The following is a 144,179-nucleotide window of genomic DNA, read 5'->3' as shown; positions in this document are numbered from 1 at the left end:
TAGAGAAGGAGCTTTGCACATTCTTCACAAACTTGTGACACCATTTAATGTGTAACTATGCAACTATCCTGTGAATTTAGAACGTGTAGAAGATTGCTGAAGCTCTCAAATATGTACTGATTTCTCTCTGCTCCAGGTTAGTTGTATGTATTGATCAAATAATTAAAAATATTTTCAAATATCCACAACATTTAACATCCCGCATGCCGCAACTAAAGATTCCATGTGCCACAACGAAGATTGAAGATCCTGCGTGCCGCAACTAAGACCCAGTGCAGCCAAATAAATAAATAAATATTTTAAAAAGGAAATTATTTAAAAAAAAAAAAACTTGACTTCAGAGCAATACATATCATTTAAAAGTAATACACTAATTGTGACTTGCATGGTTATGGTTGTGTTTTTCTAGTAATGGCAGTTGGTTGTACTAATGCCACCACATTCCTTGCTGTATTTGTGACCAATGGTGTGCATTTGTAAGGCAGAGTTGTCCTAGTTAGTAGATATGGAAGTGTTTGCTTCTTGAGATACTAACTAGCTCTTAAGGCAATTTTAACCTGCTGTGTGTATTTGTTTGCCAAAAGAGTACTCTAAAATTCACCTTATTCACCAACTGAGTCAATGAGCACATAAATCCCCATACCTTATTAACTATGGAAGATAGAAGTTAAAATTGCTCTGTTTTCAGTGTCTGCATGTACCCGGTGCAGGCATAGAAACGTATTGGAAACATAACCCAGAAATTTATATTCTCAGTTTTGTCATTGATAGTTAGCTCATTCCATTTTATTTGAATTTGTGCTTGTATAAAATGGGAATCTGGTTTAGAATGTGGAATAAGGTCATCTAAATGTTAATGTTCTGGCTGCCTTGTCCCCATTTTTACTTGGGGACCATAGGAGGTCATGGATGGGACTGATGGGCTGCAAGTGTGTTATAGACTGGTTCTCTCAAGGCAAGAAGACAGTCAGGTCCAAACACAAACCAAGTTCAAGAACCAAGAAGTTCAGCCCTGAGGTTAGGTTTCCAAACCAATGGATAACCTAAAGATGCAAAATTCAAATGAAACAATGGAGAAAGAGCTTAATGTTAGAAAACGGACCAAGAGTAGATTATAGACACTTCAAAAGCTGGCAGGCATCTATCTTAAGTTTTCATTCAGATGTTGGCCTATGGAAGAGTAGGGACATATTTTGGGCCAAAAGTATCAGTGGGGAAAAGACACTGACTGTAAAATACTAAGCTTCTGATAAATAAAAAGACACTAGATTTCAAACTAAAAAGCCCCAAATGGGATGTTCTGCACTACTTCTTTTAGTTATGACCATAGATAATTTTCATAGGTTATTTGTACTTTAGTGTCTGTAATTCTAAAGCCAAAATAGTAAAATAACTTCTTTAACATGTGACAATAAAACGAGGATAATGTAATTAGTCTATAACAGTGTGCAGCAAATTATTTTTAGCTATTTATTTGTAATATTTTTATTTCTCAAATTGTCAGGTTTTTACATACAACAATAAAGGTGTTAAGCACATATATTACTTTAATCAACTAGTGAAGTAAAATTTTTCCTGTAACCTAATGAGAATAGAATTTGACCACAATTATATTGACTTTTCCATCATTGCATCCTTTAGTTTAGGGCAGTGGTTCTCGACTTTGATGAATAGAATTACTATGTGAGCTTTTAAAAAGTATCCATGACCAAGTACTACCCCAGAATAATAAATTCAGATCTTGGGATGAGACGCAGTCATCAGTATTTTTTTAAAGCTCCACAGGTGTTTTCAACGTACAATAAGGGTTGACAACTACATTTAGGGACACTAACGATTAACCCAGTTGATAATCTACTTGTCTTAGTTGGGCTGGTCTACCACGGTTTTGTCAACAATGTCTTCTGAAAATAAATCATCTACTGAGGGATAAGAATCAGGAAAAGAAAGCTCTAATCCTTTGAAATTCACTTTGGAAAATGTTATGCCAATCTGATGTTGCCAAACCTCTTGAGGCATCCAAGATTGGAAAATTCTTCTGATATTAAATTAAAACTGCATTCTTTTCTCGTTTTTGGAAAAGGAGCTTAGAAATTACTCATGTAGCATATAGTTTACCACAAAACTTTAGCAAAAATTCAGCCAAGCTATGCAAAGAAGAATTCTTAATCTACACACATTTTTCTAGAGACATAAAATAGTTTTAGAGTACTCTTTCAGCAAACAAATACACGGCATCGATATACAGTCATCTTCTACTTTCCGTACACAGACAACATTCAAATAGATCCATTCTCTACCTTTCAATCCAGGCAGAAACTTTGTGTGATGAAGCACATGGCTGCCTATAAATTATGAGCATAGTATGCATATGCCGTTGCTTAATCACCAGAAGACTTGCTCTGGTCCTTGAACACCAGCTGAGGCTGAACAATGGGCAAGGCACTAACAATTTCCCAGACAATTTGGAGTAAGTGGACCCTTCTGCATAAATCACTGAAAGAAAGTTGTTTGCAAAGCTTGAGAAAAACCAAGCTGGAAAGGTGACTGAGGGGGCCACCCTGGGTAGACTAGTAACTGTGTTTTGGGTGAGAGATCAAGGCATGAAAAATTATCTATCTGCATAAATATAATCCTCTAGGTCAATGTTACTCAGAGTTGGTCTAGAGACAGTTGGTGGTCTAATAACTGTTTGTTGCCAGTTAAAGTACAGAAACTGAAAGTCAGCACTTAGAAACTTTACAGAAACTTGACAAAGTAAACTTATATCTGTTAAATCTAATAACAAAAAATTGGCTTGTATTTCATATGTCTTTTCTCATTTCATTTTTCTTATAATTACTTGTAATTATATTTTACATAAAATGTCAGTGAATGGCAGATTGAAAATAAAAAATAAAATGGGTCCTTCACCACAGATAGTTCCAGAAGCACTGCTGTAGTTCACCGCAAAAGGAAATTTTGTAAAATTATTTTGCTTAAACTACAATGTTATAATAAAATGAAAGATAGATTTAAAATATGTAGTTATAAATCCATCATGCTGCTTTTGAACTTTAAAGCAAAAAAAAAAAAAAAAAATCATTTATCCTGGTCATTTTCTTTACAAGTGTTAAGTGTTAATGCCTATACCATAGTATGGATATAGAGATTAAATTAGATGACATAAATTAAAGTAGTGCAGTCTTTAGCAGAACATATATGGTCTTTATGATCTGGTCACTGGCTATCTTCCCATCCTCATCTCCTGCCCTTACTCCATATGCATGTGAACTAAAACTATAGCCACCTAGAAACAGATTTTAGTTGTTTACTCTGTGCTTTCTTTTAAAAATATTTTAAATAACAACATAAAAGTGTTCAAAGTTCACCAAACTTAAGAGAAATACAGTCATTTTTCAGATTCAAGTAACCATAAAGTAAAAATACACCAATTGTGCAGAAGAAGAAAGATTTTACCTGACAGTTAACACCAGAAAGCAATTTCTTCCATTACAACCTATACAGAAAATACTGTAGTGTGATTGTTAGATGTTTTGTAATGTGTCGAATGTGGAGATTTAAATAAATGGCTACAAATTCTTTGGCACCCCTGTTATGAAGACATGGGGTTTAAGACCCTATTCCTTCCACTGGGACTGTGTCAATCAATGGAATATGAAGAAAGTGGCATTCTGTGACATCTGAGGCTAATTCGGTAAAGAGTAGGCAGCTTCCATCCAGTTCTTTGGAAAGCTTGTTCTTAGGACTTTTCCTCCCTCTAGGAACCAGCCTCTACTGGGAGAAGCCCAGGAAACCTAGAGAGTTCATGTACAGTCATTCTCAGTATCTGCAAGAGGATTGGGCTCCAGAAGCCCCTGCGGAGCCCCAAATCCTTGGATGTTCAAGTCCCTTATGTAAAATGGGTGGTAAAGTGGCCCTCCGTGTCCCCAGGTTCTGTCCACATCTATGGATCAACCAACCAGGTAGATGTAGATATGGACAGCCAACTGTGCAGGTGCCCTGGCTTTAAGACCACCTCAGCCTTGGTGGTACACATGTGAGTGAAGGAGCCTCTGGGTGACTCCAACTCCCAGCTATTTAAGGCACCCCCAGCAGTTCCAATCTTCCCAAGTAAGTACCCAGTTTCATGAAGCTGAGTCAAGCCCTCCCTGCTATTCTTTGTTCAAACTCCTGGCTTACATCATCCATAAGCATAAAATGGTTGCTGCTGTATGTCTTCAGGTTTGGAGTGAGTTGTTTTGCAGCAATAGAAAACTCCAACAGGAAATGATATTTTCACAACAGCCTTATGCTTAGAGATGGTGATCATTTTTTTTCTCTTATTAAACCTTTCAGTAGACTTTATTGGTCCTGTGTGAAACAGCATAATCAACATCAATGAAAGTTTATGAATTCAGAGATGCTACATCTTGAAGAAAAGATTCTTTTCAATGACTCCAAGCCATTGCAAATACTATCTTTCTGCCTGGACTGCCCACAACTCCACCTCCACCTTCACCTTCAAGCAGCAGATCTTTCAATGTCCACTTTAGATGTTTCTTCTGTGTTGCCCCTTGAAAATTCAACCCTCCTCCAGGCAGAATTAGTGGCTCCTTCCCCTCTGCTCCCAGAGCACTCTGTAGTGTAGCACTTATAATGTTATAATAGAGTTTATACATCTACCCTCCCCCATCTCCAACTATTCTGAGGACTCCTTGAGGGTGAGGATAATACTTAACACTTTTCTTCTTTGGCTTACCTGTTTTATCAGGTTATCTGGTATATAACCAGTACTTTAAAAATGCATGTTGTATTGATTGATCATGAAATATATAAGGTTCCATAGGTTCCCTAAGGTTTTGATTCCTGGATTATACACAAGCTAACAATGTTCTATACTGTCACATAAGGAATTATAAACCTTAATAAAAAGACCAGTAAACACAGATTTACCATACAGAATGCCTATTCAGTTAACCATTCTTTGCCATAATGGCTCTTGAAAAATTGACACTTTCCAAACAACTCTTTTTTTTTTGATATAGTGACCTGTATTTCCCAAAGCACATAAAGCAAATGAGCATAAAAATGATATTTCGACCTTGTAGTCTTTGGAAAAGGCATTCTTTTTTTTTTTTTTTTTTAAGTCTTTATTGAATTTGTTACAATATTGCTTCTGTTTTATGTTTTGGTTTTTTGGCCGCAAGGCATGTGGGATCTTAGCTCCCGGACCAGGGATCGAACCCGCACCTCCTGCATTGGAAGGCAAAGTGTTAACCACTGGACCACCAGAGAAGTCCCAGCCAGGAAAAACATTCTTTTTTATATGACTCAGTTGTTAGTCATCAAATATCAGATGAAACAAATTTGAACTGTGCACCATGTTTGAATAAACTAAAAGTCTTTTATTTTCCTTAAGTGTGCTTAGTCAGAAAGATGAAGAGGTAACATTTTTGGTGACTTTTCACTCTACGTACTAAATAAACTTTTTTGTCTTTCTGAGTGCTCTCATCTATAGATATTATTTTGACTAAAGGTATCTTTCTATGCTATAACTTTAAATTTTAAGTGCACTTTGAATGCAAGATAAGCATGATCCATCAAATTGTTAAAAACATTAATACAGAAAGTTGTTCAGAGGGAAGAATGTATCTCACAAAGAACAACAACTTTCAACACTCCTCCACTAATATCCTCCATCACGTCTTTTCCTGCTTTGGTGAGTACAGTAAACTTCACGTCATTACTTTTTATGCACAAACTACTTTATTTATTTTAAATTCCATGTTACTTACTTACATAATGTCATAACGATTGAACAATATTTTGATTGTTCAATTAAAATATTTTTCTTTCTATAAACATTTTTGGGGTATCCTGGGTTGGAATGAAATTCGTCATAATTTTTCCATTAAAATTAATGAAAAAGCTTTCTCATACAATAGCTTTTCACTTAGCAGCAGGGTTTTTAGAAACAAATTAAGGTTGTTAATCAAGGGACAGGTCCGTTATGGAAGCTTGGCTAACAAACTCTGAGATTATTCTCACTAATGTATGGAGGAGGAAAGGGTAGAACAGGCAGACCCATTAGTAGATTTCTTCAATTGCCCAGAGAAGAAATCATAATTTCTTGGATGAAGGTGGCAGCAGTGTGAGTGGTGAGTAATGGTCAGATTCTGGATATATTTTAAAGATGGCCTCATCAAGTTTTGCTGTTGAACTAGATATGTAGTGTGTGAGAAAATGAAGAGTCAAAAATAACTTCAAATTCAGAGATATCTAAAGCATACCTCATGCCACATAAAGGATAAACTTGAATTAGAACTAGGATCAAGGTGTTTTTTGATGTCCATTCTGGAGCTCTTTCCACCATCTCCTGCTACCTAAAAGGAGAGCAACTTGTATTTGATGTCTCCATAGGTGCTTCAGGACAAAAGAGCAGGAAGCCTTTTTAGTTACTGTTAAAAGAAGGTCTTTTTTCAGGAATTTTTGCATGAAGAACTTCAAATATCTATTCTGGAACACTGAGGACCTGCAGCTGCTTTGAGGATTTGCTCCAAAGCATTCTAAATCCTTAACCAGTTATCACTGAGGTCAGAGGAAGAAAGAGCATTATTTTGATGTTCTTGCAGATTTGGGAGTTGACTCAAAATAACTCCTCATGGAAAGAGCATTCAACTAGGAAGCACACCAGTTTTTAGTTTTCAGCAGTACCACCAATTGGCTAAGTCACAAACTCTTTGAGATCCAGATTCCTCATCTCTAAAGTAAGGAGCCGGGATGAATAGAATTTTTCAACTAGTTGATATAAATCTTGTAGAGCATGCAAAGCCCTCCCTGAGAGCTGTCTTTCTTTACAGTTTCTGGGCCTACAGAAGTGCCTCAGACACTTGTCTTTCTGGTAATCTCAAGGTTCTGAGGACAGAAGTGGTAATTCCTGTTGCTCGTAAAACTGGAGAAACTTTTGAATCAGTGGTTCTCAAAGTTCCTCTAGTTTTCAAACTTTGATTTGATAGTGTTAGTCACTGTGTTTGTCTTAAAACACTTTCTGAAGTAGGTAAAGTGTTGATTATAATTTTGTAAAAAGGATTTTGAAATAAGAAAACTAGTATTTTTGAACTTATATTTTGTGTCAGGCAGTAGAATAGATACTTTAATTATATAATTATATCCTCACAATAAGTAGGTTGTATTATTTCCTGTTTATTAGGCAAGGACACTGAAATTTAAGGAGGCCAAGTCACTTGTCCAAGGCCACACAGTGGTGGAGTTGGGGTTCAAACCCAGGTTTGTCTGGCTCCAAAAACTTTTATTACACCAAGCTTATCAGTAATGATAGCAGTTTTCATCATCATCATCATCATCATCATTATTGCAAAATACTATCAAAAAAGAAAAGGAAAATAATTTGCAATTATATATTTTTATTACTCACAGAGCACCTTCATACAATTGGTAGGTGATAGGACATGTGGACCTTGAGTTAACTCCTAGGAGATAGGCATGAAATCTGTTCTGTTCATTCCTCCAAGGCTATGCCAATTGTTCTTAAAGCCACACTCAATCTTGGCCACAGCAGTTGGGCAATGGTCTCTTTCTAAAAGCCAGATGCCTGATGTGTGACAGTTTCCAATGGGAAACAATTGATTGGGTGGGGAAGCTTAATTTTATTGCAACTTACAAGACTAAAAAAAAATTACATTTTATAAAATTGTATTTTATACAATTACATTGTATAAAATTGTATATACAATTACATTGTGTAATTTTTTTTACAATGTAAAAAATACATTGTATTTTTAAAAAAACCGAAGACAAAAATTTCCTATTTGTTTTTTTTTTTCCTTTTTGTTCTTTTTTGGCTAAGAATTGATAATTATCTACTTGTTAAAAAACGGTAAAGAAAAATTTCCAAAACTCGAATGAAATATTAATTTAAAAGTGGAAAGTGATTTTGTTTTTAGAATTCAGTGAGAGTTGACTGCATAAGGGCATGAAAGAGACAACAGTCAGCTAAGATCCCATTAAGACATAAAATTAAAAGCCAGAAAATTTGCTTTTGAAAACAGTTTTAGGGAAAAAAGGGCAATGAAAAATGAGCCAAAACAAGGTAAAAATGAAGCAAATGGGCAGTAAAGAGAGGGGAATTTGTAGTAAAAATAAGTGTAGAATTATTTATTTGGGTAGGGAGATTGGGGCCATTTCAAAGTACAACAATGAGAGAATTTTCCCACAGTTTAGAAATAAAGGGAAAAAACGGTATTGCTAATGGGTAAAATGGCACAAAGCCTAAAGGATTTTTATCTACATTTGACTAAGAATGGAAGTCATATTAATTTTACATTATAATTTGCTGCATAATGATAGTTATGTTGGCTGTACAGAGACCCAGCCCATAAAGTTTAGCAATATTATATTTGAAAATTAGTATAATCTGATTGAAAAGTATTTGAGAGGTAAGCTAGTCACTGTTCTGGACTAGAAAGAACTCTTATATCATAAATAGTGGTTAATTATTCTTTATTTCACCTGGAGAAAGAAAAGAATAACTAACCTTTAATGGCGGCAACGGGTTTTGAGTTTGGATGAGAACAGGGAGATAAGTGCAACCCAGAAACATTCATTAAGGCAGGTATGAAAATCTTCCTCCTTGGAGAACAAGCTAGACATTCATATGGAATGGTTTAGGGGACAGCATTAGAGACCCTGTCAGGACTTTCAGGCACAGTGCTACGGCAGACCGTCCAGAGGACTTGGTCATATATGCTATTCCTCTTTAATTCCTCATTCCTTCACTGTACCTTTTTATTTGCTTTCCCCAAGTCAGTTTTTTTTTTTGGATCAAAGACTTACTTCCAGTCCCCCTTTCCAATTCAGTGTTTGATTTTTCTTTTGTTCCCACCTTATGTTAACTCTTACTGGGGGAAAAGGAGAGGGGGGAACAGAAACTGCATCCTGGCATCAAGAATGTTCTTCCAGGCTAAGTGCAACATAGGGAAGAGAAATGCTTCCCACAAGCTGGGAAATTTCCAGCTCACCAAAGCAGATGTTGGATGTGCATTTGCTCACCAATGAAATGTTATTTATTGCTTACTAAGAAATTAAGCTGGAACTAAATTATTTGGAATGTGTTTCAACTTAAAAAGATATTGAGGGGATTCATTACTTTGAGACTTGAAAAAAACTGAATGTTGAAGTTTTTCCAATGACTTTAGTGAAAAAGGGATGAACCTAATCTGTTGTGGAAAGAGATGTTCGACAAGAAGCAGATTTCCAGCTTTCTAAGGGCTATAAAAGTCTTTTGAGATGGAATGCAAACCAGACCCCACCCTTTCAATTATGCAGTTTTGCAAGAAGAATGCAATACTCTGGTCACCAAAATAACACCAACACTTCTGCCTTTTAGTTAGTAGTTAGGCAAGATGATTTAGAATGTTAACCATCTCTTTTATTACTTGGCAGCTTTGGGGTATCTGATTTAAGCCATGAATAATCCCCTTTGAAAACAAAACATCTCCTCCAGTGGGATAATTAGACTATTACTAAGGACAAACTATCCAACATCAAAAGCCTAGACCCTAAGAAGTCACGCAACAGGCAGCCTTCTCCCCAAATTAAAAGCATGCTTAGCATTAGAGGTCACTGCAATAAATAAAGGGATGTAAAATAATTACTTACAAGTTTCAGTCAAAGAACTACAGCACGAACTATAATAAAAAGTGACTGGCTTCTGAAAAACGAATATGCTAATTATATTCAATGTTTGAATCGGTGCCTGGAAGCCTGTCCCCCATTCTCTGATTGAGTCATTAATCATTCCTGTGAGGCCACTATTATTCCAAGGGATCCTCAGTAACAGAATCAAGGATATTGCTGCTAACAGTATTAGAAATGGGAGTGGGGAGAGTCAATGGAAGTCCCAGATGGTAATAATTACATTAAGACTACCACCCAAATTATAAGACTATTTTCTCTCAAGGTCTAGATGTGCAATTTTTTTTTGTGCACAAAGCTCATAACCAAGTGACCTATTATTAATCACAACACCAAGTCCACATCCACTTTACTCATCAGTTGAATGATGATAAAATAATTGGCTCTGCTCATGGCATTTTTTTAAGTTGGCTGCTAAGTTATCTACAATGCTCCATTCTTTTAAAAATTACTAATGAATGATCAGAGCGTGGTAATTTTTAATTGAGTATTTCCAAGCTCACCCTACTCAAGGAGTCTTTTATAGCATCAACACTAAATTATTTGTGACAATGGAAGACAGTCACTTAGTAAATATTTTAGGTTTCCTGAGGATTTTATTTAAACTACTATTTGCATCCAACCACTTTGGGGATCTGATAGTGCATGAATGCTTACTGAATTTCTTCTCTCTTTTCTTTTTATCTACTGGAGGAGATGATAAATTATAGTGAAATCCTCAAAAGGAAGATATTTGAAGAGAGGAGTAATTATAAAAGGCCCTGGTCAAGGAAACACTGATTGCAATACTTCCTAAAAAGCTATTCAGGCAAAATTATAGACACAGAGAACTGAACAGTGATTGCCAGGGAGGAGGGGGTGGGGATGGCTATAAAAGGGCAGTGGGAGGGATCCAGTGGTGATGGAATGTTCTGTATCTTGACAGTATCAGTGCCATCTTCTGGTTGTGATATTACACTCGAGTTTTGCATGATGTTGCCATGAGGGGAAGCTGGGTAGCTCTGTACGTTTTCTTAGAACCACATGTGAATTTACAGTTATCTCAAAATAAAAAGTTTAATTTAAAAAAAGCTATTCAACTGAAAATTGTTCTTATAAATTAATTGTTATCCATAATTTTGTTATGAAACCTAAAACTGAGTCAACTATTTGAAAAGTAATAGAATTAAAATGTATTCCTCATTCAGTGGAATGTATTTGCTCTACCAAACTTTGTCATATTAAGGCCCAGAAGTTTTATGATCAAGACTTATTGGGCAGCTACACCCAACTCCACCCAACTCCACTTGTACCCTCTTTGCTTCAATTCACTTATCTATAAAATAGAAATAACAATAGTGCATTTCTTACAGGTCTTTTTTTGAGCATTAGAAGAGATAACATAAATCAAACGCTTAAAATAAAACCTGGAATATAGTAAGCAGCAAATAAATGTTAGATGTTCTTGATGGTTATGCAAAATTTAAGAGTAGAGATGATCTGATGTGTGGATTGACCTCAGTTTTTGTGCCACCCCAGATCAGTTCAGCCTTGCCAACTTCCCGGTGACAGTGACTCTGGAGATGGCTCATCCCATCCCCCTTAGTCATAAAGTTTCTGCCACCCACTGAGAAACTCCTCACACTCAGCTGTCCCCAGGAGCTGCCTAGAACCACTCAGTAATACAAGGCCAAGGTTCAGAGGTGATAATATTCCTCAGGCTGACCAGTGAGACATATGAGACTGGAAATAACCAGCAGATAAATGGTTTACCCCTTCTTCTCCTATAATGGACTGTTCTGAGGTACAATATATGGCCTCTCAGTTGCCCCATCAGAAAAAAGCAGTCAGCTGTGCCTTTCGTGACACTCTGGTCACCCTGGTAACAGATTCTCTCTCTCTCTCTCTCTCTCTCTCTCTCACACACACACACACACACACACACACACACACACACACACTGTCCTCAACTACATCCAGAAACTCACTGCAGTGCTCCGCTGTCTCATTTCTCCAGGGTCTTGCCTTTTGGGGGCTATTATGGACCTCTCTGAAGACCTACTCTCAGCCGGTGATTGGCAAAGAAGTTGTCACTGTATAAATAGGGTTATAATATGAAGATGAGAAGTTAATTTGATTTCATTTTCTGTTCAACATAGACACAGATAAGAGCCATTGCTCTGGAAATTTCCACACTCCTCATGAATTTTACTTTTAAAATCATTCTTGTTTTCTTATTTTTACTTGTTTAAGTGTAGTCCCAAATGCAATTTTATGCAGTATTAATTGTACTACTAAGCAGTTGATAGTTGAAAATTTGTTAAATAGATGATAGTTTAAATATTTTTTCTCTTCCCCTCTAATTCAGTTACTCTATACTGATTTGGCATACTGTACAAAAACATTACAAATAAGGTTTTGATTTTATGGTTTGTAAAGAAACACAAATGCCAGATACCAAGCAGTAAAATTCCTTTACTGAGTAAATGAGTGCAAATAGCATACTTTGTAGTACTAATTATCCCTCCTCCGCTGTGTTTAATGAAGATATAGCCTGTGTTCATTTTCTTTTCCTGCAAAAATGTATTCAATATAAGCACAAATATAGGCAAAGGAAGTCCCCAGCTCGCAAATTTTGCTCAGAAAATTTACTAATAAGGCTATTTGGAACTTGCATAGAAATGATGTTAGAAAATTATGATTAGATATTCAGATAAGCTCAAAAATTGTACTTACTTTTATATGTGTCTAAAATATGTGTGTGTGTGTGTGTGCATGTGTGTGTGTGTTCACCATTTTTTTTTAACCATACATTAACTACAAGTTAGAACACTTTTTCTGTGGGAGTTAAGTCCCTGTGCCAGGCTGGGATGCCAGGAATCCTCTGTCCCAGGCCCAGGAAGAAGAATGTGAACACGCCCTCTGCAAGCTCGGCAGTAGCATAGTAAGTTTTGGGGTTTGAGAGTTGGAGGGGTCTCTTCCCTAGTCCCCAAACTTGCTAACTCTCTGAGGCTGCATAATTGCTTAATACAAGGGTATCTCTCTCCAGGAGTCCTCTATAGGCACAGCTATTTCTTTTTACAAAACAAGAAAGCTATTCTACCAGAGGTTTTATATTCAAATCTAGAAGCAGCTACCTTAATCCCAGGGTAGGTGAAAAAATAGGCCAACAGGTCCCCAGCAGCTGTTCGTTTGAATTTTTTATTAATTTGTACCCCATTATTATTCTCAAAATGGTTTAAAGCATGTCATGGATTTGGATTCACTTCAACATAGCAGGATAATCTGTTTTTAAAATCAAGAAAAATAATGGGCAGAAGAAAAATAGGATAAAAAGAGTTTAGTAGAACAAGGAATTATATCAGTGCAGATCACCTGATGTCACAAAGTCTCTTATGATGGTTAGAGTTGGGCCACTGTCTATAAACTTACTATCAGCCATCAGAAAAAAGAAATTTGATCAGTTATATGATTCACAGTCTTCACAATATTAAAACGAAAACCAAAAAAACAGACACTTAAGGCATACAACCAATCCTGATACTGAAACTAAAGAGGAATTTTTTTGTTTGATATGTGTAGTGAGAACTTTGTGTAATATAACCCACATTCTTATTCTGTTGCAGGGAGTTTTGTAAGATTGTCTCTGCGAAAGGCACATCTGTCAGAATTCAGTACGATGCATTCTAAAATGTGTAATTCCAAGATTGACTTGACCAAGAGGGAGAGCTGTGAGTTTCTAGATGATGGGATGGGTGTTTTCTAGGATGTCCTCCACAAATATTATTTCTTTCAGCTGAGCTTTCATAGGTATTCGCCTTGCAAGTAGCCAGAAAACAGCTGTATTCCCTTGCCAGTTGAGTTTAGGCGTTAGCAGCTGAGCTGCAGGTGGGATTGACATTCTCCCTTAAAGACTGAGAAAACAAACAAGTAGAAGTCCCTGAGTGGGAGACCACAACTGAGGCACTTTGCGGTGAGTTAAGGAATAAATAAGCAGGGCAAGGCTACGCTCAGAAAGTCATATTCGGACCATTCTAACAGAAACAAATGAACCAACAAGAGGGCACACTGGACTCCATAAAGTATTACTGCAATACTTTTAGCCAGGAAATATGTAAAAATCAAATACTCCTAAAAGTACACCTTAAAATTTCTATGTATAGGGCTTCCCTGGTGGCGCAGTGGTTGAGAATCTTCCTGCCAATGTAGGGCACATGGGTTCGAGCCCTGGTCTGGGAGGATCCCACATGCCGCAGAGCAACGGGGCCCAAGAGCCACAATTACTGAGCCTCCGCGTCTGGAGCCTGTGCTCCACAACAAGAGAGGCCGCGATAATGAGAGGCCCGCGCACCGTGATGAAGAGTGGCCCCCACTTGCCGCAACTAGAGAAAGCCCTCGCACAGAAACGAAGACCCAACACAGCCATAAATAAATAAATAAACCCAAAGTTTAAAAAAAAAAAAAAAAGAATTACCTCTAAAAAAAAAAAAAAATTCCTATGTATAGACAGTGGGAGATTATCTTTGACATTTTTTCCTGAGTTTTAATGAAAATATTTATGAAATGTGCCACCTATCTCCAGGTTATTCAACAGAATGCATAACACATATATTAAACTTTTAGGTTAATTTTTAGGCAACTTGTAAAGAAAACTTATAATAGTGAAATTGATCTCAAAGATTACTGAGATTCCTTTCCTTATTTCTATTCTAAACTTTAGAAATATATAGCTATAGATGCAAATGTAGATGATTTGGGACTTTGGGTGGAAGAGGTGCCAATCCTAGAAGAAGTCACGAAATACATAAACATTCCTGACATCAATTTACTTATCAATTTACTTAACCTCTTTCTTGAAAAACAAAGGTTGGATCCAAATATCTGTGGTACATTAAAGACGGCCAAAAATTCTTTGCTTTTCCTCCCACTGAGTGGTAGAATCTAATGATCCTTCCTTTGAATCTCAGTTAGCCTTAGCTATTTGGTTGACGACAAAATGCAAGGGACTTGAATCTTACAGCTTCTGCCTCGGTATTTTGTAGCACTTGCTTTTAAAGCCCTGGGCTTCCTGTCAGTCCAACTACCCTGAGACCACCCTGCTGTGAGGAAGACCAAGGAAACCATGTGGAGAGATGAAGTGATGCTGGCCAATCCCCCGCTGTTCCAGCCAACTCAGCGCAGGAGCCAAGTATGTGAATGAAGTTCTTGTGGACCCTCCAGACAAGGCCCGCTCCCTCTGGCCCCTGTTGATACTATGTAGAAAAAAAGAACTACCCAGCTGAACCCTGCCTGGATTCCTAGCTCACAAAAGTCACATGATATAATAAAATGGTTCACTGTCTGGCTTACTTCATTTAGTGTGATAATCTCTATGTACACCCACGTTGCTGCAAATGGCATTATTTCATTCTTTTTATGGCTGAATAATATTCCATTGTATATATGTACTACATCTTCTTTATCCATTCATCCGTTGATGGGCATTTAGGTTGCTTCCATGTCTTGGCTATTGTAAATAGTGCTGCAGTGAACATTGGGGTGCATGTATCTTCTCCAGTTAGAGTTTTCTCCAGATATATGCCCACATCTTTATTCCTGCCCTGCAACTAGGTTCATCAGTACCATTTTTTTTTTTTTTTTAGATTCCATGTATATGCATTAGCATACAGTATTTGTTTTTCTTTTTCTGAATTACTTCACTCTGTATGACAGACTCTAGGTCCATCCACCTCACTACAAATAACTCAATTTCATTTCTTTTTATGGCTGAGTAATATTCCATTGTATATATGTGCCACATCTTTCTTATCCATTCATCTGCCAATGGACATTTAGGTTGCTTCCATGTCCTGGCCATTGTAAATAGTGCTGCAGTGAACATTGTGGTACATGTCTCTTTTTGAATTATGGTTTTCTCAGGGTATATGCCCAGTAGTGGGGTTGCTGGGTCATATGGTAGTTCTATTTTTAATTTTTTAAGGAACCTCCATACTGTTCTCCATAGTGGCTGTACCAATTTACATTTCCACCAGTAGTGTAGGAGGGTTCCTTTTTCTTCACACTCTGTCTAGTATTTATTATTTGTAGACTTTGATGATGGCCATTCTGACTGGTGTGAGGTGATATTGTATCTTTGATTTACATTTCTCTAATAATTAGTGTTGTTGAGCATCACTTCATGTACCTTTTGGCCATCTGGATGTCTTCCTTGGAGAAATGTCTATTTAGGTCTTCTGTCCATTTTTTGATTGGGTTTTTTGTTTCTTTGATATTGAGCTATATAAGCTGTTTGTGTATTTTGGAGATTAATTCCTTGTCAGTTGTATCACTTGCAAATATTTTCTCCCATTCTGTAAGTTGTCTTTTTGTTTTCTTTATGGTTCCCTTTGCTGTGCAAAAGCTTTTAATTGTATCATATGATATAACTTATATGTGGAATCTAAAAAACACGATACAAATGAACTTATTTACAAAACAGAAATAGATTCACAGACATAGGAAGCAAACTTATGGTTACCAAAGGGGAAAGGGGGTGGGGGGAGGGATAAATTAGGAGGTTGGGATTAACACATATACACACTACTATATATAAAATAGATAACCAACAAGGAGTATAGCACAGGGAACTAAACTATACTTAATATTTTATAATAAACTATAAGTGAAAATAATCTGAAAAGAAATATATATATATTTATATATATATAACTAAATCGCTGTGCTGTACACCTGAAACTAACATGATATTGTAAATCATCTATACTTCAATTAAAAAAAGAAATAAGAAATAATTAAAAAATTTTTTTTTAATTTAAAAATATTAAAAAATAAAATGGCTCATATTTTAAGCCACTAATTTTGGGGCTAACAAATAAAGATAATTGGAACATCTGAATCACATGGTACATTGTACAGCATGACTGCTTCCCATATTTCATGAATCAGTTTATTCATTTTCACAATAAAAACTTCTTCAGCACTAGGGTCATTCCAGGAAGCTTGGTAGAGATAGGGATGCAATACTGAGCCTGACATGATTCTCATCCTCAGGTAGCTTTCTCTCTGGTGGGGCAAACAAACAACTAAGTTAATAGTTATGGTTTAATGATATAAGCAGGGCCACACTCCAGGGGTATATTTGCATTGCAGCCTCTGCGAAGGATGCCAACTGGAGCTGAACGCACACAGCTATTCAAAAGACCACAGTGTGAACGTTTCCCTAATGCTGGGTAGCATGGCGGCTCTGGGGATAAGCATTAGGCTAGAAGTATGCACAGAGTACTAGAGTAGCACAGAAGAGAGAAGGAAAATGATGGATTTACCTGGAGATTTTTAATTTTCACTATTAACACATAGGGAATTAATGAGCCTTGTGATATGTTATTGATTTTGATAATGTAGTTTAGGAATGGTAACATTTATCCTAATATGTATAATACAGTGGGACTTAAATAATTAATTTAGATTATTGCTATACACACATTTTCATACTCACTTTAACATACATGGAAACCTCTATAGAGTAATAAAATAAGAGAACTTAAAAATTTGTATGAAGAAAAATCTTGGAAAAAGTAAGATCATACCTTTATAGTGGTTGTTTTCATGATTCCAGGTGATCATTCTTAGTGAAAAATGTATTGAAAATGGGCAAAATATTACATTACACTAAATTGTGAAGAAAACCCACTAAAAATTGAAGAGGTTGGTATCAGTTTGAATTCTGACAGATGAAAATAACAATTCAATTGACTCAATTAGGGATCTGGATTAATATCTGGTTGGTCAGGGCCTAGTTATTTTCAATGAGTTCATATATTATTCCTTCATTTATTTATTTTCCCTCTCAATAAATATCAGGGGAGGGAAGAAAGATGGGCACCTTGTTAGTTTTTTAGTGTAAACCAACAAATGAAGAGTTCTAAGACTAGGTCTACAAGCTTATTCAAATATCTTAATACAACTTTAAAACAAAAATATTTGGAAGTGGATTGCAATATTTTTCCTTGTGATTATATTCATTTCAGTATTACTTTAATTCTAAATGGTTAAACAAAGCATATTTGCAAATTTGAGAGAAGCCTCTGGGTCACATACTAAGGAAACCAAGAAATTCCTATCTTTCCTATTTTTTTTTTTTTTTTTTTGAGATGAGAAGTTTATTCAGTTTATGTTTCAAGGCAATTATATAACTGTTTATTTTGGTTAGCATAATATCTTGTTGCACAATTAGTGCTATTAGTTTATACCACCTGTATACAATTTGTGGGGGGTTTTTATTTGTTTTTAATTTTCAACTTTTTATACAGTTTTGATAGGTTACTTTCCATATTGGCTATATTGTCCATGTTGTACAATATGTCCTTGAACCTCTCTTATACCCAGTAGTTTGTACCTCCCACTCCCCCATACCTATATTCCACCCCTCCCAACCTGGTAACCACTAGTTTGTTCTCTATATCTGTGAGTCTGCTTCTATTTTGTTATATTCACTTGTTTGTTGTATTTTTTAGATTCCACATATAAATGATATCATACAGTATTTGTCTTTCTCTGTCTGACTTATTTCACTTAGCATAATACCTTCCAAGTAAGTCCATTCATGTTGCTGCAAATGGCAAAATTTCATTCTTTTTTATGGCTGAATAACATCCCACTTTGTGTATATGTGTGTGTGTATATATTTCACATCTTCTTTATCCGTTTATCTCTTGATGGACACTTAGGTTATTTCCATATCTTGACAATTGTAAATAATGCTACTATTAACATTGAGGTGCATGTATCTTTTTGATTTTAGTATTTTTGTTTCCTTTTTCAATTATATACCCAGGAGTGGCAATGCTGGGTCATATGGTAGTTCTATTTTTAGTTTTTTGAGGAACCTCCATACTGTTTCCACAGTGACTGCACCAATTTATATTCCAACATACAGTGTAGGAGGGTTCCCTTTTCTCCACATCCTCGCCAACGTTGGTTATTTGTGTTCTTTTTGATGATAGCCATTCTGACAGGTGTGAGATGACATCTCATTGTGGTTTTGATTTGCATTTCCCTGATGATTAGTGATGCTGAGCATCTTTTCATATGCCTGTTGACCATCTGCATTTCCTCTTTGGAAAAATGTTTATTCAATTCTTCTGCCCATTGCACAGCAAAGGAAACCATTGACAAAATGAAAAGACAGCCTACTGAATGGGAGAAAATATTTGCAAATGATATGACTGAAAAGGGGTTAATATCCAACATATAAAAGACCTCATACAACTCAACATCAAAAAACCAATCTGATTAAAAAGTGGGCAGAAGAAATTTTTTTTCATATTTTGAGTAAAGCAACATTCCTTTAAGTCTTTTTCCTTAAAGTGAGTTGTTAATATTCATAATATATGGAGGAGCAGTAGTTTCACCAGTTGTCTATCTTATTCTACTGTTTAATCATATAGGGTCACCAATGGTTCATATTAAAATGTATCTGTGTGTATAACATTGTTGTGATATTTATATTTTTGTCCAATTACCTCTCCCTTCATCTCAAAACACAAGAGACATATAGGAGAAGGAAATAAAGTCAGATTACCCATTGCTATTAATATATTCAAAGATGTTATAGGAATCCATATTCACTAAACTATTTAAGTCAGCTAGTACACCATTTGGAAGAGAGGATTAGATACTTAGTTCAAAATAACTAAAGTGTAGTCACTTCTCTGTCATCCACGCCAATGAAACTGAGTCATGGTTCAAATAAATAAATAAACTTTTCAATACAATTCGATCAACTACCACATACATTTAAAACTTCCCAGATTTTTGTCACAGTCTATTCTTAATACAAGACTAATAATATCAGTAGCTTATCATCTCTTTACCTCTGATGCTGTAGAGTCACCTCAAACTCAACAACTTTCTTGTTTTTATTTCTCTCAGCTGCCCAAGACAGAAATGTCATGGCTTCTACTGACTTGTCCCTTTTCTTCATATCCTGTAGTTAAGTAGTCTCCATGACTGGTGAGTTCTGTCTTGAAGTCAGTGGTTCCTAAATTTGCTTGCATATGAGAAAACATGTAAGCTTTTAAAATGCTTATTCCTGGTATTGAAACCTGGAGATTCACTGGTGTTGAACCTGTATTCTGTGTAATACTCCCAGATAATTCTGATACACAGTCCAGTTTGAGAAACATCGCCCTCGAATTTCAAGTTCTTTTTATTCTCTCCATCCTTATTGGAATTACTTTCCTTGATTTATTCTATCTCCTTCCTAGACTGTGTAATGGTTTGATAAATTTGTTTGCCCTACTCCATTAATCCCTTTCTATTTTGGTTGATCCTCTACACTGATTGTCTCATTCTCTTTTTAAGCCTTTTAATAGGACTGTGGTGACTTTTGCAGGAAGGTAGTATCTGGAGGGGCAGAGGAGGATTTCTGGGTTGTTGGTAGCATTCAGTTTTTTATTCTGTCTTTTGGCGACATAGGCCTGCTCTCTGTGAAAATCCACCGGCAGCCTCCTTTAGATTTGTGCCTTTGTTCTATTTTTATGTTCTATTTTGATAATATGAAACTCATAGTGCCTCTTCAGGTACTTCCCCACTATACTTTTCCAACATGATTCTGTCTTTTAGCACATGCTGGTCCCTCTCTTTAGAACACCTTTTCTGCCTTCTCTCTCTAGCTTACTAATCTGTTTTTATTGTTAAGTTTTTGTGTAATGTTTCTACCTTAGTATCCCAGATTGTAGAGTGTCTGTCCTATTCCTATTTGTGGTCCCGCATAGAGATCAGCAATTGCAGAGCCCAGAAATTGGTAGATAGTATGGGTTCAACAGTGTTGTTTAAATAAAATGAATGAATGCATGAATGTATGCTGTAGTTTCATTGACAAATCGGAAAACTTGGCATCAGAAAATAAAGGAGTGAAGATCAAATCCTGTTGTGAGGGTGTGAAGCTATGTCTCTTAGGCACAGGTATTTTGATTTTGGATGAATCCAAGAACAAAAAAATAATGAGTTGAATGTCATGTATCACAACCACAATCATAATCTGAACTAAGTTCCAGCCTAGGAAACGAAAGACCTGGGTTATGGTTGAGGCTCCAACACCACAGGGCTTTGGGCAAATCACTTTATCTTGCAAGGCCTAATGCTTTCCATATCTAGTTTTTTAAAAAGTTTGGGGGAGGGGGAGTAGATGATCTCTAAGTTCCTTTGAATCTTAAGCATTCCATTGTGTCTGAATAATCTACAAGTAAAAGAAGCCTTCAGTATTTCACAATTCTTCATGTAAACCACCAGCTAAGAAGCATAAATGTGGTTCTTTTGATCCTTGTTTTTTCCCATTTCTGCTCTATTACAGTATATCAGTCATGAGATGAAGAAATTCTATCAATATATGCTAACAGAAAAAAAGTCAAGTAATTTTTAAAAATGTAATGTTTTAGCAGCTACCCTTCCTAAGGATTTTTAAAACAGCTTTATTCAGATGTAATTCACACAGCATAAAATTCACCCATTTAAAATATATAATTCAATGGTTTTTAATATATTCACAAAGTTGTGCAACCACATCACAACAATCTTCACAATTTCAGAACATTCATCACTGGCCACTCTAAAATCCTGTACTATTAGCAGTCAATCTCCCAATTCCACCTCCTTCCACTTCTACCAGGCTTAGGCAACCACTAACATGTTTTCTGTTTCTATAGTTTTGCCAATTCTGGATATTTTATAATACAAGTGGAATCATACAATATGTGGTCCTTTGTGACTGGCTTCTTTCACTGAACATAATATTTTCAAGTTTCATCCATGTTGTGGCTCCAAGTTTTTAATGGAAAATAATATTCCATTGTGTGGATAAGCTACATTTATTCATTCATCCACTAAATGAATTTATCAGTTGGCTATTATGAATAATGCTTCTATGAACATTTGTGTACAAGATCGTGTGTGGACATATGTTTTCCTTTCTTTTAAGTATATAACTAGTAGTGAAAATTCTGTCATATGTTGGCTCTGTTTAACCTTTGAGAAAGTGCTAGACTATTTTCTAAAGCAGCTGCACTGTTTTACATTTCTATCAGCAACGTATGAGAGTTCCAATTTCTCAGCACCATTGCCATCACTTTTTATTAACTGTCTTTTTTATTTTAGCCATCATAGTAGATGTAAAGGGGTATCTCACTATGGTTTTGATCTGTCTAAAGGCTAATGTGTTCAATACCTGTTCATGCATTTATAGGCCATTTATATCTCTTCTTTGGGGAAATGTTTATGTAGATCCTTTGCCCATTTTCAATTGGGTATTTATATTTGTTTATTAAGTTGTAAGAGTCCTTTATATATTCTAAATTAAAATCCCTTATCAGATATATCATGGATGTGCCACCCATATAGAATGAGTCAGAAAGTATTCCCTCCTCATCTATTTTTTGGAAAAGTTTGTGAAGAATTGGTATTGCTTCTTTAAATGTTTGGTAGATTCCACCAGTACAGCCATCCAGGCTGGGCTTTTCTTTGTAGAAAGTATTTTTTTTTTTATTGAATTATAGTTTATTTACAATATTGTGTTAGTTTCAGGAGTACAGCATAGTGATTTAGTGTTTTTGCAGATTATATTCCATTATAGGTTATCACAAGATATTGGGTATAATTCCCTGTTCTATACAGTAAATCCTTGTTGCTTATCTATTTTATGTATAGTTGCTCGTATCTGTTAATCCCATACCCTTAATTTGTCCCTCCCTCCTCCCCTTTGGTAACCTCAAGTTTGTTTTCTATGTCTCTGTGTCTGTTTCTGTTTCGTGTACACATTTATTTGTATTATTTTTAAGATTCCACACATATAAGTTATATTTGTCTTTCTAGTTCTGACTTATTTCTTAAGCATAGTATTCTATAGGTCAGGGGTCCCCAACCCCCGGGCTGCAGACCAGTACGGGTCTGTGCCCTGTTAGGAACTGGGCCACACAGCAGGAGGTGAGTGGCAGACGAGCGAGTGAAGCTTCATCTGCCGCTCCCCATTGCTCCGCATCACTCACATTACCATCTGAACCATCCCCCCACCATGAGAAAAATTGTCTTCCACAAAACTGGTCCCCGGTGCCAAAAAGGTTGGGGGCCGCTGCTCTAGGTCCATCCACATTGCTGCAAATGGCAGAATTTCATTCTCTTTTATGACTAATATTCCATAGTATATATATATATAAATATATATATATATATATATATATATATATATATATATCTCACATCTTCTTAAGCCAATCATCTGTTGATGGACACTTGGTTTACTTCCATTTCTTTGCTATTGTAAATCGTACTGCTGTGAACATTGGGTTGCATGTATCTTTTTGATTTTAGTGTTTTGGGTAGAATTGCTGCATATATATGATAGTTCTACTTTTAGTTTTTTAAGGAACCTCCATACTGTTTTCCATAGTGGCTGAACCAATTTACATACTTTGTAGGAAATTTTAAAATTACTAATCAAATCTCTTTATTTGTTATATTTATTCAGATTTTCTATTTTTGAGCCAGTTTTAATAGTTTGTGTTTTTCTAGTAATTTGTTCAGTTCATCTAAGTTATCTAATTTATTGACATATGGTTCCTTACAGTATTCCCTTATAATTAATTTTATTTCTGAAAGGTCAGTAGTGATGTTCCTTCTTTCATTATTTTAGTAATTTGTGTCTTCTCTCTTTTTCTTGGTAAATTTACCTAAATTTGCCAATTTTGCTGATCTTTTCAAAGAACCAACTTTTGGTTTCATTGATTTTTCTATTGTAGTTTAAATTTCAAATTAATTTATGTTCTAATATTTATTATTTCCCTTCTTCTACTGTCCTTAGGTTCAGTTTGCTATTCTTTTCCAATGTCTTAAAGTGGAAACTAGATAATTGATTTGAGATCTTTCTTTTTTAATATAGGCATTAAGAGTTATAAATTCCCCTCTAAGCATTGTTTTAGCTGTATCCCATGCTTTGGTATCTTATGTTTTCATTTTCATTCATTTCCTAGTATTTTCTAATTTCCTTTGTGATTTCTTCTTTGATCAATTGGTTATTTAAGAGTCTGTTTTTTAACTTCAACATTACTGTGAATTTTCCAACTTTTCTTCTATTATTGGTTTCTAATTTTATTCCACTTTCATTGGAGACATTCTTTATATGATTGAAATTCTTTTAAAAGTATTGAATCTTGTTTTATGACCTAATATATGGTCTGTCCTGGAAAATTTTCATGTGTGCTTAAGAAGACTGTGTATTCTGCTGTTGCTGGGTGGAATGTTCCGGACATTTCTATTAGGTCTAGTTAGTTTATAGTGTTGTTTAAGTCTTCTATATCTTCATTGATCTTTTGCCTAGTTGTTCTATCCATCATTGAAAGCATGGTATTGAAATCTTCAACTATTATTTTCAATATTCTATTTCTCTTTTTAATTCTATCAGATTTTCTTTCATGTATTTTCGGATACTGTTGTTAGATGCGTATATATTTATAATTATTGTATAATACCTGACAGATTGACAATTTTATCATTATAAAATGTTCCTTTTTTATCTTTAGCAACATTTTTTTGTATATGAGTCTGTTTGCCCAGTAATAGTATAGCCACTCCAGCTTTCTTATGATTGCTGCTTTTATGGTATATTTTTTTCAAACTTTAACTTTCAACCTATTTGTATCTTTAAATCTAAAATATGCCTTCTGTAGACAACATATAATTGGACTTAAAAAAATCTAGTCTCATAATCTTTGGCTTTTGATTGGGTTATTTGACTCATTTGCACTTAATGTTAATATTGATATGTTTGGATTTGCTATTTTGTTTTTTGTTTTATATATGTTTCATGTCTTTTTTGTTCTGTCCCTACTTTCTTTCTTTTTTATTAATTTTATTAATATTTCATTCATAATTTTGGTGTATCATTTTAATTCCTTTGTTATTTTGCTATATTTTTAAGTTATTTTCTTAGTGGTTGTTCTAGGCTTACAATAGATGTATTAACTTACTTTAAGAATCTATATCAAACTTACACTAGTTTAATTTTACTGAGATCTAGAAATGTACTTCTATAAAGAACTATTCCCTTTTCCCTCTTTTCATGCTATTCCTGTTATATATATTATGACTATGTTATGAACACAGTATTGTAATTGTTCTAAAGTTCTAATTATTACTTTATATAATTGTTATGTCTCTTAAGAAGTTGAAAGAAGAGAGGAGAGCAATTATTTATTTTAATTTCTGTAACAATTTTTTCACTATACTTTTTTGAGTTACTTTCCTAGTGGTTGTTCTAGAAATTACACTATGCATCTTAATTTATCAGAGTATACCTCAGATTTATAGTACTTAGTTCCACTGAGATACAGAAATGTGACTGTTATAAATGTTATATTTCTTTTTCTCCTCTTCTGTGCTACCAATGTTTTACATTGTTATACATATTACATATACACTATTATATTTTTACTTTGTATAATTTTATGTCTTTTAAAGCAGCTAAAAGAAGAAAGGAGAGCAATTATATATTTATGAACTTTGTTATATTAACCTTCTTATTCACCATTTCTATTTTTTTCATCTTCCTGTAGATTTAAGTTACAATCTGGTACCACTTTATCACTACAATACAGCTTTGCTCTCACCCACTTCTTTTGTGAATATATTGTATTTCTGTATGTTATAAGCACAACAAAATAATTACATACATATTGTTTTATACAACCACTTTTTAAATAAGTTAACAGAAGGGAGAAAATATCCAATTATAGTGTCTTTTGTAATTACTTACATAATTACCTTTACAAACACTCTTTGTTTCTTCATGTGGATTTGAATTACAATCTGAGATTATTTGTCTTCAGCCTGAAGAACTTTCTTTAGTATGCCTTGTAAGACGATTTAGCTAACAAAAAATTATCACAGTTTTGTGTATATGGGAAAGTTTTACCGTGTCTTCATTTTTGAAAGATACTTTTGATTGACATAAGAATTTTGATTTATAACAGTTTCTTTCACCACTTTGAATATTCACTGTCTTCCAGCCTCCTTTGTTTTGAATAAATCAACTGTTGGTTTTATTGGGGTAATCCCAAGTCCTTGGCAAGTCATTTTTCTCTTGCTACTTTCACAATTTTCCTTTTGTTTTTGGCTTTCAACCTTTTGACCATGATGTGTTTGGATGTGGATATCTTTGTGTTTATTCCAGGTGGAGTTCAGTAAGCTTCTTGAATATGTAACTTCATTTTTTTCCATCAAATTTGGGAGGTTTCAGCCATTGCTTTTTGAATAATTTTTCTGCTTCTTTCTTTTAAAAATGTTTTCCTGTATTTCAATCATACTTAATAGTATCCCACATTTTTCCTAGGCTCTGTTGATTTTTCTTCATACGTTTTTCTGTTTTTCAGATTACATAACCTCTAATCATCTATCTTCAAGTTCATTGAGTCTTTCTTTTTGAAAGAAAAGAAAACTGCCAATTGAAAACTACCATTGATCCCCTCTAGTGAGTTTTCATTCTTCATATTGCTTATCATACTTTTCACATTCAAAATTTCATTTAGTTCTTTTTTTATAACTTCTATTTCTCTTTGCCGATGTTCTCTATTTGATAAGATATTGTCATCATGTCTTTCTTTCATTCTTTAAGGATGTTTTTTTTTAGTTCTTTGAACATATTAATTATAGCTATTTTGAAGTCTTTGCTAAATCCACTATTTGGGTCCTTTCAAACTTAGTCTCTGTTGCTTGTGTATGTATCACACTTCCCTGTTTCTTTGCATTTCTGGCAAATTTTTGTAGTTGTTGTTGAAAACTTGATGTAACAACTCTGGATACTGGTCCTCCTGCCAACCTAGGGCTTACTGTAGTTGTTGCTTGTTTAGTTGCTTAGTGACCTTGGGGAGTATTTCAATGAATTTTATTTCTGCTTTAGTGTAAGACCTTTAATGTCACTGCTCAGATAGCATAGCCTTGGGCAAGTGCAGTCACCCTGATATCCATTTTGCCCAGGGATGACAGTGGTTTTAGCTGAGCTGTCTTTGAATTTCTTTTTTCCTGATCTTCATACTAAAATTTTCTAGTGTTATTATTAGTGTTCTCTAGTGTCTTCATACTAGTCTTCTCTAGTGTTATTATTCCCCAGCTGTTAAACTGTAATAAATGTTAGCTGATTGACTTTTTTCTTTTTTCTTGGAAATGCCCAAGAGCATAAATCACTCTGCATTCTGAACCAATTAAAGTCAGGTTTTTTGCAGGGGTAGTCTTTTAGGCCAGTCTCTGTGACTTGGTCATACCCCAGGAGAGCTCTTCTTAGCATCTCTTTCCCTCTTTTTTTTTTTTTTTTTTTAAACTAGACTACTAGCTAATCTACCATTTCACTTGTTGCTATCATGGAGCTACTAGCTGTTCCTTAACTGCTTACACCAAAGTCTCCTTTTTTCTTTTAATATAGAATCTTTAGGCTTGAAATCCCTCACTCTGTTCCAAATAAACCCAGTTTCCTTGGGATGAGCTATAGAACTCTCAGTGTTTACAGCCTGCTTCCCTCTCTAAGCAAAACCTATGTAATTGTCTGCTTGTCTCCAAGGGACATCCCTACTCTCTGAGTATGGTACTGAATGGGGTCAGTAGCCCTTGGTCTTCTTGGCTTTTCTCTCCCCGTGTGGAATCTCTGCCCTATGAGCAAACTGGGGTTAATGCAATCCCTCAGTCTATGATTGAGGGTTTGGTGGAATAAGAGAATCCCAGACTTCTGTTCTTGGCTGACTAGAGCTTCTGCAACACAGACTGGAGAGAATAAGAAATACTGGTGTCCTGTCCCTCACTGAGAGAAAATATAATCCTAGACAATGAGCTGGGGGAAGAGGCAGATTTAGTTGAGGGCTTGGTGGTGGGAGAATGGGTCATGACTCAAATGAAACAGACTCTCACTCTTCTGAGATTTAATAGATTTTCCTAAATAAGCGTTTCTCCATTTGCTGTGTGCTCTTAGGGCAATTTCCAGAGACTTTAAATGGTGTTTTTCTTTAATGATTTTCACTAGTCATGATTGTTTCACCAGGGAGAAGGTAAGGAGAGCTCCTCATTCTGTCACTCCAGAAGTACTTTTCCTCCCAGCTTTTTTTATTACTGAAATCACAGAAAATTTTAGTATTGTATTCCTGCCAAATGGACCAGAAAACAGATCAGTCTATATGAAAAGAGTAATTATTTGAGTTACTATGAACTTTAGTTAATTTTTTCAAACAAGTATGCAAAGTGTTGATTTAATTAAGAGTTCAAATTTTAAAGGATTGAAGAGGCTTCATTTTTTCGGCAAAAATAGTGATTAGATACTCTGAGATCTTTGAATACATAACATCTAAAAATGTGGGCTTAAATGTAAAAGTCATCTTTTTAAAATGCATCAATAACCTGCCAAAGATGTAATGAAAATCGTCAGAGCAATGTCTTTTTTTCTTTACAGATGTTTCTCTACAATGATTTTACCAGATAAGGGCTTATTTTTTCCATTAACCAGAAGTACAGAGATTGGCAGTCATAGCCAATACAGCAGCTCCATCAATGGCCTTGCATCCTTTTATCTTTCTGTTACATCATCATTATTGTAGGTTTTTCACCCTCATACTAATATTTCATGGACTCAAGATCACTGTTCCATCTCTAACCTCATATCTGTACTTCAGGGCAGTTCAAAAGCCAAGAAACATCCAAAGAAGGGCTGGGACCTATAAGACAGATGAAAAACTTTAGAATCATCCAACAGATTTTGATTACATCTCCTTGGCCAGAACTAAATCAAACAGCTACCTCTAGTTAGCAAAGAAGGCTAGGAAATATACTTTTGGAAGTTAGACATGTTACCACCAAAAGAAATCTGGGTTCTAGTTAGTAAGAAAAAAATGGCAAATGGGTATTAGATAGAAAACTAGTAGTGTCTGCCACAGCAAGGTTGTGGAAAATGGGAATACTCATACACTTCTGTTGGGAGTATGATTTGTCACGACTTTGAAGAATAGTTTTGCTATAGCTACAAGAGTTGGAGAAAAAAATGAATGAAGTAGGACTATTGATAATAACATGGTCAACACTCATAAACAATTTTTAAACCAAAAATATCAAGTTCTAAAACAATGTGTATAATAAGATGCTTTTTGTATGCACTTTTATATACTACAGTAAGTCCCCTACATACAAACCTTCAAGTTGCGAACTTTTGAAGATGTGAACATGCATTGCATGTCCGATCATACAAGTTAGTTCACGTGTCTGGTGTACATTGTCACGTGCGTGCATCCTCTACAAGTGGTTGTGCTTTTGTGTACTTTACTGTACAGTACTGTATAGACTACAGTAGTACAGCATCTTTATTTCAAAGGCAGGATGTCCGGAAGCAAGCATAAAAGCAGTGATGATGTAGCTGGTACTGCTAAGAAGCGCCAAGCAATAACGATGGAAACAAAAGTGAAAATAATTGAGAAAATGAAGCAACAAGAGGAAGAAGAAGTAACTGAAGAACAGAAGAGATTCACGACGCAGGTAATGGAGAGGGGATTTTCTTTATTTGAGGTGGCACTGTTAGTTTCTGAGGCACAGGACCCTAACATAGAACAGTACACAAAGGTTGCAGCAGCCTTTCAAAATGCAATTCAATGCTACCATGTCAACTATGATGAGAAAAAAGAGCTACTACCCAGACGTCACTGGATCATTTTTTCAAGAAGGCAGATAGAACTGAATCCAGCAAGGAACCAGAACCTCTGCAATCAACATCAGGAGTGAGTGAAATTGCAGCCTGCCCTCTGTCTCCTATTGCTGACAATCCTTCAGCTCTACCATCTTCCACCTCCTCTCCCTCCTCCAGTCAGTAACTCTTCTTGCCTGTTCACTCGATGCCAGCCCCTGTATGCCAGCTGTTGTACTGTACTACTGTACTTTTCAAGGTACTGTACTGTAAGATTAAAAATGTTTTCTTTATTTTTGTGTTTGTTTTTTATGTATTATTTGTGTGAAAAGTATTATAAACCTATTACAGTACAGTATTATACTTACTGTACATATAGTATAGTACTGTATGTGTACTGTATGTGTGTGTATATATATATGTGTATATATATAGCCAATTGTGTTAGTTGGGTACCTAAGCTAACTCTGTTGGACTTAGGAACAATTGGACTTATGAAAGCACTCTCAGAATGGAGCTCGTTCATATGTAGGGAACTTACTGTATATGAGGACTATTTTCACGAAGAAAAGACTTTATTTTATTTATTTTTTAATTGAAATATAGTTTATGTACAATGTTATGAAAGTTACAGGTGTACAATTTAGTGATTCATAATTTTTAATTGTTATAAAAATTATAACAATTAGACTCCATTTATAGTTATTATAAAATATAGGCTATATTTTCCATGTTGTATAATACATCCTTGTAGTTTATTTTATACATAATAGTTTGTACCTCTTAATCCCCTATGCCTCCTGCCTTCCTTGTCCCCACTGGCAACCACTAGTTTGTTCTCTATATCTGTGAGTGTGTTACATTTTTGTTATATCCACCAGTTTGTTGTATTTTTTAGATTCCACATATAAGTGATTTTTTAAAATGAGAAGAGTTTAGTTACATTATTTAAATGCATAGGTGGCCCACAGGTGAGCAAGGGAGATCCATGGGGAAACAGCAAGTGGAATCACAGGGGTGGGTGGGGGCAAGGTTGGGGCTGCAAGAGGAGCTGTGGGGCTGGCTTTCCAAGGCACTCAGAGTTAATGAGCTGCAGAGGTGAGACAGCAGAGCCCAGAGTCCACCTAAAAGCAAACACTGAAGGACAGTATTAGTCCTTCTCTGTCTGACTTACTGAACTTAGCATAATATCCTCCAAGACCACCCTTGTTGCTGAAAATGGCAAAATTTCATTCTTTTTTATGGCTGAGTAGTATTCCATTGTGTGTGTGTATGTGTGTGGTGTGTGTGTCTGAGATAGATAGATAGATAGATATTATTCATTTATATATATATAAAGATGTGAGATATATATAGATATATATATTACATCTTCTGTATCCATTCATCTGTTTATTGACACTTAGATTGTTTACAGTGTTTCACTGAGATTCTGGAACATTGTCCCAGATAGCATTATTTTAAAATTTATTCCAGAAATTACGGCATATAAAAATTAAAGCAGATCCCATTTTTGGAAGAACCAAACACTGTTTCAGGGGCACATCTTGCTTAATCCTAGGGTTTAATGGCAAAAACATGGGTTTGGGAGCCAAGAGTCTAAGCTTTAAATCACTGCTCTAAAACCTGGGAACTCTGTGCCCTGAAGCCAGTTGCTTTAATTCTCTACCTGTTTCCCCTTGTAAAATCACAGCAAGAATTCTTACCCTCCAGGATTGTTGTGAAGATTAGAGACAACAATGTGTCTCATCTAGGTCTGATCCTTATTACGTGCATAGTAAATTGTTGCTCTGGTGCATAAATTAGTTCCTCAGTTTCCACGCCCTGCATGATCTCATACAGACTGTGATATCACTTGAAACTACTATCAGAAACCCCCAAATTGCTTGACTGAGCTTTCTGCATTCCCATTACTGTTAAGTGCTAAGCTATTCTTCTCAATGACACACCCAGGACCAAATAAAACAGAAAATAGAAACTGAGTATCTTGTTGAATAAACTTAAATCAAAGGGGACATGATTTTTAAGGCATTTAAACAACATTTAAAAAGTTTACCCTTTTTCAAGAGAGAGAAAATACTGCAAGTGTTTGAATGTTTGTTGTAGCTTTTACCTTACTTAGTTTATGTTCTTGAAATCATAAGAGGTTTTGTAAATCTAAGACTCTTACCAAATTACAGGAAAAAGAATGTTCTTTATATGTATTATAAGCAATGTTATTATGGCTCATAGTTCTTTTAGAAGATGTTAAGAGAAAAGTTATGGTGAGAGGTCAATTGTTTATAAAAAAATTTTTCAAAAAGAGGTGCCAATATAAACACACACGTTGGACAAGGGCCACTTGGACCAAGAGTTAATGCTGAGATCTTATGTATTATGTGATAAAATACCATATTTCAATCTGAATTCCTCATTCTTTCCCTAATGTAAGGGCAACATATTCCTCTATGGTTACTTTAGGGGTTACATTTTGATTGAAATGTTTCATTGTTTGTGCAAAAAAAAATCTATGGGGCATTAATAGATGCTATCTGATAATAGATTCTTTAAAATTGACGATATTTTCCAGTTCTAAAAAAAAAGAACAAAAATCCAATGCAGAAACATGTTGATGAATACTTTTCATCAACATGATAAAAGTTGATTAGTACTTTTCAGTCTTAAAAGAGAGACAAGGATAAATCATCTGAGGACTGAGGTATTTGAGTGGCAGGTCTAGATCCATGATGGTACAGAAGAGGCCAACTCTGGAGGTGAAGACATGATTGCCCTGCTGCTTGGCTGCTTCTTTTTAGAAGATCCTTCTCTTCCACTTATGAGAGTGTGTCAACATCTCATATCACCTACTCCTTTAGGATTAAGCAATTTTAATATATTATCAGCCATCAATAATGTATTTTAAATTATTTGACAAATGAACTTCTCTTGAACTTGAGAGAGTGAGATTACTAGCCACACTGCATCTGAAGATGATGATGGGGAAAGAAAGGTCCAGTGTCTCTGAGGATTGTCAGTGTGGGGACATTTTGAAGGAAGGGAATGTGAAGGAAGAAAGGAAGGAAGAGAGAGCTGGCAACAGAATTGGTATAATTTTTAGTCATGTCTGAACTTTCGAAAGAGAAAGAAGACAGATAGGAGAAGTAATACTAAAGGCTTCAAGAGTGTAGGGTCCTGTCAGACTCTGTGCCCTCTTAAGCCTGTGCACTGAAGACTTGAACCCAAACATTGGGGAAGAAAGAAAAGATTATATTCTTGGGAAGAATATAAATACACACATGCCCTCTGCATTAGTCAGGTTTCTCCAGATAAACAGAATCAATAAGATGTATCCTATAGGATAATTTATATATCTATATATAAATAATTTATATAATTTATATATAATATATATATATATGATTTATTACAAGGCATTGGTTCATGTAACTATGGAGGAGGAAATCCAGCTATCTGCCATCTGCAAGCTGGTGACCCAGGAAAGAATGTGATATAAATTCTAATCCAAGTCCAAAGGCCTGAGAACCAAGAAAGACAAAGGTATAAGTACCAGTTGGAGGACAGGAGAAGACTGATGTCTCAGCTCATGTAGTCAGACAGTGAGAGTAAACTTATTGTTCCTCCACCTTTTTGTACTATTCAGGCCCTCAGTGGATTGGATGATGCCCACCCACTCTGGGGTGGCATCAAAACACTTTACTCAGTCCACCAATTCAAATGTTAATCTCTTTTGGAAACACCTTCACAGGCATACCCAGAAATAATGTTTAATCTGGGCAACCCATGTCCCAGTCAAGTTGACACAAAAAATTAACCGTCACATTGTCTGTCTTCCAATCAGTGTTATGTGGCGCCTCCCACTGGGGCTCTGAAACTTGGGGCTATATTTCTCAGCAGAGGAAAGTTGAGAATGTCTGAGTGCAAGAAAGAAAGAGAAAAGAATGACTTTTGGAAAGATAGAAAAGCTTAGGGGTGAGAAAATGGGACTAAGTCACCCTTTAGCTAACATACTGGGAAAATCACTAAAGAAAGCAAGCCTTTAACTGGCAGATTAAAACATAGATTTTTATCTTTCTTTACACCTCTTTATTTAAACATTTTAGTGGAAGAAGTACTCAAAATTGGAAATATATGGAGCCCCATGAAAAGAGGTTAGAGTTGTTTTTACCTTTTTTAGGAAAAACAAAACATAGACATTATAAGCAACCCAAGTTGTCAGTATGATTGCCCTATATACCTTTTCATAAAGCTCATCTGGCTACCATTATTTTCCTGTCTTAATGGGATATCCTCCATCTATTCTTCCATTCATTTTTGTTTAGAGTGAACATTGGGTGTGTTGGTATAATCACTTGAGCCCAGTAACAAACTCTACATTATAAGCTCTCACATTACAGTCTCAGGCAGGGAGAAAGTTCTGACAACCTGAATGCTGCTATTCAGACAGTCTCCCTGGAAGGAAAAAATGCCAAGGGCATGTCTAACCACAAAGAGAGCAGAAACCTTCCAAGAACCACAGGAGAAGAGACAAGCTTCCCTCCCTCAATTCAATTTAAGGCAGCTTCAGTTAAGAGGTATTTTCAAAAGATTTTAGAGTGATGTATTGGGTTTTTTGAGCAATTCCGAATCAGAAGGTCCTGATCTATTAAAGTGATATAAAACATAATGTTAGTTAAAATTTTGGTCAAACGTTTCCTAATACTATCTAGTAATCTTAGATCAAATATCATCAAATAAAGAAAAAAGTCTGCCCTTTTTGTGTGTGTGTAAACTTTTTGCATTAATCTAAATAGAAGTTCTTTCCTGTTTATTTGTTACCTAGCTCTGGAAGTACTATAGTATACTAGAGTTTGAAGCCAGCAAAACGAGGTCCAAATCCTGCCTCCGCCCTTATTATCTGAACACGGGCACATTATTTCACAATTCTGACACTAGCGTTTCCATATATAAAGTGAGGATAATAGAACCTACTTGATGAGGTTGTTTTATGTATTAAATAATACACATGCCAAGATGTAGCACAGGGCTTAGCACCTGGATACCACTCAATCAGGTGAGGGTTGTCCATTTTTCTTTCTTTTTTTTTTTTTTAACATCTTTATTGGAGTATAATTTCTTTAAAATGGTGTGTTAGTTTCTGCTTTATAACAAATTGAATCAGTTATACATATACATATGTTCCCATATCTCTTCCCTCTTGCGTCTCCCTCCCTCCCACCCTCCCTATCCCACCCCTCTAGGTGGTCACAGACCACCGAGCTGATCTCCCTGTGCTATGTGGCTGCTTCCCACTAGCTATCTATTTTACATTTGGTAGTGTATATATGTCCATGCCACTCTCTCACTTTGTCACAGCTTACCCTTCCCCCTCCCCATATCCTCAAGTCCATTCTCTAGTAGGTCTGTGTCTTTATTCCCGTCTTACCCCTAGGTTCTTCATGACCTTTTTTTTTTTTTTTCTTAGATATATGTGTTAGCATACGGTATTTGTTTTTCCCTTTCTGACTTACTTCACTCTGTATGACAGTCTCTAGGTCGATCCACCTCACTACAAATAAATCAATTTCGTTTCTTTTTATGGCTGAGTAATATTCCATTGTATGTATGTGCCACATCTTCTTTATCCATTCATCTGTTGATATACACTTAGGTTGCTTCTATGTCCTGGCTATTGTAAATAGAGCTGCAATGAACATTTTTTGTAATTGATTTGTGTTGCCTGAAGTATTTTTCACTCTATAAGACATGAAACAAGGGATGAAGGAATATTTGACATTATTTTCTATACACAAAATTTTGAGCCAATTTTACATGATTAATTAAAACCTGTGATTTCTAAAATTTAAAATCTCTCTCTCTTTTTTTTTTAATAACAACAAAATAAACAGAGCTAGAGAATCTACTCAGGCAATACTTACTATACTAAGCATTTACTCGCTGGTAGGTCTGTGTTATATTTGGGTGCTAGAAAGATGATTAAGAAATGGCTAATCTCCCCATAATTTGGTGAAAGGTATTTGGATTAAGGGTTTCATGGGACTTGCTGACATCTGTGATCCTTCATTATCAGGCCCCTGCCTCTCTCTCCAGTCTTAGCCATCCCTCAGCATCCTTGCCTCACCCTTAACTCCAGCACACCAAAACCTCATTCTCTGCTATTTCTTTTATGGGTTCCTTTGCCCAAGCTAACTTCTAGGTCTGGTTTTCATCTAGATATCCTTGGAGGTTCAACCCAAGTATCATCACCTCCTCAATTTACCTTCACTTCTTCTCCTCGCCCATCCCATGACCCCCTCACTAAAATGGGTTAGGTGCCACTCCTTGGGGTTCACATAATACTTTTGCTTATTTGTATCACTATAATTCCACATTGTTTGACAACTGTAAACGCTTTAGACTGTAACTTACTCACCTCTGAATTTCTTCTTCCCAGCACAGAACCTGGCATCTAGTAGACACTAAAAAAGATTAGTGGGATAAATAAGTGGATTAATGATGTCATGTTAGAAAAAATTTAATAGTAGTTGCTATAGACTGAATGTGTTCCCCCAACATTCACATGCTGAAACCTAATCCCCAGTGTGAGAGTATTTAGAGATGGGGACTTTGGGAGATGATTAGGTCACGAGGACAGACCTCTTGTGAATGGGATTAGTGTCCTTATAAAAGAGGCCCCAGAGAGATCCCTTACCTTTCTTCCAGGTAAGAACACAGTGCAAGGACAACTATCTATGAACTAAAAAGCAGGTCCTCACCAGAAACAGAATCTGCCAGCCCCTTGATCTTGGACTTTGCAGCTTCCAGAAATGTGAGCAATAAAGTTCTGTTATTTATAAACCATTCAGTCTGTGGCATTTTGTTATAAGAAGCTGAATGAACTAAGGCAGTAGCATTAGGGACAAAAACAAGGTCCCTGGGTTAAGATCTGCACTCATCAGATCACCCAGTGTTGCAATTCCTTGGGGAGTTCTGGACACTGTTAATGTATTGTTCTGTTTTTCAAATGGAAAGATTTAGAAATAAAATGCATAATTCATCATGAGTCAAGAATCTGGCTTGAAATAAAGTCCATATCTCGAATTTCTCAACCTGGGTTTCTGTAATTCTACTGTGCACCCTCTTCCAGAATAAAAATTCTAATAAAACTTCCTTGGCATCATTATTCAGTAGCAGGAAACTGTGACATGATACCTTAAAATAAACGAATCTAAGCACACCAGGTTTCAGTTGAGTCTGGATGATTTTAACAGAAAACCAAAATTCCTCAGACATTTTTTCTGTGACCTTGCAGGCTACCTCAAGTCTGAGGCTATATATGTCCAGAGATTTGACAGAACTGTTTACAAATTCTTATGATTTTATTGATTACACGATGGAAAAAATTTGGAGTTGGTCTTATATTGTCATTGGCATTAGTGAGGTTGAAAGTTTTTGTTTGATCTCCATTCAAGCTTTTTAGAAGCATGGAAACTGCAAAGTGAAGCAATTCAAATTTATGCAGAGTTTGACAGTGAGTTAATTAACAGAACTATGCAAAATTGAATTTTGAGAAAACAATTCTGGCATTTTTGAATAGTTGTATGTTATGAATGTACTTCTCCATAAGCATATGCAAGCTATCTGTCAAGTAGCTGGCTCATTTTGAAGACATGTCCACTTAAAAGAAAATATTATGTTTCAAAGAGTCTTATGAAGCATAGAGAAAAGAGAGAAAAGACTACAAGTACTTTGCCCTTTAACTTTGAAATGTATGAAGAACCCCAAACTAGAGTTGAACTCATAATAACTGAACTCCCAGGCACCATACTTGTTAAAATAGATACAGACACTAATCCAAACAGGCAGGGTGGTCTCTTCTCAAATATTCACATTCCACACCCTGTCATAGACATACTCAAATCAGAGCAAGCCTTAACACAGAAACAGAGGAGACAGCCAGCTCCGCAGTGTGATTTCAAACATGTTCAGGTTGCCTCCAAAATACATTCCTTTACCAGCTGAAATTTCCCAATTCGAGATTTATTTTGTGCCATAACAGTTTGAATACTGTAAAAGGGAACTTCTCTGGAATATATGGATGAATAATGAAAGATGGAAAACAGTTTTAAAATTACTTCTCCCTTTGTGTAAATAAATGTATAAGGTGCTTTCCTGAAATTAGTTATGATAAGGAGAAAGATGAGCACATGAGTGCCTAGGCACCAAAAAAGAAGATTGTCCCTCTATAAGTTAGAGAATAGATAAAAGGAAAGAACGAGAGCCTCAAAGGCAAACTTCTGATTTTGATATCTGCCTAGTAGGGGGCTTGGGCCCTACAATTTATATGGAAAAGGATAACAAAAGCAGGAGTGGGGGTGGAGGGGATGATGTTTTTCTTGCTTGTTACACTATCTCTTCAATGAGTCACATTTTCCATCTGAAAGTTTACATGTTTGTTTTCGAATTCTCAACATGGTACAGAGAATGAGCCAGGAATCATTTGGTTGCAGGAAACATACATCCACTTACACTATGCAAGTTAGCAAGTTTATTGAACTAGGGAATCTCAAGGAAATAAAGCGCTTGCAGGATACCTGGTTCCAGTTGATCCGAAAGTCATCAGGCAGCCATCTTGCCTCTTTCCCTCTGTAGCCACATCCTGGTGTGCTTCTCTCTGCATGTCTGCCTTGTTCTTAACCTGTTTCCTGGGAAAGGCTCTTTAGTTTTGGCTTTTCCATAAATGTAGCCATTATTGCCCTTGACCAGCTCAAAGTCCAGCTCTAGCTGATTGTCCAGCTCAATATTCACAACATACTGACTCAATATAGGAGAGGGAGACAGAGAGAGAGAGACAGAGAGACACAGAGGAAAAGAGAGAGAGACAGAACGAGAGAGATCCCAACTTGAATGAAGTTTCTACCTCAGATCTTATAATGGCCAATAGACAGTTCCCTGGTGTTTATCCGCACACCAGGTTTAAGTTTTTCAGCAGACATTTAATGGGACATAAATTATATTAGAGCAATGTGTGAGAACAGAGATATTGACTAGGCATTTCTAGTAAACTAGTGTTGCAGAGATAAATAAAAAGGGATTAGTAAAACTGTGTAAATCAGTTTTCCTCATCTCTTATGCAGGTAATTTGAGTTCTGAACCATCTAAATACAATGTACATGACCCTATTAACAGTAATAGAGTGAATGATTCCAAAGATAAGTCCCAAAATGTGTAAGCCAGGTATTTTCCAAAACAGAAGTTTTATACTTATACCCAGTTTAGGTATAAAAATTTGTTTATTTGACATACATCAGTGGAATGATTAAGTGGTGCTTTGCCAATAAGTAAAGAAACACACAGCAGGGAAAAGAAGTGAATTCTAAAAATTAGGAACTTCCAAATAATTTTAGTAAATAGAACATTTTGGAATACCCAAGGCAGAGATTGAATAAGACATTAGAGAAATGTGCAGAAGCAACTGAGTTCACAAATAAAATCTTTTTTATGCATTGTGGACATTTTCCAAGAGCCTTTTCAGTACCCAGAAAAAAGAAAGTCCTTTACATATGATTTCTTCTCCTTCCTTCTATATTATACAGTCCCCATCTCCCTGGACCTAAAACTCAGGCTATAATAACATGGTATTTGTTCAACTTCCATGTTAATGAGGACTTTTTGCAGAATTTTGTGAAGCTTATCCATTTCTTATCTTGAGCGACAAAATATGTTTTAGGTTCCAACTTGACAAGCTTACAAATAAACTTCAACAACTATTTTTTTCAAGTTGTGAGCTGCCTCTAGATTTCATAGAAACTCTAAGACTTCCACTTAACCAGCTCACAGATGAACAAATGTTGCCCAGCTCTGTACTCATGGCTAGTAAGTTATTTCTGCCCTCATGGGTTCAGCTATGTGTCAAGAAAGAGTCAAGGTTTTATTCTTAAGCTTCTTTATGCCAGTTTCACTTGTATTTGTAACTATGTAATTAAATTAAATATTATATAGACTGATGATACATGAGTGGAAAAGGAAAAATGTGTTATTTCTCTGATAACTAAGTTAAATATTTTGGAAGGGCTAAATAAATGTGAGTTGCAAAAAATTTCAGTGTAATTAGAAGCTATTCACACCTGTAATTCATTCAACATTCAATGAATATTTATTGAGTCCTTTCTATGTGTCAGCCTTGATTCTAGACATTGAAAATACAAAGATGAATAAAGCAATATTTCCCCTCTCAATTTGCTTATAGTCCTTTGTGTGAGACAGACAAACAAGTGACCAAATACTCTCTTACTGTCCTTCCATAGCTATATAGATCTCCAGTAGGAGGGACACACAATATAATCTTGGGAGTTAAGGAGAGCTTCCTGGGGAAAGTTACATCTGAGCAGAAACCTGAAGGACAAGAAGGGTTATCCAGAGTTTGGGAAGCAGATGAAGAAGGGAATTTTAGCTAGAGGAAGTAATGCTAGCAGATGCCCAGGGGTAGGGTGAACCTAGCATATTCTGGGAATTGAAATAAAAGGAAAAATATATATATATATTTTCAGTTTTATATACATATAACTGAATCACTTTGCTCTACACCCGAAACTAACACAACATTGTAAATCAACTATACTTCAATAAAAACATTTTTTTCTAAAACGAGAGAAAGTTAATTGATGTAATTTTAAAAATAATGAAGAGACTCATGACTCACACTTTTTGTAAGGAGTTTGTATTTTACAATATCTTGAGAGAAATGGAGAATTGTTGAGGTGCCTTCAGAGAAGTAAGTTAATTAGAATAGCAACTTGGAGAGATCACACTGACATTACTATGAAAAGAATAAACTGGAATTGAGTAAGACCAGTTAGAAACCAGTTATAAACAGCCTAGTGGAAAACCAGTGGTCACCTAAACTGGGACAATATGAATTACCAAAACTGACACAAAATAAGACATAAAACTTAAACAGAATATAACCAGAAATAATTGATAATTTTGCTAGAGGAATGTGTGCTCCTCTAAATCACAAAGCTCAGATGGTTTTACAGTAACGCTACCTGAAAATTTCTTATGCTGGTGAAGTTGTTTCCAAACAACATAACTTTGGTAATGATATAGCTGACAATTACTTACATCAATGAACTCAAAGAAATAAATAACAACCAAAAATATCTTAAAAACCAATTTATTGATATATTTACAAAATCTCAAATAAGTCAAAGTCCAGCTAAATGAAAAAATATATTGATAAAAAACATCATGACCCCGTGAGACTTATTCTTGGAATAAGTCACATAATTTATCACACTCCTATGTAAAGAAGAAAAATCATATGATCATTTCGAAATGCAATTGCGGGTCCTATTGGTAACATGCTAAATTTGTTCCTATTTTTAAAAACTATTCTTAGTAAACTAAGCATAAAAGTTTACTTTCTTAATATAAGAAAGGTTTCAAACTATCATCTAAAATTATATGTAGAGTTAACATTTATTAAGCACTTAGTATATGCTCTATATACCTTCCATTATACAAAGTAATCTCAATCTATAATCTCATTTAATGTTCTTATATTAATTAACTTCCCACTCTACTTACTCATTCCTACCTTTACATCTTGACCTGATTTTTCTATAATTCTGCCTTCATTTTTATGTTTTAACTTAAATGTCACTTTTTCAGAGAGGAATTCCTTCACCCTCCAATCTAAATTAGGGTTCCAATTATTTTCTCTCATAGTATCCCCCTTTTTTTCATTCCTAACACTTATCACAAGTTATAACTGTGAGACCATATTGCTATAACTTTTTAAAATCTTAATGTCTCCACTAGACTTTAAATTATATGACATTCAAAATGGTGCCAAATTATTTCACCACAGTACCTAACACAATGACTACATGAGATAGTTGCTCAATAAATATTTATGGGCTAAATGAATCCTAATAAATGGCGAAATACCAAGGGCTTTCCCATTAAATTCAGGAACAAGAAAATGATTATTTCTGTAACTTTTGTTATTCATCATTATTCAGAAGTTGTAGTAACTGAATAGAAGAGGGAAAAGAATGAGAAATATATTTCAGAAAGGAGGGATGAGATGGTCATTATTTGCAGAAGTATTTTTTATCTGAACCACTCCAGATAACAAATTTCTGCACGGAGGCCAGAAATCAATACAGAAAATTTAAATAGATTTAATTTATGTTGGCAATAACTAGTTGGAAAATATTATGGAAAAAAGAATCTCCTAATAAGAATAAAAGAAATACCTAAGAAAAAACTAACAAGAAATATGGAAATGTGTATATGTTAAGAAGCAGAAAGAGGAAGGGTAGATGAAGAGGACCACAGTCCTTTTGAGGACTTCGACCTTAATCATGCCCTTGACTGTTAAGCTTTTTCAGTCAATATGGTCACACATTCTCCATAGTCATTACAAACTGTTCCACAATTCTTAACCCTCCCTCTTTTCTCTCAGCAGATGAACTTGACTGCTGTTTCATAGAGAAAATAAAGCCATCAGGTTAAAACTCTTTTAAATTTTATTATCTGCAAATAAACAGATCTGTTTCTAAATCTTCCTTCCTTCCTGTTACAATGAATTAAATGACTTTCCTCCCTCCTAAACATAGTCGCCTTGGAGCACCTCACCGTATTGATATTCTTCTCCCTTGATTCCATATCTTCCTCCAGCTACCATCCTCTTTTTCTCTTCTTCGCAACAAACTTTTGAAAAAGTGATCTGCTCACACTATCTTCATTTCCTCGCCGTTTGTGTACTTCTTATCTCACTCTTGTTTCTTCACTGAGTCCACAAAACTGCTCTCTTCAAGGCCATTGAGAACTTCACTGAAACAAAATTTTAAAAATATCTTTTTAGTCCTTATTTTACTTTATTCTGCAGCATTTAATACCATTAACCCTTTGCTTCTACTTGAAACTCTTAGTTTGGCTTGAACGATCCCAGGCTCTCCTGGCTTTTCTTCTACCTCCCTATATCTTTATTCACTCTTCTTTCTCTTCCCACCTTTAAAGGTAGTTGTTTCTCAGCTGCAGAGTCCTGGTCTTTCTTCTCTTCTTATTCTTCACACTCTTCCCAGTAGAACTTGCCAATTTCAGTTGTTTCAGTTACTAACTGATAATGCCAGCTGCTCATACATCTATGTATTTCTAGCCCAGATAAATTTACTGAGCTCTGGTCCTAAATATCTAACTTCCTCCCGGCATTTCCGTTTGATTTTTCTACATATACCGGCATTTTTAACACATATAAAATTTATTGGATCATCTTCTCTATGGAATCAGTTTCTCTTTATGTTCTTTATCTGAGAATGGTACCTTCATCTACCTTTTTACTTTGATTTAGTCCCTGACTTTGATTCTTCCATCTTCTTTATCCCCCACATCCAATCAATCACCAAGTCCTATTGACTCTACTTTAAATACCTTCCAAATGTGACTTCTCCATGTCACTGGTATTATTCTTTTGTAGAGTTCTATAGCTAGCTCATATTGTATCAGTTAGAATTCTATTTTGCTGCATATAGTGAAAAGTGAAAATATTAATGGCTTGCCCCAAACAGAAATTTATTTCTCCCATGTAAAAGAATTTAGGAGATAAAGGTTCCAGAGGCTGAGGTATCTTACTCATCCAGGTTCTTTCTATATTCCCACTCTGTCATCTTAGCTCATGCTTCCATCCTTGAGATCAGCTCATGGTCCAAGATGGCTGCATTCCATACAGAAAGAAAGAGAAGGGATCAAGGACTAAAAGCCTTCCTCCCATATGTCAGCTATCTTAAACAACTTTCACTGAAGATGCATCAAGCACTTCCACTCAACACATCAACTTATATATCTCTGGTCAGAATATATGGCCATTAGTACCAAAGAAGGCTGGGACATGTTACCTTTTAGCTGAGTTCTTTGCAGTCCAAAATAAAATCATCATTCTTTTAAAAATGAAGAAAGAAAAAGTGGATATCGAGTGACGAGAGGGTGTCTTGTTAACATGTTAGATTACATTGCATGATCATAGATGTGTAGATATTTATTTACATGTCCAGGCATTAGCTGTCAATTGCACACCCTCTGATGGGGATAAAAGAGAAAACCATTACCATAATCAACAGTGTTTGATGTTAGCAAACAAAATTTTATTTGGTGCGTTTTTCCAGTCAAAAACCACTTGTAGGTCTAGCCTTAAATGTAACTTGTTTGATTCAATTGAGTTCCTCCTTAGAACTATACAGTTTTATAGTGGAAAGTGATCTTTGCTATTGCTTAAACTCCTCTACTTGAGAGAGCAGGAGAAGTCCACAGGGTGAATTATTGTCACTATAGCACAGTGATTAAACACAAAACTCTGGAGTCAGACCACTTGGACTAGAATCCTGGTTCCCCCTCTTGCTAGCTGTGATTTAACCCTACTGGGCCTGCTTTCATAAGCCACATGTAAACATAGGACTGTTTTTAAGAATTGAATGAGTTATCACATGACAGGGGCTTAAAAGAGTGCTTGGCACAGATGAGCACACCACAAGTCTTGACCAGAGCTGTGACCCCAGTCTCTTATTTCCAGCCCAATGCTCTTTCTAGTCCTACCATACTGCCCCCCTGACTACTGGCTAGGAGTAGAAAGCTGGGAGAATGAGAACCAAGATGGTTAAGGTTCGATGGATACAAAGAAAGAAGGATAACTTTGGAGACAAGAAAAGAAGGTCCAGATTTAGTGCCTATGACAAGAGTTCAGGACAACCAGGGAGCAATACAGGAGGCCTCAGCTCCTAGAAGATGGCACTGAAAAAGAGGTGGGGGGATATGACTGACAAGTTCCTCCTATTTCAAAAATTGCCAAAGGATCGCCCAGCTGATCATAACAAAAGGTAATAGTTTTTGTTTTTAAAATTAAAAATCAGGAGACCATGGGAGATTACATAATGTCCTTTATTCTAGATTTCAATGGATAAAGAATTTTCCTCTCAGCCTTCTTAAAACAGTTTGCAGAACAACATTAAGAAGCCAAAACATCAAATGCCAAGAAAAGACAGAAAAGGCTAATGCTTTGAGAAGCAAAATATATACAGGATTTAGGCATGCAAATTGCTTGTGAGATCTAGATTCATAATTTTCATCCTGTCTATAAACATCCCTTGAGAAGCATATAAACAGGACTTTTATATCATTAACAGTTTGTTTAAAGATTTAGAGCTATGCCTAATCTGTTTCCACATAATAGCTTTGAGGTGTATTTCTCTAGTTTTTGTTAGGAATTTGAAACACTGAGTGAGATTTGTATGAGCCAGGATCAGACAAAGGATGACAATGCTGTGTTATTGTAGAATGTTAATGCTTAGGAGATTCTATTATGCTTCTGTCACTCAAAATAAGCTGAAGCACCAAGTGCTTTCACATGTGGATTATCTTTCCATCATCACAGATAAAAGAATGTTGGTGCTGTTACTTTTGCTAAACCTTTCACATGGAGGATTTTCTATCATTTTCTGTGGATAAACAATGCACACATGAGAAGAGCAGAATGCTGACATAGGAAAATAAATAGTACTTTTCTAGACTGAGTTTAAAATATGAATAGATGAACAAGTAATGATTAAGAAGAAAAAGTTGAAGAACATATTGGTTTCTTTTTTAACTCAGAGGAAATAACATTTCCTTTAGTTTATGAGATGCCATGAACTTGTTCAAAGAAAGTCCATGAAATCTTAAATAGAAAAGTGTTGATTATTTTTCCACCTCAAGGCCCAACTTTAGGTCTATGTATGAACTTGCCTGCATATCCAGTAGATAGTAGTTTTGTTCAGGGAGTGTTCTCATAGTTACTTTTCTTTAAAAAAAGGAAGAATTTTCTGGAAAATAATTTTCATTCAAGATGGACTGCTGAAATTTCCTTGAAATTTTATGACTCCATTTGTCATTCTATCATGGACAAGAAAAACATGGTTAAAAAGGCCAGATGGCAACATAAATGACAAACTTAGTAGAGTTTTCAAGGAATCCTTATTCATAAGAATAGTAACAACAATAATAATAATTACTGCCATCGACTGTGATAGATTTCTTACAAGGATTATTACATTTAATTCAACAATCGTATGGGGAGCAATATTATCCTACTTAACAGATAAGGTAATTGAGTCTCAGAGAGGCCCAGTAACTAATACACAGTCACTCAGATTATAAACAGGTGTGTCCAGGATTTGAGCGCAGATCTGTCCAAACTTTCCTGGGACAACCCTGCTGTGTTCTTCTCATTCTTCATGCTACCCTTCTTTCCTTTATTGTGAAGATACAGATGACCATGATTCCATAGTCCAATATCAACCACTTCCTCCTTATGTTCTGGCCTAGAACATTTCCACATAAAACTCCCTCCTTCATAAGATGAGCCAGGCTCATGAATTGGGAACCAATGGGTGCATGTATGGGCAGACTGTGACAGACTCTGTATTACCCTGTCATACTCAGTCTTTCCTCAACCCTATTGTAAAGGCACTATTTTCCCTATTTGCAGATTCAAGAGCCGAAGCTCTCTGTTAAATAATTTGCTCAAAGCTAGACACATAGTAAGCATATATTATCATTTAATACAGTGCCTTGCACATAATAAGTGTTCAGTAAATATTTGATAATGGATGAAGGAATACAAGTAATATCATATCTGGAATGCTTAACCCAGTTCTTTTTATTTTATTTTATTTTTTATTAAAGTATAGTTGATTTACAATGTTGTGTTATTTTCTGCTGTACAGCAAAGTGATTCAGTTATACATATGTATGCATACATTCCTTTTTATATTCTTTTCCATTGTGGTTTGTCACAGGATATTGAATATAGTTCCCTGTGCTATACAGTAGGACCTTGTTGTTTATCCATTCTATATATAATAGTTTGCATCTGCTAACCCCAAACTCCCAATCCACCCCTCCCCTACCCCACCTCCCCCTTGGCAACCACAAGTCTGTTCTCTATGTCTGTGACTTTGTTTTTGTTTTGTAGATAGTTTCATTTGTGTTATATTTTAGATTCCACATATAAGTGATATCATATTAACCCAGATCTTTTGACTTAAAAATCTCTGATTTTTTTTCTTATATCTCACTGATTCAGGCCTGGAGTAAACTAAATAAGGTATTGGATATTAGTAAAAATTTAACCGTTGAGTTCTCTGATCATCCTTTCTTAGATTCCTGATTATAAACATTTTTCTAGATACCACAGATCTCTCCAGAAAAGAATTTGTATATATATCACACACACATATATATATAAGAAAAGACTTGGACTTACTCTATTATTCCCATAAAGATATTGGACAATTCTCAGGAATCTTTCTAGATTTATGAAACAGATGTGCTCTAGTCCGTGGAAACATCATGAGCTTAATGATTTGATTACTAAAATTCTTGGACAAAAAAGTAAGAAATTACAAACATAAAATTTAAATGATGACTTGGCCTCTGTGTTCCCCGCAAAGAATATGCTTAAAGTTAATAACTACATAAATTTGCAAAGATTTTTGTAAGAGATTAAAGATCTACAATAAGGAGTATATGTGTAATTACCAAAAAAGATGGAATGTATCGATTCATTTAAAACCTTAAAATGTCTGTCACTTTATTAGGAACACCTAAATTTGTCATAAAAGTTTGGTTTCTTTTTTTTGTAATGAGGAGACTAGTAAAAGAGAAATGACAGAATCTTATCTGTGGTAGACAAAAACTTTCTGCTTTCCAGTCTTGTGGGTTTCATTGTATATTTATTTCTGAAAGTATCATACAAAAAGAATCCTTCCAGTAAAAACTGTCCAAACTGAATTGTGTTAGAACAAAATGATAGAAAAGCATAAACTAAAAGGCAGCCATGAGAGGCGGATGGAAGCCTCAGCACGCTTGCATTCCAGGCACCTAGCATTGGTCTATGAACAATTCTACCGGTTCGTGTACACCATTGTGGTCTGATTCAAGAAGTGGTCAATGATCCTTTGTCTCATGAACTAGCTTTTTAAAATTGATCCAAGGGGTGTGAACTACCGCCTTTGAAATCCCTCCTTTGTGCAAAGCCATCCTCTTCCCTGTGTTTCTTTGTGCACTGGTATCCATACACATGTTCACAAGAATTCATTTATAGTTTTAGCTAGCTCTTACTTGCTGAGAATGAGGCTAGGAGAAGTGAGTCCACTGGGCTGCTAGAAAATGAAAAGCCAGAGAAATATATATATATTAATGCGGAAAATGATTTCCAAATAGGTTTCAATCAAGAAGCGAATGACTCACATGCTTTTAGCTATGCAAGAATTAGTCTTATAGAGTTGGGATGTTTTCCAGTGAGAAAAAGGTACAAACAGATGCCTACAGCTTGCTCTGTCAAATACTGCAGGTGGTTAGAGTATGGGAACAAGAGGACATTAGGAAGACACTGTTCACTATAAAAAAAAATTCCTTATTCATAGTATTGCCTGATTAGATCAGATCTTTAACATTTACTTTTTAATGATAATTTTTAGACACATCCTTAGAACTTTTACTTTTAATGGCAGCAAAGTTTTGTCCCTTGTTCCTTACCCAGATGCTAGAAAAAATAGAAGTCGCACATGAATTGGGAAGTCTCTTATTCTATAAAAAAAACTCTAATCATAATTGAAATATTTTTTAAAAAATTCCAAAAAGTCTTAGAAAGCAGACTTTTTTAAAATTAGAGAAATTCAAGGAAATTTATACGTTTAAAAAATTAACACTCTAAATATTCTGTAATGATAATATAGAAGTGATGTCATTTAAAAGACTCATATGCATGATTATAACTGATTGACAGAAGCCAAGAGCTTCTGTCTTTCAATGGCTCTGTGTTTCTTTGGCATATGTCATATGACTGCTTAACAAAAGGATTTGAGGTTGAAGGGGGCAATGTTGACAGAGCAATCCAACACTCCCCAGTCAGATATGATAACTTTACTGTGACTTGGAAGACAGAGAAGGTGGGTTTGGAATAGATTGAGATTTGGGGAGCAATAGAATTGATGGAGTGATAGTGTGCTGTAAATAGTTCCAAATGGATGTTTAATCAATGATTTTCTTTCCAGTGACATCTCAAGAAGCTATTATTTCTTTCCATTTTAGTTGATGCTCCCTGCTTATGTAATGGAGCCCAGTATTCCTACATATTCCTGTCATCTGTGCTTTCAGAAAGAAAGTGCACTCAATATAGTCCTATAATTCTGGGCCAGATTTCTTTTGGTCAGGTGGTTTTGGAGACAAAGGTGTGTCTTTAGTAGAGGGACTAGTCTCTTGGAAACAATTAAATTTTATATGAATTAATGACAGATGGACAAAGAAATATTATTAAATTATACCAAAGAGACTATTCTAAGGTAATTTTTATTTTGAAAGAAAAACATTTTTTGTACATATGATACGGATTAGGAATGGTAATTAGATAGGGATCAAAAAGGATCCCAAACTCAATATGAGACTTCATCCATTCTCAAACTTCAATTGCCATCTCTGTGTTGACAATTCCCAAGTCCATTTCTGTTCCAAACCTTTCTTCCAAGCAGCAGATCCTCATTTCCAACTCTGCAGAACAAGCCGTACACTACTTGACCGAAACTGAACTCATGATTTATTGTTATTCACCTCTCACTCTCCTATATTTGTTCTCATTTTGTCTAGTCTTCTAAACTAGAAAAAATCAACATATACTCCTCAATTTCCTCATTAATAGCCCTAAACAATTGCTCACCAAATTTGATTGATTACATGCCAGGAAATCTCTCTCAAATCTGACCCCTCCACTCTATTCCTACTGCCACTATTAATTCAGACCTTCCTCATCTCGTCCGTGGATCATTTCAATAGACTTCATATCATACTGGTCTCTGTACTAGTCTCTTTTCTTCCCATTACATCCTTGATACTTTTGTCAGTTATACTCCTACTTATTTTTTCCAAATTCTCTTGGAACCTCATTCTTCTGTTTGAAAGCTCACCTTCTCTCTATCTCCTGAAGGATAGATTCTAACATTGCACTTGTGATCTTCATCCCTGACCCTAGTTTACTTCTCCAGCCCCATCACTTGCAACAACTCTCCATCCCGCCCTTCCATTCAGAATGCACCTGGCTTTTCATGTTCCTTAAACTGCCATATTTACTTGTATTTCAGCGCCTTTACACATGTTCTTTCTTCTGTCTGGAATGCCCTTCCTCACATTTTCCACCTAGCAAACATCTACTTGTCCTTAATTATGCCATTTAAATATTACTTCCTATGTGTTTCCTGGAGTTTCCACAAGTAGGCTTATTAGCAGCTTGCTCCTCTGTCCTCCCATGAGATTTTGTTCATAATTTTATTGTAGAGCTTATTTTATTGTCCTGTAATGACCAGTTTTCAAATATGTTTTACTTATTTATGTATTCTTTTATTTATTAATTCAGTCAGTAAATAAAGTTGTCTGCTATATGAAAGGCTCTGGAATATAATAACAACAAGCTGCTATCATACTGTTCATATGTATCTCTTATTTAAACTTTGCCACCCCTTGTGAGACAGAAATTGCCATTATGTTCATTTTAAAAGTGAGGAAACTAAGGTTTAAAGAAAGTAAGCATGTGCTGATGATTTGCAGCTAGTAAATGGTGGACCACAATTTCCACACAGATCTGATTTATTCCAAAGGCCAAACTATTTATCCTGTCTCTTTGGGCTGTATACTCTTCAAGGTATGGAGCCAAGTTGGGCAAGATATGGTATTCATTTTTCTATCCCCAGTGGTTATCAGAATATACTGGGCATTTGACAAATGTTCTTGAATAAATGAAAGAATGAATGAGTTAATGAATAGATAGATATTGTGTATTTCATCTCACATCATGTTCTCAGCAAAGTTGTAGAGACATAGGTTTTGAAAAACAAATCCTATTTGAAATATATTAGAGTATTTTTCTAGAAGTTCTCCTATGGTGAATCTTATTGCAAAGTTTATTTTAAAATTCTATCTGGGTTGTCACATAGTGGGATTGCATAAAGCGAGATGTAGCCACATGGGTAGAATGACATCAGGCTCATGTTATGTGCCTCCAGGGAAGTAACTTCCCATTTAGTCAGCACCGCTTAGGAGTCTATACTGCAACACTCTGACCACGGGGGGCCCACCCAAGGAAGGAGAATTTGGAGCAGATCCAAAGAAGAGCAATGAAAATGATTAAATGGTTGGAAAATTGTCTCTCTGAAGTAAGGTCACAGGAACTAGGTCTATTTAGTGCAGAAATATGAAGGGGCAAGCCTACCAACATATTTCAAGGATGTGAAAAGGAATGGCAGAGGTAAGCAGCTGTTTTTGATTTTTATTTATGATGGTAAAAGCACAGGACAGTGGCGTCCTATGCAGCATAAAGTTTAGGTTAGTCCTTATAAAGTATTTATAAAACAATAGACTTAATTAACCCCAAAAGTTATGGTATTCCTTTCTTTGGGAACTTTTGGGAAAAGAGTCAACTTCCATAGAAAAGAAATGTACTGTGCTTAGGGCTTCCCTGGTGGCGCAGTGGTTGAGAATCTGCCTGCTAATGCAGGGGACACGGGTTCGAGCCCTGGTCTGGGAAGATCCCACATGCCACGGAGCAGCTGGGCCCGTGAGCCACAACTACTGAGCCTGCGCGTCTGGAGCCTGTGCCCCGCAACGGGAGGGGCCGCGATAGTGAAAGGCCCGCGCACCGCGATGAAGAGCGGTCCCCGCACCGCGATGAAGAGTGGCCCCCACTTGCCGCAACTAGAGAAAGCCCTCGCACGAACCGAAGACCCAGCACAGCCAAAAATAAATAAATAAATAAAAATAAAAGTAGGAAAAAAAAAAAAAAAAAAAGAAATGTACTGTGCTTAGACTGGACTAGATAGAAGAGAGAGATATTTAGGAGTGTGGTTAGAAAGAAAGGGCCCAGCTAAGATTCATGCATCTGTGTAATACACTTGGAAAAAAAAAAAATTGTATCCAGCAAACTTGGCTGTTACGTAAAGTCTCAATTTTTTTCTCTTTATGCTTTTTCCTATCATTTTGAAAATTTGAAATCCAAGTATCTTATGAGTAAACTATTTTGGAAAATCTATCAGATAGTCAGTGAAAGACTTTTTGGCAAGAAACATTGGAGTCATGAGCAATTTAAGCAACAATTTATGAACAATTATCCAGAGAATGACAAACTAATAATGCTAAAGAGGAGAGTGCTTAGGGTTATAAAAAAGGCACAGCTCACAGAGTAACTAGTCTGAGTGTCTGCTTTCCTTATCTCCGGACAGCAGTGTTGGTGTTGATAACAAGACAGTTTATACAACTCAGAGGCACCAAGAACACTGTCTATTTTGCCTTTACACAGACATAAGGTCTGTGAGCTGGAGTTGACAGTAATAGTTTTGGTCCTGTGGAGCCATGTGAAAGTCTTAGGGGGTGAGCAATGTTTCTGTTGGATCATATTACTGCTGCATTGCTCTAATGTAGTATTAATATGATACAGATGTATTAATTTATTATGGCTTTATAGATATTGAAATATATTGGCAAAAGAAATGTGTGAGAAGAGTTATCCAGGTCTGCTGAGACTTCTTCAATGATCCAAAAGAAATCAATTCCCAGAAAGAAGCCCAGTTACCAGAGAGCAACCACACTGTCTAGACTGCCAAAATTGGTGGTATGGGAAAAAAATGCTGAAAGCAGATAATTGAATCAAAATGGCATATACCTGCCATTTGGGTCGCCAGGAAAAATAAAAATCCTATTAATTGTAAATGCCAGTGATCGAAAGTGTGGTTTGACTCTCTTTTCTCCCCCAGAGACTATTGTCTTCAATTCAGTTCTTTAATGGAAAAATAAATTCAAAAGGCATCCTCACCATACAAGGAATTCCTTTGTTCAGACTAGTTACTGACATTCCAAACAAACTTACACTCAAGATAAGGTTATCGTCTCTGAGAACTCAGACACTTTTTTCTTCCCCATCATCAGGTTGCCAATATTAAAGGCAGTCTCCACTTTTAGACAGTGTTTGCTGTAAATGCAACTTACAGAGGATGGCGGCAAGGCCAAGGCTGGCTGGTCTTGTGTTACATCAAATTATGCATGAGCTGTCGGATGTGAGGGGAAGCCACCAAATGAGTAGCTCAGGTTGGTGAAAAGTGAAATATGAGTCTTTATGATTCAATGTCCAATAAGAGGTATGGTGACAAGCAGGTCCCCCAAAATGAACTGATGAAAAGTGAAAACTATATGCATCTTCCCACAAAATAAGCAGAGACCTTTCTTTGGAACATTGTAAGTAGTCGCTTTTTATAATTGCTACTTAAACTGTGAAACAGAAGGCATCTTTAGATCATCTTTAATTTCAAAGCAGACTCACTTCTCCACTCTCTTTCCAAGTTTCCCATTCTCATTAACAGAATATATGGCAGTTAGGTTCATGCCTTGAGGGACCATTTATGAAGCTATTGAATTATTAAAAACATGTAGTTGTTCATCGGGCCTCAATTTAAGACCTGAATTTGGAGCTGTTTTTCCTGAAATGGCAGGAGGAAAAAGGAAAGTAAGAGAAGTTTCATGGAAACTACTTCCCAGAAAGTTGTTATTTAACAGCATTTTTGGTCACGTCAAAAATATGGAACACCAGTTCTCCAGAAAGAAAGATTCTCTTGAGCTTTCTCCCAAATTTTGTGGAGTCAGCTGCTTATCTATTTCATAAAAGCCTAGATAACTTCAAAACTCTTTCTACTCCACACAGTGTGGGCAAGGAGGTGAGTATGGATGATATGGAGATTATTTAGATGAACATTTTGCCATCTCCCTTCATTTTATAATAAGTATTCCATGGTTCTTTGTTAGAAGGAAGAAAAAGATATTCCATCCTTATGTTATGCTAATCCCTTATGCCACCAAAAAACCTATAGGGAAATAAATGTTACCCTATATCTATGAATATGGCAGAGTGATTCTGACCATGTATTTATCTACCTATATCTATTATCTATCTATCTATCTATCTATCTATCTATCTATCTATCTATCTATGTAATTTCTCCCAATTATGTATTAATCAACTACTTACTTTGAACCCAGTGGTGATATGTCTCAGATAGATAGGTAGATATAGATACTCATAATACATCCTTTCCCTCCATAAATTTTTAATAATTTTACAAATATTTTCAGGAAAACCCAAAGCCACAACACAGAATGTGGCCATTTCTTAGTCACAAATACTAAGAAAGCTAAACTCTATAGTAAGAAGATGCTTTTGTAGTTCAGAGAAAAAATATTAGAAGAGAAACAGAATGGAAGGTCCAGATTTGAGAGATACTTTCTGGCATAAAATTAATCAAATTTGGTGAGCAACTGTTTTGAGTTATCAATGAGAAAAGTAAAGAAGCATTTGTTGACCTCTTTTCTAGTTTAGAAGATAGGAGAAAATGATCATGAATTTAAGAGGAGGTATATGTTTGGGGAATGAGAAGTGGATAAAAATAAAGCATGAGTTCAGGTTTAGGCAAGTAATTTAAGGTAAGGTACAAGAGGAGATGATGCTAAGAGCCCAGATAGGAGCCAGTTCATGAAGGGTCTTTAAGTTGTACTAAGAAACTTAGGTTGATTCAGTAAACGATGAAGAACCATGGCAACATTAGAAGCAGGAAAGTGACTTGGGCAGATGTGGATTTCAGATACAGCACCCAGACTGTTCAAAGGACAATGTAATGTGGAGAAGCCAGTCAGCAATCAGGGAGAGCAGGGGTTTGCTTAGGGGAATATTCCAGGTGCACAATTATGATGGACTGAACTGGGAGAGTATAAGAGATTGAGAAATAATCATAAGATAAAATTAGTAGGGTTGGCTGGTTGATTTTATGTGGGGGATAAAGGAGAGGAAGTGGTTTAGGTTGACTTTAAATTTCTGGCTGGAGTGATGAGTGAATAATGTTGCAATTAATTAACATAGGAAACATCGGAAGAAAGAGTGGGTGTGGAGAGAGGGAGAAAATTCAGACCCACTTTGAACATGTTGTATTTGAACATGATGAGTAAGACATCTAAATGGATTTCACTGGAAAGTAGTTAAATATATGAGTCTAAAGCCCAAGGGAGATACCAGAACTGTAAACTTAGATTACAAAAAAAACAGGATATAGCGGTAGTTAAAATCAAGAAAGTGAATGAATTTATCGAAGGAAAGTGAAGATAGAATGTCAGAAGACCAAAGACAGAATCCAAGGAAACAACCAAGATTTGAGAGTACAAAAAGAGTAGCAGTGCATAAGGAAGACTAAGAAGAAATATTCAGGAAAATATAGAAGAGTCAAAAAAGAATCTCCTCATTGATGTTAGCACAGTAGAGACTGTGTGTGTATGGTTGATAGTGTCAGTACTGAAGAGATGTCCAGTAAGAAAGGAATTGCAACGGCACAGGTAATTTATCAACAGTTTGGCTCTTCCCATATACGTATCAGAAGGTAACCTTGTATCCCACGTTGTCATTCAGCTAAAAGACACCTTTCCTCTGATCCCTTCTCTTTCTTCCCAGCACCATGGAGTCTGATTTTCACCATCTATATAACTAGATTTTTGCCTTGACCGTCAGTCTATATGTAGTCTGTTCTGTGACCTTGCTTTTTATTCTAGGACCTTCCTAGGAATTTTACCTAATAACTGCATCCAAAATGCCTTCCATGTCTCTTGCTTATCCATTTGTCTATATTTGTCTTATATTTTCCATGTATCCAACTAGGAACTGAGGGCTTGCTAAGTATAAACAGCTTCCTACACTTCTACCCTTTTCCCAAAATCCCTGGCACCATGCTGCTAATAATGTTTTAGACCTACTGGTTTGCCTGAACTGTGCATAAAATGACCATGTCCACTGGACTCGTGCCTTTGGGACATTTCCCACTGATGTGGCTGGGGCTGACTCTACAGACATGTTAACGTTCTGTGTGCCTTCACCCCAGTTAGAGTTCCCGTCCTTCCAGAATTCAACGTCTCCCAGATCTATATGATAGCTGGGATCATGTTGAATTTGAGGTGTGGCAGGGGAGTCAAATAGAAGCACTGGATAGGCCATTTGAAATATGAGCTGCAGTGGAGGTACAAGGCCAGAGTTGAGATATGACTTTAGGAGCATGACAAAAGGATGACAGTGAGCAATCTTTAAAATCTAATTATTTCTTGATAGAGTGACTAAAGAGAAAATATTACAGGATTTATGACAACACTTCAAAGGACAACCAGAGAGGAGAGAAGAAGTCTGAGACACGAAAGGAGAACCAGAAAAGTGGAAAACAGAACATAAGATAAAGTGAAGTAAACAAAGAGAATGAGGACAGAGAAAAGATCTAATAAAACAAAAAAAACCATCATTTTATCTTAATCCTTGAGAGAATGGCATCAATGGAAGCAAAGCCAGATGTAAGCGACTTCTAAGGGAATGGTTAGAATAAAAGGAGAGGAGGTGAATTTAGCACCACACTTGAAAAGTTTTCGAAAAAAGAGTGTAACTGGTATATAGAAAAGATAGCAAGCAAACAAAAGTCTTTGTACATTGAATCTTATTTCCTTGCATCCCAGACACCTACAAAAGTGCCTAAATAGAGCAGCAGTTCAATAAATATTTGCTGAATGAATGAGCTTTGGTTTTGCTTTTGTTTTTATTTAAAATGCATGTGTCTACAGATTGGGATAGAGTGAAGATGTTAGAGAAAAAGTAGATACTTGTGATACTAATATCCTGAAAACACTGGTCATGTTTGGAGTCCAGAAGATTGAGAGAGAGGTGAAGTTTAAATTGGAGAAAAGTGGAGGAGAAAGGAACATAGGGGAGTAAAGATTAGAGTTGGCAAAAGTAGGTAAACCTAATGTGTTTTTCGCCCTAAAATAGTGGGGTCTCACGATGGTGTTGGGAGATAAAAGGAAACAATATTTCTAAATTGATTGCTAAAGCTCAATTAAGATGCAAATTTTCAATGTTAGGGAATATTGAAAACATTCTGTAGACTCAAGAATAGAATAAAGTTAAATTTAAAAGGCAGGGAAAGCAACTGGTGGAGGTCATCCAAGGTTGAGAGTTGATGAGTCGGGCAGAAAGAAGAATCAGAGAGGCCAGCTGAAATAATTGGCTGTGGATACAAGGCTGGCTCAAAAAGGAGAGACAAGAGTCACCATTTGAGCATGTACTGGTGCCAAAGAGAACAGAGAATAAATGTTGAATTAAATGGGGAAAGAGGCAGGTAAAAAACTGGTAGAAGCAGGCAAGTGCTGAATTAAAGATCTCAGAAAGAAAAATGTTGACTTAGGCTGATAAAGTTCACTCTGTGTCTCAGGAAGAAAGGAGCTACAGGTCCACAGAGTCAGGAATGGAAAGGAATCAGATCAAGGACTCTTCAGGGTCAAAAGTGTAAGTTTTGAAGTTATTGAAAAAGATTGCAGGGAGCACATGGAAAGGGAAGTTTTGTGCCAAACAGTTTATATAACCCGAAATAAATTGCAGGGTGTGGAAGAAAATAGCAGTGATGTTTTAAGGAAGGTCACATAGTGGGAAATAATGGCCTTAAAGTGATAAAAATAAGAGGTGCTTCAAAGGGCAGTTCCTTCCACTCCAACTGTTATGTTAACACATGAAAGTAGAAACATGTGAAAATAAAGTAAAATAAAATAAAAGGTTCCACTCTTTAGTTTACACCATACTTGCTCACACAGCTTGTTCATTGATCAAGAAATGGTGTACAGAGGAAAGACAATTCTCATACAAGCCTACCTAATCAAGGCCAGTGGGAGGTGAGACCTCCAGGGAAAATGATAATGGGAATTAAGATTCTTAGTGAGAGATCAATGTTTACATTAGATGAAAAATAGGCATGAAAAAAAGATAATTTGTCTTACAGAGAGAAGAGGTAGGTGCATTCCACTAGGTACAATGGAGCAGAATAGTTAAAGGAAAAACAGTTCAAGTTCACAATGCAAAGAAGTAGGCACAGATGCAGACATAAAAGCACATTGCACAATGCCAAGCTCAAACCCTACCTTGTGAATGGAGTGTCTTTGTGGTAGAGTTTCCATAGACTATCTCATTTAGCCAACTATTTGGAATGTACTGGTGTTGATATTCTTCCAATAATGTCTGCCTGAGAAGCATCGAGGAACAGGACCAAATGGAGAAAGGACTCTCTTAACAGTCCTTTTTTTCAGCTTTGGAGACGTCTGTACTACCCAGCTTGCAAGAGAGTTATGGCTATACCAGTGCTTGGAAGAATTCTGCTATCAAGCATTCAGAAGAAGTTTAGTTTTAGCCAAAGAGAAGTTTTAATTTAAAGAGAATCTGGGGGCTTCCCTGGTGGCGCAGTGGTTGAGAATCTGCCTGCCAACGCAGGGGACACGGGTTCGAGCCCTGGTATGTGAAGAACCCACATGCCGTGGAGCGACTAGGCCCGTGAGCCACAATTACTGAGCCTGCGCATCTGGAGCCTGTGCTCCACAACAAGAGAGGCCGCAATAGTGAGAGGCCCGCGCACTGCAATGAAGAGTGGCCCCCCAATTGCCGCAACTAGAGAAAAGCCCTCGCACAGAAACGAAGACCCAACACAGCCATAAATAAATAAATAAATAAATAAATAAATCCCATTAAAAAAAAAAAAGATCCCTGAAGCCTATTCTAACTATGCAGGTTCACAGTTACCCCTTTAAAAAAAAAAAAAAGAATCTGGCTGGATATGTTTTAACATACCTTAGAAGATACCTTGTGGAATTTATGTCCTTAACTCAAACAAACTAACAAACAAAAAAACAAACAAAATATATATATATAATTAATTATATGATATAACGTCATATAATTAATTTCCTCCTCCTTATCATATGATGAATTTCAAGCTGATCTGACAAACTATGAGAGCAGTCAGAAAAAAATATATTTTAAAGTAAAGGAAAAAGGATCCTGCTGCATATTTAATCATATATAACTGTATTGTCTTCTTGTTTGCTTGAATTAATCAAGAGTTAAAATGGCTGTTTCACTGCTCGGATATGACAGAGTAAGTTATTCGTATGCATCTTCCACTCTAGGGCTTTGTGGTAGAGGTGGTTTTCTGTATGGCTTCTGAAGGAGGGGAAGGGGGGTAATTCAGCACACGGGGACTGTAAGATTTTTCGTTCATGTCTCATATACAATATGAAGTGAACTATGAGATTAACCAGCCACAGTTCTTTGCAAAGGTCAGCTGGTCTCAACTGATTTCATGTTCTTGCCACAAAGTACTCTTGACCTAAAATAGATTATGTGGAAAAAAATCAGATGCAAATTAATTCATTTCAAATATCTGCTTCAGTTCCAGGATAGTAAACACAACCTTGACTAAGTCATTCTTTCCCAGTTGTAATCCATACTCAATTATCTATGTTGACCTTATAAATGCATTATTTTTATTCATTTCATGAACATTTGAATTTTTTGGTGTGTTTTTCTTGTTATGTTTTTGGGGTTTTTTGTTGTTGTTGTTGTTGTTTGTGTTTTTTTCCTCTTTTGGGAACTTTTCTTTGTTCATTTGTTTTTGTTTGTTTTGGCCAGAACAGTGAATAAAGGATAGATTTCAACCTGGCAGGACACAAATATGTTTACCAAATAAATTGTGAGCATGAATAAACCCACTTCTTCCTTTCCAGTACTGTACATATATATATATACATATTTTTTAAAAAAACCAGTACAGTGACATATTTTTCTGATCATGCAGAGGGAAAACAGTCAATCAAACAGTATTTATTAAATACCTAGAATTTATTTGAAAAACAGTTATCTGGGGATTCTATATGCTCAACATTGTTATAATTATCCTGGAAAATACAGAGAAATAAACAGGGATATGGTTTCAGCCTTCAAAGTATCTCTCCCCTTGCTCAGCTGAGAAGATTAAATAATACTTGAAATAACAAGGAACAATTTAAGATAGTGGGCAACTAAGTATTAATCCCCAAACAGGAGGTCAATGTAGGTTAGGATTAGAAAAAGCTCGGTGAAGGAGGTAGAACTTAAAAACTAGAGAAATGACCTTAATGGTTGGGTATGACCTATATAGCTGCAGTGGGAAGTAAAGGCAGGAGGAAGTAATGAGAATAAGTAACACAAGCAGCAGTAAAAATAGTAAGAAGGAGGAGGAGGAGGAAGAAGGGAGAGGAGGAAAGAAGACTTTCACTGAATGTTTATTATGCTCTAGGAACAAGGATGGGTGTATTATAGAATCTATAATATGTGTGATATTGCATTCTAAACACTTTCATCTTACGTTTCTTGACCTACAGTGAAGCATCTTTCAGTATTTCTCCATTGCGGTGATACTCTTTGAGCCACCCATATCCCTTCCTGGGTCCTCTTTCCAGCCAGCACCACTCATTGACAAGAATAACAGACAAAAGGAAAGGAGAGCAGAACTGGGCATCTCTCCCCTTGGCACTCTTCTGTGCTCTGTCTTGTATTATTTGTATCTTTCTGTAATCAGGAAAACAAAGTCCTCACTGCTTCTCCCGGCCCCATAAGATAACCACTGTTTCTCTCTTCTGAGACTGTACTATATTTGTTCCTGCCTTCTTGCCCTTCACCACAGCTCACTTCTCCAGAGTTGCATTTCCTCACATTTCTGTATGTTGGGAAAATTTGAGGGTTGGTGGTATCCTAATATTTGATGGCTTCTAAATTATGTTTACACTTTAAGAGGAAATCTATTACTTAAACCCAAAAGAAAGAGTAAGGTGAGGCTGTCAGCAACAAGAATAAAGACACTGTTGCTTATACCTTTCTTAGAATGGAATAGAAAGAGAACATTCCTATGCCTCTCAAATCAATGAGATAGAGTCACACAATTACCTCATCATAAAGCCAGTTAGGCCATGGAAAAGGTTATCTCCACGTTGTTAAAGATAACTGGACATCAGTGGGGATTGAACCTATGACCCAGATGCTTTAGCCCTCAATTTTAATGATGAAAAAAAACTATAACCAGGTGTCAGCTAAATCCCGTATCTATATACTGACTGCACAACTCTCTCTAGAGAGCAGCAGACATGATTATCATTTGGATTACATCTCTTTCTCTTTTTGAGAAGGATGTGAAGGTAGGAGTTGGGGGTAAAACAATGAGTTAATATGTGGGACAGTATTATGGGCTCTGTGCTACTTACAGATCCAGTACTAATTGATTCATGACTTGGGTCATACAGCTATGTTGGGCTAGGTGAGGATTTTTACCCAAGTATTGGGATATAGTAGACAAGCCTAAGACAAACTGTACAGAAGGGAAAAGTGGATGCTCCACTTCAGATATGTTACTGAAACAGGAGGGAAGGAGGCAGAGCACCACTTTTGAAAGAATGACATAGCCTGAGGACATGACATCATAAACTGATTAGAACCAAATGGGTCCAAGATGGCAAACAAGTCGACTTCCACTACACCTTGAGCCTCAGTATACGCTCTCTGTAACACATCAGCAAGCTAAATGACACACCCACAGGTGCCATGACAGTTCAAGACGGAACATAAGGATCAAAAAGTGGGCGGTGGCCCAATTCCTGGAAATCTCTGCCCCCTCCTGAAATAGCTGGAACACTCCTCCCACTCATTAGCCTATGAAATTACCCAGCCCTACAAAAACTGACAACCCCATACCCTGGTGCCGCTCTTGGCTTCTGAGATGGCCCACACTCTGTCTGTGGAGTGTGTTTCTCTCTAAATAAATCCACTTCTTACCTATCCCTTTGTCTCTCACTGAATTCTTTCTGTGATGAGACGTCAAGAACCTGAGGTTCATTAAGTCCTGAAACCAGGTGTGTGATCTCAGTTGGAAGACTGTGGGTTTTGGCTGGGTTTGAGTCCCGGCTGCGTGGGTTCAAGTCCCAATCATCTGAGATGCACGGTTTCAGCTGATGACCACGAAGAGACAGTAATAAGATAAGACAATGCTGAGGGTTAAGTCTTGGTCCTAAAGAGTCCCATGGGATGCCACAAGCCAGACATACTGGGGAAGACGCTCTGCCAATGTCTGCTCATTTTTGACTGGCGGGTCAACTCCATATACTTATGCACATCCAACAGCAGGTCCAGGACAGAGGACATTTTAACTGACCCACCCTATAGGGCCATGGATCCCTCCTCCCCCAAGGCACAGGCCCTTTTGGCTATGCATTTCATAGCCTAGTCTGCCCCAGACATCAGGTGCAAAATTCAGAAAGCGTCTGCTGGTCCTCAGATTCCAATGAATGATTTGTTCCAATTAGCTTATTAGGTTTTCAGTAATAGGGATATGGCCAAAAAGCCTGAATGCACCCAGAGAAATATGCAAAAGGTGCGAATGATTGCAGTGGCTTTGTCCGCTCAAAGACACTAAAGGGGAAGTCAGCTTTTCTGGGCCAATCTGGCCCTGGCAGACCACAAGGCCCACGGGTACCCATACAAGGCCATTGTACCCTGTGCAGACAAAAGGCACTGGAGGGAAGATTGTGATCAATGTGCCCTTTGCAAACAGCCAGGGCATTGGAAGAGAGAATGCCCCAGATGCCAGAGAGTGATGGGGACCCCTCAGCCATTGATGGTTTTGCAATCAGAAGACTGAAGGGGCCCAAGGCCAAAAGTGGCTCTGCCTAGAGATACCATCTACATAACTAATGTCAAGCCTTGGGTGGTCACTGATGTGGTGGGCCACTTGATAGAATTTCTTATAGACACTGGTGCAGCTTTCTTGGTCTTAACCCAAAGGACTGGAAACCTTAACAATCATAAGGAATACATAACGGGGTTGTCAGGGAAGAGACGGGGCACGCTTTCTTAGAACCCCTTTGTGCAGGATCAAGGGCCAGCTGTTTTTACATTCTTTTCTGTTTGTGCCTGACTGTCCCATCACTTTAATGGGAAGAGATTTATTAACAAAGTTAGGGACCACTCTGTTTCTCAAGGGGCAAGGGAACCACCCTCATCACCAAGTGGTTTTAACAAAAAGCAAAAAGGAACAGATAAAATCTGAAGCTAAAATAGAAGCCTTAGTAGACCTTAGAATGTGGAATATCAAGGTTCCGGGCTTGGCCAAAGATATCCAGCCAGTGATTATTAAGTAAAAAGGGTATATAGTATCTAAATATAAGGTACAAATTTCTTAAACCTAGAGAAGATCCTCAAAAATGTTTGTAAGTAGATTACCAAAATAGGAGGCCACTGGTCTGACTAAACTGACCATAGCTGATAATAAGGGCCTGATAGGAGTTTTGGAAGAGGCCTTCTCCCCTAAGCTAAATGAGGAAAAGTAAAACTTTCCAACATAGGTGAATGGGTATGTCAATCCTTCAATATCATTGAGGTAACCACCCAATTCTTTGAAAAAGAAAACAAAACTGTCCTTGTTTTACAAATATAGTCTTTACAGGACCAGAGGTGTGGCTCCAAAAATAATCCAAAACCCACCAATCCTTCTATCGCTCCCCAAACCTTCCCTATTTATCTTAAGAGGCCTGTAAATATTAAACAAAGGGGAAACAAAGTCATCCTAGGAGGAACTTGCCTGTACCTTTGAGATGCAATTGTCCTATCTGGTCTTCTCAGGAACCCTTATCTCTGCCATCTTTTTAAATGCAAATTTTAAAAAGAGGGTAAAGTCATTTAGAACTTGACTTGTCAAGGATAAATAGAAATCTTAAGTGTCTTTTCTGTAAACAGTAGTAAAAAGGGTTTAGCCATCTAGGTAGGTGACCTTGATTTGTTCCATCTGCTAGAAACCCAATTTGAGTCCAACCCCTTGTGGCTTTTATGCGGTACCTGACTCAGGGCTGAAATTTTGGAATGGGAATTATGAGGCCTCTGTGTTTGTGTGTTCATATGTATCCATATGTGCGTTGTAGGTGTATGGTATTGCCAAAAATTAATTCGTAAAAGAGCTCTACTTAATTGGCTTTTTAAAAATTTAAGCACTTATATAAATACTCAGAAATAAAAAACAATCTGGCCAGAATGAATTTCAGGTTTATGTCATCTGAAAAGTATTCAGTACTAAACTGACATCTGGTACTGAAGGTGGCTTTAAGCTTGCTGGTTTGATTAATACAGACATGTTAGAGTCATCAGTGATCAATGTCAAGCATAATACTTTTGTTGTACCTAGGTTTATTAGAGGTCAAATAAGACCTTACTCTGTTACAAATTTGTCAACAGGAAAAGTAACTCAATGTGAAAAAAAACTTTTAAGAAATGTAAAATATGTGTTTTTAGTAAAAGAAGGTGTGAAGAATGAAAAAATACTGAAAAGAGTTATGCATGATCAGGATTTTCTAAGATTGGATTGAATTTAGTTGGGTAAATGGATTTTGTTAGGAATGGGCTAGAACAAGATTGGATTTGGTTTCTCCCTCCAAAGTAGTCTTGAAATGCTGCTATTTTTTTTTTTTTTTAAGTGTTGAAGCTCTAACATGGAATAGTAAGGAATTATTTTTATTTATTTATTTATGGCTGTGTTGGGTCTTCGTTTCTGTGTGAGGGCTTTCTCTAGTTGCGGCGAGCGGGGGCCACTCTTCATCGCGGTGCGCGGGCCTCTCATTATCGCGGCCTCTCTTGTTGCGGAGCACAGGCTCCAGACGCGCAGGCTCAGTAATTGTGGCTCACGGGCCTAGTTGCTCCGCGGCATGTGGGATCTTCCCAGACCAGGGCTCGAACACGTGTGCCCTGCATTGGCAGGCAGATTGTCAACCACTGCGCCACCAGGGAAGCCCCATGAAATGCTGCTTTTGACAACAGATTGTGTGAGTTTCTTTGCCTTTAAGTGACTTGTATTTGCTTTTGAGATCTTTTGTAACTTTGGTTAAGGAATAAGTATTGTCTCACAGTGACCTCTGATCTTATTTGACCAAGTGTTTTAAAACTTTTTGACAAACTTCCCAAATATCAAATTTTAATTAAGTTTCTTTTGATTTCCAGCTAACTTTGGGGTACTTTAGAGGTCCTCTGAGGTATCTTTTTTTTTTTTTTTTAATTTATTTATTTATTTATGGCTGTGTTGGGTCTTTGTTTCCGTGCGAGGGCTTTCTCTATTTGTGGCAAGCGGGGGCCACTCTTCATCGCGGTGCGCGGGCCCCTCACCATCGCGGCCTCTCCTGTTGCGGAGCACAGACTCCAGATACGCAGGCTCAGTAATTGTGGCTCACGGGCCCAGTTGCTCCGTGGCATGTGGGATCTTCCCAGACCAGGGCTCGAACCCGTGTCCCCTGCATTGGCAGGCAGACTCTCAACCACTACGCCACCAGGGAAGCCCCGGGAAGCCCGGGAAGCCCCCTCTGAGGTATCTTAAAGAGAAATATTTAACTCAGATTATTTGGTATGTTAAATTAAATGTAATCTTTCGTAATTCTGGTATTGTAACCAAGTTTCTTTATCAATTACACTCTAATCAGATGTTTACCCATGCCTTTTAAGTCTTTTGTCATTTATAGATATTTTTGTACTCTGATGCTGTTACAAAAAAGTGCTTCATCATCAAGGGGATTCATAGAAAGGCTATGGAAACAATTACAACAGTTCCACACCAAGATGATGGCTATGGGAGGATTCCAGCCCATACTGACTTAAAACAAGGAGCTGCCCTGCCCCTTGGGCCCTTAGATCAGGCACCCAGAGATTTTTACTCCCTGACAGGCAGGGTTGATGCCCTTACTCAGCCTTGAAGCAGCTACAGAAGACAGACCATCACCCTTCTGCTTCCCATAAGAATATGGGAGTAGGGCTTCTCTGGTGCCGCAGTGGTTAAGAATCTGCCTGCCTATGCAAGGGACATAGGTTCGAACCCTGGTCTGGGGAGATCCCACATGCCGCGGAGCAACTAAGCCTGTGTGCCACAACTACTGAGCCCGCGAGCCACAACTACTAAAGCCTGCGCGCCTAAAGCCTGTGCTCCATGACAAGAGAGGCCACTGCAATGAGAAGCCCACACACCACAACGAAGAGTAGCTCCTGCTCGCCACAACTAGAGAAAGCCCGCACACAGCAACAAAGACCCAATTCAGCCAAAAATAAAAATAAATTAAAAAAAAAAAAAAAAGAATATGGGAGTAAAATCTCTGAGGGGGGAATGAAACAGGAGGGAAGGAGGCAGGGCACAACCTTTGAAAGAGTGACATAGCCTGAGGACATGACATAAACTGATTAGAACAAAATGGGTCCAAGATGGCAGACAAGTCAACTTCCACTAGACCTTGAGCCTCAGTATATGCTCACTGTAACACATCAGCAAGCTAAATGACACACCTACAGGCACCATGACAGCTCCAAGATGGAACATAAGGATCAAAAAGTGGGTGGTGGCCCAATTCCTGGAAATCCCCGCCCCTTCCTGAAATAGCTCCCACTCATTAGCCTATGAAATTATCCACCCCTATAAAAACTGACAACCCCATACCCTGGTGCCTTTCTCACCTTCTGAGATGGCCCACACTCTGTCTTGTGGAGTGTGTTTCTCTCTAAATGAATCCACTTCTTACCTATCACTTTGTCTCTCACTGAATTCCTTCTGCAATGAGACATCAAGAACCTGAGCTTCATTAAGTCCTGAAACCAGGTGTGTGATCTCAGTTGGAAGACTGTGGGTTTTGGCCGGGTTCGAGACCCAGTTGCATGGGTTCAAGTTCCAATCTGAGGTGCACGTTTTCATTGTCAAGCTACATATTTTCTTTTGAAAGATGTGCCTACCTCATGGATCTAATTTAACAATAGCTACTAAAATACCTTACAAACATTTTAGAGTCGAAGAAAATAATATTCTTCGTACAAATGAATGATCTATAATGAAAAAGAATTTTTTGAGAGCCCCCAAGAATGAACTGCAAAGAGGGTTGAAGTCATTGTTTTTGTTTAGACTTTGGGAAACTAAAGGAAAATCTTTAGGGAATCGATAATACATACCAACGGTTACATACTGAAGACCCTGTCTGAGAGCCAGACTTAGAATCCCTGATTTCAACTATTGTGGATATTTAATGATTGGTTAGAGATATTTTAGTGGTGTTTTGTCATATTTCTGGTTCTTTTTAGCCTCTATTTTTGTGTTCTTGCCTTGCCAAATTCAGCTGTTCTAATTCCAGAACAGGTGTGGGATGGCTTGGTCTTTCATGGCAGGACCCCCTGAGGATCCTCACTGCCTTTGCCTCAGCAGTGATATCATTAAAAAGACAGACTGAGAGGAAATGAAAGGCAGGAGATTTTTCTCCTCTGTAGCTATTGTTGTTCTTGGCAGGGTGTTACCAAGGCGCCTAGATATATAACACTTAAAGCTTCAATACTACAGCTCACTATACCAGAGATCAGTTTAAACACAAAAGCTCAAGTGCTTTCATGCTCCTTCATGAGGTGACTCATCTCGTGATAAATAGGGTGTGCCTCCCCCCCACAAAAACAGATGTGGCAGATATGTCACCTATAGATGCAGTGCTTAGCAAAAGCTTCGAAGCTACAGAGATTTGGTTCCTAAAATAATGCTTCACATTTCCACAGCATTTTCTTCCCAAGTGTTCACAGCATTTGGGATGGGAGTGAGGGGAGGACATATCATTCCAAGTAAATGATCTGAGGCTCAGCTGAAAGAAAAATGTCCACCAAGTGTACAGCCAAAAACAACTGCAGTGGAGAACCTGAAGATTCGTCCACCCAGGGTGGCTTCATTCAGGCCTGCCAACAAGAGGCAGGATGTATTAGGTGATTCTTGGGGCTATTTTCATTCATCAGATGAAAGGAGACATTTGTAATGAGTACCCACAAAAAAATTGTTTGCCCAGTTAGTTTCACCAAAACTTATAAAAGCTCTAGAATCTGAGGAAAAGGAAAAACTTATATCCATTATATCCATTATATTTTTCTTTTTACATTACTCATTTTTATATTTATATTTAGACCTTTCAGGAGAAAAGAAATGCTTATCTGTCTAAGCTGACTTAAGTCTTTATGGTGGCTTTGGAGAAGCTGGGATCTCCCCAAGAAGCTCCACCTGCCACTGTGTAGCAACTGCTTCTACTAGTTGATTTGCTGCCATAGTTAAAACATGGTTAGATGTTCCCAGGCATCCAGGCTCAGGCTCTGAATCCCACATTCCAAAGTGAAATCTACAGTCTTTGGCAGGCATATTCCATTCTCGGGAATCAGCCCTTACCTGGGAATAGGAGGATATTCAGGACAGCTTTTACTGAGCAGTGGAGAGTTCAGAACAATGGCTTCTATTACTTACAAACCTATCAGAATTCTGTTCCAGGCACCTCCCCTCCCCTACATGCACTGTGAACTCTCTGCCATGCTTTTCAAATAACCAGGTCTAAACGATGATTTTAAAAAGTGCTTCATAAGTTTGCATTTTGAAAGTTCCTGGATGTTTGCATGGTAAGCTTCTACCTAGTTTTTAAATCAATATTTTAAAAATTTTCTAGAAGAGTGCTCCAAACTATTTCAGTAATGACCCCAGTAGATGTATATTAATTTATTTATAAATTGTATGTATAATATGCGCAAACTAGAAAATTTGAAAGGATAAGATAAAGATGAAACAAACATACTTAATGTTTTGCTAACCATGGTGGCTTTATAGTTTAGTATATCAAGGAATACTATATTAGGACAAGGCTCATTGTTAACTAAAGTGGACATAAATCTTTATTTTAAATAGCTTTTCTGGTAATTTTATTTTTTAAACTAGTTTTTTGGACATTATTAAGCTGTCATTTTCTTTATCTACCTGGGAAATAGCTCACATTTGGAGAAGAACTGTCAGATCCATCACTTTCTTGTAGTGCCCAAATGCTCTCTCTATTAACATGATTTTCAATTTAAATTTGCTTTGCAAGAATATTTTAAAGACATTTATCCATTTTTGTGGAGATTAGTTTGATAAAAACTGGATAATAATAATTCAATTTATTTAATCATGCACATATTAAACAATAATGCTTAACAATATCTTGAAAGTAAAGGTCAAGTGTGTGCACTGCAGTAAAGCACACCATCCAGCTCCCCCTCCCAATCCTCTCTCCACACACACACTTTCTGTACATGGTAAGTGATCATCTGACATGTATGTGCAGTGAGGATGCCAATGCCGTTCCATAAGACAAATTAATAGTGTTTCACCATTAAGAGAGTGAAAAGACCAGCCACAGAGATGGAAAAGATATTAGTAACACATATATCAGCAAAAGATCAGTGCAAAGAATTCTTACAAAACATTAAGGAGAGGAGCCAACAACCTAACCAAAAAACAAAAACAAAACAAAACAAAAAAACCAACCACCATCAACAACAACAAAAAATTTGAACTAGAAAAGTATATCTAAATGGTCATTAAGCATTTAAAGAAATGCTAAAAGTCATTAGTCATGAGGGAAGTAGAAGTTAAAACCACAGTGCAGTGTCACTACACACAAAAGAATTGCTGTAAAAAATTAACTAGATCATGTGTTACTGAAGGTATGAAGCAACTGGAACTCTCATACAATGGCTGTTGGGAGTATAAACTGGTACAACCACTTTGGAAAACTATTTAGCACTATCTGCTAAAGCCTAATATATTCATACCCTAAAAAAGAGGAAGTCCACTCCTAGGTATTTATCCAACCAAAATGTTGGTAGATAATACTATTTATTGCAGCACTATTTGTGAGAGCCAAAAATTGACAACAACAAAACCCAAATGTTCACCAATAGTAGAATGGATAGATTGTGATACATTCACATAACAGGGTAATAGGCAACACTGTGAAAATGAATGCACTACACCTACATGTAACAATAAAGATGACTCTTATAAACATACTGATGAGTATAAAAATGCCAGATACAAAATAAGACACAAAAAAGATTTTCTTTATGTAAAATTTTTTAAAAGGCAAAACTAGAATATGGCATTAGAAGTCAAGATAGAGATTTTTGTAGAGGGGTAGTCAACGGGCAGGAGGTACGAGGTGGGTCTTCTGTGGTGCTGATGCCTATTTCTTGATCTGTGCTGATTACCTGAGTGTGTTAACTTTATGAAATTAATCTAACTGTATACCTATCATTGTTCACTTTTCTGTATGTATGTTATACTTGACAAATTTACAGAAAAAATCCAAAGAATGAGAAGAGCTTAACTCATTTTCTTAAATGATTAGATAAAAATAAAAATAAATGACAATTCTGTTTCTTTTTACAGCCTACTCAAAGATGTGGTGAAGTTACTCTAAAGCATGCTCTGGAGCCAGACGCCCTTCCAGCCAACCAGCCAATAGTTCCTTTTTTTTTTTTTTTTTTAATTTTTCTCTATACTATATTCCACATTTCTTTTTTTTAATGTTTATTTTATACTGGAGCATAGTTGATTAACTGTGTTGTGTTGGTTTCAGGTGTACAGCAAAGTGATTCAGTTATACATATACATGTATCTATTCTTTTTCAAATTCTTTTCCCATTTAGGTTATTACAGAATATTGAGCAGAGTTCCCTGTGCTGTACAATAGGTCCTTGTTGGTTACCTATTTTAAATATAGCAGTGTGTACAATAGTTCTAAAGTTTAAAAATTCTAATCCAGAGGGGAAAAATTGCTGAGTCAGGGAATATGGAAACTGTTGCCCCTTCCCTACTGACCGCTTTGTGTTGATCAATTTAGGAATATCAGGAAAAGGAAACAAATAAACAACTTCTCATCTTCCTATCCCAAATTTTTTCTAGTCCCAGTATTGACTAATCAGAAACTGTCATTTTAATTAAATCTCTGCTTTCTTCTATTTAAGTAAGACCAACCCTCCTCTTTTCTCTCCAGGGCACAAAATAGGCGTTGCATATAAATCAAGGTTTCTCTCTGCAGTCCTCCCACAATTACTGAAATTCCTCACATGCTTCAAATACAAAAATGACCTTTGCATTCCTCTCTGCTGATTTCATCACTAAACAAATTTTATCCTATAACATTTGTTGATGCATTCATCAATTAATCCATATTCAATATTTATCGAGTGTCTGTTTTGTTCCAGGCATTCTGCTAGGTCCTCATAATATAACCATGAATAAGAAATCACGGTCCCTGTTCTTAAAGAACACGTTGCAGTTTTTTGTGTTGTTTAATTTTCCATAAGTTTGTTTATAAAATAACAGTATCACCTATCAGACATCATTTACTAAAGATAGTGAATGAAATTTTTTCATTTCTTCAGCCAAAATTGGTATTGGTGGCAATTGTACTACTGTCAGACCATATAACTGGTTAAGTTTGTTGAATGTCAGGAAAAAAAATGTCTTAGGGAGCTTAAAATAATAAAGAGTAAAGCCAAGAAAGAGGCCCCTCTTATCCATCACCAAATATCCTTTTAATGACTCAAGTGTAAATGAATGAAACAGAATAATAAAATTTCTCTTAAATACACATACATTTACATAGTAACAGGAAAATCTGGGTGGAATACAGTTTCATTTTTAATGAAACTAAAACATTTGTGCAGAAGATGAACTTCATACCCAGCAGGCTTTTCAGCTACCATTCTACTTACTCACCCACTGTGAGTGCTAATCTTGGCCTTTGAGAGAGTATATTATTTACCAATAAGCACACTTGATCACCTCAATGACTCAACAAACCCTCTATTTTTTTTCCTAAGAATAAATTCTAATTTAAACTATTTGTAAATACAAATGAATTTTAAAAGTCTAACCATTAGTTATTGTTTTATACAATCAACCAGACATCAACTCTTGTTTTAAAAATGAGAGAATTGCAACTGAAACCCAAAACCACACCTGTAGATTCCAAGACTGCAAGGCAGTACAATTTACAACGATTTGGTAGCGCTCAAGCTTTGATTACAGCTATCACTATTGTGGAATTGTGCAAAATGAGTTGAGAAGACTGTTAAACACTGCAGTTTTCGAGAAAGGACTACATGACATTGAAAGAGTAATAAGATGGGTGTTGCTTTTTGCACTCAGTGATATGACTGCCAAACAAATCAGAGATGACAATAATTTACATTCGTTCATTAATCTCCTCCCTTTTTTCTTTCAGCATTTATTATTTGCCTATCATGTGCCAGACACTGACAGGCTGTGGGTATACCAAGTGAATTAAATAAAACGCTGTCTCAGTTTTTGAAGAGCTCAGAGCCTGGTGAGGGAGACAGACATGTAAACAAATAATTACAATGCAATTTGAGAAGTGCTATAAGAGAAGAGGAATGCCCTGTTAGCAGAGAAGTTAGCAGAGATGTAATCCTCCTGGAGGGGGAGGGTGGAGGGGAAAAGGAAGGAAAGTCAGAGGAAGTTTCAAAGAAGAGATAATGTTTGAGTCTGAATCTCAGGGCTTGAGGGAAATTGAATTTAACTACTAAAATATTTGAAACAGACTTTTTAATATAATACATATAATAATTATAAGAAACAGTTTCTTTTCTTCTATTTCAGGACCATGTTCCCTCATAAAATTGTTCAAAGCAATGTGACACTTCCCTGTCTCTCACTGAATATCGTGCATCAGCTAAACCTCCTAAAATTGGGTACATAGTAAATATCATAGATGATTCTTTCATCCAATTTTCAGTTTAGAAAACCCTGTCTGTTGCAATATTGTTGTTAGATTGAGCCAATTCCATTTCTAACACCTATAAATATCTCTAATCCCAAGAGTTACAGGCAAATAGAAATGTAATTACCTTATTAAGGACAAGAAAGCTATAAACATAAACCCAAAAGAGTCAACCCACTTATTTCATGCTAACATCTGATTTGTTCACATAGGCCTGTGCCTTTCCAGGCTGCCCAGGACCTAAAAATCTTTTAGCACAAAAATCGACAAGGGACTATTACTTTTCACCAATGTTTTCACATTGTATTATTACTATTGCCACCACTCAGAGATTCTCATCACTTTTTTCTCTTCCTGTTGAAAGGCAATTTTAAATCTCTCTCTAAACCTTCCCCCAAGTCATCATCTTAAAGACGTTAACAATCATTTGTTCAAAAGGAAATAGCAGCCATTAATCATCATTTAGCAATTCATGCTAAAAGAAAAAACAAGAGTTTGTAATATAATATTTAAATATGTAATCAGTAATCTTTTTTGCAAATCCATATAGACTTCCAATAAATCAAGCTATCGAAGGTATCTTCGAAGTGTCAGTTGTGTGCTGGGAACTACATCAGCTACATGAGGAAGTACTTAGAAGTGCTTACAATCAAATGTGAGGCTTACATTATATAATATACTTAAGAGAATCATAAAGCAAAATAAAGGTAAACCCTTGGGACACATGATATGAACACATGGTCCTCTCATCAATTCCTTGAAAAAGAAGATCTATCACTTAAATCAAGTTTACAGATAACACCATCCTCTCCAAGTTCCCTCACCCCATTCCTGATCTGACCTACACAAAAGTAGCTAGATTTAATTTACCCTTTTATGCCATGGTAAATAAATCAAGGGTATACTATAAAGCTTTCAGATCAAATGTGGTCTGGGTGGAAATATTGAAAGCAGGCTTCAAAACAACCAGAAATGTGTTAAAAAGGGAGTGGGGGGCAATGTAACGGGTTCTCTGATGCAGGTGAAGTCTTGTTATAATTAAGCTTGTTAAAGCCCCAATTCCACTTCAATAAAACAGTATGAGGCTCCAGCTGGTAGCCAGCTGCTTCCCAGACCTTTTCCACGCCAAAAAAAAAAAAAAAAAAAAAAAATTTTTAAAGGCCTCAAGGTATAAGACCCTATAGGTTTGTTTTAACCACATTTCACTTGTCTAGGTAAATCAAACAATGTTAGATATTGAGTTATCTGAGTATTCAAAAGCTAATGTCTTTCATCAGTCAGTAAGTATACCTAGATCATTTTATAAATATCTTACTCTATTCAGATGTATCAATGTGAAGAGAAACATATGGCAAGACTTTATGTAGCTCACTCATGGAAAATTGGGACATAGTTCAAGAAAGAGAACCTCTGAGAAGCTTTTATTCCTTTGGATTAAAAAATCCCTACTAGTGTACGCTCAAGCTTTCAAATTCGCTTGTCAGGACTGCGAAATCTAAGAAAGACATGCAAGAACACATTACTAACCGTATGGATGGAAAATCTTAAGGGAAATGATTTCAGCAAGGTCTAAGATTCCAATATACTCAGACCAAGAATTCAAATTACCTTTTCTGCATAGTGGGAAACTCCTATAAATTTGCTTTTTTATTGTTATTCTGACCTATGAGTTATCTCTGTATAGGTAACAAATCATTCGCAGAAAATATTCACAAATCTTGATGGATGGACTAAAAATAGAACCTATTGGAATTCAAGGCTGAAAAGTAGGTAGTGGGAAAAAGTGGAAGCAGAAAAGTAGCAAAGTGGGATTTTTTTCATTTACTCTGTCTCCTCACTCAAAGTGGTGTCTGGTTTTCCCATTACTCTCAGAAGATTACTGAGTGACTAAGAGGCTTCATATTTATAAAGGTAGGACACACCTTTAAGTCAAATGAACCGTTATTCTTAGTGTGCTAAAACATTTGAGAAAATAGTAAGGGTGACTTGGAAACCAACTGGAAGAAAGAGCATATTCAAATAAAAAAATATTTGCCCATTCATTCATTGATCCTTTCAGTTCATCAGTCAAAAGAATAAATATTTAGCACCTACTATGAGCCAGACACTGAATAAAATAGATAGGATCTTCTGTTCTCACATAGTTCACAGACCAGCAGGTGATAAAATTACAACACGGAACATTATGAGGATGCAGTGCAAGCTAGGCCCTATGGAGGGCACTACAGAGGTGGTTGGCCAGTAAAGGTTCCCTGGATGTGATGACACATGCAATGAAATGTGAAGATTGACTGAGTTAATTACACAGAGTTGTGGCCAAAGTGTTAAAGGCAGAAGCAAAGAACACTCAAGTAAATACTCAGAAGTGAGAGGAGCTGGGGCAAAAGCGAGGACCTGGAAGATGTTCAGCATGACTGAACTATAGATCCCCAAATGAGAAGGTGATAAGGTACAAGACTTGAGAAGGAAAGAAGATCCTGATCGTGAGGAGACGTAGAGGCTGGCGAAGAGCATATGATGAATCAATTATGAGGTTTAGAAACAAATGACCCAAAATTGAGACTTACTAGTTGCAAGGCATTCAAAATATAGCCATAAGCCATCTGAGCCTTACTTTCCTGATTTATAAACTGATGCTACCACCTACTTCGTACGTCTATTGTAAGGATAGAATGAGATAAAGCATGAGAAATTATACATATAAAAGTATACTATGAATACAGAAGCATGCACTGGAGTAGGTCAAGGAGAATCCAGTTTGCAGAGAGACAGAGCAAGAGTAGAGAAGGAGTCTGATTTAATGATGTCCTTCAGGTCTAAGAAAGGAAATGTATTTTAAATGAACTAAGTCTTTGCCTTTGCTTGCAATAGCCATAGAGTTACATCCTTCTCCAAATTTCTCCTTACAAACGGGCACTCCTACATTTATTTCTGCACTCTGCTTCCCAGAATTACTGGCCCAATGCCCACTTCCCTTCATTCCCCATCTAAGCATCCCTTTATTTATGCACATGGTGCATCCACATGGTGGCAGGTAACCCGGAAGACTGTAAGGGGAGAATGGTGGTTTCCTGACAACTTCTCCTCCCCCTACCCCCCCGTCCTCCTGCGATGGGTCTCCCTCTGGAGATCTCTGCTAGAAAACTTCCCCTGATCTATTTTCACTTACTCCCTAAGACTTATCCAGATCTCAATTTTCATTCACCTAATTAGGGATTTATTCCTGAGGGTTAAAATTTTCTAAAACATTTGAAAGGAAGTCAGTTTGTTACTTTAAGTCTTATTCTAACATAACCAACACATGTTCTCACAAGAGACTATAACAGTAACATCCGTATGAGGAAAATGTGTTAAAGGATTTGAAATGAATCTTGTGTATACGGATGCCCTGAAAAGTAACTACAGAACCTAAAATATATTCTAAGCAGCCCACAGTGCTCAATGCAAGAGACAGTGGATAAGTTCTTCCAGGCCATCCACACGGCCTTGACAGGAACTGCTGACCTCAAGACCTTTGCACAAAATGGGTGGTTTTGACCTTGGGAAGTACAAGTACATTTTAACAATATGCTCGTTAACAGTAAAAAAAAATGATTAGGCTTCATTCAGTGATTCAATTTAAGTATTTTTTATCTGTACCTTGGAGGAAGATCTGATGCTTTCTTTAATTTTATTAAGCTTGTCAAGTTATGTCTTGTATTTTTTTTAAACTTTTAACTAATAAAATATAAAGCTACAAAAATATGTAATCCCTGTCCTCAATTAGCTTAAAATCAAATCTTCCAAATCTTCTTCGGCCCCTCTAATGAAGACAGTACAATTTTGCACACAGTTCAAAGGTAATGAATGGTTATAACAGTGATAGTAGCAGGGAACTCAAATTTATCAAGTGGCAGAGAAAGACTGGGGAGTCTCATGGTTACTTCCAGCTGCCTTATCCAGCTTTCACTGAATTCTTGTTTTCTACTCTCTGACTTGCAGCCATTCCCTAAACTTAGTTCTTTGCTTGATATTCGTCAACAATAGATGCATACACACATGAACAAGCAAATCAACAGAAAACACTCCCTTGAGGCCTCCCTGTGAGCATAGTGTAAGTTATTGATGACCTGGGTGACAGAGGGCTTTTGCATTGCAGAAGTGCAATCAAGTGAAGTAAATAAAGATCAAAGACATGAGGAGGCGCCATCTCCCTTCCCAAGTCCTAGGGGGTGTGGGTGGGGCTTAGTGGGGCAGATGACATCATATTTGACAAAGGAGGAGAAAGTGTTTGTTTTTCCAGTTTTACTTAAGAGCAGTAATATTTTAAGCTGAATATCTGTCATTTACAACTCAATATGTTTGAGGGATTTCAAATCCTTCAAATGGAAAAAGTTTCAAAGTCTCTTCTCTCAAACGGGCTTGTAACAATCTCTCTCCTGCTCATTGCACTCTAGTCTGCTCCCCACTTTACCCACTCCTTCACGTGCCACATTTCTTCTCATACTTTGAGTCTTAAATCAAATATTACTCTTCAGAAATGCCTTTCCTGACCATACTACTTGAAGTATATCCCTCCCTGTCTATGAATCACATTATATTGTTATATTTTCTTCACAGCCTTTGTCAATCTCTAAAACTACCTTCATTATTCATGTTTTTTACTCATTTTTCTTCTTCTTATTATTATTTTTTTTGTCCATAATTATGTCCTCAAATGTCATCTCCCCACTCCCTCTTCCTCCCCTACTGTGATTTCGTTCCCCACGTGGGAAACTGCTTTTGCATGCCCCCAATGTGCCAGGCACAGGGCAGGTTTCGTTCGCCTTTCTTGTGCTGGGATTCTTTTGAATCTGCACTTTAAACCTTCTTCCCCTGACATTTGTTCCCTTTCACCACTTGAAGATCTCCCATTACGTCAGACAGCTTAATTTGAGGAAACAGTCGTCACTATCACCATTTCATGTACTTTTTTTATTTTTAAAGCAGAGATTCTTCTTTTTTTTTTTTAAATTAATTAATTAATTAATTTATTTTTGGCTGTGTTGGGTCTTCATTTCTGTGCGAGGGCTTTCTCTAGTTGTGGCAAGCGGGGGTCACTCTTCATTGCGGTGCGCAGGCCTCTCACTATCGTGACCTCTCTTGTTGCGGAGCACAGGCTCCAGACACGCAGGCTCAGTAGTTGTGGCTCATGGGCCTAGTTGCTCCGCGGCATGTGGGATCTTCCCAGACCAGGGCTCGAACCTGTGTCCCCTGCATTAGCAGGCAGATTCTCAACCACTGCGCCACCAGGGAAGCCTTCATGTACTTTTTTAATGGCACTGAAGCCATGGTGTGCCCTGTCCCAAACACACATGAACACATACGTGAGTGTGCACACACGTGTTCACATAATCTCATTTAGCCCCTCACATGCGAATTCTTTAAAGCTAACATTTCCCTCATATCAGCACTGTACAGTATGCAGGCATATATGCTAAGGTTTTGTTGCCTTGGTCATCATCACACCTCTGCTAAGCCCCTCTTGGGGCAGGGCCCTCTAGTTCCACAGATTAGAGTCAATCCATTTCATTTTTGCCTTCAAATCTCCCACAGTCAACAAACAGAACTCTAAGCAAACAAGGTGAAGCTCCTCTTTGGCTCTGGACTCCACAAGACTGTTTCTGAAGCAACAGTGACCAACACGCAGACACTGGACAAACAGGAGAGTGGCCCACAGAGCTTCCTGCAATGCTGGAAACATCCTCTACGTACCTGGGCCATCTGAGCCGCTGCCACACGTGGCCACTGAAATGCAGCTGGTGCTTTTACTCATTTTTAAATCTCACTTCTATAGAAGGAGCTCCTTGAGGGCAAGAATCATGTCTGTCAGTACTGCTAGCACATAATTGGTTTCTTGTTCCATAAAAGTAGCTAATAAGTATTTGAACATAAACATAGTCCTTATCCTCTAGAAGCTTCAGTTAGTGAGGACAGACGGGCACATCAACAGATAGTCATTAAGCTATAAATTAAGTGCAGTGTTAGAGGCAGATTTTGAATGCTGTTCGGTCAAGAAAGAAAGATACCTAACACATGAGGGAGAGAATGGAGAGGATAGTAGACTGAGAAAACATGGTACCTAAGCTAAGCATACTAATAAGTTGTTAAGCTGGTCATCTGAAGGAAGGAGAGGACAGCAAAGAAGGTGTAAGGTGAAACTCAGAACAACAAGCAGTGGAACTGTTGATTCAATGTCAAGTTTGAGGTAGGGAGTAACCGGAGGAAAAGCTGAATAGTTTTAAAGGGAGTAGATTGGGGGGGGGCACTGTGTGCATGCCACGGAGTTTGGGTTTAATCCTGGAGTAGTGGATGAAATTAAAGAATTTTAGGCAGCAGTGTGCTGTGGTCTGACCCATGATTTAGATGGAACACTAAAGCAGCTCTGTGGAGGAAGTATTCACAACAAACAAACTAGAATAGGGACCAAGATACTAGGTAGAAGACTATGAAGATAGTCAGAGGGAGATGATCCATCCCATTAGGTCATGGTAGCTGAGATAAATAAGATGGATAAGGAGGTAAAATTACCAGGATTTAGTCATTAATCAGCTACGTGGAATGAGGAGGAATCAGTGATAAGAATCAGTGGTAAGGGAAGACACCCAAATTCTAGCTTAAACAACTGAGTGTAGGCATGAGAGGATTCTCCAGCAGACTGCCTTCAGACTGCATCTGCACCAGAGGCTCTCCTGAATCTCCAGCCTGCCAGCTCACCCTGCAGATTTGGTCTTGACAGTCTCCATAATTATATGAGCCAATTCCTCATCAAAATCTGCTTCTATATATACACATCCTATTGGTTCTCTTTCTCTGGAAAATGCTGACTAACACAAGTATGGAAGTGAAGCATGAAGTTTTGATGGAGAGCCAAAGCCCACATTTCCAGCCACCAAATTCGTGGGCATATCCTATACACCATTTACCTCTTCAAGGAAGACACCATATGGTCCAATACGGTCACTTCATCAAGCTCAAGATTCACTGAGTGACGAGGAACCTTCTCCATCAAGTTCAAATATTGTTCCTTATCGTCCAGCAAATGAACTTGAAGACAAGTTACCTCCTCTTTCCCTTGCCCTACCTCAACAGATAATATCTGCACAGGGACCAGAAGATATTATAAAAGCCTTCATTCAGAAAAAAGAATCAGAGATACATAGCATTCATCGCTCCATAGCAATATTTTCCTGCTGGGCAGGCATTATGGGCACACCCACCCCGGCAGTGGGAGTGTTCCTTCATTAGATTCTGATTCTACTCTCTAGGAAGAATATCCTTGACCATTGTTCTTAGGGTTCCTGGCTCCACCTCTGCAAGATTTTTTCTTGTTCTTTATCCTCCATGGTCACGTGTGAAATGCGTTTGGGGACATATCTCCTTCTTAGTGCCTTCACAGCTTTTACAGCCCTTTCCTGCTGGTGCCTGTTTGGGAGTTCAGTGATAGTTTCAGAATAACACAATTTGGTTATTTTGACACTTTATTTCTTCAAAAAACTCAATATACATCTTATTTAGCTTATTTGTTTTAAGTAAAAGTCAGTGTAATTGTGGCAGCAAATACGCCCCAAGATTTTTCCTAGGTATATGCTACTTAGCTCCATTTCTATGCCTTCTTGCCCTTATACCAATCTCTCTCAACTTAAAGATGGGTATTGCGAGGCCATCTAAAGCAATAAGCATGGGTGAGGCAAGGACCACCAGGCTGTGTTCCTTTGTTTTGTAAGAAGTTTTAATGAGACTATTGCTCTCAAAGCTTCTTTTTAACAAATCAGGACCAGAAATTTTTATTTATTACCATTTTAATAGACTATTATTTTACAGCAGTTTTAGGTTCACAGCAAAATTGAGCAGAAAGTACAGAGTTCCCATATAGCTCTGTCCACACTCACACAGCAGCATCCACTAACAACATCCCACACTAGAGTGGTACCTTTGTAACAATGGATGAACTTACACTAACACATTATTATCAGCCAAAGGCCATAGTTCATTCTTGGTGTTGTACACCCTTTGAGTTTTGACAAAGTATAATGACATATATCTACTGTTATAAAATCATACAGAATAGTTTTATTGCTCTAAACGTCCTCTGTGCTCTGCCTATTCATCTCTCCCCCAATACCTAACCCCTAGCAACCACTGACCTTTTTACCATTTCCATAGTTTTGCCTTTTCCAGGATGTCATATACTTGGAATCATACAGTATGTAGACTTTTCTGATTGGCTTTGTTCAGTTAGCAATATGCATATAAGTTTCCCACATTTCTTTATTTTTCTTCCCAGCTTTACTGAGGTATGACTGATAAAAAAATTGTACATATTTATGTTGTACAGTATGATGATTAAATATGCATATACATTGTGAAATGATTACCGCAATCAAGTTAATTAACTCATCTATCACCTCACATAGCTATCTTTTTTTATTGATTTTTTAAAATTTATTTTAATTTTATTGAAGTGTAGATGATTTACAGTGTTGTGTTAATTTCTGCTATACAACAAAGTGACTCAGTTATACGTATACTAGTGTGTGTGTGTGTGTGTGTGTGTAGATACACATTCTTTTCCGTATTCTTTTCCATTATGTTTTATTACAGGATGTTGAATATAGTTCCCCATGCTATACAGTAGGACCTTGTTGTTTATCCATCCTATATATAATAGTTTGAATCTGCTAACACAGACTCCCACTCCATCCCTCCCCCTTGGCAACCACAAGTCTGTTCTCTATGTCTGTGAGTCTGTTTCATAGATAAGTTCATTTGTGTCATACTTTAGATTCCACATGTAAGTGATATCATATGGTATTTGCCTTTCTTTGCCTGACTTCACTTAGTATGAGAATCTCTAGGTCCATCCATGTTGCTGCAAATGACATCATTTCATTCTTTTTTAGGGCTGAGTAATCTAGCTCTGTTGATTGAGATGCTTATCTAGCCTCAGAGAGAAGTACCGACCAGTCAAATTACTTAACCTCTCTGAGTTTCCGTTTCCACCTCCTCATTTAAAAATGATAATAATTAATGCTGCATTGAGTAGTTGTGAAGCTCACAGAAGACACTGCATGTGAAGCCCCTGGAAGTGCTGGGTGGCCAGGAAGGGTCCCCCAGGGCACATGGAGCCCCCTCCTTCCTCTTTCCAGTGGAGGAACCAGGGGCCCAGGGAGGGGACATCACTAACACCTCCAGTCACATAGTTCCGGCTGAAGGACAGAACTGACCTTCCTGAGGCTCTTGCTGCACTTGACCATTGCAGGCCCAGAGTGGGCAGGAATAGAGTTGGGAGGGCTTTTCTACAGGGAGCGAAGCCCCAGTGTGGAGTGGGAGGCCGAGAAGGCCCCTCACACAGAGCAAACCTCAGCGAGCCAGGAGTGCTGGTTCCCAGGCCTCTGCCAGTCCAGGAGGTGCTGCCCTCAGCAGAGGGGGCCCTGTGGGTGCCCGACTGGACGAGCCAGAGCAGGGGCTGGGTGTCAATGCACCAGCTGTGCAGCAGCCCCGGGAGATGGCGTCTGTCGGGGTAGTTCACGGCAGCCTTTGAGAACTTGTTCAAAACTGTGGTTCCTTTCCTTTTCTCTTTGGCTCCTTGAGGGCAGAGAGCGGGTCTGTCTTGCTTACCATGTGTTCTCAGCATCTCTCAAGCAGTAGAGATGCAGCGAATAGATAAATGGCACGTGGGTGGCCGGCCTTTGCAGAGGTGAGAGGCGTGACGTCTGTTGCAGGAGCGTGTTTGGTTTCTCATCTTTGCGTTTTCTGGTCCCCAGTGATGCCCAAAGCTCAGCTTCTCTGTGCACCGGTGCTGAATCGAATCTCGGAGACATAGTTTTGGGTGAAGTAGAAAAGGATAGCTTTATTGCTTTGCCAGGCAATGGGGGACACAGCAGGCTCCTGCCTTCGAAAACTATGTGTCCCCTCACATAGCTATCTTTTCATGTGTGTGTGTGGTGAGAACTCAACAAATTTCAAGCTTTCAATACAGTATTATTAACTATAGTTACCATGCTGTACATTAGATCTCCATAACTTATTCATCTTATAACTGAAAGTTTGTACCCTTTGACCAATATCTCCCCATCTTCCAATCTCCATTGGCTTGGCAACAACTATTCTACTCTCTGGTTCTACAAGTTTGACTTTTTTAGATTCTACGTGTAAAGTAAGATCATAAAGTATTTGTTTTTCTGTAGTTTGACTTATTTCATGTAGCATAATGTCCTCCATCTTGTAGGATTTCCTTCCTTTTATGATCGAATAATATTGCATCATATACCTCTCTCTCTCACTCCATATATATATTTTATATATATATATATATATATATATATATATATATATATATATATATATATAACATTTTCTTTATCCATTTATCTGTCAATGACAACCTAAAACGTATGGGCTTCCCTGGTGGAGCAGTGGTTGAGAATCTGCCTGCTAATGCGGGGGACACGGGTTCGAGCCCTGGTCTGGGAAGATCCCACATGCCGCGGAGCAACTAAGCCTGTGAACCACAACTACTGAGCCTGCGTGTCTGGAGCCTGTGCTCCACAACAAGAGAGGCCGCGATAGTGAGAGGCCCACGCACCGCGATGAAGAGTGGCCCCCGCTTGCCACAACTAGAGAAAGCCCTCGCACAGAAACGAAGACCCAACACAGCCAAAAATAAATTTAAAAAAAAAACAATAAAACCTAAAACGTAGGTTCTAGGTTGTTTCTAATCTTTGCTATTATGAATACTGTTGCAATGAATATAAGAGTGCAGATACCTCTTTAAGATATTGATTTCATTTCCCTTGCATATATACCCAGAAGTGGGATTACTGGATCATATGGTCATTCTATTCTTAATTTTCTGAAGAACCTCCATTCTGTTTTACATAATATGCACCTATTTGCATTCCCACCAAGAGTGTACAAGGGTTCCCTTTTCTCCATACTTATCTCTTGTCTTTTAACTAAGACCATTCTAACAGGTATAAGGTAATATCTCAATGTGGTTTTAATTTGCATTTCCCTCATAATTTATGATATTCAGCACCTTTCATGTACCTGTTGACCATTTGTCTGTCTTCTTTGCAAAATGTCTATTCAGGTCATTTGCCCACTTTTTAATTGGGTTATTTGGTTTGTGTGTGTGCTTTTTGCTTTGTTTTGTTTTGTTTTTGCTATTGGGTAGTTTGAGGTCCTTATTTATTTTGGATATTAATTCCTTATCAGATATATGGTTTGCAAATATTTTCTCCTACTCTATTTTTTTTTTTCTTTTTTCGCCACACCTCGTGGTTTACGGGATCTTAGTTCCCTGGCCAGGGATCAAACCTGTGCCCTCAGGGCAGTGAAAGCTAAGTCCTAACCACTGGACCACCAAGGAATTCCCTCTCCCATCCTATAGGTTTTTTCATTTTGTTTACTGTTTCTTTAGCTGTACAGAAGCTTTTTAGTTTGATATAGTTCCATTTGTGTATTTTGCTTTTGTAGCCTGTGTTTTGGTGTCATATTCAAAAAAGTCACTTCCAAGAAAAGTGTCAAGAAGTTTTCCCCTGTTTTCTACTAGAGTTTTATAGTTTCAGGTATGGTATTTAAGTCATTAATCCATTTGGAGTTAATTTTTTATGTATGGTGTAAGATAAGGGTCCAGTTTCCTTCTTTTGTATGTGAATATCTAGTTTTCCCAATACTACTTATTGAAGAGACTATCCTTTCTCCCATTGTATATTCTTGGTAAATTCATCAAAGATTAGTTGACCATATATGTATGAGTTTACTTCTAGGCTCTTAATTGTGTTCCATTGGGCTATGTCTCTGTTTTTATGCCAATAGTATACCGTTTTTCTTACTATAGATTTATAGTGGCATTTAAATCAGGATGTGTGATGGGGATAAGGCATCTTGCTTGCTTCCAAGTTTTAGCAACTATAAAGGAAGCTGCTATAAACATCTGTGTGCAGGAATTTTTGTGGACATAAGTTTTCAACTTGTTTGTGTAAATACCAATGAACAATATTACTAGGTTGTATGGTAAGAGTATATATATTTTTGTAAGAGACTGCCAACTTATCTTCCAAAATGGCTGTGCCATTTTTCAATCCCACCAGCAATTAATGAGGGTTCCTATTGCTCCACACCCTCTCCAGCATTTGGTGTTGTCAATATTTTGGATTTTCACCATTTTAATAAGTGTGTAGTGATATCTCATTATTTTATTTATTTATTTTTAATTTATTGGAGTATATTTGATTTACAATGTTGTGTTAGTTTCAGGGGTACAGCAAAGTGATTCAGTTATACATATACATATATTCATTCTTTTTTTAGGTTCCTTTCTCATGTAGGTTATCACAGAATATTGAGTAGAGTTCCCTGTGGTATACAGTCGGTCCTTGTTGGTTATCTATCTTATATATAGTAGTGTGTGTATGTTCATCCCAAGCTCCTGATTTATCCCTCCCCCACCACATTTCCCCTTTGGTATCCATAGTTTTTGATATCTGTAAGTCTGCTTCTGTTTTGTAAATCAGTTCATTTGTATCATTTTGGAAATTAGACATATGTGGACATATGAGTGTTATCATATGAGCAACTAGGATTTATCCCAGAGACGCAAGGATCCTTTAATATCTGCAAGTCAATCAGTGTGATATACCAAATTAACAAACTGAAGAAAAAAACCATATGATCATCTCAATAGATGCAGAAAAAGCCTTTAACAAAATTCAATGCCCATTTATGATAAAAACTCTCTAGAAAGTGGGAATAGAGGGAACTTACCTCAACATAATAAAGACCATATATGACAAACCCACAGCTAACATCATTCTCAATGGTGAAAAGCTGAAAGCATTCCTGCTAAGATCAGGAACAAGGCAAGGATGTCCACTGTTGCCACTTTTATTCAACATAGTTTTAGAAGTTCTAGGCACAGTAATCAGAGAAGAAAAAGAAATAGAAGGAATCCAAATTGGAAAAGAAGTAAAACTGTCCCTATTTTCAGATGATATGATACTATACATAGAAAACCCTAAAGACGCTACTGGAAAATTACTAGAGCTCATCAATGAATTTGGTTAAGTTACAGGATACAAAATTAATACACAGAAATCTCTTGTATTCCTATACACTAACAATGAAAGATCAGAAAGAGAAATTAAAGAAAGAATCCCATTTACCATCACATCAAAAAGAATAAAATACCTAGGTATAAACATACTTAAGGAGAAAAAAGACCTGTACTCTGAAAACTGTAAGACGCTGATGAAAGAAATTAGAGGTGACACAAACAGATGGAAAGATATACAATGTTCTTGGATTGAAAGAATCAGTATTGTCAAAATGACTATACTACCCAAGGCAATCTACAGATTCAGTGCAATCCCTATCCAATTACCAATGGCATGTTTCACAGAACTAGAATAAAAAAATTTTAAATTTATATGGAAACACAAAAGACCCCCAAATAGCCAAAGCAATTCTGAGAAAGAAGAACGGAGCTGGAGGAATCAGACTCCCTGACTGCAGACTATACTACAAAGCTACAGTAATCAAAAAAGTATGGTATTGACACAAAAAACAGAAATATAGATCAATGGAACAGGAAGCCCAGAAATAAACCCTATGCACCTATGGTCAATTAATCTACAACAAAGGAGGCAAGAATATAAAATGGATTAAAGAGTCTTTTCAAAAAGGGGTGTTGGGAAAACAGGTCAACTACATGTAAAAGAATGAAATTAGAACATTCTCTAACACCATACACAAAAATAAACTCAAAATGGACCAAAGACCTAAATGTAAAGCCAGATACCATAAAACTCTCAGAGAAAAATGTAGGCAGAACACACTTTGACATAAATCGCAGCAAGATCTTTTTTGACCCACCTCCTAGAACAATGAAAATAAAAACAAAAATAAACAAATGGAACCTAATTAACCTTACTTCTGCACAACACAGGAAACCATAAACAAAATGAAAAGAAAACCTACAGAATGGGAGAAAATATTTGCAAACGAAGTGACGGAAAGGGATTAATCTCCAAAATATATAAAGAGCTCATGCAGCTCTATGTCAAAAAAAAAAAAAAAAAGACCTAATCAAAAACTGGGCAGAAGATCTAAATAGACATTTCTCCAAAGAAGACATACAGATGGCTAAAAAGCCCATGAAAAAATGTTCAACATCACTAATTATCAGAGAAATGCAAATCAAAACTACGAGGTATCACCTCACACCAGTTAGAATGGGCGTCATCAGAAAATCTACAAACAACAAATGCTGGAGAGGGTGTGGAGAAAAGGGAACCCTCCTACACTGTTGGTGGGAATGTAAGTTGATACAACCACTATGGAGAACAGTATGAAGGTTCCTTAAAAACCTAAAAAAAGAGCTACTGTATGATCCAGCAATCCCACTCCTGGGCATATATCCAGAGAAAACCATAATTCAAAAAGAGTCATGTACCACAATGTTCATTGCAGCACTATTTACAATAGACAAGACATGGAATCAACCTAGATGTCCATCAACAAAGGAATGGATAAAGAAGATGTGGTACATATATACAATGGAGTATTACTCAGTCATAAAAAAACATGAAATAATGCCACTTGCAGCAACATGGATGGACCTAGAGATTATCATACTAAGTGAAGTAAGTCAGACAGAGAAAGACAACTAATCACTTTAATTTACAATTCCCTAATGATGTATGATGTTGAGCATCTTTTCTTATGCTTATTTTCCATCTGTGTATCTTCTTTGATAAGTTATCTTTTAAGATCTTTTGCTCACTTTTTCATCAGGTTGTTCATTTTCTTATTGTTGAGTTTTTTTTTTTTTTAAGGAATTCATTTTTATTATTTATTTATTTTTGGCTGCGTTGGGTCCTCGTCTCTGTGCAAGGGCCCTCCCCAGTTGCAGCAAGCAGGGGCCACTCCTCATCATGGTGCATGGGCCTCTCACCATCGCAACCTCTCCCGTTGCGGAGCACAAGCTCCAGACGCGCAGGCTCAACAGTTGTGGCCCACGGGCCCAGCCGCGCCATGGCACGCGGGATCCTCCCGGACCAGGGCCCGAACCCACGTCCGCCACACCAGCAGGCAGACTCCCAACAACTGCGCCACCAGGGAAGCCCCATATTGTTGAGTTTTTAAGAGTTCTTTGATATTTTGGATAACTCCTTTATCAGATAATCCTTTGCAAATATTTTCACTCAGTCCGTGGCTTATCTTCTCATTATTTTGACAGTGTCTTTCAAAGAGCATAAGTTTTTAATTTAATGAAGTGTAGCTTATCAATTATTTCTTTTGTTAATTGTGCCTTTGGTGTTGTATCTCCTCAAAACCTGTTTAAGTCTTATTTCTTTTTGTCTTGGGTCTAAAAGCAGTAATGTTTTCTCACCTTCAGAGGTTCCATATTTCAGCACTTTCTCTACTTCTTTCACTTATTGCTCGTATAATGATTCTTTCTTGTCTGACCTCATTTTTTTCTACTCATAACTTGTTAAACTCAACCAGTAAAAATCAACAAATGATACTAACATTCTGTTTTCCAATCTTTGCTCCTACAACTACAGACAGGAGTCTTGGATGCCTTCCAAGTTATTACAAGCGATAGTTTTACCAAATATTCTAGTACTGTGTGACTTTGTCATCATCTTCCCACACTCTGATATTGGTTTCCTATTGCCTGCTACCCAAATGCTAAACCAGTTCCACATATTCCAGGTTTTTAAATTACAGCACTACATTTCAAGTTTCTAACTTATATATTAGAGTAACATTAGCTACTGCAATAAATAAATCCCCAAATTTCAGTGCTTTAATACTATGTAAATTTATTTTTGATTCACATAAGTGTCCATTATAAATGTTCCTGGCTTATGGTTAGTTACATACTGATTATGAATTCCAGGTTACTTTCAGTGTGTAGTTCCACTTTCTGCCAGGAAAGCAGATCAGAAACATCAGAAGAGGTTTTTTTTAAAGCTCCTTGGCCCAGAAATGACATGTCATTTCTCCTCATAGTCTATTGTCATGAATTGGTCTTGTGCCCTCTCCTGAATCCAAGGGTGCTTGGTCTGAGAAATACATTCTTAACTGGAAAATCTCTCTACATAATAGAAGAGAGAATATAAATATTTTGTAGGAGACATAAGTTATTTGTATAAAAAGTCACAGAATGAAAGATTGCAGCCAGGAGAAATGTGATGAGAGAAATAATTGGAAGAGCCAAGGATGAATTCCTAGAGCACAGCAACATTTAAGAGACTGGCTAGGGAAGAGAACCTTGGGAAGAAGACCTAGAAGAAATCACCAACCAGAATGCAAAACCTAGCATACTAAGCAGGGGTAACAGTTTCAAGGAAAAAGAAATGAAGATCTAAATGCATAAGATGTGAAAAGTAATAGAAGGACTCAAAATAATTTGTTGTATTTGGTATTAATAGAACATACAGTGAAGTGGTGGATGTAGAAGTCAGTTTGTAGATGATTGTAAAATGGATGGGTTTTGGACAAGGATTGGGAAAAAGGAGCTAAAGACTCTTCCTTTTAAGAACTTTGCATTAGCAGAGGAGACGAAATCTGGAAAAATTCCTAGAGGGAGACAGAGGAAGGGGTTTATTATTGGATTTGTAGTAAAAAGTTTTGTAACAAAAAGACTAAGTTTTGTTGCAAAATATTATTGTATTTTGAGATGGAAGAGACATAACCATGGTAATATGATTTTAAGGGCATTTATTTCCTGCTAATATAAATAACTTCCCTCCTCTGAACTCCATAGTATTTAACTGGGTTACAATTATATGCACAGGTATTCTTGACAGATTTCCCCTACCAGACTGTAAGATTTCTGAGGTAGAATCCAGGACTAATTTATGTTTGTATATGCAGTGTTTTAGGAACACTCAAGTGCCTACCTTCTGTATATATGAAAGGTGTTGAGAAATGTTCTTTGCATAAATGTTGTCAGAAGTCTTCCACTCCCAAGACTGTTTATTTATTGAAGTGATTATTGTTCCCTGGAAAGATAGATGATGGTTCTAAGACTATCAACCTTCTTTGTGTTCCATAATTTTCTTCTCCTCTTTTCATATTCTCACTCAGTTTTCTCCCGCGTACTACTAGACAACAGACACCGCCATAGTAATTATAATAAAATCCAACACGAGCTACTTCATAAAGAGACATTTGTGATTAATGTAATAAGATTAAAGAATCATAACAGCCCTAGGAGCCATCCAACCTCCTTTTCTGTGATAGCTGCATAATATATCAATCATATCTGTAATACTTTATTCACTTTGGTTGGTGAAATCCGTACTCCCTTTTGTTAAATTGTTAATGGCTTCCCCAGTTGTTTGCTATTTGCTTTTGCCTTGATGGTTTTTACAAGCTTGTTTAGAGCTTTTTATTTAGTTTCCCAAATTGATAATTTCATAGGAATACTACTTATGAACAGGAATCCCTTTGAAAAACCATTTATATCGAAGTTCTCAAATTCAGTGTAGTCGCTAAATCCAATCTTCCCTACTCACTCAACAAGTATAAATTAAAATATAATACAGCTTTCTCTTCTAGACTGAATCCAAGACCTGAGATTTCACTTGCCATTATGACTCCCTAGTTGTAAATAGAAACTAGATCTACAACTTCCCTGATTAAAAGAGTCCATCCATCAGTGCTTAATTCAATCCCTACTTTCTCCAAGAAATTTACAAAGATCCATTTTTCCTATGAATTTATAGATCTTGCTTGAGATATACCTTTTATTCTGATGATTTAAATTAAAAATTATTCTATTTATTTAAACTAAAAAAATAATCACCCATTTCTACCACTCTCCACCCCCAGCCACTTGCAACAACCAATCTGTTCTCTATCTATGAGCTTGGTTTTGGTCTTGGTTTTTTAGATTCCACATATAAGGGAGATCATACAGTATTTGTCTTTCTCTGACTTATTTCACTTAACATAATGCCCTTGAGGTACATCCATGTTGTCACAAATGGCAAGATTTCATATTTTATGACTGAATAACATTCCATTTTATATATATATATATATATATATATATATATATATATATTCCTATATATATATATTCATTCATCCACCAGTGGAAACTTAGGTTGTTTCCATATCTTGGCTATTGTAAATAATGTTGTAATAATGTTGCAAAGAACATGGTGGTGTGGGGGGGATGCATGTGTCTTTTCAAATTAGTGTTTTCATTTTCTTATATAAATACCCAGAAGTAGAATTGCTGGATCATGTGGTATTTCTATTTTTAAATTTTTGAGGAACTTTCATACTGTTTCCATAGTGTCTGCACCAATTTACATTCCCACCAACAGTGAATGAGGGTTCCCTTTTTTCCACATCCTCACCAACACTTATTGTCTTTTTGATAACAGCCATTATGACAGATATGAGGTGCTATCCCACTGTGGTTTTTTTTTTTTTTTTTTTTTTTTTAGAATTTTACTTATTTTTTTATACAGTAGGTTCTTATTAGTTATCCATTTTATACATATTGGTGTATATATGTCAGTGCCAATCTCCCAGTTCATCACACCACCAACCCACCCGGTCCCACTGTCATTTTGATTTGCATTTCCCTGATGAGTAATGATGTAGAGCATCTTTTCATATATCTGTTGACCATTGGTATGTCTTCTTTGGGAAAATGACTATTCAGACCTTCTGCCCACTTTTTAATCAGATTTTTTACTTTTCTGCTTTTGAGTTGTATGAGTTCTTTGTGTATTTTGAATATGAACTCCTTGACAAATATATTATTTGCTATTATCTTTTCCCATTCAGTAGGTTGCCTTTTTGTTTTGTTAGTTAATGGTTCCCTTTACTGTGCAGAAACCTTTTAGTTTAACGTAGTTCCAGTAGTTTATTTTTGCTTTTGCTATTGGTGTCAGATTCAAAAAATTATTGCCATGACCTGTGCCATGGAGCTTACCATCTATGTTTTCTGTTCTGATTTTATGGCTTTGGGTCTAACATTCAAGTTTTTAATTCATTTTGAGTTAATTTTTGTGTATGGTGTAAGACAGTGTTCAGTTTCATCCTTTTGCATGTGGCTGTCCTATTTTTCCCACACCATTTATTGAAGAGACTATCCTTTCTCCTGTTGTATATTCTTTGCTCCTTTGTCATAAATTAGTTGACCACATGCATGTGGGCTTATTTCTTCACTCTCTATCTGTTCCATTGATCTCTGAGTTTGTTTTTAAGCCAGTACCATACTGTTTTAATCACTATAGCTTTGTAATATAGTTTGAAATCAGGGCATGTGATGCCTCTGACTTGGTTCTTTTTCTCAAGATTGCTTTCACTATTCAGGGTTTTTTGTGCTTCCATGCAAATTTTAGGATTATTTGTTCTGTTTCTGTGAAAAGCACTATTAATATTTTGATAGGGATTGCACTGAATCTATAGATTGCTTTGGGTAGTATAAACATTTTAATAATATAAACTCTTCCAATCCATGAGCAAGGTATACCTTTTTACTTATTTGTGTGCTTTTCGGTTTCTTTAATTAATGTCTTGTAGTTTTCATTATACAGATCTTTCACCACTTTGGTTAGATTTACTCCTAGGTATTTTATTCTTTTTGATGCCATTGTATATGGGATTGTTTTCTTAATTTCTCTTTCTGATTGTTCATTACTAGTGTAAAGAAACGGATTTTTGTGTATTGATTTTGCATCCTGGAAATTTGCTGAATTCATTTATTTGTTTTAATAGTTTTTTGTTGGAGTCTTTAGGGCTTTCTATATATAATATCATGTCATCTGCAAATAGTGACAGTTTTTCTTCTTCCTTTCCAATTTGGATGCCTTTTATTTATTTTTCTTGCCTAATTGCTCTGCCTAGGACTTTTGATACTACTATGTTGAATAAAGTGGTGAGAGTGGACATTCTTATCTTCTTCCTGATCTTAGAGGAAAAGTTTTCAGCTTTTCACTGTTGAATATATTAGCTATGGACTTGTCGTATTTGGCCTTTATTATGTTGACATTTGTTCCCTCTATATCTGCTTTATTGAGAGTTCTTATCATAAATGAATGTTGAATTTTGTCACATTGACTCATTTGCAGATGTTTAACCATCCTGGCATCCCTGGAATAAATCCCACTTGAACATGGTGGATAGCCCTTTTAATGTATTGTTGAATTCAGTTTACTAATATTTTGTTGAGGATTTTCTCACCAATGTCATCAGGAATACTAGTCTGTAATTTTCTTCTTCTGTGGCATACTTGTCTTGTTTTGGTATCAGTGTCATACTGACCTCATAAAATGTGTTTGGAAGAATTCCCCCTTATTATTTAACTTTTCAGGTGGGTCCCTTTCCCTGAAAAACAGTGACTGTATATTTTGCTTCTTTGAATGTTTGGGCATAATAGATTTTCAATGAAATAATGAAATGTATTGGTGATGAATCATCTCAACTAGAGGGTGAAATGTCTTAGTAATAAGTAATTAAGGTAAGAAAGAAATTAAAGTGTTTATTGTGGTGGGAGGATTATATGGGATGCTTGTTAACAACAGCAGATTTTCAGAAGAGGGAAAACTAGGTAAGGAGACTGAGCTGTTGATGTGAGGTAAAGTGAAGGCTTTTTCACAAATTCTTGGGTAGAAAGTGCATCAAAAGGATAGACTGGCAACTGTGGCAAGTGCTGGTGAGCAGTCATATGATAATTATGTTTGACAAGACAGGAATCATTGCAGAATTTGATGAGAGCTATTTCAATGGAGTGCTGGGTCTACAGATCTGCATCTTTAACAAGAACCTCAGATAATTTGTATGCAAGATAACGTCAGACAGCCCTGAGCAACTATTTTTACAAACTTAAGTTGGAGAAAACTTGATACTGGACACAAATCAGATGACTTGATTTTCTGCCCAAATAGATTATTTATTTAGATTATTATAGATTATCCTGCCTAAGTAAGTGGTCTCATTGTAACTGGAAATAACCTGCTATCTAAGTGTTTTCTTCTTAAGTAAAAAGGATTTCAATTAAAACATTAGTAATAAATATTCTAAGTTCCAAAATGTGGCTTTCTATACTCATTTCATGAACACCAGATGTAAGGGAGTTTTTATTGTTGTTGTTTATGAAAAAAAGAATTATAATAAGATAAAAACTTCTCATAATGTTTTCCAAATAAGACAAAGAATGAAATATTTTAAGTACAAGAATAGAAAGAAGTGTCAGGTATACGCATGAGAATGAATTTCCAAAGGATAAACATTATAGGAAGAAAATTTTATGCAGCTCTCACTGCGTTGAAATTATATACGTATATATATATTTCATATATATATATTTCCCACTAGAAATTATGCTGAAAAGGCTGTTTTATAAAGATTTAATGCAAAAATAAGGCTATTAAAATAATCTGAAGAAATGTTTGTAATATTTGACGCTTTCCACAGGAAATAAAGATTTGGTAATAATTAAATATAAATAGCATCAACTGAAAGAGGCTTATAAATGGTTTTACATAATATCAGATTTAGAATTGGAAGTTTCCGGCACTCAGCTCTATTTTTGAGAATAATAGTAGAAAAAAAAAACATAACAAGAGACCATTACTTAGAAAAGATAATTGTGTTTGTGTGTGCATTCACACGGATTACAGAGAGACATACTGTGTAGGAATATAATTTTTATTATGTAAGGTAATGGGTTCAAGAAAGTCAGCTGGTAATTAATAACCCTCAGGGGGTTTTAATTGTTATTTTCCATTTTTATGAACTTGTTTCTGAAGCCCAATAAATAGCTGATGAATCATGCAATAGCTAATGGAAAAAAAAATCTTACCAATCAGTGCCTTTTGTACACTGTTTGAAACACTGATGTTTCCTGGTGTCCAAGAAACAGTACCCAAAGCAATTTTAACATAGTTTATTAATGGAAATGTATATATTCAATAGACTAAAATGTGATTTTTGAAATTCTCAAAGGGAAAGTGGATGATTATTTTAGAACAGATCATCAAGAAAGGCGTCCTAATATATTTGAAAATTATTCATCAATAAATGCTTAAATGCTTTTCTTAAAAATACAAGGAATGAAATTATTTAACAAAATGTACAGTAACTGAATTTCCGAATTCACTTAAAGAGTTGTACATCACAATTCCGAAAGCAAAAGTTATATAGTTTCCACCGAACAGCACATATTCATTCATCTTCTTCCCTTCTCTTCTTAATATTCCAAATCATTTCAAATCTCCTGTTTTGGTTGCCATGTGCTCTAGCCATTTGCCATACACTTCCCCAGAAAACCTGGTCAATTTAAAAGGGTGAAAAATTGCACTTTCTGGTTTGCAACTTTAACATCTCATGAACCTCATTCTAATGACAATGGACATGGATGTGAGGGTTTCTATATGGTAATAATCAGTTTGGAATGAAGAGTTTATAGAGAAAAGGAAGCACTATTTGTAAGACATATAGTTGGAGATAAGTATTAAAATTAGTTAAAAAGGAGACAATGAATTTCCTCACCTTAATAAACTCACTCTTATTCAGAGAAACCTTAGGCAAAGCAAGAATTTCACAAGTTAATATAACAAACATAACCTTAATCTTTAAGTTCCATGGAAGCAAGGCAGTCAGGCCTGGAAAATCTCCCCTAGGTTATGGAGGCAGAATCACCATAATTGGTGAGTATCCCACCACTTACGGGAACCTAGAATCTGAGCTTCCCCAGGTTTACAGCAGGCTTCCCCATCTGTGGAGGCCCAGCTTCTTAGTTTTGGCTTCACAATGATCTTTAGACCTTTGAATTTTCAGAGTGAATTTTTTTTTTACCTCGGAGGATTTCTTTCAGAACTGTCAAGCATAATCCTCTCAGACTTCTCTAAAAAGTATATTTTCATATATAAGAGCCAAATGAAATTTTGTATGGGAGGATAGCTCAGAGCCAAAGTGATAAAGTCACTGCCTTGTGAGGGAGGAACTCACAAGGAGGAAGCATATATAACCTGAAAGTTCAGGTGTCCCCATTCTATGCGTGGTCATTAATTCGGATGTAGTAATCAACATGACTACTTAAGTCCTACAAACGGCAGTATCCCAACTGCATGCATAGATTTTTTTAAACTTATCTATTTATATTTTTAAATACATTTTATTTTTTAGAGCAGTTTTAGGTTCATAGCAAAAATGAGCAGAAAGTATTCCCATATATCCCCTGTTCCCACAGGCATACAGCCTCCTCATCATCTACATCCCCCACCACAGTGGTACATTTGTTACAAGGGATGAATGTACACTGACACATCATTATCACCCAAAGTCCAATTTCTTTCTTCTTTTTCTGTCTCTCTTCCTGCTTTTTAAAAAATCCTTTCTATTCCCTTGAGGACTACTTTTATTTCAATGTTTCCGAAGTTTCCAGTTATTTAAAGAATAGGTTTTGACAGCAGGATGAAATATTATACGTCCCTTAGCCTTGATCTCATTATCCACATTTCTTCAAACTAACAAGTGCAGAGAATTATGGGTAAGTTAGTTCAGGGTATAGAAAATGCCTGTTAATGTGCTACTTCCCAACAAACATGACCAGCCAAGAAACAGAGTACAATCGATATATGTCTATGATCTTTATATAGTTTGATGCAAAAGAATGTATTAATGCATTTCAAGTGTCAGAATTGCATCCTGAGGCCCAAGTGGTTCTTATCGTTCCTTATACGATGGGATAGAGTCACTCTATCTGGTATTTCAAACCCCACCTATGCACAGTTACTTCTCACCATGTTACTGAGTCCAAACTCATTCTGCTTGCCACACAACAGGCCAATAAATCTGGAGAAAAGTTGTTGGGACAAGGGATTGAGCAACTTTATTCAGAAAGCCAGCAGACTAAGAAGATGGCAGACTAATGTCCTAGAGAACCATCTTACCCCAGTCAGAATTCAGGCCTCTTTTATACTAAAAAAGGGAGGGGCGTGGTTGGTTGTTGCAGACTTCTTGGTGCAAGAATCCTTTGTTCTTGCAGCTGTCCATGTAGGTCAGGTCACAATGTTCCTGCAAACCTCCAACAGAACAAATGTTATTCTTTGTTCTGCAACTTTTTCTCTCTGTATGAATGGACTCTTAAAGGTCAGAGCCCTGAGAATAGGCTGTCCTGTATATTTCAGGCTATAGGCAACACTCTTTCACACAAGGTACAGAGACAGCATGACTAAGTACAGGCAGCAGAGCACAAATGTTAAAGAAAAAGAAACAGATCCAATATGGAGCCAGATTTGTTATTCCCTAGTACAATCACAAGCAATTTACCTCTGAATTTTCTCCTCTCTTCACACATTGGGGTGTGTGAGGGGGAGAAGAGAAGGAGGTGGTAAAGCTCTTTCTAATGTGACTCTTTGCAATGGCTTTTGACTGTAAGTTGCGTACATTTTACCCTCTTGGATGGCCTCTCTGAACACAGATTCTCTCCCATTGATGATGCTATGCACCGTGCAGGACTGCCCGCTGATTGATACAAGTTGCAGTTTGCGTGGCCCACCTGGTAGACATGATGGATGTCATTGACTCACTTCTTCCCTCTGCCAATTAAACTGTGAGCCCAGTACCACTAACATGGACCACGGCACTGGGTTAGCTCTGTGGAAAGACATTTACCATAGGACACTGAGTATGTGTCTTTTGACCCTCTAAGGGGTCAAATTCAAAATAGTAAAAAGATAAAGAAGACTATTTCTCCACAGGCAAAGAAACATCGATAAGAAAGGTCTAAATCTGCCAAATGCTAAGAGTGTGCTTTATGCCTGAATTACCTGCATAATAGTTCAAATCTCTGCTCCTCTCCTTTTTCCTCTCTGCCTTCTCTCCTGCTCTGACAGCACCTTCTTAGTGAGGCCTACCCTAACCTTTCAAGTGCTGTAGAGAGGACTAAACAAAATAAGGAAAAATGAAATGTAGCACAAGGTCTGGCCTGTAATAATACTAGTTTAATAAATGAAAGTGGCTGCAGTAGCAAATATGCCTGTTGGATTTCTGTTGTTATTTGTTTTTCATCACTCAGGCTGCAGCCACTAATGGGTATAAAATTCCACATTCAATATGCTGAGATCCCATCAGAAGTGACCCAGGTGAATCCCTCTGCTGAAATCTCATTCTACACTTCTTCCTCAGTCATTAATTCATGTACACATCCACTCACTCATACATTAATTCCATCTCCAGATACTTTTTAAGCACCCACTATCTGCCAAGCATTGAACCATGATCACTGAGCAAACACTGGTAAATAAGACAGACGTGATCCCTGCCCTTGCAGAGATTTCATTCTTGTGGGGTAAAACATAACCCAAACAAATAAACAAAATTATTGCCAGAACAAGGAGAAGAGAGGCTAATTTTTATAAGATGGTCAAGAAAAGACTCCTTCAAGAGGAGAGTCTTAATCCTACATACCTTCAGAAGACCTGAAACTAGAAAGGACTTTCAAAGTAAGTACATCCACAGAAGGGGGAACTACACACTTTCCGAAGAAGAAAAACACTTTAGGAGCAGGGGGATCGTGGTTTCTTGTAAACAACTTGTTTCTGAATTTATTTGAATATGCACTAATATCAGAAATTGTTATGAAAATGATACGGTTAACAAACTTGTTTCCCCAAAAGTATACATTATAAATGGTAAAAAGGGAGAAAGTTTTACATACTGGTTGGTTAAAAAATTGAAAAACTACCTTTACTTTTCTGGTCCTCAAATCCTTCTAAAAAATAATGAAGACGATAAAAATATCTACCACATTAAGTCCTGGAGTTATAGTCACAAATGAAACCACGGCACACTAGTCCAAAATATCTAGTAATACATTTAAAAAACATTTTGTGAGAAATATCTAGCCTGGTGATATTAGCCTGATGATAATAGAATTTACAAAATAAAAGTGTCAAAGACTAAAAGTTTCAGAGAGGTTTCAGTTTATTGTCACATGTGATTCAATAAAAATGAAAATGCAGGTTAGGTTCCAATTGTATATCAATGCAATCTTATGCTCTCTGCCTGTGAAGAGGAGGCGTAAGAAAGGAGATGTGCTGCTATTCATTTATTGGCCACCAAAGCTGCTCTTTAAGAATATATTTTGAAGAGCTTTGGAGTTATAGCAAAATCAAGACATACTTGTGGTTGTCAACAGTACATGTGGTTGCAATGGTGCTAATATTATTTGTAATCATTGACGCTAGGAAAGGGCAAAACAAAGAGAAAGCAAACACTTTTCCTAGTTGAGTCACTATGTGTTCACTGGTCATTGTCAGCCTCCCTAAGCAATTTTCTGGCTTACCTTTTTAAATTTTTTATCATGGTCATATGTCACTGGTCAAGAGGTTAGCCTCTAGCACAAGGTTTAATCAAGATTTAGTAATTAGGTTTTTCTTTCCTGTGATAAGGAATATTTTAAATGTAATTACCTAATGAGAACAGGCAAAATGCTGCTGAATCCTAATTGATAAATACCCAGGAGTACACGACAGCACTGCAGACCATCTGCCCTGAATCTTGAATGACAACCAATTTCAGGCCTACAGGACAACCAAATCAATTCAGAGCATTCTGGGTTCTTTCTTAAAGAACTCCTCATCTTCGTTATCAGCAAACCCCAAAACCCTTTATTTCAACATTGTAAGCTGCTGCTATGACAACAATTCAAATGCTCTGATGACCTGTTTTTGAAAGTCAGTGAAATAGTAAATGTCTCCTAGAACTGACCGGTATAATTTGTCTTTTTTTTTTTTTATGGAACAAGTCACTATCAAGTTGGATGAGTAAGCTCAAAATGTACGAGACCAGGTTCAGTAATGAAAAAACAAAACAAAAGTACAACAAAAACAAAGCAGGGTTTGGAAACAGAGACAGATTCCAATTCTACATCTGAACTTCTTTAGTCTTAGATAGGTAACTCTTAAGCTAGTTGTCTTATTTGTGAAATAGGAGTACTAAGCTTACCTTGTAGATTTGTCGGGAGGTCTGCTGCAAGCATGTGTGTCCTATGGTCTGGCATGAGATAAAATGTGCAGTTAATATTATTACCTCCCCAGGTTGGCCGGGGTTAGCCAGCCACACCCCGTGTGCAATCTGCCCTGGCCTCTGAGTCCAGCATTGGCTGATTTGCTCACTGTGCCTCAGCGACGGTTCTGAGTCGTCACAGGAAGACTAAGGATCGGGGTGTTTTGTACTCTGGAGGTCCAAATTTAAAACTGCGAGAGGAAAGAAAGGCCATGTCTTTCCAACCGCAGCAAAGTAGACAAGTGAAGATTAAATGGGCCAACTACTAACAGCACATTTTACACCTGATTTACTGAAGTAACACCCCATATCTACCCTTACTTTTGGCCGTGACTCAAAGTCATCTCTAACATCTAAGAACCACACGCTTCAGTTTGTTCAGGAGACCCAAGCCCTAGGCACAGGAGACTTCACGAATCAGCACTGAAGTTCTGAGTGAAAGTCCTCTATGGAATCATTTCCCAATTCATAAATGTCCACCACTAGGATTCTCTGCAGTTTTATACACATGAAACTTCTCTGTATTCAAAACATAATAATATTAAGCATCTGTAGGAGAGTAAATTGATACCAACATCAAAATGTAAACACATAAAGTAACAGGATTTTATAAGAACTGCTTTTTACATTTTTTTTCATATTCTATAAAAAGAATATAGGATAAGCAAAATGGTTGTCTACATCTAACTGCAGACACAGTTTTAGCTCTTTTAACTAAAGATCCTCTCTTTAATCCTTCAAGATCCTCTCTCATAGTTTATAATATCATTCAAATTTTACATTTACCCTTTCCATATGTTCTGAGCAGGAAACGTGACTAAAAACAGAAATTCAGAGAGACATGTGATATTCAGTAATATAAAACATTTTTGAGAAGAACAAAAGGAACACCCTAATGAAAATACTTGTTGGATTTGGTTTTACTCCAATGTTATCCAATATCATTCCTTTGGTAATCATTGTTTTACTTCTAAGGGTTTATTTTTTCTGAGATTTTTTGAATCTTCTTCTATGAAGTTGTTTTTATAACAAAGGTTGTTATTTTAAGTCTTATTTCAAATCTCATCTAACTAAAAAGTATAGCTGAAGCCACTTCTCAAATGAGACTTTCCCCCACGGTTTTCTGAAACTGTAGGCCTTATGATACAATAGTACAATTGTTTGGGCTGTGGCACGTCGCATTAGATAAGACGAGACACTGATGAAGTCACCAGAAGTTTAAGATGTGTCATATCACTTAAAAGATTAAAACTAACATAATAGATGAAGGAAATCCATCAAATGATGATTAAAATTTTTTTGACAGTCACACTTTAATCTTGAGACTTAAGTGGTGGTTAGTTTCTGAAAAATCCAGACAGTAATTTCTCTAAGTAAGGGTATAAAAGTATTACCAGTGGAGAACTCTCTACAGCATAGATGGGTGAGTGAGGGATGCATAGCGAATGTGGTCTGAAATTTTGAATTATATAATGGGATGGAACAAGATAGGAAGGATTTTAAACACCTTCTTAGAAAATCATGCAACAATAAAGTAAAATGTACATTTATTGAAATCTCTCTTCATGAGATATAAAGTCTATGTCTTCCCGCCTTTCAAATTAAAAAATCTTTAGGACTTAAGTTATTTCATTTTATGCAATAATATTCTTGAAGTTTTGCCAATAAAAGGGATTTTCTTACACTAAAGGAAGATTTAAATAAAACCAGGATAAGGATGGCAAACACATGGCAGGAATAATGCTTCTCAGCCCTCCTCAACATGCTGCAAGCCTTTGTTGTGAAATCGAGTGGGGCCTGTGCATGAAGGCCTCTTTTTTTTCCCCATTTCTTGTAAGCAAGACTCCAGCCTCCATGACCTTCCCTGAGTTCCAAAGGGCAGATTATTGAACTGTTGCTAGTCAAGGAAGGAGCAGCCAAGAAACCACCTGAGGCAAGATTAAAGGGACCAGGGAAGCTCATTAAGATTAAGAGACCACCTGAGACCCTGCACACACTCTAATCTTGTCAGCAACCTCACCCTTGAAATATTGTTAAAAACTCATCAAATCCTCCCGGCTTGGGACACATAGTTTTTCGAAGCAGGAGGCTGCTGTGTCCCCCTCTGCCTGGCAAAATAATAAAGCTATCCTTTTCTACTTCACCCAAAGCTCTGTCTCTGAGATTCGATTCGGCACTGGCGTACAGAGAAGCTGAGCTTTCGGTAACAGTTGCCCTCTTCCTCAATGTGATAGCTAATTTTATGTGTCAACTTGGCTAGGCTAGAGTGCCTAGTTGTTTGGTCATACAGTCTAGATGTCGCTGTGAAGATATTGCCTCGGTGTGATTAACATTTACAATCAGAAGAAGTGAGTAAAGCAGATTACCCTCCATAATATGGGTGGGGCTCACCCAATGAGTTGAAGACCTTAAGAGCAAAGACTGAGGTTTCTGAAAGAAGAAGCAAGTCTGTCTCAAGACTGTACCATCAATTCTTACCTGAATTTCCAACCTGCTGGACTGCCCTACAGATACCACACTTTGCCAGCTCCCACAATCACAAGAGCCAATTCCTTAAAATGAATCTCTTTCTGTATATAAATATACACATTGATTCTGGAGAGCTCTAACTAATATGCCCAGTAAGTCCAGGCATGGCCTTTTCTCAATGCTTGCTGCAGGCAGCCACTACCAACTAGAGGTGACACACATAATTAAACCTATTTGCCATTTCAGTACCAGGAGATCTTATGTTTAAGGAAATAGCATGTAGGATACTTGCATAAAGTAAAAAAAATCCTTTTGTAATGTGTTTAATCATTTTTGTCATTTAGGTATAGTTTGTTTGTTATATAATCAGCTTGCTTAAATCAAAACACATCTCACAACTTTTTTTTATATTGTAGAAAAGTTTCCTGCAGCCTACCAGTAATTACAAACAGCACACAGATGTTTTAAAAATCAAAGCTTATATTATAAAACGGTCTACTTGAGCTTTTCCAAACTTCATGCACGCTAAACCTGATGTCTGAAATGCATATTTCTCATAGAGCATAAAGCCATCTCTGGAGACATGTCATCAAAATGTGTCTTTATAGGAACTACGTGAAGAGTCTTGAGAAGAGAATTTCGAAGACCTGGCTGAGACTATGAACAAGCCCTTCAGCATCTCTGAGTTTCAGTTTCTCCATCAGAAAATGATGTGATGGATTAGAAGGCTTTACAACCCCTTCCTGCCGTGGGACCAGTGGCTTACAGCAAATGGAGAACATGAGTTGAAGGCAGTTTCATTTCAGAGACTTGCCTTTTAAGGTCACTTTAAAATTTCTCTAGTAGGTGACCCTACATATTACGCTTTATTATCTACATCATTTAGCATTACAAGAACCTCAGTGGTGTCAATTCCAACATTTATAGTGATAGTTTGTTAGTCATTAACTAATAAAGAAATGAGAGCTTGTGAAGTTTGTGTCATTTATCATGTTATGAATGACTATTGCAAAGCATTCCATAATTTAAAATCTTTTAGGTTAAGCAGATTTTAAACATATTAAAAAACTATAGAACATAAGAGAATAGAAATCTATGCATCTGTCATCCAGATTTATCAATACACTTTGTAATTTTTGCTCAAGACACCTTAAGGGTAAAATATTACAGATAAAGCTACTTTCAACTGTCGAATCTCCTTTGTGAGCTTCTCCATCTCTACTCAACCTTTAAATGTTGGTGTTCTCGACCTTGATCTCGAACTGACCTTTCCTCTTTCTCTGTAAATGATTTCATCCATTTCCTCAGAGTTAAAGGCATAGTTAAGATGAAGGCACACATATTGTTGGAGGGCCTTAGCCATAGGGCCTTTCCCCAGCACCAAAAGAGTCTACCAGCCTCCCCTGCCAGACCATCTTCTCAGAGTCCAGATCCATTGTATTCAACTGACTACTTAACGGCACCACTGCTATCCATCCCACCAACTCATATGTCTCCCACCTCTCAGTACATATTACCATCAGCAGCTTGGTTGCTTAGTCAGACATTTAAGTCATTCTTGATTTTTCTTTTATTTACTCCCTACATCCAAGTATCACCTTACACATTTGTTCCCACCTAAAAGACACATCTCATTTTGCCTACTATTCTCCATTTCCTCTGCTATCATCCTACTCCACGATGCCAATATGTCTGACCTAGACAATTTCAACTGCCTTTATGTGGTCTCCATTCCCCCCTCAATTCATTCTTCACGTTGGGTGAAGAGTAAACAACATGGAAGTTGGACCATGTTACCATGTTGATTAATCATTCACAGGTTTCACATTACTCTAAGAACAAAGCCCACATTGCTAATCCCAGCCGACAAGTCTGCTTTATCACATCTCTCAATCTGATGCTGTCACTTCAATCTCTTCATGCCACTTACCCTCTGCTCACTGTCTGAGGCTCACTCTTCCCCACCCCCGCTCCTAGTTTTTCAAATAAGCTCTTCTCCACCTCAGAGCTTTATCTCATGTGTTCCCACTGCCTGAAAGCTTTCCCCACACAATCTGACTCCTTGCAATCAGAGGACCAATATGGAATTCACCAACCTCTCACTAAACAGACATTCCCAATCTGTGATGCTTTTTAAAAAAAAATTCCTTCCTGGATGTATTATAATTCAAAAATATTTTATTTGTCTAATTATCTGTTTTTAGTTTCTTCCCTTCCCTGGAATATAAATTCTACTAGTTGATGTGTATGTGCATTTTTGTGATTCTAGCAAAGTCTCAATTTCTAAAACATAGTAAGCATTCAGAAATGTACTTTAGGGGCTTCCCTGGTGGCGCAGTGGTTGAGAGTCTGCCTGCCAGTGCAGGGGACACGGGTTCGAGCCCTGGTCTGGGAAGATCCCACATGCCGCGGAGCGGCTAGACCCCTGAGCCACAACTACTGAGCCTGCGCGTCTAGAACCTGTGCTCCGCAACAAGAGAGGCCACGATAGTGAGAGGCCCGTGCACCGCGATGAAGAGTGGCTCCCGCTCACTGCAACTGGAGAAAGCCCTTGCACAGAAATGAAGACCCAACACAGCCAAAAATAAATAAATAAATTAATTAATTTAAAAAAATGTACTTTAAAGGAAATAAAGTATTCCATCCATCTGGAAAAAAAAAAAGAGTCCTTAGCCACAAGCTCTTTTCCTGCTATTCCCCATGTCGTTAAATCAATAGCCCATTATTTTCTGACAAAACATTTTTCATTTTGCCACAGACCTCTAAAGAAAATTGTTAGAAGAAAATAGAGAGAATGTTATATTTCATTTAGGTAGCCTGAACGATTTATTTTGGATTTCAGATAGATGTTTAGCTAATTAGCTAGATGATAGATAGATAGATGATAGGCAAATTTATATATTTATTTTAATGTATATTATATAAATAATAAATTTAATTTTCATTTATATTATATATAGTATATATGGCATATATGTATATATGTGTATAATATGCATACATTATAACACAATGCCATAATAGAAAAATATACTTTTCTAAAAATTGTAATAATGAAGAACATGCTGAAACATGATGAAATATTATGATATGGTGTTCAGCCAAAAAGTATAATGTAAAATGTAATTTCAATACAATTACAGGTATACAAAATGTGTATACATATATATATAAGAAAAGTCACTAGCCAAAATGAAAATCATTGTATTAGGGTTTCTATTATTACTTAATATGTTTTCAAAATATTTGCTTTTATATCATCATCTTTTACATCAAAAGTAAAAACAAGGACAAATGGAGCAATAACCTTTCATGAAACATTTGTAAAGCTGATCTTAAAAGCTGAATTGTATCATGTTACAGGTAACATATATTTTACTGTTGATTGTTACAATTGCTTTGAGCAGTAGTGTATCTGAAGCCATAAACAAGAGATGATTCTTAAGCAAAATTGGAGACAATAGAGCAATTTTAGCAAATTAAATAGGCATTATTTTTCATAAATATTGTTGATATTTAGCCATTTGGTCTTTAACCTATTCAAAAACAAGTACAGAGAGAGAAACAAAATAAAGGCCTTTCAGCCTGGATCCCATCACTTGAACCATGAAGATAATAAATGTTTATTTCTTTGAAGTAAAATTTTTATTTCCTTGAGTTAGTAGGAAAATAATGGTATTTTCATTTGAAACATATCTAAAGACTGTCAACTTATTTTATGTTTCACTATTTAAGTCAAACACTTTTGTGTGACAGGTACTGAATCACCCACTGGACCACAAAGGAGGTGAAGTGCCAGACCACCTTCATTAAAAACCACAGCAGGACTTCCCTGGTGGTGCAGTGATTAAGAATCTGCCTGCCAGTGCAGGGGACACGGGTTTGATCCCTGGTCTGGGAAGAACCCACATGCTGTGGAGCAACTAAGCCTGTGCACCAGAACTACTGAGCCTTCACTCTAGAGCCCACCAGCCACAACTACTGAAGGTGGCACTCCTAGAGCCTGTGCTCTGCAACAAGAGAAGCCACTGAAATGAGAAGTCCATGCACCACAATGAAGAGTAGCCCCTGCTCGCCACAAGTAGAGGAAGCCCATGCACAGCAACGAAGACCCAATGCAGCCAAAAATAAATAAATAAATAAATAAAAACCACAGCAGACAGCGTATCTTTGTCATAGGTGCTGCCCAGCCCAGTGGCCCAGGGCAAAAGGAGCACATAAGAAGGCAAGTTGATTCTTTCCGTGAAGAGTCCTTTGGGGAAGATGACATTTGTACAGGTCTTTGAAGGATGGGTAGGGTTTCACCAAATTTAGAGTAGAAGGAAAGGGCAATCAACATTGAAATCAGGATGAGTAAGGTCATGGGAAGCAGTTTTTAAAATCACATCATCATTCTTGACTAGAGGAGAAGGCAAAAGATGAAAGAACTAATATTTTCTTTTATATACAGCACTGACCTGTCCTTCAATAAGAATCTAGTTCATTTTTTTAGTTATATACGCTTCATAATAGGAAATGAATCAAATGTACTATCTTTGTTATAAAATTATATTTTTGATTAAATACTCCAAGGCAAATATATTAGTGGAGGAGATAATCACATACTTATACTGAAAGAAAAAATATTTACTAGTATATAATGAAATTAAAAAAATATATATGTTAGGTTCATGGCAATTCATATCCCACCCACAGAGTGACAGAAAATAGTTTTTTTTTTGTTTGTTTTTGTTTGTTTTTGTTTTTTTTTTTAAAGAATTATTTATTTATTTACTTTTGGCTGTGTTGGGTCTTCGTTTCTGTGCGAGGGCTTTCTCTAGCTGCGGCAAGTGGGAGCCACTCTTCATCGCGGTGCGCGGGCCTCTCACTATCGCGGCCTCTCTCGTTGCGGAGCACAGGCTCCAGACGTGCAGGCTCAGCAATTGTGGCTCACAGGCCTAGTGGCTCCGCGGCATGTGGGATCTTCCCAGACCAGGGTTCGAACCCGTGTCCCCTGCATTGGCAGGCAGATTCTCAACCACTGCGCCACCAGGGAAGCCCCAGAAAATAGTTTTTAAAATCTAATTTTAGCAAATTATTTTTCATATGGGTAGTTGACTTGCTTTCCTTTTTAAATGCTAATGCTATCATTATAGGAGACAATAAATGTTAGTTAACAATATAAGTAACTTCAATACAGAATAGCATCTGTCACAACGCAGTCAGAGCCCCTTGTAACAAATCTCCCATCTTTAAATTGTAGATACATGCTTTTGTTATTCTTTCCCTTATACAATATGGAAGAATCACAGAAATTAATGGCCTTTTAATTTGGTGTCTTGAAATAAACAAGATGAAAGACACATGTGAACTTCACAGCCATTAACAAGTTTACAGAACAGACACATATATGTGATCAAAAAATGTTTATATTTTTGGGACACTATATAAGAAATTTCACTGCCCAATCCTTACCTCTTTTTTATTGTGCCTATTGTACATGGACAACATAATGTCAGGCATTCCTCTGAGTCATCAGGCCAAACTGTGCTAGGGCAAATACCACCACGTTCCTAGACAGTGTTCCATGCTTCATTTAAACAGAGAGCCTATGACATGTGTTTTTCATTTTAAGTTCTGCCTCCTTGAATGCTGTTTCCTCTCTTTTGGCTTTCACCAAGGTCAAAGGAATCTCCTGCAAACAAAAAGTGTAAATGTCCAGTCTTGTACTGGAAACCTGTCCATCCGGTGTCTTAAACAACCCTAACCTCAAAGTTCATGAGTTCATTTAGTACACTACCACGTCAACATCAAGATTCTAATGGTCAAGGGCAATAACATGATCTATTAAAGATATTAACTGTGATGACTTTAGCTAATGTTTCTCCTTTTTGTTCAGTCTCTGAGCATATATGCAAGGCTAATCATCACAAGGATGATCAATTCTAAACCCCAATCTCTAAACAGTATCCAGGCTAAAGAGTTTCTAATTCACCTCCCAACACGCCCCATCATCCCCCAACTATAGAGCATCTCAACATTACGGCGTTCATCCCAATTGGCAGAATAGAACCTCCAAGAGTCTCATGACAACCACGGGAAATCTAGACAGACTTGTGGTGTGAACACAACCTCAAGAAGCAATTCTACTCTTCCACAAATGACCCTTCATAAATAATCTTTTCTTCTTCTCATTTCTTAAAGGCCTGTAGTATTCGATGGCCAGAGGCTGAATATGAGATGTGAATGCTGCGTTGCAGAAGCTTTCAGCAAGATCTTTAAAAGTAGTGCCCTGGGAAAATGAAACATTCAGTTACTAATTACAGATAAAAGAATTACCAGGATTCAATTTTCAAAAGAGCTACCCAATTACCCACACTCTTTGTTGCCTCATTATCAACACATGTATGTTGAACAATTAGAATTTTATCACTAAAATGAAGCTGAACTTACTTCTACAAATTAGAATACATTAAAGAGACTCTCTTTCTATGCATTTTATAAGTAGGTTTCAAAGATGTTTGGAAATGTAGTTCTTGCATCCCCAAAAGCAAATAATATATGAAATTTCATTACAGCAAACTTCAGTTTATATACTGCTTCATTTTGATGTTTTCTGATTTTAAATGTTTATATGTTAAATCTCAGCCAAAAGCTCTTATGATTAAATTACTCACTGTGTAGCATTTTCTCACATAAAATGTGGAGAAATAGCCTCCTGGAAGTCATTAAAAAGACATTTCTAAGTATACATTTTTGATGTAGATGTTCCCCAAAACAATTCAGTGTAAAAAATATCGGTCTCATTTGGTTTGCTAAAACAAGTTGTGTGCTAATAACATGAAGGATATTTTTTAACTCTATAACTTCTGTTGTTTCTTAATGTTTCTCAATTTTCTGAAATTAATTTAATTATTTATTCAAGAAATATTTTGAGCACTTCCTATGTCCCTGGCACTGTGCAAAGCACAGGGGACATTCAGGTGAGTGAGGGAATATAGTCCCTTTGGGGGCATCAGGCTGCAGATGTGATTTGGAAGATGTTCAGGCAGCATTTCACCAGGACTTGGTGGTTGTTTGGATGGAGACAGGTACAGAGAGGAGTCAAAAGAAGACTCCTCGGTTTTTGGAGTTGACAAGAAGCCATCTGGTGGTACCATTCTCAAAAGTAGGAAAAACAAAAGAAGGAACAGGTCCAGGGGAGAAAGACCAAGATGGAAAGCTGCTGAGGTGACATGCTTGCAAGATAGCTAGACATCCATGTGTGATAGGCAACTGAGATGAGGAGAGTTATCAGGCTAGAGATATAATTTTAGTAATGAATGAGACTGCACAGAATGTGTGTACAGGATGAAAAGAGGGAGTGGGACCAAACCCTGAGAAATGCTAACTTTTAAGGGAAAGATGGAGTTAGAAGAGCTTGAAGAAGAAGCTGAGAAGGAGAGGCCAGAAAAAGAATAAGAAAAAATTCCAGTAGCATGTGGTGCCAGGGACTCCATGGGAACAGCACATTCTGAGAAAGAAACAGTGAGAACTAAGTCAGTAGGGCTGAGAAGTATGGCATGGATTGACCACTGAGGAAATCAGGCTGACTTTCAAGGGGACAGCTTCATGGCTAAGGAAGTGAAAGGGAAGTAGTGGAGAAAGTGATTGCCGACTTTTTTCAACATGGAGAGAAAGAGAAGGCAGAGGCTGGAGGGGATCTGGAGCTTTCATTTTAAAACCCCAAAGGAAGGATTTTAGTTTTGTAAGGTGAGACTTGAAACCGTTTAGTCACTCTTGGAAGGGGACCTGTGGCAAAGAGCATAGAGATAAAAGCATGAAAGAGATAGTATCACCAACCTCACATGAAAAAGAAATACTTCCATCAATAAATAGTCCTGGTTAGGACTTAGTCATAAATTAAAAAAAATAAATAAATAAAAAGTTTTCCCCGAACCTCTGTTACTATCTCTCTGTTGATTATTTACTTAAATATATATACTTAAGTACCACCTCCTTCCCCAAAGGACTTGAGGTCGATAACAACAAAACAATAAACAAAAACTAAAATTGTATTACAAAATTGCAAGCTAGATGTGGAGGTTTGGGTAAAAAGGAAGAATAAGATATAAAATATAATAAATGTATAAATAAATACAGAAGTATATATAATTATAAATTGTAAATATATAAATTATAAAATAATAAATATAGAATCTTTAAAGTGTTCCTACCATTTAACTTAACAATGTCTCATCTGAGGAATTTATCTAAGCAAATAATCTGTTATATGCTGAAAAATTATGTACAGAAATATGCATCAAAGAATTATTTGTAGTAACAAAAAATGCAAACAATCTAATTTTGCAGTTATATGACATTGGCTAAGTTAATTATGATACATCCAGATGATTGAAGAATATTGGGGAATTAAAAATAATATTCTTAAATGATACAGAATGTAATACACAAACTTGTATATATCCTTTGAATTAAATTTATATATATAAATAATTTATGCTCATAAATAATATTTTCAAAATAAACGCAGTGATTACCTATGGATTGTAAGATTATGAGACTTTTCTTTTTCTTCATATTTTATGTTCACATTTTCCAAAATTTATATAATAATGACCATATATTACTTTTATAATCAGAAATATATTATTGTTGTTATTATTAAGGCCAGGTAACTTGTCTTTTTCAAAATATTTTCCTCAAGTTTAATAGGCGTTAATACTGCTTAGGATGTTGTACATCTTACCACTGAAAAGGCTGATTCTTTTGGTCATTATTCAGCATAGAAGTGGTTTAATACCCTCATCAAACTTGTCTTGATGTTTACTAGCTATTCAATGAGGTTTTCTGAGACTATACGTGTTGGTGCGCCATTAGGGCTAGATTAACAAGTTAGTGAAATTCTCTGGTGATTTAGCATTTGGCAGACCGCTATTACCAGCAGTCTGTGGTTACGATTTCTCTGGAACACTAAAATAATGAAAATTTAAATTTATGGGTGTAATTGGTTTATATGACATTCTACTACCTACACACTGTATGAGCTAAAACCTTTGCATTTTTAGAGTATAACTGGTAACCACAATAAAACTACAGCAAAATCTTTAATACTCTGTTGCCAACAACAAAATTAAATAGTGCCTGATTATGTTAAATATAATTTATTAAACTGATTCTCTGAAAATATTTATTTATTTATTTATTTAATACAATAGATGGATGTTAAAATTCACTCCAATCCTGAGATTCTATGATTGCAAGAATTTATCATATTTGGCATAGGATAAATCTCCTTTAACTAGAATATTCAGAATAATTGCAACAGAGGTTTTTCTGTATAAATCTATTCTTATTGAATATATATGTGAGCACAGTTCCAGAAATCACAGTAATTTACAGAAGCAAATTGTGGAGACTTGTTTTTAAAAAGTTCAAAGATACCTCAAACATCTATTCATTGTCAAATTATTCTTCCAACATAGTTTAAAATGTTTGTCATTGAGGCTTTAAAAAAATGACCCATACAATTTTTTAAAAAGTCTAAAAATTAGCATAATTTGGTTCTTGGAAATTTTGGAGTCCATGTTTTGTGAAATACTGAATTGTCTTCATTGTTTAAGCCAGGTTCAATTAGACATGCAGTCACTTGAATCTAAAATTATCCTAACTGGCACAGTAGACATATTTAGCAAAGCCAATGTTTTCATGGTTGATTTGGGAGAGGTTTGTGTTTGAGAACATATTTGTTTATGTTTTATTACCATCTCATACCTACATATGCTTTAGCTTACAAAACTGCAGTGGGAAATCATTCATGTTTAATTACATTTTAACTAGTCATTCTCTTGCCATTGATATTCATGAAACTGGCACTAAACCAGGTGATTTGATGTGAGTCCAGAAACATCAAATGCATTTGATGAAATTGCCTGAATCATAGAACTAGTGCTTAATTCAGTGGCTCAGCATTTAGACAATTTAATTAGATTCCTTTTACATTAATGTGGAAATTAAAACAAATGGCACTTTAGAGTTTTCCTATTCTACTCTAAGAGCACTATGGCAAACATCTGCATAAAAGGTTAAAAGCTTCATGAATTATTTTTGTATTTTATCTACAAAATGTCAGAACTCTAAAATATTGAAAGTATCAAAATGTTTAACACTATGTACTCAAATATCAGATGATGATTGATTTCCTCAGTATTCATCTAGATGTTTTGGTGACATCATCAGCAAGACTACCTCCTACTGAACATCATCTTACCTGGAAACAAACTATGAGTATAAAATATTGGTATGTGTCTCATTATCATTTTTATAACTCATTCAGAGTCATAGAGTTAAATGCTAACATCATTTTAACCAGTCCATTTCAAAATATTTCCAGGTTCATGGTCTAGCAAACAAAAATTGTGTTTGTCTACTTATTTACAAATATTGCATCAATAAGTTTTAAGCATAATGATTATAATAAAATATTAGGTCCCCAAGATTTATGGCAATTAATGTTGAAGGAATGAAAATAAGGAAATAATAATGATCACTTGATCACATACTGCTTTTGTCTGAGTTCAGTTAGGGAAAATGAAACATCACATGTGTTGAAAATAAAGTGATAAATAACATAGGAATTAGAGGTTTTACAAATGTGGGAAGAACTAGGCTGCAAATACCTGGAAGTCTGTAGCTAGAACATCAGAGAAACAATTACTCATGACTTCAGTCCACAGCACTGGAGAAGGTGGCCAAGTCAGAGTCACCGAGAAGGTCAAGAATCTACCACAGCTGGCTGCCATGACTGTGGAGGAGGGGCTCATGGAAAGATCTGTGACGATACCATGCCTGGCTATGAAGTGAGTCTCCTGGAGCGCTACCATATATGTCCAACATGCTCCCACCACGTCCTCCCAAGACTACTGGTTTCTTCTTTATTTCCAAATTCCAAATCTCCCAGTAGTTCTTCTCGTTGGCAAACTCTATGCCAGAACCATACAGGGAAGCAAATCCTTAGAAATATAGTTATCACTTTTAAAAGTGTTGGTGGTTGGATCAACTCAACATTCATAAACATTCCTTTACCCATATTTAATTTCCAAATAAAGACAAAAACATTATATTTCCACCTAATATGTTGCAACTATTCTTCATTCAACTGAAGACAAGCTCACCTCCACAAAAGATGAAACACAAAGCCCTGTATCATTTTATGCATCTCTGAGTGATCTTTGTTTCTTTTCTAGATGATTCACACTCCTTCTTTGATACCATGTAGTTTAATATTGAGGTTACAGGGTTAATCATTGATTACACACCTTAGATGGTAAGAGAATTGAGCAGAGGAAAAGATTAGTTAATGTAAAGGAATATATTAATAGTGAAGCAAGGAAAAAATACATATGACTTCTGCAGCCCTTGTTTGTGAAACCACTCACAGGGCTGTAATTAGTATTTATAATATCTTTCTTCCATTAGTGTTCTAAATTCTCTCTAACATCATCAAGCACCTAACTAGTCTTGGCTCTTCGCCTGATGTGGTAACCCGCCATTTCAGTGTCCCTTGCAATGGGACACTGCAATGGCGAATATTGCAGTCCCACAAGGAAGGGAACATTCCTTCCTTGTGAACTAAAATCTCTAAACATGTGGAGATTAAAGTACAGGAAAAGTGTTTTGAGAGTAGATCAGTAAGATACATATTGAGAAGTCACTCTTATTTTCCTTACATTTTGTCTTTTTGGTTATTAACACATTCACCTTGGCAATGCCCTCAACCCCTATGGTGAGAGTAAATTTGCCTGGGTGGGACCCTCCCAGCCTGAGGGACCTCATGCAGCACTTTAATTGCTTCAGTTTATTTCTACCACTACCTGCACACTGCATTGACTCCATGTCAAGTGCTGGTGAACAAAGGGCACCTTTTCCATTGACCCTCCTGCTCTACTTTCCTTTATCTTACTTTTAGCTTCAAATGTTAAAATGGGAAACTAACCAAGTCAACAGCAGCAAACAACAAACCATTGATTATTACCCCTGAATTCTTTAAATCATTTTCCTGGAGTTGAGTGTAAGCAAGAAAACAAATACTGAGTATAGAGGAAAATTTTCTAAAATAATGGCAGCATCCCTCTATCTATAATCAGAACTGCTGCATACCTAATAAATAAGAACCTGTTGAATGAAAATTCATGTGAATGAATTTCAGGAGATAGCAGTGAATAAGAAGAAAAGAGTTAAAGAAAATTTAAAGGCCATAGCATAATAGTCTAGAGAAGACAAAGTTATGGGGTGAGAATAATCTTCCAGTATTTTTCTCATTTTCATCCAAAGTAATTAATGAGGAAAATTTAGTTTACCAAAGGGGGAAAAAAGACTTCTTGAGTAAAAAGATCAAAGGGCTGGACTGGATTATTGAAAGGAAACTTTATGAGTCTTGTCTGTGGTTCCAGAAAAACGGTCCTGTGTTAAGAGAGGGATAAAGTAGGTGACCATAAGGTCCTTATAACTTCTAGCTTTTTCATATTGTATCTTATTTACAGAGAGGAAAAGTGGCCTCAAAATTCTGTCAATATAATATAAATGTAGCAGAACAAGGTGTAAGAATCGTTATGTCATGTACATTCCAGGGATAGGAATAGGGTTTGGGGAGGTTGCCTGGCAAATTTATGTTGCACAAAGCTCTACCTCCCACAGAGCCTTCTCTTAGCCCCTTAACAGCCCTATGAGATTTGTATCATTAAATACATGTTACATAAGTGGCTATTTAAGGTTACACAACCAGAAGAGAGAGTAGAGGGTATGTGGAATACTTATTGACCACTAATGAATAAAGTTTGTTCTACATACTTTAATCAATATTAAAATAATTTGACAAATGAGCACTTGCACAAGCATAAATCTTAAATAAGGACATTTGTGATTAATAAAAGAAGTATCTCCAAAATCAATTGTTACTGTTTGGTTTTCTCAAACGTTGTCAGTACAGGAAAAGCATTATAATGAGGAGATAGAGTTTGTGCTTTGGAGTTTGTTAGACCTCTTGAATCCTGACAAGCATGAACTGGATTACTTTGGAAAAGTTACTTATCCTCTCTGAGCTGCCGTTTCTTCACCTATGAAAACAGAGAATATAACATACATCCCACAGAGGTGTTTTGAGTAGAAACTTCCCAATATAGTGTATTTTTCTTTCCTTCCTTTTTTTCCATCTGTCTTTATTTTTTTTTCTACCTAATTTGGTCCCTTCAGCTTTTATTAAAACCAAATAGAAGTCACCTAGCACTAGCATCAGATTCTCAGGACAATTACAAATTACAAGACAAATATAAATAGAGATAATCAGCTCCCATGAACAGTGAGTTTATATGTACAACCAAAGGGTGTTCAGCAAAATAATCAAGAATTACCAAATGCTTTGAACCTAGGAAAATCTGGGAGACCAATGGCATTCTTCTGGAGCAGCACATTCCCACAGAACTGCAATGGGAGCCACATATGTAATCTACATTCTCTAGTAGCCACATTAGAATAAGTAAAAAGGAAACCAGTGACATTAATTTTATATTATCATTTCAAAATGTAATCGATATAAAAAATTGAGATATTTTCATTCTTTTTTTTATACTACGCCTCTGAAATCCGGTGTATTTTACACTCACAGTGCATGTCAATTCTAGCCACATTTTAAGTACTCAGCAGCCACATGTGGTTCATGGCTCCCACATTGAACAGGGTAGCACTAGACCTCAGTCTTCTGGGAAATATTGAACATACAGAACAGAAGCCACTGGAAGGAAGCCCACTCACTATCTCTTGTAGGTAATGACAGGTTGCTAAGAGTTACTGCAGCCCAGATCTCAGGTCTGTACTGAGTTTCTGGGCCAGAAACCAAATGCCCCTTGGCAAGCCTCTGACCTCCTCATGAGCGTCTTTGTGACTTTTTAGAGGTTTTGGTCATTGACTTGTGAAACAGACAAACAAAAAAATGTTAGTCTTGGGACCAATAGGATATACTTCTAAATACCCAAAGCTCTGGTGGGAACAAAGGGACTTGGTGAATATCCTCAGAACTGCAAAAGCATTTTATGGTCCAGCTGTGAGGCCTTATCACCTTGAATTGGCTGGGAACACCCAAATCAGTCCTATAACCTGGCTTTGAAAAAAGGGCAATTTGGGGCAATTTATTGTCTTTTATTTGTTTGCAAAAATCAATGGAGCCTCATTAAGGAAAGGAAGGGGTTGGTCTTTCTGCTAGTTAATTTGATCTTTGTTGCTGTTTAGACAGGTGTGAAGGGTAGAATTACCAGGTGTATTTACAGAATTTTTTGACTGGAACAAACCATTGTAAATTTGGTCATCAAACTTTTTAAACCTAGACACTAAACAGGGAAAAGCTTTAATTTTTGGACAATTAAAAACCACACATTTCACATTTAATTTCTCACCTATTGAAGGTTTTAAAATGTTTGACCCCTGATGTTACCAGAATTAGCACCCCAAGTCAAGCCCTCACTGTACCTCATTAGGACCTCTTGTCAAATAGGCTCCAACTTGCTTTGTGAACTTCAACTTGACCCCCTTCTCCAGGTATTCTACCTCCCTTCGCTGCCCCACCCCCCACCGCCTGTTGTCAGTTCACCCCATCATAACCTTCCTGAGGTTCACCTTTAATCACATCCTAGCTATGACTAATAATTATTTTCTAGTGCTATGTTTCAGGTATATGTACTTTGCCCATTTAAAGCCTCACAACAACCCTTAAGTGTAATGACTCTTATGTGCATTTTACTGTTGAGAAAAATGAGGTTTAAAGTCCAAGATCAAACAATTTATAAGTGCTTTGAACTGAAATTCAAACCTCAGTAGACCAAGTCTCATTTCATGAACAAGAAACTATCTCAAAAATACTTGGTGGCTCCCCATCTTCTTATGCAAGACCCTCCATCATCCAACATCTGAATTTTCATAAATCCATGCTTTTATTTAACATCATTTCAACTGTCAGAAATGCCAAATCTTTGTACTTTAAACTATTTTCAAGGCCCATTTTATTTTACCCAGCTGAAACTGGTATCTTCATTTCCCCAGCTGGAGCCGGTCTTTCTTTTGTCAGGGTCCCCATAAAAACCCTTTACAGCCATTATTAATTTAAGACACTGCCCTGCCAAACTAGCTGTTTGACCTTGTGCAAGGCAGCTACTGTCTATGTTGTTGTTTCCTCCTCTGTGTCCAAAAAGATTGATAATGATAGCTGTCAGGTGTACTTCCCTGGGTGGTTGAAAGATCAAAATGAATAATAAATATTAAAGTGTGCAGTAAGCTGCAAGTGCAACAAAATGTAGGAATTTCGTGGTGTCCACCTTCATATTTTCTGTGATGCTTGGCACCATGTCTCACACTGAAATGGACCTATTTCTTTTTTTTTTTTAATTTTTGAATTTTATTTAATTTTTTTTTTATACAGCAGGTTCTTATTAGTCATCAATTTTATACACATCAGTGTATACATGCCAGTCCCAATCGCCCAATTCAGCACACCACCACACCCACCCCCCCGCAGCTTTCCCCCCTTTGTGTCCATACGTTTGTCCTCTACATCTGTGTCTCAATTTCTGCCCTGCAAACCGGTTCATCTGTACCATTTTTCTGGGTTTCACATATATGCGTTAATATACGATATTTGTTTTTCTCTTCCTGACTTACTTCACTCTGTATGACAGTCTCTAGAGCCATCCAGGTCTCCACAAATGACCCAATTTTGTTCCTTTTCATGGCTGAGTAATATTCCATTATACATATGTATCACATCTTCTTTATCCATTTGTCTGTCGATGGGCATTTAGGTTGCTTCCATGCCCTGGCTCTTGTAAATAGTGTTGCAATGAACATTGGGGTGCATGTGTCTTTTTGAATTCTGGTTTACTCTGGGTATATGCCCAGTAGTGGGATTGCTGGATCATATGGTAATACTATTTTTAGTTTTTTAAGGAACCTCCATACTGTTCTCCCTAGTGGCTGTATCAATTTACATTCCCACCAACACTGCAAGAGGGTTACCTTTTCTCCACACCCTCTCCAGCATTTGTTGTTTGTAGATTTTCTGATGATGCCCATTCTAACAGGAGTGAGGTGATACCTCATTTTGGTTTTGATTTGCATTTCTCTAATAATTAGTGATGTTGAGCAGCTTTTCATGTGTTTTTTGGCCATCTGTATGTGTTCTTTGGAGAAATGTCTATTTAGGTCTTCTGCCCATTTTCTGATTGGGTTGTTTCTTTTTTTAATATTGAGCTGCATGAGCTGTTTATATATTTTGGAGATGAATCCTTTGTCTGTTGATTCGTTTGCAAATATTTTCTCCCATTCTGAGGGTTGTCTTTTCGTCTTGTTTATGGTTTCCTTTGGTGTGCAAAAGCTTTGAAGTTTCATTAGGTCCCATTTGTTTATTTTTGTTTTTATTTCCATTACTCTAGGAAGTGGATCAAAAAAGATCTTGCTGTGATTTATGTCAAAGAGTGTTCTTCCTATGTTTTCCTTTAAGAGTTTTATAGTGTCCGGTCTTACATTTAGGTCTCTAATCCATTTTGAGTTTATTTTTGTGTATGGTGTTAAGGAGTGTTCTAATTTCATTCTTTTACATGTAGCTGTCCAGTTTTCTCAGCACCACTTATTGAAGAGACTGTCTTTTCTCCATTGTATATCTTTGCCTCCTTTGTCATAGCTTAGTTGACCATAGGTGCATGGGTTTATCTCTCGGCTTTCTATCTTGTTCCATTGATCTATGTTTCTGTTTTTGTGCCACTACCATATTGTCTTGATTACTGTAGCTTTGTAGTATAGTCTGAAGTCAGGGAGTCTGATTCTTCCAGCTCTATTTTTTTCCCTCAAGACTGCTTTGGCTATTCAGAGTCTTTTGTGTCTCCATACAAATTTTAAGATGATTTGTTCTAGTTCTGTAAAAAATGCCATTGGTAATTTGATAGGGATTGCATTGAATTTGTAGATTGCTTTGGGTAGTATAGTCACTTTCACAATATTGATTCTTCCAATCCAAGAACATGGTATATCTCTCCATCTGTTGGTATCATCTTTAATTTCTTTCATCAGTGTCTCATAGTTTTCTGCCTACAGGGCTTTTGTCTCCCTAGGTAGGTTTATTCCTAGGTATTTTATTCTTTTTGTTGCAATGGTGAATGGGAGTGTTTCCTTAATTTCTCTTTCAGATTTTTCATCATTAGTGTATAGGAATACAAGAGATTTCTGTGCATTAATCTTCTATCCTGCAACTTTATCAAATTCATTGATTAGCTCTAGTAGTTTTCTGGTGGCATCTTTAGTATTCTCTATGTATAGTATCATGTTATCCGAAAACAGTGACAGTTTTACTTCTTCTTTTCCAATTTGTATTCCTTTTATTTCTTTTTCTTCTCTGAATGCTGTGGCTAGGACTTCCAAAACTATGTTGAATAATAGTGGTGAGAGTGGACATCCTTGTCTTGTTCCTGATCTTAGAGGAAACGCTTTCAGTTTTTCACCATTGAGAATGTTGTTTGCTGTGGGTTTGTCATATATGGTCTTTATTATGTTGAGGTAGGTTCCCTCTATGCCCATTTTCTGGAAACTTTTTATCATAAATGGATGTTGAATTTTGTCAAAAGCTTTTTTGGCATCTATTGAGATGATCATATGGTTTTTATTCTTCAATTTGTTAATATGGTGTATCACACTGATTGGTTTGCATATATTGAAGAATCCTTGCATTCCTGGGATAAATCCCACTTGATCATGGCGTATGATCCTTTTAATGTGTTGTTGGATTCTGTTTGCTAGTATTTTGTTGAGGATTTTTGCATCTATATTCATCAGTGATATTGGTCTGTAATTTTCTTTTTTTGTAGTATCTTTGTCTGGTTTTGGTATCAGGGTGATGGTGGCCTCATAGAATGAGTTTGGGAGTGTTCCTTCCTCTGCAATTTTTTGGAAGAGTTTGAGAAGGATGGGTGTTAGCTCTTCTCTAAATGTTTGATAGAATTCACCTGTGAAGCCATCTGGTCCTGGACTTTTGTTTGTTGGAAGATTTTTAATCACAGTTTCAATTTCATTACTTGTGATTGGTCTGTTCATATTTTCTGTTTCTTCCTGGTTCAGTCTTGGAAGGTTATACTTTTCTAAGAATTTGTCCATTTCTTCCAGGTTGTCCATTTTATTGGCATAGAGTTGCTTGCAGTAGTCTCTTAGGATGTTTTGTATTTCTGTGGTTTCTGTTGTAACTTCTCCTTTTTCATTTCTAATTTTATTGACTGGAGTCCTCTCCCTCTTTTTCTTGATGAGTCTGGCTAATGGTTTATCAATTTTGTTTATCTTCTCAAAGAACCAGCTTTTAGTTTGATTGATCTTTGCTATTGTTTTCTTTGTTTCTATTTCATTGGTTTCTGCTCTATCTTTATGATTTCTTTCCTTCTGCCACTTTGGGTTTTCTTTGTTCTTCTTTCTCTAGTTCCTTTAGGTATAAGGTTAGATTGTTTATTTGAGATTTTTCTTGTTTCTTGAGGTAGGCTTGTATAGCTATAAACTTCCCTTTTAGAACTGCTTTTGCTGCATCCCATAGGTTTTGGATCGTCGTGTTTTCATTGTCATTTGCTCTAAGTATTTTTTGATTTCCTCTTTGATTTCTTCAGTGATCTCTTGGTTATTTAGTAACGTATTGTTTAGCCTCCATGTGTTTGTGTTTTTTACGTTTTTTTCCCTCTAATTCATTTCTAATCTCATAGCGTTGTGATCAGAAAAGATGCTCGATATGATTTCAATTTTCTTAAATTTACTGAGGCTTGATCTGTGACCCAATATGTGATCTATCCTGGAGAATGTTCCATGCACACTTGAGAAGAAAGTGTAATCTGCTGGTTTTGGATGGAATGTCCTATTAATGTCAATTAAATCTATCTGGTCTATTGTGTCATTTAAAGCTTCTGTTTCCTTATTAATTTCAGGTCTGGATGATCTGTCCATTGGTGTAATTGAGGTGTTAAAGTCCCCCACTATTATTGTGTTACTGTCGATTTCTTCTTTTATAGCTCTTAGCAGTTGCCTTATGTATTGAGGTGCTCCTATGTTGGGTGCATATATATTATAATTGTTATATCTTCTTCTTGGATTGATCCCTTGATAATTATTTAGTGTCCTTCCTTGTCTCTTGTAACATTCTTTAGTTTAAAGTCTATTTTGTCTGATATGAGTATTGCTACTCCAGCTTTCTTTTGATTTCCATTTGCATGGAATATCTTTTTCCATCCCCTCACTTTCAGTCTGTATGTGTCCCTAGGTCTGAAGTGGGTCTCTTGTAGACAGCATATATATGGGTCTTGTTTTTGTATCCATTCACAAGCCTGTGTCTTTTGGTTGGACCATTTAATCCATTCACGTTTAAGGTAATTATCTATATGTATGTTGCTATGACAATTTTTTTAATTGTTTTGGGTTTGTTTTTGTAGGTTCTTTTCTTCTCTTGTGTTTCCCACTTAGAGAAGTTCCTTTAGCATTTGTTGTAGAGCTGGTTTGGTGGTGCTGAATTCTCTTAGTTTTTGCTCATCTGTAAAGCTTTTGATTTCTCCATCGTATCTGAATGAGATCCTTGCCGGGTAGAGTAATCTTGGTTGTAGGTTCTTCCCTTTCATCACTTTAAGTATATCATGCCACTCCCTTCTGGCTTGTAGAGTTTCTGCTGAGAAATCAGCTGTTAACCTTATGGGAATTCCCTTGTATGTTATTTGTCGTTTTTCCCTTGCTGCTTTCAATAATTTTTCTTTGCCTTTAATTTTTGCCAATTTGATTACTATGTGTCTTGGCGTGTTTCTCCTTGGGTTTCTCCTTGAAATGGACCTATTTCTTAACCTGGCACTTTTACCACTAAATTGTGAAAGTAAACAAACAAAAAAGAATGAAAACTTTCCCTAATGATTCTTTGGTAGTTTAATTTTTTATTTAAAAAATATGTAAACATTACTAGATGAATTTCCCTGGATAATTCATTTTTCTTTCAAACAACTTTTGCTTTTTATATGTGTCCAGAAGAAATTATAATCTTTCTGGCCAGAGTGAAGGCAGAGAAAATCATTTTTATCAAAGAAAATTAAAATACCAGGACTTCTCTGGTGGCGCAGTGTTTAAGAATCTGCCTGCCAATGCAGGGGACACATTTTCAAGCCCTGGTCAGGGAAGATCCCACATGAGTGGAGTGAGTAAGCCCGTGTGCCACAACTACTGAGCCTGCACGCTAGAGCCCATGAGTCACAACTACTGAGCCCATGTGCCACAACTACTGAAGCCTGTGCTCTTAGAGCCCCTGCTCCGCAACAAGAGAAGCCACCTCAATGAGAAGCCACGCATTGCAATGAAGAGTAGCCCCTGCTTGCTGCAACTAGAGAAAGCCCACACACATCAACAAAGACCCAACACAGCCAAAAATAAATTAATTAATCAAAAAAAGAAAATTAAAATACCAATTAATTATTGATCAAAACATTCTTTCTTAATACAAACATCAGAGTTATTGCCATCTACCCATTTACATCCAAACCCATTGATGCCCAATTATGCCATTGAGTTTATTCTAAGCAAAATTCATCTGAAGCTGTACTTGCTATGACTTTTTTTCCTTATAGGTCTACATTAAGATTTATATCTTACAAGATATCTTGGACCTAAAATTTTGGCTTCAGCTATAGTAAAGACTAACCAATGTAAGAGATTATATTCTTCTACCTTCTCATTTTATCATATTACAAATGTAAATTTATAGTTATGGCAAGGTCCTCTTGAATACTCCAGCTTGAACTAATAATCAGGGGCTTTCTTAAAACAAAAAATATGGCTTTACCAGTGAGTGATTTGTGGGCCAGTAAGAGTGCTCCAGGATGTATTCTCTTAACGTCACACAGAACACACATGCTTCTGGTCATTTTCCCATTCCCTTCAAAGGAAACAGAATTCTAAAAACAAGTATAAGTATATAACTACCTATTGCTTGTATATTCTTCTATGCTTGTATAATCTTCTTTTGGTCACAGGACTTTATAAGTTTGAGAAAAGGGCAAGATACATATGAAAAGCTGACCTGCTGAAAAAGTTCAAGTGGTCCCCTCACCCAGACTTTCCAGAAAGAATAAAAAATGAACTTCAGACCTAATCCATAACATAAAAATCTCACTCCTTGTTCCCTACTAAAAAACAGGATGATTGGGAGCAGTTAATGCCTTGGATTTATATAACTCATTTTTTTCCTAAATTGCTCAATTTTTTGTACAGATTTCAAATGTATCACTATAAATTAAATTTTAAAAGAGTGAGAGTAATAAACAAAATTTGTATTTGACTGGCTTTAATATTTTCTAGAGGTTTGTACATTAGATCTGGCACCAACCTGTGAGGTAGCTACTTTGTCGATAGATACAAAATTGACAACAGAGTGTATAAATGGTTCCTTTTAAGGAATAGTTAATGCAAATTTGCAACTGAAGCCTAGATTCCATGTATCTTGTCCTTCAGATTCTTTTGACTTAACCGTTCTACTTTCCCTGACATTTTAATCTGTTCGTTGGGATTTCATGATAAGTTCAATAACACTAAAAGAAAAGATATTGCAGTCACTAAGATTGCCTCTATGAAAAAAACTCAAAGGTAAAAGGAGCCCAAGTCACAGTCTACAAAATTTGTGCTCATTACACACTGCTGATAAAAGAACCAGAGAGAGAGGGAGAGAGAGAGAAACTACTCTATATTATCTGGATTAAACCTGTTTATTTTATGGGATTATTTTTCTTGTTTGTCATTATAACAATGGATACATGCCATCAGGGAGAGACAGTTTTAAAAGAAAAGTAGAAAAAAAATTTAAACCAGAATACAATTTTCATAATTATTAATTGAATGTTATTGACCTAAAACAAATAGACTGCCAGCTATTTCTCCAGCAAAAATGGGTTTATTCAGTATCAGCAGAGAATTGCAGTTTGAGGTCTGCAACCATGATGAGCTACGTGCAGGTCCCCACATAGCAAAAGAAGGAGAATTCATTTATTGAGGGAGAAAAGAAAGTTGAGAGGGTAATAGTAAACAAAGGGTCCATGGCTTTACATTGGCTGAGTTGTTGCCAAAAAAAGAAAGGGTCTTTCCTCTTCATTTAGGGCTCAGCTATACATGCAGAGCATGAAAGCTTCCCCTTCTGACCACCTGACTCTAACTTAATGGAGATTTCTGTTTATTAATTTTTTACATTTCCCCCTTTTTATCAAGACCTTTCTCTGAAATCATTGCTGATCAAGAGCCAGGTTTACCACTTTTGAGGGACCTTTTCCCTTCAATGCCAGGAAAGACCTTTCTTGAGTTGTAGTGTCCCACATTGGAGGGAAAGCACACAGATAAAAACCTACTAATATCACATTCAAGTACAAGGAGGAGTAGAAGGGAGAACTCTGAGATACTTTTATTTAAAGTCCATAAGTTATCAAGATCATAGACAATGGAGTTCATTTGAAGTGTTATGTCATCATCAAAGTTTTGACGACCAGCTTCCAACTGGTCTGATTGGGATATCTTGGGAAATCTGTTTCATCAGATGTTTTCTGCTTCAATTTTGGGAAATCTTTACCTTCAGTTCACCAGATGATGTGCAGGTCCAGTCAGGTTAAGTGTGTCACATGAATCCAAGAGTCTATTCCCTGGTGTTTGGCAGTACAAGTGTTTGTTAGCAATAGTTATTAGGGGCTTTTCCAGTGAGGTTGAAGAGAATTATTCTGGAGGTGTCTTTTCCAATAGATGAAATCTCCAGGTTGCAAATTTTGATGCTTAAGGTCTTCACCTCCTTAGGGTGCACTGTGAAAAGATTGTTCTACCAAGACATGGTTATTTTTAATTGAAGCAATTAGACCTTTGTGATATTGGAGTATCTCTCCTTTATCAATTGTGGTCAAAAGAAGCAGGAGTCAAGTGCATTGGGCATCCTGTGACTATTTCAAAAGATGAGAATTTAACAGTTCCTAAAGGGGTGGATCTATGATTTAAAAGGACCAGAGGCAATGTTTTTGACCAAGGTATTTAGAGGGCCTCTGCAAATTTTGCCAATTGAGTCTTAATAATGCTGTTAGTGCATTCAACTGAACCAAAAGATTGAGGGTGGTAAACACAGTGAAAGCACTGTAAAACTGGCCAAACAATTAAAACATTTGACCTGTAAAACACGGTTCTCAATCACTGTGAAGTTTAAGAGGAGTTCCTCAATACAGATAATCCTTTCCAAAAGGACTTTAGCCACATAGGAGTCAGTAGCCTGTCTGCAAGGGAAGGCAGTGTCAAAACATACGTACCATGGCTAAAACATATTTATATTCATGAGATGCAGGAAGTTGTAGGAAACTCAATTGCCAGATCTCAAATGATCCACCAGTTTAAAAAGTCCATTAGCAGTATGAACAGGCTTCCCTTGGTTGTATTTCAGACAAGTGGGGCAGTGAAGTGGGCACTTTTTACAGCTTTATTAATGTTTCCCACAGTATTGATTCATTAATGCTATAATTTGTCAGAATACCAATGGTTTAATGCCTGTACTGTGGTGAGGAGTGGGGATTTTAGAATCTCCGGTAGGACTGGGTTGTTATTTGGTCTAAACTAGAGTTTACTCTTTATCAGACCAACAACTGTTGAATTTCCAATCTTGTTTTTCCTTTTCTGAGGCCCATTGTTGGGCTTCTCTAGCCAGTTTTTCTAAGTTATCATTCAGGAAAATATCCCTTTGGTCCTGACAGAGGTTTGTCTGCTCTTGGTTTCTTTAAGGGCAGTGCTCTCTGTAGAAATGTCAGCAAGGTGGTTTCCCTTAGCTTTAGAGAGTCAAGTTTAGAATGTCCCAGAATCTTAATAGCTAAAGTAGCAGGTAATAATTGCATCCAGTAATTCCTGAACATAGGGGCATTTTTAAAATTTTATTTCCACCAGAAGTAAGGAAGCCATGTTTCTTCCACAACATTCCAAAATCATGAGCGACTCCAAAAGCATACCTGCTATCAGTATAAATATTGATGGTTTTGCCCTTGGCTAAAGTACAAACCCATGTAAGCGCATATAATTCAGCCTGTTGAGCTGAAGTAGCCATAGGTAAACATCAACAACATCAAAAGGAGTTGCAATAACAAAGGATTAATCACCAAAATATACAAGCAGCTCATGCAGCTCAATATCAAAAAAACAAACAACCAATCCAGAAATGGGCAGAAGATCTAAACAGACATTTCTCCAAAGAAGATATACAGATTGCCAACAAACACATGAAAGGATGCTCATTATCACTAATCATTAGAGAAATGCAAATCAAAACTGCAATGAGGTATCACCTCATACCGGTCAGAATGGCCATCATCAAAAAACCTAGAAACAATAAATGCTGGAGAGGGTATGGAGAAAAGGGAACCCTCTTGCACTGTTGGTGGGAATGTAAACTGATACAGCCACTATGGAGAACAGTATGGAGGTCCCTTAAAAAACTAAAAGTAGAACTACCAAATGACCCAGCAATCCCACTACTGGGCATATACCCTGAGAAAACCATAATTCAAAAAGAGTCATGTACCACAATCACAATGCAGCACTATTTACAATAGCCAGGACATGGAAGCAACCTAAGTGCCCATCGACAGATGAATGGATAAAGAAGATGTGGCACATATATACCATGGAATATTATTCAGCCATAAAAAGAAATGAAATTGAGTTATTTGTAGTGAGGTGGATGGACCTAGAGTCTGTCATATACAGTAAAGTATGTCAGAAGGAGAAAAACAAATACTGTATGCTAACACATATATATGGAATCAAAAAAAAAATGGTTCTGATGAACCTAGGGGCAGGACAGGAATAAAGACGCAGACATAGAGAATAGGCTTGAGGACAAAGGGACGGGGAACGGTAAGCTGAGACGAAATGAGAGAGTGGCATGGACATATATACATTACCAAATGTAAAATAGATAGCTAGTAGGAAGTAGCTGCATGACACAGGGAGATCAGCTCGGTGCTTTGTGACCACCTAGAGGGGTGGGATAAGGAGGGTGGGAGGGAGATGAAAGAGGGAGGAGATATGGGGATATATGTATATATATAGCTAATTCACTTTGTTATACAGCAGAATCTATCACACAATTGTAAAGCAATTATACTCCAATAAAGATGTTAAAAAAAAAGAGTTGCAATAACATACCCAACACCATATTTGCCATTGTCACTCTTTAAATAAGAACCACCAGTGAACCATGAGAAGTCAGCATTACCTAAAAGATTTTCCTATAGATCATCATGAGGAGTCAGTAGGTGATCTGTCTATGCTAAGTAGTCATGAGGGAATTTGTTGATGTCAAAATTGAGAAGAGTAGCAGGGCTTGGGTTATGGTGTAAAAGAATCATGTGAGGAGCAGTTAACAAATAGACTTCGTAGGAGGTGAGGTGGTTGACTGAGAAATGTTGAGTGTGATGAGAATTCAGGAGGGCTTTTATTGCATGAGGTACAAAATGGTTAAGGGGGATCCCACAATTATCCTCTCAGTGGCTTTAACCAAAATCTTACCACGTATTTATGTGCCATGGAGACGTTGTCACCCTACTTGCAGATTAATAGAAATTGGACAATTTACCTCTAAATTTGCACTCATTGTCTCTAATGGGCTAGGAAACTTACAGGGTTATTGTGAAGATTAAATATCGCCCAAGTAACTAAGGTCACTCCAGGCACAGGACAGTCACTTGATATGTGGGGTCACCTCCCACAGGAACCAACACAATATCAGGCCCATTCCAGGAATTCCCTGAGTAGGATGGACTCGTCAATTGATTGGAGAGGGTGGTGGTATAACCACGATCATTCCTTCAGTGTTCCCATATTAGAGAATAATATGATTGGAGGAGGTTGACAAAGAGAAAGGAAATGGGCAGTAATTTGAGGGAAGTAGTGAGGGAAGTAAGACAATGTCATGCACAGAAATGCAAGCATACAGTGACTGCCTTCTTAAAGGAACAGGATAACATAGGCATTGCTTTCTGGTCATAATTACAGAATTTGAGGGCTGAAAAGGGTCCCTGGAGATCCTAGACCTACTCCCTCATTGCAGAGGTAAAGCAATCAAGACCCTGGGAGAAGACTGTAGAGATAGGGACAGAACTGAGTTCTGGGATTGGGCTATACAACCCCAGGAGCAGCAGGGGCCCAACTTCTCCCCTTAGGCCTGACTCCCCCTTTCCTTTCCCAAGGCCACTCAGTCACTATTCCTGTCCTTGTACATGTGGATGATTACTTCACAGATTTTGAAGATTCAACATATAGATCAACAAATAATGTGTTTCCTCTTTTTCCTTTTTTAATTTTTTTTAATTAATTAATTAGTTAATTAATTTATGGCTGTGTTGGGTCTTCATTTCTGTGCCAGGGCTTTCTCTAGTTGCGGCAAGTGAGGGCCACTCTTCATTGCGGTGCGCGGGCCTCTCATTATCGTGGCCTCTCTTGTTGCAGAGCACAGGCTCCAGATGTGCAGGCTCAGTAATTGTGGCTCACGGGCCTAGTTGCTCCGCGGCATGTGGAATCTTCCCAGTCCAGGGCTCGAACCCGTGTCCCCTGCATTGGCAGGCAGACTCTCAACCACTGCGCCACCAGGGAAGCCCTCCTTTTTTATTTTCACTCTTTCTTGTTCCTAAGCTTTTCTTTCTCTTTTCCTCTGTTTTACAATTCTCATGTTGAAGGACTTGGTCTCATCCAGGCAGATGAAGCCATTGGATCTTCAATGTCTATAAATCCCTCTCCAGCCCTGCTCACCCATTTTTTTGCATTGACCCGGTTTCTAACCGCCCAGTTACAATGAAAGACTGAATATACAAATGGACCACAGCTGACCATGTGTAAGCATACGACTCTGACCTGCAATAGGCAGCAACGAAGCCAGGAACCAACACATTATCTACAGTTTTCAGGCCAGGAAGCAGGCTTACCATGTATAAGTCAGACTAGTAGGAAGTTTGACCACTGTATCTAGCAACCATCTCAGGAATCTAAACGATAATCCTATAACAATTGGTCTAAAATGGCCATATTTATAACTGAGAGTTTCCCTAATTTTTGTACTCACTTCCAACTTAGGACCAACAAGAGAAAGCCAAATATGCACCCCTGACAATCACATAGGATGACCCCCTTCTAGATAGCTTCATACAGCTTCCTCTTCCTACAGCCTCTGATCAGGACGTAGCTGAAGACTTCCCTTCTCCCACTGTAAAGATTCCCCACTCCTCTGCCTGATTTTGAGTCTCTGTCAAAATGCAAGTGATAGTGGCTGACTTCCTTACTCCAGCAAACTCTGAATAAATATTCTTGAGTTGTTCTCATTTGGTTGGCATTTGTTTATTAGACAGTCAATTGTGGAGGTCCCACTGAGGCCCAGTATGAGCTTCCTGTTACTCCAGACCCCAGCTGAGGCAGGTGTGGTACCCATAGATGCCCCTTTGTGCCATGCTGTTTGCAGCTTGTAGAGTTCATGATGGTGTGGTAAATCCACTGGGTCTGAACTTCACTGTCTTTGTGTGAGTTCCTAGGCTATTTATTCTGTTTGTTGCCCATTTGTTTAGCCTCCTTGGTGGAATCAGGCCATTCCTTTTCATCCCTTTTTGCTGTCTTTTGTGTTACTGTTTTGTGTTGTGCTGTGTAAAAGTGTTGTGTGTCGTAAGAAGGAGAATCAGGGGAAAAAACCAAGAATAGTCCTCATGAGCCTTATTTGAGCTGGCCTCACAGACCCGTGAGTTTGACATTCTCTTTGGACTGACATCCACTTGGATAAACTTTGTTGAAGGCCATGAATCAAACCAGAAGAGGTTCTCCTTCTGTCTGGATTTTTACGTCCTAAGAGAATATTCTCTCTGGTTTTCCACTGGCTGGAAGTACAGATGGTTCAGTTGGTTTAGTCTGTGTTCAGAGGTGGCTGTCATTTTGGAAGCCGAAGACATGAGGTGCACAAGCATTACATTTGTACCAACTGTCACCTTGGGGTATTTAAATCTAAACGCTCTCTTCTACCAGAAAAAAAAAAAAAAAAAAAAGTCTGATTCTTGAATGCACTCTCATTAAAATCCTAATTTTGTTCCCCTTTCTAAATGGCACAACTTCACCAAGGAAGATTTGGGTCTTCAGTGCCCGCTCTGGAGAAGACTTAATTAGAACAAAATTGTTCATTTAAGAGGAGCCTTAGAAAAGGAAGGAAGATTTCACAAGCCCAATGGGCAGCACTTTCTGATTGATATGATGAGGACTCCAAACCAAATTCTGAATCAAAAATTGCTTCCTAAAAGATTTTTTGGCCAAAGCTAATGAACAATTTGACAAACAGGCAAAAATAAACTAGATTTATTTCCCTAGTAGATCTTCCACTCCTTGTACTCCATTTGGGTCCCTGTATCCCGTTTTCCCTCTTTATTCTTCTGATCTCTCTCCTTCTGCACCTCCACCCTCCTCTTGCTCTTGTCTAGATTCCTAACCTTTTCCCCTAAATTCTTCTAAAACACCAAAGTACCAATTGCTTCTAAATATTCATCCCTCTCATAACCAGATGTGCAGGCAACTGTAGAATTGAAGCCTTGAAACTAAGCTTAATTGAGATCTATAATGAACGACTTTCCTAACCTAAAGAAGACCAGCAAATATTCATGGATATATTTAGAATTCCTTTAGGTGCACATGACCCAGGATTACCTGACCCTTATTAACTCGTATACATGTTGGCCAGACCCTCAGATGCTTAATGCTGATGGCAAAAGCTGATCAGACTGACCTGGAAAGGGACCTGCAGTTTCCTTCTTTCCACAAGAAACCAAAGGATGATAAAAGGGGGGGGGGTGTATAAAAGTAAGTCAAAATCTCCTAAAAGCCGTACCTAAAATGTTTCTAATAAAAATTAATAGGACCATTGTCAATCATGCAAACAGAAAAAATTCCAGATAGACTAGAAAATAACTTCTGACAACATTCATGAGTTTAAAAAGTGCTGATGTAGCAGCACCCCTTCCATCTCACTGTGTCATTGGAGTTACACTGAAACTGGAGATCTAATTTGCAAATATAACTAAAATGGAAAATAGCCCCTTTAGCTGAACTACAAGACCTGGCAAGTTATTGTGAAAGGGCTTTAGGACAAAAATGAGACAGGATGCAATAATGGCTCTGCACATCAAACAGCTAGATGGCCTATTCCCCAACCAAGATCCCACTGACAAGGACATTTGTAGATATTGTAAATAGAAGGAACACTGGAAAAAAGATGATCTTTTCTTATGAAAGAAAATCAAGACCAAGAAAAATTCCTCAATTCAGATCAAAGAGGGTGCTCTGAGGGAAAAAAGCACCGAATACCCTGCCCTGCCCTTAAGGATTCAAAAAAGATGAATTAATTATAAATATTGAAGGTCATCCTCATCAAGTCCTGGTAGATATTGATGCTACTACTTCTACATTATATGCTGCCACCTTTGCTCGCCCTCTTCCTTGGAGTAAACATACCATACATGTGATAGGTATGTCAAATAACCACAAGTTTTCCCTGTCTCTCAGCCCTTAACCACAACTTTTAAGTCCTCGACTGAAAAGAAGTATCTTTGGCTTTCTGTGATACCATCCTACAGATTTAATTGGAAGAACCTTATTTAGCAAATGAAATTGTAGTATTCAATGCACACTGGAGAGACTATTTCTTGAGGTCCCAGAGGACTCTTCTATTCATAATAAAGTTGTGCCTTCTCTGGATATACCTTTGCCTCTTTCACTATATTTTATGTACACTCCACATAAGGATCTTGGCACTGTACCTGATACTCTGTGTACTAAAATTCCCATTGACATAGGCAAAATAATTGGATCAGAACATAGAACATTTCAGATAGAGACTACCAAACCACTATCTAAACTCCCCCAATATCCCTTGAAGCCAGAAGCAAAGGAAAGACTCAAACCTGTAGTTAAAAGCCTTACAGCCAAAAGTCTTCACTCACCCTCCACTAGCCCTTGGAACATTCCTGTCTTGCCAGTGAAGACACCAGATGGATGAGGATATTTTTTCAAGACCTCAGCATCATCAACAAAATTGTTAGCCCTCACTTCCTTGCAGCACCTAATCCAAATACCATCTTGTTATCAATTCCTCCAAAAGCTACTTGCTTCACTATTGTGGATATTTGCTCTGCCTTTTTCAATGTGCCTCTAGACCAGGAGGGTCAATACTTCTTACCTTCACTTGGAAAGGAAAATAGTATACCTGGACAATCATGGCCCTGGAGTTCACTGAAGCCCCTTCTACTTTTCCCAGGTGCTCCATCAAGACTTAAAAAATCTAAATTTCTCTTGCAATTCAGTTCTGACACAATATGTAAATGATCTCCTACTTTGTTCAGAGAACATAAGCCTGTAGGAAGGACTCCATTTACTTGTTCTCAATCTTAGCTTAAAAAAAATAAAAAGGAGCATAAAGTTTCAAAAGAAATTACAATTTTGCCAGAAACTGTTCATTATTTAAGTCATAAGATAGCAAAAGAGGGCAAAGCACTCTCATCCTTACATTAAAATTATCAAAACTTTCAGAAACCTTTGAGCTCCCTTGGTGTGAATATACACTAGCAATTATGGCCATACAGTCAATTCCTTCAGGAACACATTTGTTCTCCCTCTGTAAATTAGCAGCTGGAAGACCCAAGTATCTAGGTATTCTAGACTCTGCCCTACTGCATATAGACATGGCAAAGTATTGCAAAGGACTCTTATACTATATACCCAATACTTTCACCAACAGGTTAAGGCTGTCTTTTCTCAACATCACCTAAAGAGTGTCTTCATGATTTTCAAGCGAAGATTTTGTCTACTGGAAGACTGCTCTTAAAGAAAAACTGCTCTTAAACCTCATTGGAAGAGGCCCTATCAGGTACTGTTAAAAACAAAGTGGTGAAACTCCTAGGAGTTAGTCTTCAGGTTCATATTTCACAACTAAAAAAAAAAAAAAAATCAGAATTTCACACAATTGGAAAGCTACTGGAGTTAGGAGACCTCAAAAGGAGGATTCTCAGAGATCCTCCAGAAGCAGCCAGTCTTCAGAAGCAGACAGCTGACCCAACCTTCAGAACAAGCAAGTGATGATGGAGAATGGACAGCGTTCACCCAAGGCATTGGACCAAGACACCTATCTAATTCCATTTTTGTTTCTTATCTGCTTTCTTATAATCAGTCTTCTCATTTTCTACAGACTCGTTGCTGTCCACCCATAGTGATCCTTTTGTTTTTTTTGTCCCTACTTATTATAATTGTTAGGTCAGAACATGCTCAAACAGTTGCCACTTCCCCCAGTCTTCCTGTCTGCTGGATAAGCCGTCTATCACCAGACCTCATAATAAAAACCTTTGGGAAATTCTGGTTTCATAAAATGAGACCATAGGTAATCTTAGACAATAGCATTCCTCCTTTCACCTACATGTTCAGTTGATTCTAAACAAGTCAATCTGTGACTTTTCTACTGTCCCCTTCTCCCAGAAAAAGAGCCAATTGTCACAATCTATTGAGAAGACTCTAGGTAATTATAAATTTAAATTCAACAATCTTTGTAAGGCAATGGGTTAAATGCTTACCACCAAGGAGAAACTAATAGAGATCCAAATACATGACCCAGCTAGTATAGGTCCTTGTTTTTTGCCCTGTTCTGTAAACAACTCCTTTTTTCCCAGATCTCCATGTGTGCCTTCTGGATACTACTTCTACTGTGGCCAGGATGCCCAGTCCTGTTCACCTCCAGCTGACACTCAAGCATTTTGGGAATAGTGGATCAAGGCTTGTTTATACAGAGAGACCCTAATTCTAGAAATCACCAAGTTTGGAAATTCTAACTCATATGTGAGCCCTAAAATCAATGAACACCCTTGATTATTCAGACACACTTCTTGAAGGAATTATTGCCTCATTTATTCAAACAATTGGAGCAGTGTTTTCTTTGGTAGGAATCACATGAATAAAGAAAGTGTGAAAGAAACCTATCTCTAACGTTAACAAAAGTTATTGATAATGTAACCTCTGTCCTAGATGGAATTCAGATCAGTATCAACTCACTGGCATTGAGTAGTGATGGACAGTCACATTGTTCTAGATTTCTTGTTGGCTATTCATGGTGGCATCTGTACTATTGCTAATACTTGTGCTTGGATCAATAAAAACAGACTATGTGAAATAGGCTATGAATTGCCTTAAGGAAAAAGCTGTTCAGCTTTCTAAGTTTGATCCTCATGGTTTATAGGATTTTTTCTTTTGATCTTGATTGGGCAGTGGGGTTCCTGGTTTTGAAGCACCTTACATGGACTACTGTATTTTTTTCATAGTGGTTATAATGATGGTCCATTGCATTCTCTCCGGAGTCTTAAATGTAGATGCTCTCTCATCATCTGATTGCCATGATGACAAGAAAAAGGTCAGGAAGATCTTTCAATACAGTTGGCTATGAAGACAACTAGACAATGTCTGGCAGTGAAGTTCAGGATCTCTAATTTGCTCTGAATTTGTCATCCTCTCACATGTGAGATAATCACCGAAATGGGGGACTGAGAATAGAAGATACAAATGGACAGTGCCCAGACCTTATATAGAAAAAGGACTCTGACAAGCAACCTGCAGCAACAACCCAAGGAAATCAATCCATTACCTACAGTTCCCAGACTAGTATCTATAAGTCAGATTTGTAGGAAATCAGACCACCATCTTGAGCAACCAGCCCAGGAACTTAAACAATAACCCCCGTAACAATTGGTCCGAAATGGCCACGGCTTTATTTATAACTGAGAGATTCCCTAATGTTTATCCCCAATTCCAACTTAGGTCCAACATATAAAGCCAAATATGCAACCCTATCAATCAATGGGATTCCCTGCTTCTAGATAGCCCACCTGTAGCTTCCTCACGCCATTAGCCGCCAATCAGGGCATGCCTGAAGCCTTCTGTTTTACCTCAACGAAGCTTCCCCACTCCTCTGCCTGCCTTTGAGTCTTTGCTCAAATGAAGATGATGGTGGCTGACTCCCTTGCTCTAGCAAGCTCTGAATAAATCACCTTTAGTTGTTATTATTTGTTTGGTCTTCATTGATTTCCACAGCATCATTAAATCATGTTGAGCAACCCTCAATGGCCTAGGCAGGGAGCTGGGCTAGGATTCAGAAGTTCTGTGTCAACCCTGCTGAAGGGGGACCCAGTATAGTCTGGTTCTGGCCAGGTACCTTCCACAGAGATGTCTTCCTGATTTTGGTGGTTTTGGACATGCAGAATTTTGGTCACTTCCCTTCAACTGTCGAGACTGCTCCAGCAGGAATCTGGTTCCAGAAATTCTCTTGTCTTTGTTTCAAGAGAAATCCAGCAAGTAATAGGAGATAAAGAGAAGAATAAGAGGAAACATGAGTATGAAACAGGTAAGAAGATGAAGGGAAAGCAAATAAGCTTTCACATATCCCATCGTTCCTGTAAAAATGTTTGGCACTTCAGTAAAACAACAAAACTGAGGCACTGTTGCATGTGCCCATGCAAGGGATGCAAGGGGCAACAATAAGATGATGCTTAAAATCAGTGCAGGTAAGTGGAAAATATACTTAGAACATCGTCCCAGGGAATGGAGACACATTTCATATAAGCTTCTAAGGCTGCTCTGCCAAGCCCTTCAGTAGCTCCTTCATTTGGAGGAGAGGGCTTTAGGTTCCTGTAAGGCCATCAAGTGGGAGCTTTTGTGTTATTCTCTTCACATTGTATTCTTTGTGAAGAGTGCCCTGGATTGTTCAACATCTCTCCCTGCAGGACCCAACGCTGCTCACTCAACTCTTTTAAAATCAGAAGGGAGTTGGGTGTGGGGATACAGTATGTGATGGCCTTGACCTCTCCTACTTCAGGCCTCCCAGGGAAAAAGCTGAAGAGGACAGAGGCACAGTGGGGTAGCTCCTCATGCAATCAGGTTAGCTTGCCTGCCCCAGCTTTGCAGCCCTCTGGGCTCTTAGTAGGCCTTGACCTCAAGTAGGGGACACTTGGGATTTGTCCAAGCCCTGAGGTCTCCTCAGCTCTATGGAGTCCTGTAGAGGGCCTGGGTCACCTAGTGGTACTGCTTCTCAGGCTGATGTATTATAGATTCTTTTGCATGTAAGTAACATTCAAGTCAAACACAAAAACATGAAGGAAATTCAATGCAATACTCACTTGCAGTGAGTTACAGGGAAAGGACTGCAAGTTAATTACGTTCCTCTTATTTATCCCCTAATTTTGTAACTAAATAAAATGAATATACCTGATTTTGTTACATTTTAAGAAGCAGTGCCTTCTATAACCTTTTCATGTTGGAATATACTAAAGCCATTACATTTATGTTTTTATTACCAGGGCATAATTTTTTTTTTTTTAATTTAAAGGCATAAGCAAAGTTTGGTTTTAGTCTTAGAAAAGAAAAGAGATTTTTAAAGAAAAATGAAAGTGCTCCAGGAGGCTGTCCAGTTTCAATACGAAAATCTCAAGGTTGGATTATATTAAGGGCAGGGATAGAAAAGCATGGGCATCACGTCCACTCCTGTGTCATCAGACTTTGCTCCTCCCTGGGCCTAGGGTCCTGGCACTGGCTTTTTCATCCTGGAGTCCTAGAGCCTCTCCTTTCCTGCACATCAGTTTCACTGTACAGGGACCAGTCACCTGAAGGCTGCCTTGCCAAATGCCCAAGTTAAATCGCTTTGGTGGGACATTTGTAGAAACTCTAAGCAGGCAGCCAACACCCTCTGCAGAGAGCAGCAAAATGTCCTCGGTGCACCGTGAACCTAATCCCTAGGGAGTCGGGGCCACTTCTCCAGGGCCTGAGGGCCCTCCTGGATTCTGCAAACCCCAACCGTGGGAGCCTCTCTTCCACCTGTCTCTCATCTTCCCAGAGATTCTAGCACCTGTGTTTATGTAGAAGATTCTGGCACGGATACCTGTGCAGGCCAAGACCTGGAGACCTCCGCCTGAATCTCAGAGGCGATTGAGTTTGCAGAGTCAGGAAACTTAAATCAGGCCAAGGAACAGGAGAGCCTTCATTGCTCTTCCTCTCCCCAGTTAGCTAATTTAATGCCAGTTAATTAGTTTCTGAATTGTAGAGATTCAGAATTAAATTTATATATATATATATATATGTTTTATGTTGAAGATTTTTACATAAAACAATTTACTATGTTTCATTTTTAAAATATTTTATATAAAACACATAAATAGAAAATAAAGTTAGTAGATCTTACCAAATGATTATAATAATTATATTCTTAATGAATGATTATAAACAGTCACCCTAGTGTCACCACCAAGGTCACTACTTCTCTTATGTAAACTTCACTGAATCTCAAATGAAAAAAACAAACAAACCAAGTTTAGTACTTATATCAATGTCTTTCTAGGAATTTTATTTTCTGAAGTTTTTTCATTCTTCTGGAGAGAGATCATGGGAACATTATTACCTGAGGTCTTGCATGATGACTTGAATGTCAGTGCATTTTACCCCTGAAAGTTACTTTTGCTGAGTATCAAATTCATGGCTCACACTTCTGTCTGTAAATATTGTACTCCGTTTTCTTCTTGTACAAATTATTGCAAGAAGGCTGATGAGATTCTAATTCTCTTTCCCTTGTATGTCACTTGCTTTTTTTTTTTTAATTTTATTTATTTATTTATGACTGTGTTGGGTCTTCGTTTCTGTGCGAGGGCTTTCTCCAGTTGCGGCAAGCGGGGGCCCCTCTTCATCGCGGTGCGCGGGCCTCTCACTATCGCGGCCTCTCTTGTTGCGGAGCACAGGCTCCAGACGCGCAGGCTCAGTAATTGTGGCTCAGGGGCTTAGTTGCTCCGCTGCATGTGGGATCTTCCCAGACCAGGGCTCGAACCTGTGTCCCCTGCATTGGCAGGCAGATTCTCAACCACTACACCACCAGGGAAGCCCCATGTCACTTGCTTTTTTGTTCCTAGACGACCAATTTTTCTTTCTTGAAAACCCAGTAATTTCAGTGGCATATGCCGTGCCATTAGTGATTCCAAATTCAATGTTCAGTGTGCCTTTTTTATATTTTTTAACATCTTTATTGGAGTATAATTGCTTTACAATGTTGTGCTAGTTTTTGCTGTATAACAAAGTGAAACAGCTATACCTACACATATATCCGCATATCCCCTCCCTCTTGCATCTCCCTCCCACACTCCCTATCCCACCCCTCTAGGTGGTCACAAAGAACCAGAACCGAGCTGATCTCACTGTGCTATGCGGCTTCTTTCCACTAGTTATCTATTTTATATTTGGTAGTGTATATATATCCATGCCTATCTCTCACTTTGTCCCAGCTTACCCTTCCCCCTCCCCATGCCCTCAAGTCCAATTTCTACATCTGCATCTTTATTCCTGACCTCACTTTAGGTTCTTCAGAAGCACTTTTTTTTTTTTTTTTTTTTTGTAGATTCCATATATATGTGTTAGCATACGGTATTTGTTTTTCTCTTTCTGACTTACTTCACTCTGTATAAAAGACTCTAGGTCCATCCACTTCACCACAAATAACTCAATTTCATATCTTTTTATGGCAGAGTAATACTCCATTGTATATATGTGCCACATCTTCTTTACCCATTCATCTGTCAATGGAAACCTAGGTTGCTTCCATGTCCTGGCTATTGTAAATAGAGCTGCAATGAACACTGTGGCACATGACTCTTTTTGAATTATGGTTTTCTCAGGGTATATGCCCAGGAGTGGGATTGCTGGGTCATTTGGTAGTTCTACTTTTAGTTTTTTAAGGGATCTCCATACCATTCTCCATAGTGGCTATATCAGTTTACATTCCCACCAACAGTGCAAGAGAGTTCCCTTTTCTCCAGCATTTATTGTTTGTAGATTTTTTGATAATGGCCATTCTGACTGGTGTGAGGTGATACCTCACTGTAGTTTTTATTTGCATTTCTCTAATGATTAGGGATGTTGAGCATCCTTTCATATGTTGTTGGCAATCTGTATATATTCTTTGGAGAAATGTCTATTTAGGTCTTCCGCCCATTTTTCTATTGGGTTGTTTGTTTTTTTGATATTGAGCTGCATGAGCTGCTTGTATATTTTGGAGATTAATCCTTGGTCAGTTGCTTCGTTTGCAAATATTTTCTCCCATTCTGAGGGTTGTCTTTTTGTCTTGTTTACGGTTTCCTTTGCTGTGTAAAAGCTTTGAAGTTTCATTAGGTCCCATTTGTTTATTTTTGTTTTTATTTCCATTTCTCTAGGAGGTGGGTCAAAAAGGATCTTGCTGTGACTGATGTCATAGAGTGTTCTGCCTATGTTTTTCTCTAAGAGTTTTATAGTGTCTGGCCTTACATTTAGGTCTTTAATCCATTTTGAGTTTATTTTTATGTATGGTGTTAGGGAGTGTTCTATTTTCATTCTTGTAGTTGTCCAGTTTTCCCAGCACCACTTATTGAAGAGGCTGTCTTTTCTCCATTGGATATTCTTGCCTCCTTTATCAAAGATAAGGTGACCATATGTGTGTGGGTTTATCTCTGGGCTTTCTATCCTGTTCCACTGATCTATGTTTCTGTTTTTGTGCCAGTGCCATACTGTCTTGATTACTGTAGCTTTGTAGTATAGTCTGAAGTCAGGGAGCCTGATTCCTCTAGCTCCGTTTTTCTTTCTCAAGATTGCTTTGGCTATTCGGGGTCTTTTGTGTTTCCATACAGATTGTGAAATTTTTTGTTCTGGTTCTGTGAAGAATGCCATTGGTAGTTTGATACAGATTGCACTGAATCTGTAGATTGCTTTGGGTAGTATAGTCATTTTAACAATGTTGATTCATCCAATCCAAGACCATGGTATACCTCTCCATCTGTTTGTAGCATTTTCAATTTCTTTCATCAGTGTCCTACAGTTTTCTGCATACAGGTCTTTTGTCTCCTTAGGTAGGTTTATTCCTAGGTAATTTATTCTTTTTGTTGCAATGGTAAATGGGAGTGTTTCCTTAATTTCTCTTTCAGATTTTTCATCATTAGTGTATAAGAATGCAAGAGATTTCTGTGCATTAATTTTGTATCCTGCTACTTTACCAAATTCATTGATTAGCTCTGGTAGTTTTCTGGTAGCATCTTTAGGATTCTCTATGTATAATATAATGTCATCTGCAAACAGTGGCAGCTTTACTTCTTCTTTTCCAATTTGGATTCCTTTTATTTCTTTTTCTTCTCTGAATGCTGTGGCTTATTTCTTTTTCTTCTCTGATTGCTGTGGCTAAAACTTCCAAAACTATGTTGAATAATAGTTGTGAGAGTGGACACCCTTGTCTTATTCCTGATCTTAGTGGAAAAGGTTTCAGTTTTTCACCCTTGAGAGCGAGGTTGACTCTGGGTTTGTCATATATGGCCTTTATTGTGTTGAGGTAAGTTCCCTCTATGCCTACTTTCTGGAGGGTTTTTATCCTAAATGGGTGCTGAATTTTGTTGAAAGCTTTTTCTGCATCTGTTGAGAAGATCATATGGTTCTTATCTTTCAGTTTGTTAATATGGTGTATCACATTGATTGATTTGCGTATATTGAAGAATCCTTTCATTCCTGGGATAAACCGCACTTAATCATGGTGTATGATCCTTTTAATGTTCTGTTGGATTCTGTTTATTAGTGTTTTGCTGAGGATTTTTGCATCTATGTTCATCAGTGATACTGGCCTGTGGTTTTCTTTTTTTATGACATCATTTTCTGTTTTTGGTATCAGGGTGATGGTGGCCTCATAGAATGAGTTTGGGAGTGTTCCTCCCTGTGCTATATTTTGTAAGAGTTTGAGAAGGATAGGGGTAAGTTCTTCTGTAAATGTTTGATAGAATTCACCAGTGAAGCCATCTGGTCCTGGGCTTTCGTTTGTTGGCAGATTTTTAATTGCAGCTTCAATTTCAGTGCTTGTGATTGGTCTGTTTATGTTTTCTATTTCCTCCTGGTTCAGTCTCGGAAGGTTGTGCTTTTCTAAGAATTTGTCCATTTCTTCCAGGTTGTCCATTTTATTGGCATATAGTTGCTTGTAGTAATCTCTCGTGATCCTTTGTTTTTCTGCAGTGTCAGTTGTTACTTCTCCTTTTTTATTTCTAATTCTGTTGATTTGAGTCTTCTCCCTTTTTTTCTTGATGAGTCCAGCCAGTGGTTTATCAACTTTGTTTATCTTCTCAAAGAACCAGCTTTTAGTTTTTTTGGTCTTTGCTATTGTTTCCTTCTTTTCTTTTCATTTATTTCTGATCTAATTCTTATGACTTCTTTCCTTCTGCTAACTTTGGGGTTTATTTTGTTCTTCTTTCTCTAATTGTTTTAAGTGTAAGGTTAGGTTGTTTATTTGAGATTTTTCTTGTTTTGTGAGGTAGGATTTTATTGATATAAAATTCCCTCTTAGAAGTAGTTTTGCTGCATCTCATAGGTTTTGGGTTTTCGTGTTTTCATTGTCATTTCTTTCTAGGTATTTTTTGATTTCCTCTCTGATTTCTTCAGTGATCTCTTGGTTATTTAGTAGCATATTGTTTAGCCTCCATGTGTTTGTATTTTTTACAGTTTTTTTTCCCGTAATTGATATCTAGTCTCATAGCATGTTGGTTGGTAAAGATACTTGATATGATTTCAGTTTTCTTAAATTTTCCAAGGTTTGATTTGTGACCCAAGATATGATCTATCCTAGAGAGTGTTCCATGAGCACTTGAGAAGAAAGTGTATTCTGTTGTTTTGGATGGAATGTCCTATAAATATCAATTAAGTCCATCTTGTTTAATGTTTCATTTAAAGATTGTGTTTCCTTATTTATTTTCATTTTGGATGATTTGTCCATTGGTGAAAGTGAGGTGTTACAGTCTCATACTATGATTGTGTTACTGTTGATTTCCCCTTTTATAGCTGTTAGCATTTGCCTTATGTACTGAGGTGTTCCTATGTTGGGTGCACATATATTTATAATCATTATATATCTCTTGGATTGATCCATTGATCGTTATGTAGTGTCCCTCTTTGTCTCTTGTAATCGTCTGTATTTTAAAATCTATTTTGTCTGATATGACAATTGCTACTCCACCTTTCTTTGATATCCATTTGCATGGAATATCTTTTTCCATTCCCTCACTTTCAGTCCCCCTGAAATTGGGTCTCTTGTAGACAGCACATATACAGGTCTTGTTTTTGTATCCATTCAGCCAGTCTATGTCTTTTGGTTGGAGCATTTAATCCATTTACACTTAAGGTAGTTATCTATATGTATGTTTCTATTACCATTTTCTTAATTCTTTTACCTTTTTTTTTTGTTGGTCTTTTCCTTCTCTTGTATTTCCTGCCTAGAGGAGTTCCTTTAACATTTTTTGTAAAGCTGGTTTGGTGGTGCTGAATTCTCTTAGCTTTTGCTTGTCTGTTAAGGTTTTAATTTCTCCATTGAATCTGAATCAGATCCTTGCTGGGTAGAGTCATCTTGGTTGTATGTTGTTCCCTTTCATCACTTTAAATATGTCTTGCCACTCCCTTATGGCTTGCAGGGTTTCTGCTGTAAGATCAGCTGTTATCCTTATGGGGATTCCCTTGTATGTTATTTGTTGTTTTTCCCATGCTGCTTTTAATATTTTTTCTTTGTATTTAATTTTTGATAGTTTGATTAATATGTGTCTTGGCGTGTTTCTCCTTGGATTTATCCTGTATGGGACTCTCTGCACTTCCTGGACTTGATTGACCATTTCCTTTCCCATATTAGGGAAGTTTTCAACTATAATCTCTTCAAATATTTTCTCAGTCCCTTTCTTTTTCTCTCCTTTTTCTGGGACCCCCTATAATTCGAATGTTGGTGTGTTTATTGTTGTCCCAGAGGGCTCTGAAACTGTCCTCAATTCTTTTCATTCTTTTTTCTTTATTCTGCTCTGCAGTAGTTATTTCCACTATTTTATCTTCCAGGTCACTTGTCCGTTCTTCTGCCTCAGTTATTCTGCTATTGATTCCTTCTAGAGAATTTTTAATTTCATTTATTGTGTTGTTCATCATTGTTTGTTTGCTCTTTAGTTCTTCTAGTTCTCTGTTAAACATTTCTTGTATTTTCTCCATTTCATTTCCAAGATTTTGGATCATCTTTACTAACATTATTCTGAATTCTTTTTCAGGTAGACTGCCTATTTCTCTTCATTTGTTTGGTCTGGTGGGTTTTTACTCTGCTCCTTCATCTCCTGCATATTTCTCTGTCTTCTCATTTTGCTTAACTTACTGTGTTTGGGGTTTCCTTTTCGCAGGCTGCAGGTTCATAGTTTCCATTGTTTTTGGTGTCTGCCCCCAGTGGGTAAGGTTGGTTCAGTGGCTGGTGTAGGCTTCCTATTGGAGGGGACTGGTGCCTGTGTTCTGGTGGATGAGGCTGGATCTTGTCTTTCTGGTGGGCAGGACCATGTTTGGTAGTGTGTTTTGGGGTGTCTGTGACCTTATTATGATTTTAGGCAGCCTCACTGCTAATGGGTGGGGTTGTGTTCCTGTCTTGTTAGTTGTTTGGCATGGGGTGTCCAGCACTGGAGCTTGCTGGTCATTAAGTGGAGCTGGGTCTTAGCATTGAGACAGAGATCTCTGGGAGAGCTCTTGCCGATTGATATTACATGGGCCTGGGAGGTCTCTGGTGGTCCAATGTCCTGAACTCAGCTCTCCCACCTCAGAGGCTCAGGCCTCACACCCTTTTGGGAAGTCTGAGGTCTTCTGCCAGCATTCAGTAGGTGTTCTGTAGGAGTTGTTCCACATGTACATGTATTTTTTATGCATTTGTGGGGAGGAAGGTGATCTCCACGTCTTACTCCTCTGCCATCTTGAAGCACCCAGTGTGCTTTTTTTAATATGCAGTTTCAAAATATTTTTTAATTTCCAGAAATAATTTCAAGGCATATTGGACAGCTTCCCAATTCCCTGCATCTGAGTGATTATCATTTATTTATTTCCTCACTGAGTTCCCTGTTGAGAGACATTTAGTCTATTTCTCAACATTTCTTGTTTCAGGAAATGGTGCAATTATGCTAGATCTTAGACCTCCAGGGCCAGTGTATCTACAGGAAACTCACATAATGTGAAATCATGGGAATGTGTAGATTCAGTATTAGCAATAGGCAAAGGGTCAAGAGGTTCAGTGAAACAATTTTGGTAATATACTGACAACTGTTGAAGTTGGGTAATGGGTAGTATGTGTTCATTATGCAATTCTTTCTACTTTGTGTATGTTTGAAATTTCTCATAATAAAAGAGTTTTTTAAGGCTGTGTTCTGTATGATTAAAAAATTACAGGAAAAAAAGGCTGGTTTGTTCTCAGGTAAATGGCGATTTAGTAGAAAGGATGAGATATATAAAAAATAACCCCAGCACAAAATAGAGACTCCTAGAAAGAGAACTTAGAAAACAGAAAGAAGGCAGGATAAAGAAAAGATTCCTGGTGTAGGTGACATTTAAGTTGAATCTTGGTGAGAGGAGGATGACAGTGATGTCAGCCTGGGATGGAGGTTTATGTGGAAAGACAGAAGGTGGAAAGTTTCAGAGCACAGGTGAGGGCTGCAGACTGAGTTTTAACTGGATATTGTGATGCTTAGAAATAACAAAAGTGAGGTCAGTTCATTCACTCTACATGTATTTCTTGAAAATGTATGATGTCCAGGTTTTG

The sequence above is a fragment of the Balaenoptera ricei genome, chromosome 10, assembly GCF_028023285.1.
Source record: "Balaenoptera ricei isolate mBalRic1 chromosome 10, mBalRic1.hap2, whole genome shotgun sequence".
In the NCBI taxonomy this organism is placed as follows: Eukaryota; Metazoa; Chordata; class Mammalia; order Artiodactyla; family Balaenopteridae; genus Balaenoptera; species Balaenoptera ricei.
This window is presented reverse-complemented; position numbering follows the sequence as displayed.